The sequence below is a fragment of the Rhinichthys klamathensis genome, unplaced genomic scaffold (assembly GCF_029890125.1).
Source record: "Rhinichthys klamathensis goyatoka isolate OS25496 unplaced genomic scaffold, OSU_Roscu_1.1 h1tg000768l_1, whole genome shotgun sequence".
NCBI lineage: Eukaryota > Metazoa > Chordata > Actinopteri > Cypriniformes > Leuciscidae > Rhinichthys > Rhinichthys klamathensis.
In genome coordinates, this window is record NW_026607168.1 from 224,774 (window position 1) to 368,952 (window position 144,179).

Consider the following 144,179-nt stretch of genomic DNA (forward strand, 5'->3'; position numbering starts at 1 on the left):
ACTGATCTATAATGTCATTCTATATAGATCAGTGGTTAAAACGTATAATTTGTTTTAATTCAAATTACTTTTTAAATTTAATAACAGACATTTTCAAATTCCAAAGCTCGTAGAAGGTTTCTGTAAGACTGACTTACAAGTAAAATTTGGACAATACTTCCCTTCATGTAGCCTGTATTCTGCAGAAAAATACTGTAATTCACCAAAAGGGTTTTTTCATGTTCAAAATGGTTGTAGTATGTTCAGTGACTAGACTGGCTTACTACAGGTGAAATTGCCCCAATAACTCCCTTCATGTAGCCTATTTAGTAAACAATTATTATTTTATAAAAAAATTACTGTAATTAACCAAACGGGTTTTTGGTGACTTACTACAAGTGAATAATGTAAAATTTCACCTGACTTGTCACTAGGAACGTACTACAACCTTTGGAACATGAATAGAAAAACAATTTACAGTAAATTAAAAAATTGTAGGCTACTGTTCAATCGAGATATTGGCTGGACATAGTACAGTAACAGTAGGCTAAGTCAGTCTGCCCACTAGACTTCCAAGGTTATAATATAACCTTGGAAATATGTTCATTTGAATGAATGACTGGACGTTTATATTTTTTTGACTGTGAGTGGAGTTTGCAGATGGTCCCTTTATAAAATGAGGCGAATATCAAACCTAAAACTTACTTCACTGCACTCTCGGACCGGTTGCTCTCCCATTCACATGCAAAGTTAAACGCAACTGCAGAATTTTTATTTCATGTTAAGCTTTTTCTTTTTAACAGGCTCGGGAAGGAAATGTTATTAACTTGAAACGCCGTACATTGCGTTCATGTAGTCTCTTGTCTGTAGGCTATATAGTTTTCCTCCCATAGAGCATATTATAAAGAAAAAGCTTAACGTCAATGCAGTAAGACGGTGATATTTAAACTCAGTAGCCAATACACCTTACTGAACATGCAACGCGCGATTGCACGTTAAGCGTTTTATAATGGTTTTCTATGGGTGTTGTTCATAATCTGACGTAATGTTTGCCTCTATAAAGTATGCTTTATTAATAGGGTAGGCCTATATTATTGTGTACTAAATTTGGTGCTTCAATATCACTCTCTCATTAAGCGTCTTAAATGCGGAAGAACGCTTGATTATGCTGCCGTTGTCTGTTTTAGCAGAATACTGCCATCTAGTGGTAGCAGCTTTTCTCAGACAGCTGTGTGTGGATCGTGCAAGGCGAAACCCGCGAAATGAAAGTCTCAAAATCCAAATGAATCAAATAGGATCGACTCAATGAATCGAGTCAATGAATGCACGCGCGTCACCTGATCCACACATGCACGTCTTCTGTGTTGCATGTGCAAATTATGATACACTAATACAAAGGAAAACATTTGTATTCACAAAAATGTCTCTATTTGTACAAATTGCTTCACATTCATTCAATTTTGAATTTTGCACACACAAGTTGAAAGGCATGGATAAAACATTTCTGCAACATGTATCAAGTTCATTGATAAGTGTGCTTGCACGTGTTAATCATTTTGATACTAAAATCATCCCATACTTCTAAGCCTTCGAAGTAGCTCAATGGTTTAGAACACATGCATAGAGATGTCATACATCTACTGATTCTTATAGTGGTCTGACCTAGAAGCGTTTACGTAAACTGCTGTGGAGGAATAGCTGCTGTGTTGGTTAACAAGAGCCCTCATCTGTTTTTAGACCTGTTCAAGTACCGGCTGATCAACAGCAAACTCATCAACAGCACCTTTCTGCATAACAAAGAGGGTTGTATGCTGGATTTCAGCGATGAGAACAACGCCTACATGATCTATTTCGTCAGCTTCCTTGGCACACTTGCTGTCCTGCCTGGGAACATTGTGTCTGCTTTGCTTATGGACAAGATCGGACGTCTAAGAATGCTGGGTAAAAAAAAATAAAAACCAAGTTGCATCAGAGCTGAACACATTTTAGAGCTTTGAAAATGAGGCAATTTAACTTTAACTTGTTCTCACTCTCCTCTGGTGCAGCGGGCTCCAGTGTGATTTCCTGCGTCAGCTGCTTCTTCCTGTCATTTGGAAACAGCGAATCCGCTATGATTGCCTTGCTCTGTCTATTTGGGGGCATCAGCATTGCATCATGGAATGCCCTGGATGTACTAACGGTGGAGCTGTACCCCTCGGACAAGAGGTGGGCCAAGTTCATATTTCTGTGATTACTGCATCTACCACAATTGCCACTTTTCTCTCTGCATTGTATTAATACAATGACCTCAGTAAGTATTTGGACACTTGCATTTTACGCCACACTTTAAAATGAATAATTGTCATGGAATTAGATAAAAACACGATTCTCTTCTCCTTTAATATATATATTTTTTATTATACTAAATGAAAATGATTAGAAACATTAATAGATCAAACATATGTCAGCAATTTTGTGCTGCATTGCCACTGCAGTGCAGATCAAATACATTATAATTTAGGGGATATCTAAAAATTCTCAGTCAAAATGAATGAAGTGTCAGTGGTTCTGCCACAGAGTCCTTATGCATTATTTCTAAGAAAATATGTTGACAGTGCCTGCTCAATAAATGCGTGCTCTTTAGCACCTCTAAGAGGACATTTACTGAACAAACATTTGATTTCAGAAATGTTTTGAGATTGATAGATAGATGATCGGTTGATTGATTTGATCGATCATTGATTGATTGATTGGTTGATTGATTGATTGACAGACAGACAGATCATCCCCAAATGGTAGTGTGGATACTATATAGATAGATAGAAGGATGAACGCATAGATGGATAGATTTAATATATTGGATCCATCATTTTCTTTCTAATAGACCGCAAGTGGTAAAAGTTGTGTGATGAAACACCATAAAGTGTTAAATGTGTATACTTACGAGTAATAATTTCTTAACACCTTGAGTGATTAAAATGAAACACTAACACAGTGTTTGAAAAATAAACACTTTTGTCAGTGTTGTTTTAACACTAGCAAAGATGGACCTGTATGTTCACCCGGAAAGTGATAATTTTAACACCCATGGTGACAAATCTCCCGACATATTTTTGCTGTGTGGACAGTTCATTATCACCAACCATTGTTCTTAATACCAGCGCCCCCCAGGGGTGCGTACTTAGCCCATTTCTTTATATTCTATACACAAATGACTGTCAGAGTCCATTTACCACTACTCATTACTTTAAATATGCAGATGATACAGCCATTCTTGATCTGCTTAATAAGGACAATGACTCTTTTTTGGACTATCAACGTTCTATAGCACATTTTAGTATGTGGTTTGAGGATGACTTTCTGCACCTCAATATTTCAAAGACTTAGGAACTGGTCTTTAGCTCCCCAAAAACCCAGATTCATGCTTCTAGCATTACCATTAACGGAGAGATAGTTGAAAGGGTAGAGCATTTCAAATATTTAGGCATTACTTTGGATCAAAATCTCAACTTCAACCACCACACTCCAGGGGTTTACAAGTGCTGTCAACACAGACTGACAGCTGTTCGTAAACTTAGACACTTGTCTGTTCAGCCTCGTCTTCTTCTTCTTTTCTATCGCAGTATTATTGAGCCAGTCCTTACTTATGGTGCCATTTGGGTTTTTTTTCATATGCTAACAGTTACCAACAAGAACAAATTCTTAAAGATAACTTATTTAGCAAGTAAAATTATTGGTATCCTTACCCTTAATTTACCACCCACTCTATACATATTTTATCCCCCTGCCCTCTGGTCTTAGGTATAGGTTACTGATGTGTAGAAAGGCCAGGTATAGTAAGAGTTTTGTTCCTGTATCTATACGAGCCCTAAAGACATAGGAAATTGGCCATTGATACGTCACTTATGCTCTCTTTGTTGTTGTTGTTGTTTTTTTTTTTTTTTGATGTCAGTAACTAGTTTTGATTGTATTATGTGATAATTTAACATGTTATTTGTGTTTGTGTTATGTACGCATCTACGGTGGAAACAAATTTCCTCTCAAGGACAAAAAAAAAATCTATCTGATAGACAGATCCAATCGATGTCATTTAATATTTTTCTCCCTTTTTTCAGAACTACAGCCTTCGGGTTTCTGAACGCCTTGTGTAAGTTAGCAGCAGTCCTGGGCATCAGCATCTTCCAGTCGTTCGTGGGCATCACTAAAGCGGTGCCCATCCTCTTCGCGTCGGGGGCTTTGGCGGTCGGAAGCTTCTTGGCTCTCAAGCTCCCCGAGACTCGCGGTCAGGTGCTTCAATAGTGCGGTATTCCAGCCAGCGGTTGGCAGCGTTTGAGTAGGGAATGCCCGACTTTGTCGCCCCCAAACCCCAAACCCAGTCCGTGAGTGAGCAATGCTGGAAGCAGCCAAAACAAACCCCACATTTACAGATATCTTCATTCCTCCAATATGTGCAATTGCATTATTTCATTTTAATTTCATTTCATTCAAATCCACATGTATAAATATGTTCCCTGCTGATATCTCATTGTCTCACAGGAATATTGTGCGTGTGTGTGTGTGTGTGTGTGTGTGTAGAAAAACTGCCATGTTAAACACATTCCAGATTTGCGTTATGGTACGAATGTGAAATTTAACATGTTCATTTTGACTTTCCCTTTAATCTTCATCCAAGCCATCATGCGGTTTGAAAACCATCACTGAGGACCCGTGAAATCAGTAGATAGATATATTTGAATGGACAGTGTTGATCTAGTGGTGCTGGTGATGGTTATTGTTGTTGCTTTACTCTAGTCCTTTGTGTCCCGAGAAGTGTGTGATGCCGCAACTGTCTGCTATATGGGCTCAAGCACTCCTCACTTTTTAGATGTTTTACAGCATAAATGCTAACATTACATAACTATAGACAGTGTATCATTGGTTCACTCATTTTTTGTTGTACTCCATCTGACGAATTCGGTTGTTCTTTCAAAATGTCTGATATTGACAGTGTTGTGCATGCAATGAAGCGCGACATATGCTTGAAGATGGTAAACATAACTGATGACAGTGCTCTGTATTACTCTACTCTACCCATGATTCTTTGGACATGATGTCAAATATGAGAGTGACATGACAGGTTGTCATTAGTATGGTTTAGTAAGCCATTATTAATATTTTCCAGAGCAGTTTCAGTTGCGTCCCTTTTGAATGTGCGCAAACATTGAGACGAACCTTACATTCGCCCTGTTCTCATTAAAAAAATCCATTGAACACGTGAAAAAACGGAAAAAAATAAAAATGAAGCACAAAGTGATTTGATTAAAAACAATAGGTTTATTTTGATGATTATGTAAATTATGTATTGAATATAAATATATACAAATTAGCTGTAATTCAAGTCTGTCTGTTTGAACACTCAAACTATTATTAAATATACAAACATATATATATATAAGAAAAATATTTACATGTTCAGATGTTGAACTAGTATCAACATAATGTCTTAGATAGATTCCATTTGATGTATGTATATACAGGTTTTCTGTTCATTATGGAATTTAATTTTTTTTATCAAAGCAAATATATAAAAAAAAATGTCTGAATAAGTCCACAGATTTGCAGCACACACAAACGCCCTCCTTCATGTTTTCTCTTGTGTTCTTGTAAAGAAACAGAGGTATCCGTCTGTATGTGGGTGTGTGTGTGTAAAGTATGGAAGTACGTGTGCTTGCATGTGAAATGTTGAGTGTTCTCTGAATATTTGTATTTATTTATATAACTGTTTATGAGAGTTTGATTTTATAGTATTTTTTACTTTGAGTATCTGTAGAAGCAGATGTAGTGCCACATGCAGGGTGATTTTTTTTGCTGTATCATTGTTGACCTGATGTTCAATTTTTGGTGACTTGGTAGCAGTAACTGAATATAGCATCAAAAAGAGGCGAAAGTCAAAACTCAATGGATTTTAAAAACGATGTGTTGTAACGTTTGATGGGAAGCAAAAACCATGGATATCCCATTAGGACAAGCACTAAACCGTGCAACTCGTCCAACTTGGCACATTTTACCAAGCACAATTAATACTAGTTCTAGAATCATGGAAAACTGGTTTAATGACCAGATATTGAAGCAAAAAAAATTTTTAAAGACAAAACCCCACCCGGCTGGAAGCTATATTTCAGCCCTGTTCCTTTTAAACACACCCAGCGCTTACACAACAACAGTTTTTAGTGTCATTCAACATTCTTTACTGCCATTTTGTAGGATAGCAGCCATATTATGTGCTCAGAGTAGACAACCAACCATTTTTAGATTTAAAAATACTTTAACCAAAGTGGTTACCAAACACAAACTATTCATTTTAGGCACATATGTAACTAAGCGCTTAAAATGTTTATAACAGCCTTACATATTATTATTATTATTTCAATTGGAGAAATTGGCATTGCGCAGTGCCACGCATCACATAGTTTTAAAATGAACTGTCGTAGAAACTGCCATCCCTGCCGTGACCTTTGGTCACCAGTAGTGTCACAGATGCTGTAGTGACAATCTGTATGTGTGCCATGTGTGACCGTGCGCATCTTTAATTGCCAAATATTTTCTACTTCCTCAGTTTGTACTGGCAGATCTCTTATCACGGCAGACAAAAACATGATTTGTAATAGATTGACGTTCTAGCAGGGTGTGGTGATCTAAGCAAGCGAATAAAGAAATGGAATATGAAAAACAAAACAAGGCTTAGAGGTGGGCTATATGACCAAAATGTTATATCACGTTACGAGTCATTTTATTTCACGATAACGACATCACAATATAGCCTAGATATTTTTGCTTTAAATTATATCCAATTTTTTTGATACCATTGAAATTTCATAATTCTTGTCACCATTCATAAAAAAAATAATACTAGCCTAAGTAAAAAAAAAACAACTATCAAGCTTACTGAAGACAAGTTAGCAGTGACAAAGAAACTAATTACAGGCATATAGGAAAACAAACTACAATAGACATCAATTAAATAGACCTAGCTGAAAAACTTCAAGCACTAGAAATAAGAAATACTATAAAATTTTTTATAAAGTAATCAAATGTATATTGCCTCACTGTGTAAATTAAATATATATATATATATGTTTTTCTTATTAAACTTACACAAGTTATTCAGCCTTTTTTGTTGTTTGATTAACATTAATAACGACAGCAGGTAGATCGGGATGCTGTCTCTTTAAGAACGACTGCACGGATCCAATATACTCGTGCGTTTTCTTTCTCAACTGTTCACTTAAGACAATGAATAAATGACTGTGTTTACTTGCAAAGACATGGTCACTTTGACACATAAGTATGTGTATTTAACCGTTCAAGCCCAGTAAGTCGGCAAAAATCGGCTTTATGTGCAGACAGCGCTGAGAAACAGCACGCGCATATAGCGAAATGAGTAGTCTTTCGCTGCTTACTGCGCTTTAACGGTTTAATATCACTAGTTTTTAAAACAGCAATACTTAAAAATGCATGCAAACATCACATGAGTGTAACCGCGATAGAGACGATAGCCCAAAATCTCCGGTTGACAAAGTTCTACCGGTTAACCGCGTCTACCGGAATATCGCCCACCCCTAACAAGGCTTATATCTCTCAATCAGGTGTTTTACGCACTTAATGCTCGTGCAAACGGTCAAAATAAGCCGAAAGCTGGTTACAATAAGAGAATGCTTGAAAAATATAACTATTAAAGATTTGGTTTGTCAGTGAACTGTACGTACGCACAACCAATCGTTCGTTAATATAGAACTTATTTGATGTCACCATTTCCAAACAGTCCTGCAGTTTGTAACCCTCCATATGGTCACATCTCTTAATGTGTCGCTGTTGTTCCCTTCATTGAATTACGTCATATTTGCTGTCGTATGCTGTGAATTACAGTAACTAATCTCAGTGAAGCAGTGACTTATCTCTGTGTACAAGCAGTCCTGGATTTGGTGCGCATCATCACTTAAGATTGTGTACTGGTTGCAAGACATATGGGTTTTGTTACAGGGTCTTTTGTATTTCTAAACGTGCTCAATTAGCAACAACCAATCTTGTGTGCAAAAAGAAATCAAAGCAATAAGTGGTAAACATGTTCGCTCTGCCCCCAAACTATTGGGCAAGAAAGCACACTAACCCCTGGTTTCACAGACAAGGCTTAAGCTAGTCACAGACTAAAATGCATGTTTGAGGTGTTTTAACTGAAAGCATCTTCAAATATGTCAGTGCCACTGTTTTGTCTCAAGATGCACACCAGTAAAGTTTGTTTCCCCTAAGGCACGTTTATAAAAGCTACTTAAATGTCTTAACTGAACTAGGACCTAATCCTGGCTTAATCTAAGCCCTGTCTGTGAAACCGGGCCTAAAATGTCCGCTGGCCATATTTGATGAAACAGCAGCTGAAAGAAAACAGGCCAACATCTGTGTACTCTACAAATATACCATAGGTCTTCTGATGCTTTTGTCAGTTTCAATGTATTACCATAATTTAAATGTGACAGAGAGTTTATCACCTTATCATTGTACTGTGCTGTAGAGATTGTAGATGTTTGTATGTAAATGAATAAATATGTGGAATAATAAAAACAAAAAAAAGATAAAAATGTTGAACATGAGAAATAGAGTACTACTGTATGTTGTTCATTTTGTGATTTGTTTTTTTGTACATGAGAATGGAAATGTTGACATTATCGCTGAATATAGATTCCATCCTTACCAAAATGGTTCTGTATTACAGTTTGTGAGAGATTTGCTTTTGTTTTTTTGACTCGTATTCAGGGGGTTGGACTGCGCTCGTGCAGTTAAAACTGTCCCTCAGTGGATTTAAAAACGTACATACGAATAATAAACAAATGGTATATTGCTTGAATAGATTATTTGAGTTCTTGATGCACCACATAGACAAACTTTATTTGCATACTAAACAAAAAATCGGTTTTACTCACCCTCGTGTCATTCCAACCTCGTACAGAAGGACTTTTCCTTTCGTGAAACATAAATCTACATGCTTTGCAGAAGGTTCAAAGCCCTGTTTCCATATGAATGAAAATGGACCCTTTTCACAGACTGATGACGTTTAGTCCTCAGCATCGTAAATCCTGCAAAGTTTTAAAAATGCATGTACATGTATAACACTATACTTTGTTTTATAGTACCTTTGCATCAAAAAAAAAAAAAAAAAGAGTTAACACTGCTGTTAGGGTGTTTCTAATACTGTACAGTGTCTATGAGTGACGGTAAAATTGACATCTTTCTCTTTTCTGACTGCCATTATCAATCTCTCTCTCTCCTTTTTTCTCTTTTTGAACATAGTGAAAACACTATTGTGGAGTATTTCTTTTGCTATTTGAAAAAAAATATATATAAAAAAATTATGTAGCCTAGTTTCTCATTCACCACCATATAGGTTTTCCCAGGCTCTGGGTTTACCCATCCATGATAACTTCCACTTTGGAGAAACACGGAAATGTGAAAAGGGTCAATACTTTATTGCCATGCTCAACAAAAGGGTGAGAAAGCCGCATAAAAGTATGACATGTCTGTCTTCTAAAGACTAAATAAACAAAATAATCTGAGTGAAGATCAGAAATGTATATAGCCTAGGTCTATATTTAGGTGTTAATTTTTCAAACAGTCAAAATGTTATCTAACCCCAAATTAAAAAAGATTTTTCAAAGCAATTACGTTTTTGTAAATGTAGGCCTACTTCTGAATGGTAAATCTACAATACAGTGATAAGTAATTAGGCTATTTATTTTACGTTTTGTCAGCTTTTGTGGTTACGTTACGCCAACTTTGTACTGTATATAATATAAACATAGAATTAAAACGGTTTATTACTGTGTATACACAGTAGCTATATGGAATTTTTTTAACAACAAAACAATGGCGTATTTCGTGTGATGTATTGTAGGCTAGTAACTTAGCGATTAACAGCAACAGTAACCGTCCGATCTACATGTAACTGAAGCGTTTATGAAAACTGTGTTATTTATGTAATATTAAACCAAACCTGTTAGTATAACCAAAGACTGAATCTAAAAAATAAATGTAGAACAGTGCCATCAAGCGCATGTATTTGACGCAGCTCTCTCTCTAGCCGCTAGGCGGCAGTAGAGTTTCTGCAGCCCGCATTCTAAACCGTGAAGGAGGATCTGCATCAGTCGCTTCCTGTGGATGTTATGCAAAAACAACACGCAGAACACGAAAGGTGAGTGAAATGATTTGACCATGTATTTTCTCGGCCACTTGTCATTTGCTTAAATTAACCTGTGCTAGAAAATCCATTTTAAATAGCAACTGTGTCGGTAAATATAGAACATATAAATGGTAAACCTTTCGGCTGGGTGTCTGTCATATGAAGCTGCGTGAATTTGCGACATCAGTAACGTTATACTTTTTAGAGCATGACATTTATGAGATTGAAACGAGCAAGAGATTTCAACCACATGTAAACGTGTGGTCTCAGTTCTGCTGTTATAATAATTACAGGTGTCTACGGGGTTTCAGTTCCCTTTTGTACATATTTTGACAGCGCTTCAGCAAGTTAGTTTATTTGGCCACGTGCAAGATTAGGTTACCATAGCAACAGCGGGAGTGGTAAATGACAATTTAATTTTATTAATTATTAGGTCCCACTTCATATTAAGTGGCTTAAAGTACTATGTACTTACATCGAAAAATAAGTTTCGATGTACTTATTGTGTTCATGTTGTATTGTAAAACACATTGCTGCTATCAAGGTGTGATACGGGTAAAGTTAGGGTGAGGTGTGTGTGGAATGGGTCGGTTTAAGAATGGGTTAAGGTGTAAGGGAAGGGTCAACTGTGTAATTACAAATATAATTGCATAAATTAATTACAGCTGTAATTGCATGCTGGTATTTTTAATATATGAGTACAATTTAAAAACATGTAGACAAGTCCATTGTATCAAATTATTTATTTCAATTTAAGTACATAGGCTAGTACTTCAAGCCACTTATTATAAAGTGGGACCTTATTATTCAAGAGTTTCTTCTTTGTTTTCTTTTCCATTTTCAAACACAGCAGGTTGGAAATATTGGGAAAATTATATTAATTTGTCACCATCCTCAATATCTCAGAAGAGTTACCATATTTGGTCAAATCCCTTATGAAATCTGAAAAAGTAAATTATCTCTAAACTACTTAGTTTGTCTCAATCTAAAGCATCCAACCTTTTTGATAAAATTATGAAAATCATTATACAAATATCAACTCCTCACTGAGAAATGGCTGACTTTAGCTCTTTATTTTATTCCTGGTCATTTTTCTTTACATCAAATATCTCTTTATTATAAGCTTACATATCACAAGTATGTTACAGAATGCTTAAGTGTTTATTTGTAGTTTTTAAGTCCTTAAAGTCGCATGAAATGAAGTTGCGGTCGTCTTTTCTTCCCTATTCCGATCATGTATATCTGAGTAAAGTGCATTTTTATTTTTATTTTTTTTAAAGAGTTCTTCTTGAACAATACAAATTTAGGGCGGGTTTGATTTTGTTTATGGGGAATTGATTAGATGGGTGTGGTTTGCTATTGGTCGATCTCATGTGAGTGACAGGTTGTCCCGCCCTCACGCAGTAAAATACACCATCAGAGATGTCACTGTTAGAGGGAGGGGAAATTATCTTGATTAAAAATGATGAGGGCACATAAATTAAAAAAAAAAGTGCACGAATAAAACATTTATACAATCCTGCAATATTTAATAAAAAATAAGATTAGTCAGTTTTGATTTATGGGGACTTTAAGAAGGCAAATTGTGCTCATGTCTCATTGATCCTTCATGTTTTCCTGCAGGTGATCTCCTGTGCCCGATGCTGTCCTGTGCTCTCCGCTGCCTGCGTCCCTCATCCTGCACCCTAGCCTTATCCAGACAGCTGGCCCATCACCGGCCCCACATGAATCCCAGTTGTCCCCGTCCTGTAGAGACCACCATACGGACCAAACTGACCCAGGACCTCAAACCTGAGCACCTAGAGGTTATAAATGAGAGTCACATGCATGCTGTGCCTCCTGGTTCAGAGTCCCACTTCAGAGTTCTGGTGGTGAGTCCTCAGTTTGAGGGTCTTTCCCTCTTGCAGCGTCATCGGCTTGTGAACGAGTCTCTGCGAGAGGAGCTCAGCACACGTGTTCATGCCCTCGCCATCCAGGCCAAGACGCCCCAGCAGTGGAGCAGCAGCCCCAGCCTGGCCAAAAGCCCCCCCTGCATGGGAGGATCCAAGCATGATGACACAATGACTGAGAAACTGAAGGCAGGGAGAGACTGACTGTGACATGGCATTTCAGAAACAAAAACTGTTTATGGGGTATTATGATAATCCCATATAAAGTGAGTTAATTTGTTACACACTTGCTTCGTGCATATCTTTCATGTGGAGCTCACTAATACTCAATATTTAAATTACTATTGGCTTGGACCGGTTAAGTACTATAATAAAAGATAATTTATAATTTACATCAAAAGAAAATGCTTATTTCGTTTTATCACTTTGAATTCAAATTTGCAGTGTTTTTAATTTGAAAAATAAATAAACTCTTAGTAAGGATAAGGGATGATGTGACAATTATTTCCAACTTGTTAAATGGTTTCTTATCGAGTTGATACACTATCGGTCAAAAGTTTGGAAAATCTTTTTTTTAAATGTTTTTGAAAAGTCTGCATTTATTTAATCAAAACAGTGAAATATTACATTTTAAAATAACAGTTTTCTAATTAAATGTGTTTTAAAAAATATAGTTTAATCCTGTGATGGTAAAACTTAATTTTCAGCATCATTACTCCAGTCTTCAGTGTCACATGATCCTTCAGAAATCATTCTAATATGCTGATTTTGCTGCTCAGGAAATATTTATTATTATCAATATTGAAAACAGTTATGCTGCTTAATATTTTTGTGGAAACCATGATGTACCACCATTCAAAAGTTTGGGATAAGTAAGATTTATAAAAATAAAAAAAAAGGAAAAAATAAATGAATACCTTTATTTAGCATGGATGCATTAAATTAATCAAAAGTGACAGTAAAGACTTATTTTATAAAATGGATATATATATAATTTTGATTTTGAATAAATGCTGTTCTTTTGACCTTTATTGAACAACAAAAAATCCTCAAAAATGTATCACGGTTTCCAAAAAAATATGAAGCAGCACAACTGTTATCAACATATTAGCACATTAGAATGATTTCTGAAGGATCATGTGACACTGAAGACTGGAGTAATGATGCTGAAAATTAGGCTTTGATCACAGGAATACATTATATTTTAAAATAGAAAACAGTTATTTTTATTTTTATTTACTGTTTTACTGTATTTTGATCAAATAAATGAAGCCTTCTTTCAAAAACATTAACATTTTGAATGATTCCAAACCTACTGAAATTGTTATTATCTTACTTATAGAGAACAGAAACATAAGACTGCTGTGAAGGAAACCGATTGCCTGGATGAGCCGCCACTTATACAGTCTTACAATGGACAACGGCCATTATTCAGACATATTTGACTGCTGAACGCAGCTATTGACCAATCAGAATCAAGTAAACTAGAGTCGCCTAACATTTTATCCTTCTGGCTTCTAAAACTGGACTGAATGATCTCAAATCCATACAGTAGCTGGCAGGAATTGTGCCAGCAGAGGGCAACAGCAGATCAGACAGCAGCAGTATACGTATAACATGATATCTGTGGAGTCACTGGTGCCTCTTCCACTTGAAAATGATTTCTGGTTATGTAATTGAATATAAGCAGAGCTTAATTGGAAGCAAAACAAGCTCGATCTGTGTCTGACACCTCCAGAATTGGATTTGGCATCTATTTTTGTGGATCCCCACGCCATCTTAAACACATCTAAAGAAGTTTATTTCTTTAGGTAAGCAGTGTTAAAATGATTCATTATAGGAACAAATATACTATGTAGGCTCACCATACTTACGTCAACTTTCATAATCTAATACTTAATACAAATATCAACTAGTTATGAAGGTGATGGAAATGTGTTAGACACTATTCTGCCTGTAACAGGAAAAAAGTATCTAATGGCAATATGTTTTTATATATTAGAGTACAGAATCCGCACACCAAATAAATTTTTTTTTTTTTTTTTTATCAACGCACCCGACAATTTGATATATATATGAAATATATATATTTGGCACAAAACTTTTCCTTCTTTGTTTGATATGTCAAATTTAATTATTACAGGACTCTCTAGAAAATTCCTGTTGGTCACTTGTGGCATTTTACAGTCAAATATATTTGTGTAATATCCACTAAACTGTATAATCGACTGTTGCCACTGGAAAGCGATCTCCTGCATAGCTCTGCTAGTTTCATGTCTCTTATGTCACACTACTGTATGTACTGTCTTTTCACAATTTAAACTCAAATCATTATTTCTTTCACTGTTTTTATTTATTTATTTGGTAAGTATACATTTAAGTACACTCACCCGGTCATTCATTATGGCAAAAATGACTGCTTGGTTTGTAATAATAATGGGTTAACTGTGCATCCCTTGCTTAATTTCTCTCAGTGATACTTAGTAAATACTGACGATGAGGGGATTTTTTTATGAACGTGCATAAAGCAACCTACAGTACATGTTGGGGAACCAGTTTAGTATTAGTTTTACACTGCTTTTCAAAATATTGTCGGTACAATTTTTGCTGAGTTTTTGAAAGTTTCTTATGCTTGAGGCTGAATATATTTGAGCAACAATACAGTAAAAACAGTAATATTGTAAAATATATATATAAATAAATTAACAGTTCTATTCAAAACAGTGAAATATTATATTTTAAAATAAGTTTTCTATTTGAATATATTTTAAAATATAATTGTAAAGCTGAATTTTCAGCATCATTACTCCAGTCTTCAGTGTCACATGATCCTTCATAAATCATTCTAATATGCTGATTTGCTGCTCAAGAAACATTTCTGATTATTATTATCATTGTTGAAAGCGGTTGACACTTTTTAAAAAAGATTTTTTTTTTGATGAATACGAATAGGAAGTTCAAAAGAACGGCATTTCATTTGAAATACAAATAATTTTTAATATAATAAAGGTCTTGACTGTCACTTTTGATCAATTTGATGCATCCTTGCTGAATAAAAATATTAATTTAAAATTTTGTTAAATTAAAACCCAAACTTTAGCACTGTTTGTACTTGCTCGCTGACAGTGACAAACTAATCCATTACTGTATACAAATTACATGATGAAAATTGCAACTCATTACTCATTTTTGGTATAATCTGCTTACTTTTTGATTACTTTTGACTCATTTATCACATTGATTTGAATAGAATGATCTTGTAACATTGATATAAAAATGTGTAGAGAAAGAAAATTAATTCCTTTTTTTATTATCAACAACACAAAGTGTATTAAACATACGTCAGGCTTTTTGGGTTTCTGTAGAAACTGCAGGGGGTTCGGAAATTGTAGTTTAAAATAAATCAATCAAAATAAAACACTTACTAATATTACTTAAACATATTTGACTTGTTTATGCTGTGTGGCCTCTCAAACTTGTGTGTGCAATTAGAAAAAACTGGAAGACTTTCAGAAAAATGATAAACATTAGGCTTTTTTAGAAAGGAACATTTAAAAGATAAAATTAGAAAATAATTATTAATTTCTAATTATCATAATTAGGGAAAATCAGTGAATTATGAATAATTGCCATTTTGTGAATATTAAAGGGATAGTTCACCCAAAAATGAAAATTCTGTCATTAATTACTCACCCTCGTGTCGTTCCAAACCTGTAAGACTTTTGTTCATCTTCAGAACTCAAATGAAGATCTTTTTGATGAAATCTGAGAGCTTTCTGTCCCTCCATTGACAGCTACGCAACTACCACTTTGACGCTTCAAAAGGTTCATAAAGAGATCGTAAAACTAATCCATATGAATTGAGCAGTTTAGTACACATTTTCTAAAGAGACTCGATCGGTTTATATGATGAACAGATTGAATTAGGTTTTTATTCACATTCATCAACATTCATCAACTCAGTTGTGGTAAACAGAAGCTCAAGCATGTGCACTTGATGTGCAAGAACCAATGAGGTTCATTCTCGTTACGCATCACGTTTGAGCTTCTGCAAGAACCAATGATGTTCATTCAGGTGTTAAGCAGCACGTTTGAGCTTTAGCAAGAACCAATGAGGTTCTTTCTCGTTACGCGTCACGTTTGAGCATTAGCAAGAACCAATGAGGTTCATTCTCGTGTTGCGCAGCACGTTTGAGCTTCAGCAAGAACCAATGAGGTTCATTCTCGTGTTACGCAGGACGTTTGAGCTTCAGCAAGAACCAATGAGGTTCATTCTCGTGTTCCGCAGCACGTTTGAGCTTCAGCAAGAACCAATGAGGTTCATTCTCGTGGTCCGCAGCACGTTTGAGCTTCAGCAAGAACCAATGAGGTTCATTCTCGTGTTACGCAGGACGTTTGAGCTTCAGCAAGAACCAATGAGGTTCATTCTCGTGTTCCGCAGCACGTTTGAGCTTCAGCAAGAACCAATGAGGTTCATTCTCGTGGTCCGCAGCACGTTTGAGCTTCAGCAAGAACCAATGAGGTTCATTCTCGTGTTACGCAGGACGTTTGAGCTTCAGCAAGAACCAATGAGGTTCATTCTCGTGTTCCGCAGCACGTTTGAGCTTCAGCAAGAACCAATGAGGTTCATTCTCGTGTTACGCAGGACGTTTGAGCTTCAGCAAGAACCAATGAGGTTCATTCTCGTGTTCCGCAGCACGTTTGAGCTTCAGCAAGAACCAATGAGGTTCATTCTCGTGTTACGCAGGACGTTTGAGCTTCAGCAAGAACCAATGAGGTTCATTCTCGTGTTCCGCAGCACGTTTGAGCTTCAGCAAGAACCAATGAGGTTCATTCTCGTGTTCCGCAGCACGTTTGAGCTTCAGCAAGAACCAATGAGGTTCATTCTCGTGTTCCGCAGCACGTTTGAGCTTCAGCAAGAACCAATGAGGTTCATTCTCGTGTTACGCAGGACGTTTGAGCTTCAGCAAGAACCAATGAGGTTCATTCTCGTGGTCCGCAGCACGTTTGAGCTTCAGCAAGAACCAATGAGGTTCATTCTCGTGTTACGCAGGACGTTTGAGCTTCAGCAAGAACCAATGAGGTTCATTCTCGTGTTCCGCAGCACGTTTGAGCTTCTGCAAGAACCAATGAGGTTCATTCTCGTGGTCCGCAGCACGTTTGAGCTTCTGCAAGAACCAATGAGGTTCATTCTCGTGGTCCGCAGCACGTTTGAGCTTCAGCAAGAACCAATGAGGTTCATTCTCGTGTTACGCAGGACGTTTGAGCTTCAGCAAGAACCAATGAGGTTCATTCTCGTGTTCCGCAGCACGTTTGAGCTTCTGCAAGAACCAATGAGGTTCATTCTCGTGGTCCGCAGCACGTTTGAGCTTCTGCAAGAACCAATGAGGTTCATTCTCGTGTTCAGCAGCACGTTTGAGCTTTAGCAAGAACCAATGAGGTTCATTCTCGTGTTCCGCAGCACGTTTGAGCTTCAGCAAGAACCAATGAGGTTCATTCTCGTGTTACGCAGGACGTTTGAGCTTCAGCAAGAACCAATGAGGTTCATTCTCGTGTTCCGCAGCACGTTTGAGCTTCAGCAAGAACCAATGAGGTTCATTCTCGTGTTACGCAGGACGTTTGAGCTTCAGCAAGAACCAATGAGGTTCATTCTCGTGTTCCGCAGCACGTTTGAGCTTCAGCAAGAACCAATGAGGTTCATTCTCGTGTTCCGCAGCACGTTTCAGCTTCAGCAAGAACCAATGAGGTTCATTCTCGTGTTACGCAGGACGTTTGAGCTTCAGCAAGAACCAATGAGGTTCATTCTCGTGGTCCGCAGCACGTTTGAGCTTCAGCAAGAACCAATGAGGTTCATTCTCGTGTTACGCAGGACGTTTGAGCTTCAGCAAGAACCAATGAGGTTCATTCTCGTGTTCCGCAGCACGTTTGAGCTTCTGCAAGAACCAATGAGGTTCATTCTCGTGGTCCGCAGCACGTTTGAGCTTCAGCAAGAACCAATGAGGTTCATTCTCGTGTTACGCAGGACGTTTGAGCTTCAGCAAGAACCAATGAGGTTCATTCTCGTGTTCCGCAGCACGTTTGAGCTTCTGCAAGAACCAATGAGGTTCATTCTCGTGGTCCGCAGCACGTTTGAGCTTCTGCAAGAACCAATGAGGTTCATTCTCGTGTTCAGCAGCACGTTTGAGCTTTAGCAAGAACCAATGAGGTTCATTCTCGTGTTCCGCAGCACGTTTGAGCTTCAGCAAGAACCAATGAGGTTCATTCTCGTGTTACGCAGGACGTTTGAGCTTCAGCAAGAACCAATGAGGTTCATTCTCGTGTTCCGCAGCACGTTTGAGCTTCTGCAAGAACCAATGAGGTTCATTCTCGTGGTCCGCAGCACGTTTGAGCTTCAGCAAGAACCAATGAGGTTCATTCTCGTGTTACGCAGGACGTTTGAGCTTCAGCAAGAACCAATGAGGTTCATTCTCGTGTTCCGCAGCACGTTTGAGCTTCTGCAAGAACCAATGAGGTTCATTCTCGTGGTCCGCAGCACGTTTGAGCTTCTGCAAGAACCAATGAGGTTCATTCTCGTGTTCAGCAGCACGTTTGAGCTTTAGCAAGAACCAATGAGGTTCATTCTCGTGTTCCGCAGCACGTTTGAGCTTCTGCAAGAACCAATGAGGTTCATTCTCGTGTTCAGCAGCACGTTTGAGCTTTAGCAAGAACCAATGAGGTTCATTCTCGTGTTACGCAGCACGTTTGAGCTTCTGCAAGAACCAATGAGGTTCATTCTCGTGTTAAGCAGCACGTTTGAGCTTCAGCAAGAACCAATGAGGTTCATTCTCGTGGTCCGCAGCACGTTTGAGCTTCTGCAAGAACCAATGAGGTTCATTCTCGTGTTACGCAGCACGTTTGAGCTTCAGCAAGAACCAATGAGGTTCATTCTCGTGTTCCGCAGCACGTTTGAGCTTCTGCAAGAACCAATGAGGTTCATTCTCGTGTTCCGCAACACGTTTGAGCTTCAGCAAGAACCAATGAGGTTCATTCTCGTGTTCCGCAGCACGTTTGAGCTTTAGCAAGAACCAATGAGGTTCATTCTCGTGTTCAGCAGCACGTTTGAGCTTTAGCAAGAACCAATGAGGTTCATTCTCGTGTTCCGCAGCACGTTTGAGCTTCAGCAAGAACCAATGAGGTTCATTCTCGTGGTCCGCAGCACGTTTGAGCTTCTGCAAGAACCAATGAGGTTCATTCTCGTGTTAAGCAGCACGTTTGAGCTTCAGCAAGAACCAATGAGGTTCATTCTCGTGGTCCGCAGCACGTTTGAGCTTCTGCAAGAACCAATGAGGTTCATTCTCGTGTTACGCAGCACGTTTGAGCTTCAGCAAGAACCAATGAGGTTCATTCTCGTGTTACGCAGGACGTTTGAGCTTCAGCAAGAACCAATGAGGTTCATTCTCGTGTTACGCAGCACGTTTGAGCTTCTGCAAGAACCAATGAGGTTCATTCTCGTGTTACGCAGCACGTTTGAGCTTCTGCAAGAACCAATGAGGTTCATTCTCGTGTTACGCAGCACGTTTGAGCTTCAGCCAGAACCAATGAGGTTCATTCTCGTGTTACGCAGCACGTTTGAGCTTCTGCAAGAACCAATGAGGTTCATTCTCGTGTTACGCAGCACGTTTGAGCTTCAGCAAGAACCAATGAGGTTCATTCTCGTGTTATGCAGCACGTTTGAGCTTCTGCAAGAACCAATGAGGTTCATTCTCGTGTTACGCAGCACGTTTGAGCTTCTGCAAGAACCAATGAGGTCCATTCTCGTGTTACGCAGGACGTTTGAGCTTCAGCAAGAACCAATGAGGTTCATTCTCGTGTTACGCAGCACGTTTGAGCTTCAGCAAGTGGTTTGTTCTCGCGTGTCAAGCAGTTTTGGTTGAGCTTCTGTTTATCTAATCAATGTTAGCTGATCAATGTTTAAACGTGAATAAAAGACTAAATTCAATCTGTTCATCATTTAAATCGGTCGTGTCTCTTCAGAAGATTTGGACTAAACCGCAATTAGTTTTACGATCTCTTTATGAACTTTTTGAAACATCAAAGTGGTAGTTGTGTTGCTGTCAATGGAGGGGCAGAAAGATGAACGAAATTTTTACGGGTTTGGAACGACACGAGGGTGAGTAATGACAGCATTTTCATTTTGGGGGAAAATATCACTTTAAGTAATCCTGTAATCAATAAAAAGTAACCTCATTGGTTCTTGCAGAAGCTCAAACGTGCTGCGGACCACGAGAATGAACCTCATTGGTTCTTGCAGAAGCTCAAACGTGCTGCGGAACACGAGAATGAACCTCATTGGTTCTTGCTGAAGCTCAAACGTCCTGCGTAACACGAGAATGAACCTCATTGGTTCTTGCTGAAGCTCAAACGTGCTGCGGAACACGAGAATGAACCTCATTGGTTCTTGCTGAAGCTCAAACGTCCTGCGTAACACGAGAATGAACCTCATTGGTTCTTGCTGAAGCTCAAACGTGCTGCGTAACACGAGAATGAACCTCATTGGTTCTTGCTGAAGCTCAAACGTCCTGCGTAACACGAGAATGAACCTCATTGGTTCTTGCTGAAGCTCAAACGTGCTGCGCAACACGAGAATGAACCTCATTGGTTCTTGCTAATGCTCAAACTAACGCGTAACGAGAAAGAACCTCTGCTGCTTACAGTGGAGGAGGAGTGGACAGATCTGTGCTTCATCACTGGAGTATGAAGTCAGCGAAAGGTAAAATAGGTTTCCCTCCCGAGTTCATCCATGCGGAACAGATCACAAAGCCAGTGAGGAATCACAACAACTGGTGTCGTCGTTTGCCTGGAAAAAAACTGCAACATGATCATTTTATGGCTCTGTCCATTAGAGTCAGCCCTGGGGTGATCCCACACAGGTCAAACCAAAGCGTGTTTAACGTTCGCCGTCTCAGGAGTGCACGGACGTTCCTGAAAGTGTGATTTGTGTGCTTGAGTTCCAGGTGCGGCGGTGCCTGAAAGATACATGATTGTGATGCAAGCCAGAACAGGATGCCCTGAAACGCAGGTGGGGCCTGGGAGGGTTATATGGCCAAACGTTTTCCATCCACAGAATGGCTGAAGGCTGATGTATCCCGAACGGGGTCACGAGGCCTGCCAGGGTGGCATGGTTCAGTGGGAACCGGCCTGGTAGTGCGTCACAGCGGGGAGAGTGATGGTGCCAGGCCTGGCTGGGACCCGGGACGGTGCGCCGTTCCCGCCAGCGCTTGATTTACAGGCTTGTGCTGGATCTGGGCTCCCTGACACAGCTGACCTCTCTAGGTTGAGGGTCAATAGGTTAGGGATGGGAGCACCAAATGGTCGTCTGAAAAAGCTCCTATAGGGGCTGGCCGTCTCTATGGAATAGTCGTCTGTACCATTCCTCGTCTGATGCACTGTTAGTGTACTGTGGGGGGTGACGCGTACACCATTTGCTGTGAAATCTCTGGTGCTCAAGGTATAGATCACCCTACAATTAAAAATCTCATGCTTATGTAGTTCCAACCCTGAAATGAGAAAAAAAAGCATAATAAAACCATTTTAAAAGTTGTCCATATTTGTGCTATATTCCAAGTACTCTTGGAACAGAAATTATACAATTAAAAAATAATAATAATAATGGTTGTTTGCTGATAATCTTCACCCTAATCTTATCTCTCAAATCTCAGCATGCATAATACAGCACATTTCTTTGGAATATATACACACATGTCTTACTGACCTGAAAAAGTCAAATGAATGCTTTTATTCAGAAAGGACACAATAAATTCATCAAAAGTGACAGTAAAGACATTTCTAATATTTTAAATATTTCAAATAAATGCTTTTCTTTTTAACTTTCTGTATACTGAAAAAAATTAAGTATGAAAAAAAGTATAAAGCAGCACAACTGTTTTCAACATTATAGTAATAATAAGGTTCGTAATAGTAATAAGAAATGTTTCTTGAGCACCAAATCATCATATTAGAATGATTTCTGAAGGATAATGTGACACTGAAGACTGGAGTAATGATGCTGAAAATTCAGCTTTGACATCTCAGGAATAAATTACATATTAAAATATATTACAATAGAAAACAGTTATTTTAAATTGTAATAGCCCTATTATTTCACATCATTACTGTTATTTGATGAAATGTATTTGTAACAAATTTTTAACTGTTGTGTATACACACATGAGTGATATGTACTATTTTTATGTACTATTATGTACTATTTTCACAGCATTACTGTTTTTTGATGAAATATATGTGCATTTGTAATACATTTTTAACTGTTGTGTATACACACATGAGTGATATGTACTATTTCTTATGATGTTTTTCTCTCTCTTCATTTTAGAGCTGGACTGTTTGAATCATCATCCACCTTCATTGCATGGCAAATAACAGTTGGGACATCTGCATAACATATAATTTTGTGATGTACTGAAGAAAGAAATGGAACGACATGAGGGTGAGTAAATCATGACAATTTTCATGTTTGGGTGAAATATTCCTTTAAAAAGAATGTAGATGCTTAGATCACATTTTCCCATCATAATCACGTGTATCTTTGCTCAAAGCAAAGCTTGCATTGTTTTCAGATTTCAAACAAAGAGTTGAAACAGTGCATTCAGAGAGGATATTCTCTGATTGTTTATCCGTTTTGGAGGCAAAGTAGACAATTAGATTTAAGATGAGGGTTATAGCTCATTAAGTCTTTTTAATTTGGAGGATTTTTTTTTTTTGTCCGGCTGCTCGGCAAACGAATGAAACTAGTGAAAGAGAGGAAAGACAAAGCTGAAATGGGGAGGACAATATCCTTGTGTGGGAGAATTAGTTACACTCAGTAGTCCAAGTATTCAAAGCAGAGAGGAGATCAGCAGGGATTAAGACAAAGTCTACACAGGTGGGTGATGGGGGTCACATGACAGGACATTACCTCGTTTGGGACATTAGCGAGTAAGACAGGATGATATTTGAGTGTTATTTAATGACATAGCTCATGGTGAAACTCAATCTGAAGCATACCACACTAATAAAAACAACAAAAGACTTGTAAATCTTTCCCTAAAATGTAGTTAAAATACAATACCTATTTTAAAGCCTACACAATCCATAGGAAGAGTTCATAAAAATGTGAACATGTCTGGAAAAGTAGCAATACTACAAATTGTACTTACCGGTATGTGAGTGGTGCTTGCTTCCCATGCAAAAGTCACATCAGTTAGGGGTTACTTGTTTATTCACTAACCTTAATATGATAAATAGTTTATTAGTTTAATTAGTTAGAACTCTCCACACTGTACGGAGATACATCTATTTGAACTCTGGGTCAAAGTAACACAGTCTAGTCAAATGCCACCATTTTCATGAAATCCCGTTATACAAGCGCACTCCATAAGAACACAAAAGCTAAGCGACGATGACCCCTATTTGAATAAAGAGCACACAAACCGTGACTGTCCAGAACCGTGAGGAAAAATTGCAACACGTTAGTGATGGTTTCTAATTCCCCTCATTAACTTTGACCCTAAAGAGCCCGGGATAATGTTCTTCACCTGGAAATCTCCCACTCAGGGTCTAATTGTGTGGACGCAGTCAGCAAAAGACGGACGCCGAGGTCATCTGCCGAAAACAGGCCAGTGAATGGAGGGTTAATCTGCGGCGGTCCAGAGCGCCTCGCACCAGCTCAGACAAAAAAACGTGATCTATTGTTGGCGTGTCAGCCCCGCGTGATATATTTTATCCTACACGCATGGACAAAACGGATCTGTGATTATACAAGCGCCGCGTTCTCTTCCCCGACAGCGTCCGCTGAAGAAGTTCTGGACACCAGGCCGTTTGACCTCTGGGTCTTCTGGTCTTTGTTCCAGATGCCCTCTGTTTTTCACCCCGCTCTGAACCCAAGGCTCCAGTGTTCCCTCTCAAAATAAAGAGACGGGGGCCCTGCGGTTTATTTTCATTAGTGCTTTAAAACGAGGCCTTTGAGAGCGTAAAAGGCCAAATGAAAGAAAGCCTTAATGTGGTGATTAGGGGTTAAATAAAACATTTGAGCAAACAAACCTTGAGGTTGGCCGAGGGTTTACTGCATTTCCTCTGAACCCTTTAAGTTCAACACATGATCTGCTTCTCCGTGCTGGCAGCTGATCTGATGTAGAGATTGCCAAAGTGTTCAATGAGTTTGTGAAGGTGAATAGAGAAGTACAGCACACACACACACACATCTCCTGTTTCTCACTTGCCATGCATTAGTGCTGGTTTGGTTGGGAAGAGGTCCGCTCTGGTTACAGCCCTGAGGTGGTTCACGCCATGCTACAACCCCTGACCCTAAGCATTAAACTTTGCCACGTAATTCACTCCGCAACATTTGTGAATGATACCTCAAATCAAGTAGCCAATTGAGGATAAGTGTATTTGTACAATTTGCACCATAATATCATACTTGTTGAAGTAGTTACCATATCTAAAGACAAAGAGATCCTGATATCATAGAGATTTGAGGATGAGCTCTTTTGTCAAGCACATAGCAACCATCTAAAACATCTTAACAACAACATATGTCATGCAACCACAACACCCTCTATGGTTTAAAATAAGGGTTCCAAAATGGATGCCATACATTCTTAAAAAATAAAAAGTTCTTTATTGGCATCTGGTTATTTGAAGAACCTTTAACATCCATGGAACAAAATGTTCTTTAGTGGAAAAAAAGGTTCTTTAGTTTTTAAAAAAAAAAAAATGTTATTACAACACACTTAAAAATAAAGGTTTCAAAAGGGGGGTTTCGCAACAATGACATAGAAGAACCATTTTTGGTTCCCCAATTAACCCTTCAGTGGACATTTATTAAAAGATCTTTTTCTGAGTGTGAAGAACATTTAAAAAAATCTAAAGAACATTTTTCCACTATTAAGAACATTAATGGAAAGGTTCCATGGATGTTAAAGCATCTTCATGGAACCATGATGCCAATAAAGAATATTTATTTGTAAGAAAACATGGTTCTTTTAGGAACTGTTTGCTAAAAGGTTCGTTTGGGGACCCAAAATGATCCTTCTATGGCATCACTGTGAAAATCCCCCTTTTTAACCTTTATTTTTAAGAGTGTAAAAGAACCATTTTAGGTCCCCCAAAGAACCTTTCAGTGATCAGTTCTTAAAATAACAATTTTTCTTATAGTGTGAAGAAATGTTTTCCACCTTTTGTGCATTGGAAAGGTTTCATGGATGTTAAAGGTTCTTCATGAAATTATAGCCAAAAAATAATGGTAGTGTAGCAATATATTAGTAAAAGTTGCATGAGCAAGAACATCAGAAAATGTAATATAGTTTAGTTATCTGTTGCTTTTGTGTGTTCAGAACACATTTCGCACAAACTTTAAGACATGACTGTGAAGGTTATTGACCGTTTGCAAAACTGACAAACAGCCCTTCTCGGAAACCCTCCACCTCACCCTTCACACAACCTCCCCACATTCATGGCTTTTTGTTTGGACTCGTTTGACCATAAAATATCCTGCATCTACCAGCAGAAATGCATCTTGCTCTTTGACTTGCTCTTAAGTGCATTATCTGTGCAGCTTTCTGACAGCCAGCAATCTTCTGGTCTTATACCTGAGGCTCAACAGCTCAGCAGTCAGCAGTCAGGTCTAGGAGCGGTTGAGTTGTTTATTCCAGGTCAGTGATGACGGTAAAGAGGACGATGAGACAGATGTGGAGTTGTACGGTTGGAGGTATTTATTGTTACGGCCCTTAGTCAGTTTAGAGACCATATTTGGCGTGAATGAAAATTAAGCTGTTTGGAAAACATACAGATAATCAAGTAGAATGTTCACAATATTTTTTTATTATTTTATATGTCGGTCTACTTTTATGATATATAGTTGTTTTTGGAATGTATGAACTCTTTGCGATGTGAACATTCTGAAATTGTCTTTGAAAATTCAAATGTGAAATTAAACAAAAAGAGTGATAATGAAAGTTTTATGTATTTCTGAAGCGAATGTTCTTCTCCATCCCTCCTGCACTTTTATGAGCGCAATAACAAACGGTTGCTTCTGTTTTTTCGCTCAAACTTTTTCAATAGCAAGAATCAGAATATAAAGTATTATTCGCTGACAACAAGAAACATATGTGAGCGTGTCCTACAGAATTTCATCTCGCTCTTTTAAGTGGCTTGCTCCGGGGCGACCAAGTAGGTCAAGAGAATTGACATGAGGTGAAGAAGTTCACAAAAGCGTGAGGAGAAGGTCAACCGTAAAAAATCCCCCCCACTTTGGTGTGGAAAAGGGTGGGACAGAGAGACAGGAGACATGGAGGCTGAGTTAGAGCGAACACTCTTGTCAATGTTCTCTGTCGACCCCCAGTCAAAACTACTCACCCCTGTCGCACCCCTGCTCAGCGCTGGCAGCAGTGGGCAGCTTTCTCGCACTTTACTCGCGTCTGCACCGGCTTTCAGAGCGAGTAACTGTGAGCCCAAACAACAGGAAGCGTGTCTTCTCATCCCAGCAGAACAGTGGGAAGAACTGACCCATGCTAAATGTCAAATATCAACGGTTGGAATTTACAGGATTAAAGAGTATTATTTTACAATAAATTACCGTAGTCAGAAATTACAGTGAAATTGATTACTTTTAATCAACAGCAAAATGATGCTGACATCACAGTAATTTACTGCTCTTGTTTTAAAGTCACATTATAAAGTTGTCTTTAACCATGCCACTGTAAGAAAAGATTTTGTTTAGTACTGTAATTCTTAATGGAGAATAGTGTTCCATTAGCTTGGGATTTTGGAGCTTGTATATTCATATTCAAATTTCTGATCTAGCCATGTCGAAGTGTGACGAATGAAAAACATTTGTTAAAAAAATGACAAGATAGAATATAAAATAAGCTAATTGGCTGATTTTAAGTTCGTAAAACTATACTATTAGCGTTATTTCAGCATAAAGATTTACCAACATCTTATTTCAAATTCAGAATTGTTTGTAAATGGATATTTCACAATAGTAAAGCAGCTGAGATTTATCTTTGAAAAAGTGTGACATCTTGCAACACAAGAATTTTTTCTTTAGTCACCTAATGATGCACAGACATTAATACTCGACATACTAAACACAACAATGGTGACACTCAACAAATAATAATCATAAAAAAGATAAATTATGAACATTACAAAATAAACAACAGAAACGGCTAAAAGTGTACCAAAAATAAGTTCAGTAGCACAAATAAAACCAACAAGAAACTCCACAGCACTATCTACTCATGCCGCACTGCATGCTGGGTACCTTAGTACATATGCACTGTAGAAATACAGAATGATATTGTAGATTTTACAAGAAATTTCCAAGAGTGCAGTTAGATACAAGAGAAGTCCTACTCTGGAGTTACTGTGAAAGTAATGCAATTATTAACCTGGAATATACTGTAAATATAAACTAAAAGTTTTAACAGTGTGTGTATGTTTATATATGTACAATCCTTATTTTCCCTCGTGGAAGTATTTTCTGTGAATGTGCGAGACTTACGATTCATGAGCTGCTATCTGTAGATAGCTAGAAGAATAACAAAGTGCAGTGAATGATAAAAATATTTGCGGTACAACAAACCAGTGTTTTTATAATTGCGACAATACTTAAAATAATGTAGTAAGAAATGCCAGTTTGCAATATCAAGCAGCATAACAAGCTGTTTTGTACAGCTATGACAGACACAATCAATTTACAAATGCCCTCGCCCACTATACGTTCAAAATAAGGTGGATATAATACTATTAAATTTGATATAAATGGATAAATATAATATTAATATAACATGCATACTATTTCTTTTATTTTTACTTTTAGATTACCCGTTGCTAAAGATTACTTAAAGTTTAAAAATATTAAATAAACTCTAATAATTTAATAACATGGTTAAATGTAATTTTTACCAAATGTCAAAATCCATTTGTTCATATTTACGTTATAATGTTGTGATGCCTAAAATCACATGTGGCATTTAAAATGATTGATTTTATTTTCAATTGAGGAAAAACGTAATGGAATTTTTATATCGGCCATTTATTGATTATCGGCCATAACATGAAAGTTGCCTTTTTACCAGCCATAATTTAATAATGGTGCATCTGTAGTAAAGTGTGTAATTCATGTGCAAATGAATGTGTTCAAACAGGTTTCCCGGACACTCCCCCTACTGGTCGGACAGACAGAAACCCACACCGCTGGTCAAGGTAGGTTGCCATTTTTCTCTGCCCAAACAAACAGACTTTTCAGGTGAAGCAACCTACGAATTGTTAATTTATAGTTGTGTCTACATATTATTACACTGAGATAGGGAAAAGTTCACAAGTACTGCTCTGAGTTTGGTCATTGCATTTACAGTACCTCTAGTGAAAGCTTGAAATGCCTCGATAGCCCAAAACTGTCACCCAAAGCGATGACAGTGTCATTTACTGTAAAGAGCTGTCACATCAGACCCTAAAGTGAGAGCCAGCACTTTTGGGAGGTGTGGAAAAGGGAGGAGATGTGAAAGGAGGTAAAAGAGAAAGGTGGTGGGTTAGCTCCTGCTCCTCCTTTTTGTCAGGGGAAAGAGGATGAAACCTGTCATTAGGAAGGTTAAATGAAGAAAGCCCTCACTGGGGAGGCCATTGTGTTGGAGCAGTGAGGAGGGTTAACTCTTTAGTGCCTCAAATAACGTGGCTTGCAGCTTTGTGGAGGGCTGAAAGAGACAGAGGGGGGCCAAACGGAGGCCCCGGCGCTAGAGAAAAGCCCTGTAGGCCGGGCCACAGTGGGGGTTGATGGGGAGGACAGGGACCTTTGGGGATTTTTTCATCTCTTGTTTTTCTTTCTTTCTTAGCAGCTCATCCAGAACCTGCCGTTTTAGAAACTCCCTGAGATGGTTCATTCTCGGGAGATTCCGCTCCCTTGTGTTGAAAAAAACGCTGCGTGAATGAATGCATAGCTGGCATTTAAGCCTTCCTTCAATGCACGGCTTAGAGATTTGCTCATCCCAGTGTTAAATGCTGTTTGGGGTCAAAAAATCTGTTGGATTGTAGAGTGGCACCATAATGACCTCCTTCACAAACTGCTGAAATCAGACTGAGCTAACGAACGTAAAAATAAATATGCACGCATTCAATTCCATGGGGTTTGGTGTGCCACGGGTCCATTGTAGTTGCTTGTGTGTGTTGTTCTTGAGTGTTCGTGTAATTATGCGATTAACAAGTGGACTGATCTCAGAGGTTAATAGGAGGAGGTGGCTGTCCATTTTAGCAGAAATGATTATTGATTTGGAAGATACAATCATGCCAAAAAATCTACAGCTTTAGCAGTGGAAAATAACCATGAAATCGATCTGAATCTTAACCTTAGTATTGCTATTCATTTTTTTTATTAGTATAGGCCCACACAGAATCTGCATATTTTTTTCTTCAGAAAATGCGACCGAAAGATTAATGTATTTCTATTGATTTTGCATACATTTCTTCACACACTTTTGCTTTGTTCCTGCTAAATGAGTAAATGTAAATGCAAGCCTTTACTCTACAAGGCTTCATTTAGTTTCCCCTCTTGGCTTCACAAAGATTTGATTCACACCCCCTTTTGAAAGCCATACTTCGTGATATTTTGGCATATCCGCTTTAGCTTGATCCTCTTTCTGAAAAAAGTGTTTCACATAATCTATAAGAGTGATAAGGGTAAACACAGGTGTGTTTGGCACAACAGAGGGGCTTCTTTTCCCTCCAAATCTAATGAGGAGTTGGAAAGGATAATGGATTTTGAGTGTCACACATCAATTGGCAGGATTAGATGAATAGTTTAGAAACTTTAATTTGCAATGTCTTTCATGCCTCTCAAAGCAACTGAAACTTGCATTTAGAAGTAAAACTAAGGTAAAACCTGTCTGTTTACTCGCTCGGACGAGTTTTATTGTTCTAAACGATGTTTGAGTTATGTGTTAAGTGGTCATTATAAATAATGGTTTTTGAGATCGGACTCTCCTTATACTTATTTTACCCAGAAATGCGTCCAAATATATTAATAAAGATCAGGCAGCGCAACAAGAAATGTACGGTAAGATCCAAAAAATAAACAAAGATAAGTGCTGTTGAAAATTCGTACTAATCTGCAATCACTGATATTTCTTTCGAGTTGAGATTTCTCAGAGAATGCACAAGTTAGCCGAAGGTGTTAGATTCGGACTGAAACAAACTTTCTTTACCTTCCTTAACTGAGGAATGCTTTGGTTTAACATCTAGGGTCACACTTGCTTATCCTCCCCTCTGTACCTATTTGCCTTATAAACCTATTTGGCCAATTAGTGACTCCATTGAATGGCGCTCATTCAGTGCTAGTGCAATCAGTGCTTTAGTAGCTCAATAAAAGCCCAGTTTAGCTTGATCAGGATTTGCTCCTACAGAGAGCAGAAGCTGAGGTCATCAAAAGCCCATTTAAACCATCATGCAGTGCCAGCATTCTCATCATACAAAATAAAGACAGCGGAGTCTTGCAATGCTCCGATGTTTCTTGTTAATGGCAACCTTTGTGCTCTGTAGATGAATTACCAGAGACAAATTGAGGATCAAGTGGATGTTGGTTAATGAATACTCACTGCAAGACTATGGTGCTTTCCTAGTTTGTCGACACGCCGAAAATGTCAAATGTGTCAAATGTGTTTGATAGTATAGTTTACATTTTATGATGATGCAAGCAAAAAAACTATTGAGAGATGCTATGGTAAACATATATTGTCCTACACAAGTGTATAAAGTTGGAAATACTTATATATCCAACTTTATATAAAGAGCTGGGCAATAATAGTTACGTTTTGCAACAAAATAAAAAATCAGGTTGTTGAGATTTGCTATATAGTAAATATGGCTTCTCATGAGTGTGGATAATATTGAATACAGGTATATATCCAAGTTTATAGAGCTGTGCGATAATACAGTTTACATATCACACTATATATAGTCTATATATTGCTTTACCTGAGTATACTATTTGTAGGGAATGTAGGATGTACTATATATCCAACTTTTATTATATCTCTTGGTTATAATATGGTTTGTAGTTTTCAGTATAACAATCAAGCACTTGAACTTTTGCTATAAATTACTTACCACTTAAAATGAGTGTACTGCATGCATCCAGTTAAGGTTGGATACTTTTCAGTAGTTTATTTTTTTAATTAATTTGAGATTAATTTGTTATGTGATATTGAGAATTATGAAACAATTTTAGTGATAAGCCTAATTACTATTTGGCAATGTGTATCACTAACATAGTCAAATAATGCATATTAATGACAGGGGAAAAAAATCAATCATATCACCCACGCCTACACTGTAAAACAAATAAAAAATTCAAGTTGTAAATTAAACTAATTTTATGGGAGTGCGTTTTACAAGAAAACACTATTTCAGTCTTTCTTGGTCAAAATAATCAAATTTAAGTCAAAATTGCAATGTGTTGACATCGGTTTCTTTGTGAACCTTACTATCAGTTTCTGAGTGTGAATTGTTTTGTTTCAGTTTAACTGAGGAGTACATTGAAAGACTCATAGGCTACATAACACATGTAACACAGTATAAAATATCACACTTGTGTATTGTAAGGTGTGCTTTGAGTGTCGGATCTCCATTAATAAGCTTGTACCTTTCCTCGGTGGAGGTTGTTGTTTGTGGCTGGCTGTGAGAGGAGGGTAGCTAATCACTTTCCCTTCTGCCTCTTCAGTGGCTGGAGTGAAAGATCACAGCGCTAGCGGGCCGTCCGGCCCACTGAAGCCCACAGCTCCTCCTCGCCCTATTCTCTGGCTCCTGGGGAGGCTGGTTGAGGCCGCTGAGCTATTGATCGGGTGAATGATGGCTTCATAAGGCAGCCTGTCGCGGGTGGGACTGTCGTGAAGGAATGTCATCCCACTCTCCCTTTAGGCAGGAGACAGATGCGGCGGCTGAGCTGCTTTCCCATGATTCCCTGGGGAGAGCGTTAGGACAGGTTCTGATGCTCCTATTGTGAGTCGTAGTGTTTGTTTCTGTGTGCTTATGACGCACAGGCGTGTGTAGCCATGTGTCGTTTTGATTCCGGCTATGGAAAAGATGTGGCGGGGCGGGGGTGGCTCGAGGGGAAATGCCCTCTGTGATCAGGGATGACCATAATAACCATTTTGCGGGATCCTTCTCTTTCTGCCTCCGGGGCTTTTGGGCCGACGCCACACACTGGTTTCCCTCTGGCTCTCCATTCAGGCTGTGGCTCTCTAAGAACAGGCGTAGAAATCGGCTACATTTAATCAGACACTGTGTGGCGGATCAAGAGAGCTTTTCCTTCATTGATTTTCCACAGTTAAGGATCCACCACACTTGGTTACAGGGGTTGAAAGGATTCCTCAAGTAACAGAATAAATGAAACCACATGCTGTCTTTACAGATGTTCTACTTCTATTAATCCAAACAGCATAATTAATGGTACATTTTATTTCTCAGCGGTTGCTCTTTCATAGCAGGAGACTTAATGGAGTTCTCAGTTATGTTTTGTTTAGCTATCAACTTGGTGTCTGAGATGTTTCTCGTAGAATTCCAAAAAAACACTTGAGAATTCGTAAAAGACATGAAATCAAAATGTAAGTTTTTTGGCTTTTAGTATGGATATGTTAGTCTTACTGTTATCTATAAGCTATAATGTGCTCCAAAACTATGACAAAATTCACATTTAGAAGATAAAAGCATTAAAAACTTAAAGTCTCTCACTTCCGACAATATGGATCAATGATTTTGATGACATCAATCTGCACTTCAGCTTCTCATTAGATTTTCTGTCCAATCAAACGCTCTCTAGAATCTACAGCGTCCCGCCCCCTACATTATAAATAGATGCTGAAGCTGCGGCTAAAACTGGTCATTTGTTCACACATTTATTATTTTCTACATGGTGAATGGCACTTAGTGCTCTAAATAGGGGATAGGGAACGATTCAGACATTGTCAATATGCTTTCCATTGAGGCAAATGAAGTCTGGTTTCACGTTAGTGCGCAGTGCGCACACAGTCTGCTCTGGTAAAACATAATAGCACAGAGCGGATCACATGTGCGAGTCGGTGCAGACCAGAAAACGTATCAGACCCATTTGAATTCTGCACAAAATGCTATATTTTAAAGCAATATGGAGGAGATTTCAAGGAGTAACGGTTAGAGATTAGGAGATTAACTGCGGCTTTACCGAGCTCAACAGCTCTGGCCGAGCTGTGATATAAACGCTAAATTTGCTATTGGCTATTTTAAAAAGGGCGAGGAGCTGATCGATATGTCCCGCCCTGTCTTCCTGATTCAGTGGAATTTTTATCAAAACATTGAATAATGCTGCGTGTTTCAAGGCACTTCAGTGGGCATTTAAAGGCACACTGTGGAACTTTTCAACCTTTATAATATATTACCAAACCCCATTGAGATGGTACATCGACTTACAATAGGTTGAATGACACGTCTGCCGTAGCCTGAAGGTGTCTGTATCGCTTTTCCTAGCACTATGTAATTTCGGGTTTCGGGTAGGAACCCGAGCACAAAAAGAACTACAAAATTCAACCGCTTTACGGCATACGTCACTTCCCCCACCACCCACAACTTCCTCAGATTCTGACGTGAGTGCTCAACTCGCGTTTGATTGCCGTCTGTATGTTTTCGTCATGGCCGAACCAACAGCTACAAGGAAGAAGGCAAAGGTTTTGTCAGAGGACACTAAAAAAAAAAGAAAAAGGCATAGTGACAAATGAAAAGCCAGGACGAGGATCACCATTGGTCCAGCGTTCGCTCGCTGGCGTGAGCTACAGGAGGAGGAGGGGTGCCCGACCGATGCTGACGCTTGCCTGCACACAAATGCCGTTTCCAAGGTGACCCAGATAAATCATATAAGTAGTGTAGTATTTTCTGGTATTCCGGCCCCAGCCGATGGTGTTATGAGTGTAATAAAATGCCCACAGCCCATTGTTCATTTCTACACACAAACACAGCCCGCCACAGTGCAGGGCTCGCACAAATAAAGTCGACTCATGTCAAATGTACATTAAATGTAGTGAACGTGCCCACGACTCAGTGCCCACAAACACTACACACAACATGTCCCACGGTTTCTGTAAAACGAAACCAACACACATAAGTTATAGTCAGCTCAGGCCGACGGTGTTTTTAGTGCAGTAAATGTGCCCGCCGTCCCGCGCCCACATTCACTCACAGACATGTTAGCACTAAGCCCCACGGGGCTCGCCCCGCTCGCTCTCTCTCAGCAGACTGCTATAAGGGAATCGAGCGCGGCAAGGCTGCCCGCCTCAAACACTGCAAGCACACACAATCTAAAGACACGGGAGGCTGACCATAGACAGTAAAAGAAATGGACACAGCGACCCCATAGACTTCAACGGAGAAAAGTGAAGTCAAATAGAAGCACTCACTTCCTGATTGCCAAGCACACTGCGCAGGCTCAAACTAAGCTTGAAGACGTAGTTGTGACGTGAGCAATCTGACTGACAGTTGTACGTCTTCTAGTAGCGGTGCCAAGAGGAATCTGAATCATTCCCTTCTGAATCTTGCAGAGCCGGAGATCGTGAGTATTAGCTGTTCATGAGCTCGCAGCAGGAGCAACTTTATGACTCTCTATGGGCTTCTCCCTTGACTTTATGCCTCCACGTCCCCCGATTGCGTGTGAGCTTCTACATCTGTCTTTACGGTCATTTCTCTTCTATGCGACAGAGAGTCGCGTTATGACGCAATCGTTAGCCTATTTTTACAAAAACTGCTTCTACGGGGCCACAACGTAAGATACAAGGTAATGGAGCATTTTATACATTGTCGTGTTTCTTTAGAAATAAATAATGGACAAATGGAGTCTTTAAACGCCTCAGATGTAAAGTTATTCGCTGTCAAAGTGACGCAAAAATGAATGGGAGTCAATGGGATGCTAACAGCAGGTGAAGGCTTGTTAGCCAATGGCGGCGCCCGGGGAGACTTCAGTTTCCGGCTGGTGGATTACCCCCTTGAGGCTGACCCACTGTCTATGGGCTGACCGGTTGACTGTTTGTTGACTTTTGCGACAGTGCTGCGGAGCTTGTGGCCTCTAGGGACGCTAGACGTGAAAGTTACAGGTCGAGCGCCACTAGTGGCCAAAAGTTCCGCGGTGTGCCTTTAAAGATGGAACCATTTAAGGATCATCCTATTTTAGGTGTAGTTGACAGGCCATTATAGTCAAAGAGGAAGTGTTAATTGCTCAGAGGTTGCTCGTTCATATAGCTCAAGATATTTAATGTTCTCAGTTTTGTTTGAATTATATCAACTTTATTAATAAATAAAAATAGACACAAGTACAATGAGAGCTATAAAGTGAATGTGGATTTTAATTGCCATGGCAATTCTGACTGTTTCCCGACCCTTAAGATGAGTCAAAGAGGAAGAGTTTATTACTCAGGTGTTGCCCGTTCTTAGCTCAGGAGATTTTTCAGTTATATTTTATGGTTTAATTGCTGACTTTGGCTAATCTGAGCACAGTTTGCGACATGATAGTTTCAGAAGATGTTCAACGTCTCAAACAGTGCTCAGATTCAGATTGCACTGTATTTCAAATATCTCATTAGGATCTCAAATATTTTTTATTTTAAATGTATTGATCTAAGCTGCTGTCCAAATTAATTTATTGCTCTATACTTTAACTGTATGAAAAGATTGCTCATTTTAGAAGAAACATCTCAGATAACCTAAAACAACTTTAAACTGAGAACACTATTAAAGGGATAGTTCACCCCCCAAAAAGTCTGTCCCTTAATTACTCACGTTCATTTCATTCCAAACCCTTAAGACTTTCATTCGTCTTCGGAACACACATGAAGATCTTTTTGATGAAATCTGAGAGCTTTCGGTCCCTCCATTGACAGCTACGCAACTACCACTTTGACGCTTCAAATCGTTCATAAAGAGATTGTAAAACTAATCCATATGAATTAAATTTTCTGAAGAAACACGATTGCTTTACATGATGAACAGATTGAATTTAAGGCTTTTATTCACATATAAACATATAAACTCAACTCACACATCATTTGTGGTAAACTGAAGCTCAAGCATGTTCACTTGACGTGCGAGAACCAATGAGGTTCATTCTCGTGTTCCGCAGCACTTTTGAGCTTCTGCAAGAACCAATGAGGTTCATTCTTATGTTATGCAGCACATGTGAGCTTCAGCAAGAACCAATGAGCTTCATTCTTGTGTTATGCAGCACGTTTGAGCTTCTGCAAGAACCAATGAGCTTCATTCTTGTGTTATGCAGCACGTTTGAGCTTCTGCAAGAACCAATGAGCTTCATTCTTGTGTTATGCAGCACGTTTGAGCTTCTGCAAGAACCAATGAGGTTCATTCTTGTGTTATGCAGCACATGTGAGCTTCAGCAAGAACCAATGAGCTTCATTCTTGTGTTATGCAGCACTTTTGAGCTTCTGCAAGAACCAATGAGGTTCATCCTCGTGTTACGCAGCACGTTTGAGCTTTAGCAAGAACCAATGAGGTTCATTCTCGTGTTACGCAGCACGTTTGAGCTTTAGCAAGAACCAATGAGGTTCATTCTCGTGTTACGCAGCACGTTTGAGCTTTAGCAAGAACCAATGAGGTTCATTCTCGTGTTACGCAGCACGTTTGAGCTTTAGCAAGAACCAATGAGGTTCATTCTCGTGTTACGCAGCACGTTTGAGCTTCTGCAAGAACCAATGAGCTTCATTCTCGTGTTACGCAGCACGTTTGAGCTTCAGCAAGAACCAATGAGGTTCATTCTCGTGTTCAGCAGCATGTTTGAGCTTCAGCGAGAACCAATGAGGTTCATTCTCGTGTTCAGCAGCACGTTTGAGCTTCAGCAAGAACCAATGAGGTTCATTCTCGTGTTCCGCAGCACGTTTGAGCTTCAGCAAGAACCAATGAGGTTCATTCTCGTGTTCAGCAGCATGTTTGAGCTTCAGCAAGAACCAATGAGGTTCATTCTCGTGTTCAGCAGCACGTTTGAGCTTCAGCAAGAACCAATGAGGTTCATTCTCGTGTTCAGCAGCACGTTTGAGCTTCAGCAAGAACCAATGAGGTTCATTCTCGTGTTCCGCAGCACGTTTGAGCTTTAGCAAGAACCAATGAGCATCATTCTTGTGTTACGCAGCACGTTTGAGCTTCTGCAAGAACCAATGAGGTTCATTCTCGTGTTACGCAGCACGTTTGAGCTTCAGCAAGAACCAATGAGGTTCATTCTCGTGTTCCGCAGCACGTTTGAGCTTCAGCAAGAACCAATGAGGTTCATTCTCGTGTTCCGCAGCACGTTTGAGCTTCAGCAAGAACCAATGAGGTTCATTCTCGTGTTCCGCAGCACGTTTGAGCTTTAGCAAGAACCAATAAGGTTCATTCTCGTGTTCAGCAGCACGTTTGAGCTTCAGCAAGAACCAATGAGGTTCATTCTCGTGTTCCCCAGCACGTTTGAGCTTCTGCAAGAACCAATGAGGTTCATTCTCGTGTTACGCAGCACGTTTGAGCTTCAGCAAGAACCAATGAGGTTCATTCTCGTGTTCCGCAGCATGTTTGAGCTTCAGCAAGAACCAATGAGGTTCATTCTCGTGTTCCGCAGCACGTTTGAGCTTCAGCAAGAACCAATGAGGTTCATTCTCGTGTTCCGCAGCACGTTTGAGCTTTAGCAAGAACCAATGAGGTTCATTCTCGTGTTCCGCAGCACGTTTGAGCTTCAGCAAGAACCAATGAGGTTCATTCTCGTGTTACGCAGCACGTTTGAGCTTCAGCAAGAACCAATGAGGTTCATTCTCGTGTTCCGCAGCATGTTTGAGCTTCAGCAAGAACCAATGAGGTTCATTCTCGTGTTCCGCAGCACGTTTGAGCTTCAGCAAGAACCAATGAGGTTCATTCTCGTGTTCCGCAGCACGTTTGAGCTTCTGCAAGAACCAATGAGGTTCATTCTCGTGTTACGCAGCACGTTTGAGCTTTAGCAAGAACCAATAAGGTTCATTCTCGTGTTCAGCAGCACGTTTGAGCTTCTGCAAGAACCAATGAGGTTCATTCTCGTGTTACGCAGCACGTTTGAGCTTCAGCAAGAACCAATGAGGTTCATTCTCGTGTTCCGCAGCATGTTTGAGCTTCAGCAAGAACCAATGAGGTTCATTCTCTTGTTCCGCAGCACGTTTGAGCTTCAGCAAGAACCAATGAGGTTCATTCTCGTGTTCCGCAGCACGTTTGAGCTTTAGCAAGAACCAATAAGGTTCATTCTCGTGTTCAGCAGCACGTTTGAGCTTCAGCAAGAACCAATGAGCTTCATTCTCGTGTTACGCAGCACGTTTGAGCTTCTGCAAGAACCAATGAGGTTCATTCTCGTGTTCAGCAGCACGTTTGAGCTTCAGCAAGAACCAATGAGGTTCATTCTCGTGTTCCGCAGCACGTTTGAGCTTTAGCAAGAACCAATAAGGTTCATTCTCGTGTTCAGCAGCACGTTTGAGCTTCAGCAAGAACCAATGAGGTTCATTCTCGTGTTCCGCAGCACGTTTGAGCTTTAGCAAGAACCAATGAGCTTCATTCTCGTGTTACGCAGCACGTTTGAGCTTCTGCAAGAACCAATGAGGTTCATTCTCGTGTTACGCAGCACGTTTGAGCTTCAGCAAGAACCAATGAGGTTCATTCTCGTGTTCAGCAGCACGTTTGAGCTTCAGCAAGAACCAATGAGGTTCATTCTCGTGTTCCGCAGCACGTTTGAGCTTTAGCAAGAACCAATAAGGTTCATTCTCGTGTTCAGCAGCACGTTTGAGCTTCAGCAAGAACCAATGAGGTTCATTCTCGTGTTCCGCAGCACGTTTGAGCTTCTGCAAGAACCAATGAGGTTCATTCTCGTGTTACGCAGCACGTTTGAGCTTCAGCAAGAACCAATGAGGTTCATTCTCGTGTTACGCAGCACGTTTGAGCTTCAGCAAGAACCAATGAGCTTCATTCTCGTGTTAAGCAGCACGTTTGAGCTTCTGCAAGAACCAATGAGGTTCATTCTCGTGTTACGCAGCACGTTTGAGCTTCAGCAAGAACCAATGAGGTTCATTCTTGTGTTATGCAGCACGTTTGAGCTTCAGCAAGAACCAATGAGGTTCATTCTCGTGTTCCGCAGCACGTTTGAGCTTCAGCAAGAATCAATGAGGTTCATTCTCGTGTTCCGCAGCACGTTTGAGCTTTCGCAAGAACCAATGAGCTTCATTCTTGTGTTATGCAGCACGTTTGAGCTTCTGCAAGAACCAATGAGGTTCATTCTCGTGTTACGCAGCACGTTTGAGCTTCTGCAAGAACCAATGAGGTTCATTCTCGTGTTACGCAGCACGTTTGAGCTTCTGCAAGAACCAATGAGGTTCATTCTCGTGTTACGCAGCACGTTTGAGCTTCTGGAAGAACCAATGAGGTTCATTCTCGTGTTCCGCAGCACGTTTGAGCTTTAGCAAGAACCAATGAGGTTCATTCTCGTGTTACGCAGCACGTTTGAGCTTCTGCAAGAACCAATGAGGTTATTTCTCGTGTTATACAGCACGTTTGAGCTTCAGCAAGAACCAATGAGGTTCATTCTCGTGTTCCGCAGCACGTTTGAGCTTTAGCAAGAACCAATGAGGTTCATTCTCGTGGTCCGCAGCATGTTTGAGCTTTAGCAAGAACCAATGAGGTTCATTCTCGTGGTCCGCAGCACATTTGAGCTTTAGCAAGAACCAGTGAGGTTCATTCTCGTGTTACGCAGCACGTTTGAGCTTCTGCAAGAACCAATGAGGTTCATTCTCATGTTACGCAGCACGTTTGAGCATTAGCGAGAACCAATGAGGTTCATTCTCGTGTTCCGCAGCACGTTTGAGCTTTAGCAAGAACCAATGATGTTCATTCTCGTGTTACGCAGCACGTTTGAGCTTCTGCAAGAACCAATGAGGTTCATTCTCATGTTACGCAGCACGTTTGAGCATTAGCGAGAACCAATGAGATTCATTCTCATGTTACACAGCACGTTTGAGCTTCTGCAAGAACCAGTGAGGTTCATTCTCGTGTTATGCAGCATGTTTGAGCTTCAGCAAGAACCAATGAGGTTCATTCTCCTGTTACGCAGCACGTTTGAGCTTCAGCAAGAACCAATGAGGTTCATTCTCGTGTTCCACAGCACGTTTGAGCTTCAGCAAGAACCAATGAGGTTCATTCTCATGTTACGCAGCACGTTTGAGCTTCAGCAAGAACCAATGAGGTTCATTCTCGTGTTACGCAGCACGTTTGAGCTTCAGCAAGAACCAATGAGGTTCATTCTCGTGTTCCGCAGCATGTTTGAGCTTCAGCAAGAACCAATGAGGTTCATTCTCGTGTTACGCAGCACGTTTGAGCTTCAGCAAGAACCAATGAGGTTCATTCTCGTGTTACGCAGCACGTTTGAGCTTCAGCAAGAACCAATGAGGTTCATTCTCGTGTTCCGCAGCACGTTTGAGCTTCAGCAAGAACCAATGAGGTTCATTCTCGTGTTCCGCAGCACTTTTGAGCTTCTGCAAGAACCAATGAGGTCCATTCTCGTGTTATGCAGCATGTTTGAGCTTTAGCAAGAACCAATGAGGTCCATTCTCGTGTTACGCAGCACGTTTGAGCTTCAGCAAGAACCAATGAGGTTATTCTCGTGTTATGCAGCACGTTTGAGCTTCTGCAAGAACCAATGAGGTCCATTCTCGTGTTCCGCAGCACGTTTGAGCTTCTGCAAGAACCAATGAGGTCCATTCTCGTGTTCCGCAGCATGTTGCTTTAGCGAGAACCAATGAGGTTATTCTCGTGTTATGCAGCACGTTTGAGCTTCAGCAAGAACCAATGAGGTCCATTCTCGTGTTATGCAGCACGTTTGAGCTTCTGCAAGAACCAATGAGGTTATTCTCGTGTTATGCAGCACGTTTGAGCTTCTGCAAGAACCAATGAGGTCCATTCTCGTGTTCCGCAGCATGTTGCTTTAGCAAGAACCAATGAGGTTATTCTCGTGTTACACAGCACGTTTGAGCTTCAGCAAGAACCAGTGAGTTTTGTTCCCGCGCATCAATCAGGTTCAGTTGAGCTTCTGTTTATGTTCGCTGATCAATGTTTAAATGTGAATAAAACCCTAAATTCAATCTGTTCATCACATAAAGTGATTGAGTCTCTTCAGAAAATTTGGAGTAAACCGCTCAATTCATATGGATTAGTTTTCCGACTTCAAAATGGTAGTTGCGTAGCTGTCAGTGGAGGGACAGAAAGCTCTATTATAACTTTTGATTGGATATTTTGGTCCATTCGAACAAATTTTAAACATTGTTGAGACACATTTAAGGTCTTTATTACAGGTGAAAATATGGGAAACGGGAGACATAAAGCTTGTATGTTTTGTTTTGTATTAACTTTGTCTCAGATGTTTCTCCTAAAATAAAAAGAGAAATAAAGATTGGATTGCTGTAGAAGTAAATATGAACATAGACCATGTATCTCAGATAGTTTGGTCTTTGGTGAATTTAATGAGAGAGTTTAATTTGCACGCTTTGTAATCTCAACTGAACACAGTTTGAGATATTGTTAAGATACTCTAATAAAGGTGACACATTATTGTTAGATTTTTTTGTCTAGCAGTCAAAGATCTAGCAGAAGACCAAAAGTCCATTCTCCATCTCAATGCTAGAGGACTGAACTGAGATATTCAATATAGTTTTTTCCTACACTGTTTTTGACTGCTCACTTGAATACCAAAAAGGTTCTATATAAGGAGAAATGTCTTAAATGGTGTTTAACGGGTTATTTCATAGTTTTAAAGTATGTTTACAAGCTGCTTAACACATAAAATGTAATCAAAATAAAACATTTAAACAAAATTCATTACAAATAAATTCATAAAATGGTCCTATGAGGGGATCCCTTAAAAGATTCTCAATAATAAGCACCCCACAGAACCCTTCAAGGTTCTATATAGAACCTGTTCTTCTAAGAGTGTATGTGTTTGTCTGTTAGGTATCGACCGCCCAAATTTCAAGTAAAAGGGAAAAGTAACAAAGCGAGATAACCGCTTGACAAAGTGAGGCAGTATATCAAATGGCACGACACTCACTCAACAGTCAGTTTGTTGTCGTGCACATGAATGGAACTAAAGCTGTGCGCACACACTCGCAAGGCAAGAATTACTCAGACGCAGTACAAGAAGCCTTTTCAGTCAGGCTTAAACACTGATTACATTGTAATGGTGCAATCAAAGAGGAAAATGACAGAGGAGCTCCATAATACACCACTCATAATGGTCAGATGGTCCAGAAAGCATTGTGCAAAGCTTTTAAGTTGCTCTAGTCTGTGGGCAGTTGAACAGGAGAGGGGGAATCGCACTTTTAAAACGCTCCCTTGAAGTCACAGACTATTAGCCAGATATTATACGTAATTGTGCTCTGTGGATCACAGGAACAAGGGGTATACATTGGTAGAAGTCCTCCCGAAAGTGTTTCTGTGTGTGTGTGTGTGTGTGTATGTGTGTGTGTGCGAGTGTGTGGGAGGGTTGCAAGAACAGGAGATTTTTTGTGTTGGAGAAAAAGAGCCTTGGACACTTCATCTTCTCTTCTGTGCGCTGCCAAAAAGGCCAGAGGTCAAATGTCAGGGTGAATGAAGAATTCCGAGCTGCATGCCGACAGATCGGGTTTCAGGGCCGGGGGAGGGTAGGGAACAGCCCTAGAGCAATAGGTGCCAGTATATGTGTGAACTTTTCTGAGCAACTTTTATTTAAAACATCTCCAAACCGCCCTTTAGCTCTGAGGCTTTATGAGGTTTCACTCAAGGTTGCACATATTTTCTCCAGACAAGAACATTTTTGCCTCTGAACGCATGATTTCCCAATAACCACTGACCGCTATGTTACGTGGCGAACTCTGTTAAAACAGCAGAAGTAATTCGTTTAAATGCATGTTTCAGTTTAGCGTTTCATTGAGGGCTAAAAATAGCTTTAGAAGTTAAAGTGTAGTTCTTATATGCGTTTTTATGATATTCAAAAAGGATACTGAACATCAGTTTGAAAAAGAAAGCCAAACTTATTTTTATGATTCCGCACTGATCAATTACTCTGAGCAAACGATGTGATTATTTTCTCAATGAAAAAGCTGAAGACATTTAAATTAATTTTAAATGATGCTTATTTTTTCTTTCTTCAAATTAAGTATCTGGTTTAGGGGGTTAATTTTTACCTTTCTGCTTTAAAACATCAAACGGAGGCAAACAAAATCAATCTTGTAACTCAACCTGTCTTTTTGTTTGTCAGAAAGCTTAGTCTTGGGCTTTATAAAGGATAAACAGCTTCAGTCTTCTTTACTAGTTTCTCTATTGTGAACTCTGTAAATGATCATCATCCAACATGTGCTCTGTGTCTCAGGAGTGACTCCTATGCCAGAATCCAAGTTTTTTTTTATACATATTTCTGTGCAATATATTTGATGCATCTATGTGTGCGTGTGTGTGTGTGTGTGTGTGTGTGTGTGTGCGTCTGTACAAATAATTTTCAGTCAGACTACTTATTTATGACTATTTATTTATTGACAATTAATGATTAAATTTAAATTGTTTAACAATAAATAATATTCAATTCAATTCACATTTATTTTCAATTCGCTTTTCACTTTACATGTTGTTTCAAAGCAGCTTTACAGAAAATACATGTTTCTACATTACAATTTAGAGTGATCTTTTATCTGAGGTGACTGTGTCCAAGTATTTCAGAAATGTACATATACAAATCACGCAGTTAGCTAACAATGTATTCATTTAAACAATGTATTAATTGAAGGCAGAAACAATGAGCTCATTGACGTAATGAATACATGCTGTTAACAAATGATTAGGATACATAGAACATTTTGCATTGATGCATGTTGATTCAGAGTTTGCTTCATCTGAAGTCCTTGCAGGAGTTTGTGTTCTCTCTTCTCAGGTGTTGGTCATCTAAAGTCTAAATAAGCACCTAAACCATTTAGGGCCTTATAGGTCAGTAGCAATACTTGATTGATTGACTTAATTGATACAGAACTTAATAGGTAGCCAGTGTAGAGATGATAAAATTGGTATTATATGATTTTTTCTTGACCTATAAGAACTCCAGCATTTTGGACTAATTGTAGCTTGTTTATTGAGGATGCAGGACAACCAGCTATAGTAATGCATTACGGTAATAGAGGTCATGGATGCATGAACTAGCTTTTCTGCATCAGAAACAGATAGCATGTTCCGTAGCTTATAGTGATGTTTCTGAAGTGGAAGGCGGCTGTTTTTTTAACATATGAAATATGATTTTCGAAAGACAAGTTGCTGTCTAATGTAACACCCAGGTCTTTAACTGTAGATGATGAAGTAATAGTACATCAGTAGAAGAGATTCTGTGTATTTTGGTCCAATAAGTAATACCTCAGTCTTATCAGAATTTAGTAGAAGAAAATTGACCATAATATTCCCAGAATAATTAGTCATGAACCGTTTCATCATCTTTGACTGTTCTTAACCCCACTGCTGTGAGTCATTGCCCTGTATAATGTTTTTCTCAACCCCTCTAGAGTGTGTAATGTTATCGTAGAGAGTGACATCGGCTGTGTTCCAAAAACGAGTGAGCTGCCTTGCTGTCTACTGTCTATATACCTTCCAAGGCAGCATCCTAACTCAAGTGACTGATTAAGGTAGATTTTTGGATTTGATTTTAAGTTTGGCAGTAGCATGTTGCTAAGCTCCAAAATGCACAAATGTAAGGTAAAATAATCTTAGGTAAAATAGTAGATTTAAATTAGATTTAACTATTATTATTTTCACATAACAGGTTTCAGGGCAAAAGCATGCCTATGATGCCTCAAAATGCTGCCTATAGGGAGCTCACTAGGTTTTGGAACAGGGCCATCCTCTCTCCACCCCTCAGAGCATTGCATCCTCCACTACTAGTACAAACTGCCAGAATGAATCGCTTATAATAGGGCGTTTTACAGTATCACATATTTAACCCTTGTGTTCTGTTCGATTTCTGTGTACACCCCTTATGGACCGGGTCAAATTGACCCTAATTGGATTCAATACAATTCCTCAAAAATCACACTATGAAAAACAACAAAGATTTAGATACAAACTGTAAACTTTTAATATCAACATTTGTCAAACATTACAAAAACATTATATCTGAAAATATAATTTATGAAAATGTTTTTAAAACAGTTTTTAAAACAGTTTTGTTTTGACAAAATTGGAAAATAAACAGTATACTGATTTTTTTTTGCATATATTTTTTTTTAACTTTTTTTTTTTTTTTTTTTTTTTACATTTTATGCTTTGAACATCGTAACTGAACAAAAAAAAATTGCTGTATAATGACATTTTTTCATTTTCCTAAGTTAACTTTCCCTAGTTTCCCAAGACCTATTTTCCTAGTTTCATTATTCACTCACTGGGAAGTGAGAAACCAAACATAACAAAATCATACATCAAATAAATGTTTTTTATTTATTTTTTGGCTCTGTGAAGCTGCCTTTGAAAATCCTACATAAAAGTTTTGGTTAAAAGCTAGGTATTTTAGATATTTTGAATATTGAAATGAGATCTGTGTCTGACAAAGATTTTCATCTGTAATTTGCAAATAATTATGAACACTGTAATTTTAGCTTTTTCAAGTGTGTTTGGTTAGGGTTAGAGCACTTTTAGATGCACTTGCACGTTAGAACTGGAGTTGAAGTGCCCTGACATACAGAAAATAAATGTTTTTATTTTGTGTCTGTACAGTTGCTTTTGAATGGCTGCCTATGAGGGTCAAATTGACCCGCGAACATCACGAACGTAACAGTAATTTTGTTTGTATATGTCAAAACACATCAGCATGTTGAAACTTTGCATGCATGTTCATCATGATAAATGAGAAAAAGTCACAAAATATCAAGAAAAAAAACAAAGGTTAACCAGTATTTCCAACAACTTGAAAATCGAAACGGGTCAAATTGACCCGCAACATAACACAAGGGTTAACCTCTTTCATGGACCACCTGCTCTGCAAATGGCCATGGATCATGAAGGACCCAAACAAGTTGTTGACGATTCAGATTGAAGTCCAAACCACAGAGACTTGGCTTGACACCCAGCCCTCGAGGGCTTTGAGTTCCATCCCTTCGAAGTCCAGATCTTGGACTAATGGGGCAGTTTGTGGAGTGGAAAAGCTTTGATGCTAGCCTTTTTAACAACATGTCCTTTCTATGATTGGGGTGAGAATTGGCCAGCAGGGTTCCAGGAGGAAAATGTAAACCATGGATTAGCTGGACTAATGACCCCTTGCCTGTCGTTGATGTTAATTAGCGTTAATTGGGCGCTTTTAGAGGGTTTCGGAAAGAGAAGAGGGGCCATCCTGCACATGGTGGAGCTTTGAAAGCCGCCCCTTTCGCTTCTAACACCAGGGCAGGAGCACTTGTGCTCTGACGGCATCTCTCTGTTTGTTCTTCACTCATTGTCAGAGCCGATTTGTTTTTGCCACAATGAATCCCATTCACTTGGCTTGATCTTCACAGTTATTCAAGGGGTCAGCTTTTTTCTTGGTGGTGGTGGTCGTGAGCTTTGATGCCCCCCATTCCAAATCCAAATCTGAGCTAAGATGCCTAAATTTGCATACTTAATCCTCAATGGATTAGGCAGTACCAAACTGTTGTTTTGGCTCTGGTTGCTGCACTGCCATACCTCACGCACCCGGACGGGGTTTCTCAGTGTGAAACGAGGCCCCAATTTGGTGGATTTTGTTTGGAGGGGGCTAGCTAACACCTGGTATCACTTTATTTACCCTTGTCCGTCTCAGGTCTTGAAAGCTCAGGAACAGCGGGGCCATCGGGGCGGCCCCCGTGGACGTCAGGACTGCCTTTGAAGGGGGGAAATGATGCCCCACATTGGAGCCTCGCCGATGACTTTACCAGTACCGTGACCTTCGTGACCTCATATCCCCCTCCCCACAGCTGCTGGCCCTCATTGGCCTCCGTTGGACTGCAGTGGTGGAGTGAACGGAGAGCATTGGATGGGGGAAGAACGGCGAAAGGTCAACCGGTGGTCAGAAGGTTTTTATTGGGATTGGGAGGCAGAGGGAGAGGGAGAGAGAATGTGTTAAAGACCACCGTCTGAGATTTTAACTGCGGGGAATTTGGCCTCCCTTCTACGTGAAAACCAGGCTGCTTGGACACCGTGTCTGATGCAAGCGCGGATTCTTCACACACCGTTTGGCTTTAAAAAGAATCTGGGATTGCATTTACACGACATAAATTAAAGCTATGCATTTAACCAGTATGAATTTTCCCTGAATCAAACCCATGACCTTGGCATTGCTAGTATACCATGCTGAGCAACAGCAACATAATTGCATTTATGCATTTGGAAGACACTTTATCCAAAGCAACTTACATTGCATTCAAGGTGTACATTTGATGCATTCCCTGGGAACAGAACCCATGACTTTGCCGTTACTGCATGTTGAGCTACAATAGATTTGCATGTATGCATTCATCTTACATTGCAATATACATTTGATGCATTCCAATTCATTCCCTGGGAACCAAACCCATTGCTAACACGAATTGCTAATTATAAATGCAAAATGATTGAATGATTGCTGTAAGCTATACTGAAGACGAATCACACCTCTAACTCTCTTGCACTTCAATCGTAGTCCTACAAGACTTTGACTATAATAAGCTAGACCAACTGAGTTTGAACTTTTAATCTGCTCCAAGATCAGCAGTGTAATTTTTCACGATTCCGCACACTCCCGCTTATTTCCTGTTTTTCGGGCTCTTTATCTGCTGCTGGACACAAAAATGACACGAACAAAAATGCTCCGCTAAAGATGTATTGATGCTACGTGTCAGCGCTGTTCCACCCAGAGCAGATTTCCAACCTCCATGGGTGGGTAATGTGTGCTTTCCAGGCGGCCGCCATGTCGGAGAAAAACATTGAGAAAACACAAGGTTATCTGCAGATGTGACCCTCTATGTCACGCTCTCTCCGCTAGAGCCGCAGCACAGAGTCACAAGGACTTTCCCTCCAGCGGGCCTGCTTGAGTAATTTATTGCTCCATCGCATGACTGAAGTCCGGGGGTAAAAATGGCCATAAACATCACATTATGGCAGAGAGGTTGGTGGGGGTGTTCAGCAAATCTGTTACAGCCCAGTATTCTGCCTTGTTAAGCTCATTGGTCACAGTCTTCCAGCCTGATAATTTATAATCAAATATCTTTCTCCGGTGACGCGCTGCCCACGAGCGCCAAGTTTTGTGTTTCAGCGAGTGTAACGTGGTAAAGTCCGAAAGTTCAAAACAAAGTGCAATGAATTTCCCACCATGCATATTCTCATCTCTCTCTGCAGCCAAGTGAATTCAGTTTCTCTCAATACTTTTATCTAGACTTTACAGAGGAGGCCAAGGCTAGTTGCCACACTTTTACACCGTTAAAACAACACAACTACAAAAAAGCCATTAAACATTTCCACAATTACAGTTCATTTACATGTATTCACAACAATTCTACAACACAAAACAATTCATAAAGCAGCAAAATTGGAAAAGTAACACAAAAAACATTGGTAACACTTAGTTAACGCATTAAGGTATCATGAAATAAAAGACATTTACAACATTTATTATTCTTGGTTGATACTTTTGTTCATGTTAGTTCATAATGTATCAACTAATATGTTAACACTTTACCATAGAAATGGTAAAGTGAAATGGTAAAGTTTCATTTGTTAACATTAGTTAACTAACATGAAATAACATTGAGCAATACATTCTTACAGGATTTATTAACCTTTGTTAATACAAATGTTCATGTTAGTTCAGTGCATCTATTAATGTTAACAAACAAAACTTTTGATCTTATAAATATATTAGTAAATGTTGAGATTAACATGAAGTAAGATTAATAAATGGTGCAGAAAAATTGTGCATTGTTATTTAGTTAACTAATGTTAACAAATGAAACCTTATTGTAAAGTGATACCACTAATATTGTTTCCACTTTTAATGTTAAAATGTATTAGTAAATGTAAAACATTACCAAGATTACATAAGTGTTGTTCATTCAAAGATATTTATTTTTTATAGAAATAGTATAAAACTTGACCTGACCTATGAACATATGAAAAATGTATTTCTTTCTAGGCTATATTACCTTTATTGTGTTGTCTTGTTCACTCCAACAACTATTACAAAGTGATCTATTGGAATGTTAGTTTGGAAGACAGAATTCAAAACAACTAAAAAACCACTGGTGAACAAACCCTCATTACTGAAACTGAGCACTTATGACAATCTCCCTGTGTGACAACTAACCCCGGTCTCCCGTCCACACAGTCCACACACCACACACTCTTTTATATCTCCATTATCTCTCTGTTCACTTTTGGTCGCTTTTTCCTTCTCTATAGGCATCTTTTTATGGAACTGACATTCCAGTCTAAAACAGAAGCTCTTGTTTAAGGAGTCACCCTCCTAACCAATCCCTTTTTTTCATCTTCCTAGGTTTGAAGCCGGAGAGCAAAGGTCAAGACCCCCTCCAGCTTCAGAGGCATGTCAGGTCATGCTAGCCACATACTGTTGCTCTCCCCGTTTAGCCCAGAAAACTCCAACAAGAAATGTGTGAGTAGACAAGTGCCTGTTCTGCTGTTGCTAAAATGAATTTTTTGAAAGACAGAACCAGTTTTTGCTCATTAAATCCAGAAATTAAGAACTAATAAACTTTAATTTTGTTCTCTAGACCTTCTTTTATGGAAATATACTGTGGTATCATGCTTAAAGGAAAATAGCTCAAATATTTTGGTTTAAAAGCTGGAGGTTATGTCTTAGTATAGATGTCGGTTGAGTCGGTACAATGCAGAAGGTTGTGCTTCAGGCGGGTGTCCGGGTCATGAGGGTCATCAGTGCATTTGCCCGTATTTTGACTGTATCAGCACATGGCAAGAGCTTCATATTGCTTCCACTGTGAAAAATGAGACTTGGATGCATAAACAGGAAAAAAAATTAGGGAGACATGCAAGACTCCTCAGAATAGATAAACAAATAACCAAATAAATCTAGAGGACATTGGGGTGAGGGCAGGCAACCCCATAAGGGTCAGTACAGGAACAGATAAATCTCAGTTAAAGACGCCATGCTTCACAACGTCTAACCTCTTAATCAACTCTAATCGGACAGAGGAAGGAGGGCACTGTCCGAACAAAACGCAATATGAAGCACAAATGTAAAGGCACTCATCCAAAATTGAAATCTGTCCTTATAAGAGTGTCATATTATAAATTGGCTGTTTTCATAGACAATAGTTTCATATTTTTATAGACAAATGCCTATGTACGCTTAAAATATATGAAAAGAAATATTTTGTAACAATATACACCATCGTTCAAAAGTTTGGGGTCAGTCATTTTTTTCTTTCTTTTTTTTGAAAGACATTAAGGATGTGTTAATTTGATAAAAAGTGATTGCAAATATTTATACTGTTAGAAAAGATTTCTATTTTGAATAAATGCTGCTCTTTTTTTTACTTTTTATTCATCAATGAATCCTGAAAAAAGTATCGCAGGTTCAAAAAGAAATATGAAGCAGCACAACGGTTTCCAACATTGATAATTAATCAGCATATTAGAATGATTTCTGCAGGATCATGTGACACTGAAGACTGAAGTAACGGTTGATCGAAATGCAGCTTTGCATTAGATTTTCTGAAATAAATAAATTATATTTTTAGTATATTAAAATAGAAAAAAATTGTAATAATATTTCGCAAATTTTACTATTTTTTTCTGTATTTTTTTATTAAATAAATGCAGGATTGATGAGCATCAGTGACTTCTTTCAAAAAGGAATATATATATATATTAAAATATGGGAATTATGCATATAGACACATTTATCTATCTACCTATCTTTCTATCTATCATCTATATTTTAAGATCATGGTTGGTATGATTTTAACATTATGGTTGATACTTTCAAGTTTCAAAACATTTATTTTTGTCTTTGTTCTGAGGTTATAATTGATCTATGAATAGGTGAATAGGTGACAACTGACCATTCGCTACTTCGGAAAGTGGACCTTCAGACCATATTTTGCTTCACACTCATGTTACCTAAGTGATTGTTCATGGGTACGTTTTTGGACTGGGCTGTCTTTCACGTCAGAAACAGGGGCACTGAATCATGGGTCACAAACTGTCAGAGCTTCCATAAATTAACCTGCAAACCAGTGGCCTTTGCATTTCCTAGGCCATGCGATGTGGTCATGTTTACTCCCTGACCTCAAACTGGGAGTCACTGTGCCAGTTGCTGCAGTCATCAGTCACCTCATACCAGTGCATTCATCTTCACAATCCATCAGAGCCAGAGATGCATCTGACACATGGATGATTGTTCTCGGGATGAGCATACAATTCTATATAGCTCATTCAATACAAGAGATACTGTATCTGGTGGCACTTTTACAGATTCAGTATTGCTCAAGAAAGGGATTTTTTTCACTATTTACTCTCCCCCATGTTGTTCCAAACCCGTATGTTGTTATTAATTCACATTCAGATTCAAGTTCTCACTTATGTCATGTCAAGATCACGATTTTTAACTTTTGGTATGTTACTCGTACAAAGCGATTTTATGACCACTAAGTTGATTAAGTTGCATGGACTACGTTTGTGGTGTTTTTTGTTCTTTTGGAGCTTGACAGAAATGTTGACTATAAACTATCTTTATGGAAAAGAGCTTAATGATGATCCTTTAAAAATGTTCCACAGAAAAAATAACAGCATACGAGTTTGAAACAACATGAAGGCGAGTAAATAGTAAATAGAATTGTTTTTGCTTTAGAAGTTCTTTAACTGAACCTCTAATTTAATTGAAAGATATTAGAAAGCCATTCATTTTTAAATGCCATCACTGTATAGAATTACACATAATCACCATCCCCACCGAATAACGCCCTTGGTCAGTATGCCACAGAATGATCTAATAGCCAGTCAAAAGGCTAATTGGGGGACAGGTAGGGTTACATGTGACAACAATTAAGCTAAGCTAAAGGCCAACTTTATGGCCTCTAGCGCTAGAAGTGCTGTGCTAAACAGGGACAACAATAACATTGAGCTTTTTTATTTGCAGGCTGCTAAATTGGGGACCATATGTTTCGTGAGCATATCTAAATAATTCATTTCCTTTCATTTACATTTATTTACTATACGCTTCATATTTAAACATGTTTTAATTCATTGTAAATAATGCTGGCAGTGTTTTGATTGTTTTATTGCTATTGTTTTGCTAAGGCATCAACACAAAGATGAATGTTTACTTTGCATGTAACGTTGGACAGAGAGGGAGGCATAACTGTTTAAACTGGTTAATGGAATACTGCACTTACTCAATGGAGGAAATGTCCCACAGTGACTTTGGAAGATTTTGACGGAGGTGAGGAAATATAAATGTGTCTCAAAGCTATTGAGGTCCTCTTATTACGGAAGCCCTGAACCGCAACGTAAAAAAAGAAAAATCTGTAAAAAAAAAAAAAAAAAATCTAGCATTTCGAGATTAAAGTCGAAAAATTTCGAGATTAAAGTCGAAATATTTCGAGATTAAAGTCGAAATATTTCGAGATTAAAGTCGAAAGACTGGATCTGAATAATACGGAAGCCCTGAACCGCAACGTAAAAAAAGAAAAATCTGTAAAAAAAAAAAAAAAAAATCTAGCATTTCGAGATTAAAGTCGAAATATTTCGAGATTAAAGTCGAAATATTTCGAGATTAAAGTCGAAAAATTTCGAGATTAAAGTCGAAAAATTTCGAGATTAAAGTCGAAATATTTCGAGATTAAAGTCGAAATATTTCGAGATTAAAGTCGAAATATTTCGAGATTAAAGTCGAAAGACTGGATCTGAATAATACGGAAGCCCTGAACCGCAACGTAAAAAAAAAAAAAAATCTGTAAAAAAAAAAAAAAAATCTGTAAAAAAAAAAAATCAAAATGCTAGATTTTTTTTTTTTTTTTTTTACGTTGCGGTTCAGGGCTTCCGTATCTTATGTATTCAGTGTTGGGGAAAGTTATAATGTGCTACAATATTGCGTTACTCCCTAAGAATTGCATTACTTTGTTACATTTTATGTTAACTAATGTGTTGCATAATGCGTATAACCTTTCAGCTGTGCTGCCATTCTGGACTTTAGAAGAATAGGACACGGGAGAAGTTTAACACTCTCACTTAAGCAAAAATAAAAAATGAAACACCAATGTGATGTTTAAGTAATTTTAGCTTTTTTTTTTTTTTTTTACAGTTGAACATGGATCATCAAAGGTCAGCAGCAAAGACATTGGTTAATAAAGTGAGATTAAATACATAAAGTATATTTTGTGTTATTTACATATTATTGCAGGTTTGCGTAATATTCTGAGTTTGCATTTCACTGTTTTTATTCATTTTGAGGAATACTGAATCTGTTTTTGTGCAAGTGAGATGAGTAAATACCCGTTTACGTTTAGTTTAGAACAGGGGTGTCCAAACTTGGTCCTGGAGAGCCACTGTCCGGCAGAGTTCAGCTCCTCAACACTCCTGCCTGGAAGTCTATGTACTTAAGACCTTGATTATCTGCTTTATTTGGGGTTGATGCTGAACTCTGCAGGATATTAGCCTTTCAGGAGCAGGATTGGACACCCCTGTGCTATAACTACAATAACCATAACCATACCAACACATCTGCACTTACTCACGACTTCTCTCAACATGGCTGTCAGTCAATAAATGGGAAAACAAAGTAACTTGCGTTACTTATTTGACAAAATAACTCAGATATTGTATGTTGATGTAAATGTAAAAGTAATGCGTTACTTTACTAGTTACTTAAAAAAGTAATCTGATAACTTAACTTGCATTACTTGTAATGCATTAACCAGCAATGGACATATTAAAACAAAATATCTTGCTAACAAAGCAGTCTTATTTAGTACTTGTTGCATTGTGATTACTTTAAACATTTCCATTACCTCTATTTGACCTCTTAATTTGCTTATCCAAATCATGTCCACTGTATTAGGAATGTGTACTATTTATTATAGTTACAGTTAAATGTTTTTCCTAGCTACTGATACTCTTAAAAAGAAAGTTTCTTTATTCGCATCTGGTTCCATGAAGAACCTTTAAAATCCATGGAACCTTTCCATTGCACAAAAGATTTTTTTATATTATTAAAATGTAAATGTAATAATTAATAAATAAATAATAAATAAAATGTAAAAAAAAAAAAAAAAGTTTGTTTTAAGGACGTTTCTTTGGGGAACCCGAAATGGTTCTTCTATGACATTACTGTGAAGGTCTCTCTTTTGGAAGCTTATTCGTAAGAGTGTATGAGTTTCCTCATAAATATAATTTCCATGCTATGACAAAGTGCTGGCAAAAAGAAGAGCATTTAACCTTTTCTGTCTGAAAATAGTTGGATTCATTACAAACACTAATAAAAAGGTTGTACGTTGTAAAAAGCAAATGCATTTTTTTAACGAATTAAGCAGTAAAGTCAAGCCAAACTTTATTTATAGAGCACATTTAACACAACCACAGCTGATCTGAAGTGCATTACAATAAGGAGGAATTACAGATTCCTAAAATAATTCTACATTAAATCCAGTCCACATTTACTACATTATTTTACACAATCTAATTTTTAAGACAATCCTAATTTATTCTTGTTGAAGTAACGCTGAATCATCTACAGATGCACATTTTAAGTGCAAATAAACAAGGCTTAAAATAGTAATCATGACATCAGTTAGTTCAATGTCTTTAACATGTCCACTTCCTCACAGTTTTAAGGTGTAAAACCCAGTGCATGTCACTGTAATTTACACTGTGGCCTTTTGTGCTTTAACAGATTCCCAATATGCTCATTACAGACTAAACTAACAGAAGTGAAGTGTCCTGCAAGGAGCCTTTGTCAAATGGTGTAAACTCCAACACCTCAACGAGACGCTTATAAAAACAAGGTAGCTAACAAATAATACCATCATTTCTTTTCTCTCTTGTTATAATTAAGTAAACATCAATGTACAATTATTTTTGCTCTTTTATTTGCTTATTTAGCATTATATATTTCATGCCTGACAGTGTTTTATGCACTGAAATTAAAAGTGCACAAAGCAAACATGTATTGGATTGAATTAAAATAAAATCTGAATCTGTTATGATGCATCAAACTGAATGCACACAATTTGTTAATATTATTATTGAAATGTAACATACAGTAAACGATACTTGTTTTCTAACAATATTTTTGGGTGATGAACTGTTTTGATGAAAGTAATTGTGCAAATGGGCATATTTTTTGAAAATATCAAAACAGTTTATGTACATATTGGCCTATCTAAACGAATCGTTTAATAAAAATATATATAATTGGTAGATAAAAGATTAAAACTGAGGAATTCTAAATTTTTTGCCTCTTTCAGTACCTCTTTTTTGTCCCGGCAAATAATGATGATGAAAAATAATCAGTGTTAATGTCTTTTTGTCAAGATCTCTTGAGTTTCTCTCTGCTTGAGATTGTTAAACAATTCACATTAATTGTGCAAGAGCAGCGCCTTTGTCCAATTGGACAAAGACTTTTTTTCTAGCACCTCCACTGACCAGTTGAGGAGCTTAGCGTATCCAAGCCCCGCCCCATGTGAAGGCGTCACACTCATATATGGTCACTATGTCCTTATATGCACTGTGGTGGGCGGAGCTTCAGGAACCACGGCTGTTTAGTGTCACTTTCACCGAATTCTTAACTACGCTTCTCAGAGATGAATCGGACAGCTGGCGGGTGAAACGCAGTGAATCTCCTCTTCTAAACAACCTACAAGTTTTGACGGATTATTTAGGGACTTTCCTGGTACAAAGAATTGTGTCATATGGAAAGAACTCATAGCGTTTATTCATTTTCATTTTATTTACACGTTTTTTTCACAATAATATTTCGCGTGCTGTCTTGTTCAGACGAAGATTACGACTAGGTATGGTGTCAGTATGAGTATTGGAAAACGCTTTCTTTTATAGTTTCCGTTAAATACCTAATAATAATAATTCTCACAATCTCACATTAAACTTCACACGTGGGATTTCGAGAAGATCGTGAAGTTTCAAACACGGATGGTCCTCTCGTGACGCGACGTACGCGCTCGGACAGATCTCGCGCAAAACTGACCGTATTCGGAGCGACTGAAACTTGAACATGTTTTGGGGATTTCTCACGCAATAATTATGCCACCCTCTCGTTTACCTTGTAAATATTCCAAGAACTGCTGTGAGTAGAGAAGTTAAGTTTTTGTCGTAGAAAGATCTCTGAGGTGGGAAGCGCCGCGCGCCTCGTCTAGATCTCCTCCTCCCCGCTTGAAAGGAGTCGCATTGTATCGGTCGTTACCACAGAAAGTGTTGCGGGATAGCATGGCAATGGTAGTAAATCAGTGGCAAGAGAACATTTCGACTGATCCCGGGTCCCAGCTGCAAATGTGCAGTCAGGAGCCCGGCGGGACACCGGGAACTCCCTCGGGTTCAACCCCGGGCAACGACGCGCTCTCCGGGGACAAAATTCCCAATGTGGACTGCATGGTGTGCGGGGACAAGTCCAGCGGCAAACACTACGGCCAGTTTACGTGCGAGGGGTGCAAGAGCTTCTTCAAGCGCTCGGTGAGACGGAACCTGAGTTACACCTGCCGGGGGAACCGCGACTGTCCCATTGACCAGCACCATCGGAACCAATGCCAGTATTGTCGGCTGAAGAAGTGCTTGAAAGTCGGAATGAGGAGAGAGGGTAAGATCTCACAGTGTTTAACTGCTGCGTGCAATTGACAAATACAAATTTAAAACCTGTAGTAAGACTAACCAAATGGTTATAGTGGTTCTTATGTTCAGCTCTTCAAATCAAGATCTTTTTTGCTGTATAGGGTTCTTGAGTTGTTGCTTGGAGATTTAAAAAGTTCTTGATTACAGAAAGTTGATATTAGTTGACATTACAGGTTCTTCCAATCAGTTTTGTTATCTGGGTTAATTAAGCACCAGTGGTTTTCCAAAGAACAAGAAGAAAAACAACAACAACCATCATGGTTTTGGTTCTAAACTGTTGTTTTGGACATTTTGGTTCTAATTGGAGATGTTATTGTAATCATAAAAAAAAATATTGTTACTATTGTAAAATTATATAGACTATAAATCAAACAGATGTCTTTTAAACAGAATGGGCTATTTCTTTCTTAAACATATGTCTGAGGTGACAGAGTTTTTTGTTATCAACTGTTTTAATTTTTGGGGAATTTATTTGTATAAGTGACCCCTTTTTTACACGCACTGTATTTTTATTTATTTTTTACAGTAGAATTCCTACTAGAATTGAAAAATATTTTCAAGTTTAAATGGAATTGCTGCTTGTGAAATCAAAGTGGTGATGACTTCATTGCACCTTTTCAACTTACTACTGAGGAAGGGTTAGGGTTAGTAACCCTAACTCTGAAATCTGATCAAAACTCACTAAAATCTTGCAGAAATGACACAAATAAGTTCAAAGTTCCTCAAATAACTTTTTATTCTACAGTAAATATCTATTGTTGTTTTAAGAACCCCAAAAATATATTCTAATCGGAATAACCTGCAATGTAACATCAAAAACTTTTTTAAAATAGCAGCTCAAGAAAAGGATCTTATAATGATGAACATAAGAATTTACTAGTAATGGATGGATTTGTTTTTTTTCTTTCAGCCACTGTTTTTTTAAAAGCTCATTGCAGCACCAGTTTAATTAAATTATATTGTGTGCATTATAAATTATATAATGTGTTTGTTTGAAAATTCAGACTAATCTTGACTATTTAGTGTTTAATTGTGCAAATAACATTCAACTGCAAGAGAATATATATATATACATTTTTTTACAAATCAAACAACAAATTTCTTTGTTTGCGGATTAAGATGATACTTCTGGAGTCTTAATAGTAATTTGGGGCATGATCAGTTTGCAAAGTCAGGTTTAATTCAAATGTAGTTTAAAATACTAGTGTTTTTTTTATATAATTGTGGTGGATAAGTCGTCCACTCTGCAGATGATTGTGAAAACTCCTAATTAGTTTGGGTTATGAAAATCACTGCAGGGAAAATTCATCTAGTCATGCCTTCAGAGTTCAGACTGAAAGAACATTCAGTCTCCTGATTCTCTTGTCTGTTGACCTTTGATGTGACTATGAGCTATCTGTGTATAAGATGATGAATATGGCCCAGAATTATTCTGTAGCCTGTTATAATATTGCATTTCTGTCAAAGTAGACACTAACCATCTCTAACACCTCAACTCAGTCATTATTGTATTGGCTCTTTCATGGATTTTCAAATCATTCTGTTGAGTTTTCTAATGTATAGAGGAGACTGGGGCTATTTGTCACAAAGCAAAGTTGTCAACATACCCAGTGGTTTTGTTTGTTGGTTTCAACATTGGTTTAAGTATTTGTATAATGCATTGATAATAGTTTATTGTCTCTCATAATTGTTTTACTCTTTAATGTTAATGAACTGCCTATGATAGCAGATTCCACAGTGACAACTTACCCCCTAGAGTGTGATGAATCTATTTAAACTAAAACATGAAAGCATTGAAATCATTCGAGTGACAGTGCCTTCGTGTAGCTGTGAAAACATCAGCCGCCTCAACGGTTAAAACATGTTAAGACATTGGTTTGTTTGACCTGTCTGCATGCATTCACGTAAATCAATAATATGCATTTTTATTTCACTCTTGCCCGTTAGGTTGCACTTTTGCACTCAACGAATTTTCACTAAAAAATTTCTAGTAGTAGAAAAACTGAAATAGTATTTTCTTGAACTCTAATAATCTTTGGTTTATTTACAACTTTGAAAGATACTTTATACAGTGTGTGTTGCATTTGTACAGACAAAATAGATGTAGACAGGAACACATGCAGCCTCGCTTCTTCTTTTCATTCATAAATGATATCTCCTCTGAATTATGCAATTCAGTCACTCGCGAAGAGAAGCACCTTGTACTGAGGCATTACAGATATTCTTCAGTCATAACACAATTTGAGCCAAACAAACAAAACACTTGGCTCATATACTTTGGTCCTTGTGCATGAGATTTATGATTAACATTCACATTTCTATATGACCTTCTTACAGATTCCAATCCAGATTCAAACTAGATCTTTAAGATGCTCAGTCTTTGTTAAATACATATGTAGATAAATGAATAAACTATCCTATAAGTACAACAGTGTGATACAACTTCCACTTTAGTGTCGCCTCTTGGATTCGCAACATTGTATTTGACATGAAACTTCAAAAAACGTCTTTTAGCAGGTCAGATTCTGTAACTCACAGAGCCGGCTTTTCTTCTATTGGTTGAATCCTGGTCATTACAGGTTGATGTAATCCTGCTAATAATTTGTCTCTCACAAGTTCATGTATATGAGTGTGATATAGATTTGGTGTGCTGTCCATGATGGAGGGGCTGTGAGATCTTAGAATATGTTCACACTTTTCATGTTTGATTTGATTAAAACAAACTCTGGTGCGATTGCTCAGTTAGTTCGGTTAATTTGAATAAGTGTGAACGCTGCCATCTGAACCCTGGTGCACCAAACAAGCGGACCGAGAGGCTGTAAAGATGGGTCTCGCTCCGCTTCCAAACGAACTCTGGTGCGGTTCGACTGAAATATGAATGCAACACGGACCAAAGGCATGTAAACGAATAAAAAACAGGACATGATTTAACAAGATGCAACCCTAAAAAGGACAGAATGCTCAAGCATAGCCGTTTTTTCTCGTCATAGTTGCAATGTTTCCCATCACAGTTCGGTACAGCATCAGAACCGCGTCTCCTCGCAGCAGATCTTCGTTTGTGTGTGATGGAGGGATTCCTGACGCTGTTTTGACTCCTTTACACATTTTAGAACCTCTTCACGAGTTCTCAGCCGGTCAAAATACCATCATATGTAGGCTATGCACATACAACGAGTGCATTTAGCTCAGCACACAGCATTGTTTTGGATGTTCGGTAAGTTCCATCGCGAAATATATGTTATAAAAGCCGACCAATCAGGTTGTGAACATATCCATATGACTTGAGGTTCTGTGTTAAAATGCGGACGGTAAGCGGATCAGGACTAAATTTATTAGTCAAGTGTGAACACATCCTAAGATACAGTACCTCCCTGCACTACTTGATTAAAGAAAGATAGCAGTATTAATGCATAGAGAAGTTGACAGGTTATATATGTATTAGGATTAGGAATAAAGGTGGAGTTGGGAAAGAAGAAGAAGAAAGAATTGAGGTAAGCAGATGCTTATATATCATTGGAATATAATTGAAAGGATTAGATGAACAAGCCAGACTGAACTTATGTTTAGAACTTTTTAATCATCATTGTTCAAAAAAAGTAAATGGTTCAGGTATCAGACAGATAATGCCTTTGATAGTATGGATCATTGGTAGCCTTGAAACTCTTGAACTTTTGCATAACTTATACTTGTTATGGATGAGGTCATACGCATTTCGCTCTAAGGTTCTTTGTTTTCCGCAGCACTCAGAAATCCCACTCTCTCCTCCTACGAGTTTATCACATGCGTTTAGTAATGAATGGGGCAGAATCACGCTGATGTTTCCACTGAGACCCTCACATACGCATGTACTTTTTAGCGACGACCTCTCTTATGAAAAAAATAGATGGTTTTGCCGCCTTATTACACATGAGATAACCTTCTGGGGATGTTCTGTAGAAACTTCAAAGAACCCAGAAGTGCATCAATTTTGATGTGAAACATCTGTCATCATTATTTACTCATCTTCAGGTTGTTCCAAACCCATTTCTTGCAACAGGAACATTTCTGAAACACCTTCATGGAGCGTGAATGTGAATAACAGAATCTTTTTACCTTGCACCAACACATAAATCTGAAGAACCTGTAATGTAGCAACTCAAAACCCGAAGGATTCAGCTAGCGCGTTCCGCGATGATCTTCCTCCTAGCACTCCTCATCTTCGATCGCTCTACCTGTTTTTACACCTTACGGCTGCTCTTGACATGACTGACATTCCAGCCTGACAAAGGGCGCCTCTGATTGAAAGAAAGCAGCTTGATTGCCTTGTCAGTTCCACAGGCTTCTGCAAGTACGTGCATCTGCTGGAATGTTCCTTGTGCAAGGCCGTGACCTTTGTCAAAACTAGAAAACGGCCACGGACTTAAGAAAGTCTGACATTCACATGCAAAAGGGCTAGCATACAAAATCTCACAGACTTGTATTAAATGAGGAATTTGAGCAACATATTCGAATATAACCTGTGTAATATAGCTGTTTGTGAAAAATGTTTGCATAGTTTTAAAGATCAGAGTGCATGACAAATCAATTTATCAGCTCCTACTAAAAGAAATAATCGATTCTGAACTCCTGAAATGAGTCGTCAGCATTTCCAGGCTTACTTCCTGTTATGTAGGTTGGAATCAAATTTGCATAATACTAGCCTATGGTCTTCATTGGCTGACCGTAAACAATGTTTACTTTGACCCGCACTCAAACACTGTAGTTGACGCTGAGGCCTGGAAGAGTTTGGTTCATGTTTTGGTTTGTTTTTTTTGCACTGCAAATCCACTTTAAATGCACTTCTAAAGGCGCTGGAATTGATATGGTAAAACATTGTTACTGTTCGTATAGTCTCAGCCTCAGACGTCACGCCCACGGAACGTTGGCTAAACGTCTGATGCATATGGTACACTTAACTGGAAACACTTCAGGAATGTCGAAGTCGTCATCTGATTGGTTGAATTTTATCGGATTTCCGGGGGGCGCGAGTGTCGCGTTTACTTTCGGTCTGCCGGGAAACAAAGCGCAGACGTGTGATTGCGGAAGAAAAACTGTTGTGTTTACATGAGTGATAATGAGCATTTATCAAGATCAGCTAAACGTAGGATTCTCAAAAGTATGCGAGGTTCACGGCATAGACTCTTGAAGTTTTCTTTTCCTTCTTTGATTTTCTATGCTGACTGACTTGTTGCACGCCAGTCTGTTGTTGTGGGGACATTTCCACGCCCCAAAACGTGACGCTGAACGAAACGAACTGTAATTGGTTGTTTGACATGTCGGTCAAACGGCCTTATGGACGGGCCTTGGCCAAAGAAAGCTGCTATGAATTCCACACCTTCAGCCGTCAGTCTGAAGGTCTGGCTACGCGGGACTACTGTTCGTATCACTGTGTATCAAGCCCCGAAGCATCCAGTGCTGAAATTCAGATATGGTAATGGGTATTTCGTTTCTGACACACGGTGTAAGTGGTCGACCAATCACAACAAACTGAGCCATCTGACCAATCAGAGCACAGTAAGCTCTCGGAAAGGAGGGGTTTAGAGAGACAGAATCTTCGAATGAACTGCAATGTATATTATGAGAAAACTCAAGTGTTTTTTGACCTTGGATGCATGTTAACCTGTTGTAGGAGTCCTCCAAAACAAAATTAGGAACTTTTAAAATAGCATAATAGGGGTACTTTAAAAAAAAAAACGAATAAAACTGACTAAAACACGACACACTTACAAGACTTAACTAAAATTAAAATGAAATATACTATTAATAATAAAAACGATTATAGACACTAAAATAACACTTGTAAGCAGCCACCTAGTAACCAATTTCATGCAGAATAGCCTGAGATGTCACATTGTAAGAGGATTGGATGTTGGCAGCATGCATGCAGATGTACAGTATTAACAGTGCATGTCCACCATGTGCTGCCGTTGCCGAGCGTCTCAGGAAACGTGCTGAAACTGTGACTTCATCCCATGACCTGTAAGTCACTCGCTTCCCATGTGCAGGGTGAAATATAGGTCAATGGAAAGTAAACATTAATAATAGACAGGATCATAGCAAAGTCCAAATGTGACGGCTCTCTGTGGGGTTTGGGTAAATATCACCCTGCCACCTGGTCGATTGGCTAATCCTGCTGTTCAACCCATTTGAACAGGTGACCTCCGCCAGAGGAGACTCTGATTTGCTGTGTAACATAATGCTTTATGATTCTTCAAATACAGCAGTGTCAAAAAGTCTGAGAGACATAGATTTTCAAGTTTTAGGGTTTTGAAAAACTGTTTAAGATTTTGCATTATATCCAACTCAAAAAACGGAGGCATAACAAAAATAGTTTTATTCTATTGTTATGCTGATAACGTGTTGTTATTAACTAAAACTATATAAAAAATGTTCATTGCTGATTACATAATTACTGAAATGTAAGTTTAAGAATGCTGTAAAATTCAGACTGTTCAGATTCACTTTTCATATTCTGTCACAGCATGCGCCTCTGTTTTATTTTTTTAAGTGTGACTTGCTCCTAATTCAAAATGATTCAGGCAATGGATTTGCACACCTGAGTGACGTTAAATGTTTGTGCAGAAATGTGGTCGAACACCTCAATGTCACACATTTTTGCTCCGCAAATATTGTGCACCTGCCCCCGCCCTCCTCATCTTATGGCATGCCGGAGCTCCATCACAACCAGTTTCAGGAGAGAACGACAAACAGTGAGAGAACGCAAACGAGGAACTGGAAAGTCCAGCTTTGTTAACTTTTGACCTCTAAGTGTAAGTGGTGTGTTAATTCCATTACACACGTGAAGCACGTTCACGATTCATAAGAATGCAGTTCAACTGTGACTCTGACTAAATAATGCTGCTAGAGGGCCTGTGTTTGCTCTTTAAAAATAAATAAATAAATAAATATGTAGAGAGAAATACTGTGAGAAAATGGTCCATTTTAAATTCCCAAACCTGCAAAATCCCCGGTCCTTGATTTCTTTTGGACTAACAGGTAGTCCTGTCCTCAAACTCAAAAGTTCTTATATCAAACTCAGTCTGGCTGCTCAAACAAACTGATTGCAATTCTGTTTGGTGCCAATTGGTGTAGAAATGACCCACCTCAACTTTAATTTAACATGCCATTGTTTGGCTTTTATCTGAACTGGAATTGATAAAGACATTTTTATTCTCCTTCAGATTCTATATTTACACTGCTGTTTAAAATTCTGGGGTCAGTAAGAAATCTCTTGAAAGACATTAATATGTTTATTCAGCAAGGATGCATTAAATTAATCAAAAGTGACTAAAGACATTTTTTTTAATAAAAAATCTATTTCAAATAAATGCTGTTCTTTTGAATGTTCTATTCATCATAGAATCCTGAAAGAAATCATGGTATTAGGGTTTCCAAAAAATATTGAATAACACTGATAATAATAAGAAATCTTTCTTGAGCAGCAATTCAGCATATTAGAATGTTTTCGGAATGATCATGTGACACTGAAGACTGGAGTAATGATGCTGAAAATTCAGCAAGACAAGAAATAGGACAAGCTTCTGTCATTCATTCCTTTGTAAATTATACACATTATTAAAGCGTTCATTAGGTAGATGTAGTTATAACAAAAGTCTCTGAATCCTTACCGTTCAGTTTCTCCACTTTCTCTTCCTTCCTAAAGGAAACTCTGATTGTATTTTATATCATAATGAGAGCATTGTTTGCCACTGTTCCTTCCTTTTATGTCTATTGTGATGTGTATATATATATATTAAATAACTAATAGCAATTATAATTTTACATGCTATGACCCCTTTAAAGCATTTCAAAATATATCAGAAAATATATTCTACTCAAATTATAATAAAACGATAATGATACATCCAGGTCCAGATCTATCAACAACTAAGATAAAGTTGATACTTACATGAAACTCTATTATGTCTAAGAAACATAAAGCAATAACATTTTCCTATGGGTTTTTGTCACTCTCTCTCTCTCTCTCTCTCTCTCTTTCATTCCGTGTTCATTTCATGCTCCCTCTGGTTTATAGTAAATGGAGTTATTGGCCAGACAGCAGGATAGTTAAACAGGTGTTTCCCAAATGGGCACTGAGCTGCGCCGTTGCAGGAATGGCCTCTGTTTTGCCCTTCGCCTCTGGCTGAACCATTTGTTTGAGGAAGTGTGAAAAACCTCATTCCACCCATAGTGTTCACTCACTCATTACTGATGTATAGCAAAGGGCTCGGCATCTCTCTGATGGGTTTCACAGATGCATTGACTTGATTCACTTAGACATTAGAAAGCAGAAGGAGACTTGGCTTGATCTATTCTTGTGAATGGATCTGGTTGTGTTTGCAAGTAAACACATTAATATCCACTTCTAATGGCTCTTTGATTTTTATTTTCATTTCCTCAGCTGTCCAAAGGGGTCGTATGTCCAACTCGCAGTCCAGTCCAGGACAGTACCTGAGCAACGGGAGTGACCCATATAACGGGCAGCCGTACCTTTCGGGCTTCATCTCTCTGCTTCTACGGGCCGAGCCGTACCCCACCTCACGCTATGGAGCCCAGTGTATGCAATCCAACAATCTAATGGGCATCGAGAACATCTGTGAATTGGCCGCCCGTTTACTCTTCAGTGCTGTGGAGTGGGCGAAGAACATCCCTTTCTTTCCTGACCTACAGCTCATGGACCAGGTAAAGCAAATTTGTCAGGACTCTTAGCATATTCAAGCTTGGTTCATATATACAGGTTGAAATCACGTACCGGGGGGGCCGGACTGGTTTATTGCTATAACAATGGCGAGATCAATGTAATAAAAGACAGCAATGTTCAATTTAAAATGTAATCAAATAATTAATAATTGTATTTTATTTTTGTGTAGGTGGCGCTCTTACGCATGTCGTGGAGTGAGCTGTTTGTTCTGAATGCTGCTCAGTGCTCTATGCCGCTGCACGTTGCGCCCCTGCTGGCCGCTGCTGGTCTACACGCCTCTCCCATGTCAGCCGAGCGGGTGGTGGCCTTCATGGACCACATACGCGTCTTCCAAGAGCAGGTGGAGAAACTAAAAGCCCTTCAGGTAGACACGGCCGAGTACTCCTGCCTGAAGTCCATCGTACTCTTCACCTCTGGTAAGAATAACTTACCTTTAGACTATTAGTATTCACTATATGTCAATTATGAGTCCATTTTAGGAGCACAGAGTAAACCTCAATAATACCATTTTTAAAAAAAAACATCTGGGCTGTTTTGTTGATCTGTTTATGTCTAGTTGTCAGTATTTTTCGTGAGTTGTGTTTTTTTGGTAAATTAATGAAACAAATCAAAAAGAAACAAAGAAAAGTTACCTGGTTGTAAAGTGTTACACACAAAACGTTAAAAACAAAAAAGTGCCAAACACCAATCGCTTTGCCACAGAGCTTCAGATTCAGAGATGTCTTGCCCACTGGCTTAGATTATTTCTGATTCCCTGCTCTACCTGTCAGAAATCCTTTTCCTGCCCAGACCTACACTTTTCCAAATGGATGGCTGAACCCACCGCTCTCGATTCTTTTTTTTTTTTAATCACTCAATCCTTCATGCTTCCATCTATTATTGAAACCAGGCAAGCAGCCCCCCACCCCAACTCAACTTCCACCAACATGGCTGAATTATGCATGCTGAGTTGCGGAAAGAAAGATTCGCTTCAGTCTGGTTGTGACCTACATAACCTCTGTAGCCCAGGGCATCAATGTGATCCATCCTGCAATTCCAGCCAAAGCCCCCTCCACCCCCTACCGAGACCTGCCGGCATGAGCTAACAGGGACAGACAAACTCTTGTGGCCCGTAACCTCAGCCCAAACCTCCTATCACCTCACATCGCTCGACAGGCCTCTAATGTCAGCCAGTCGCCCCGATTGCCCGACGCGGTGCGGTGGCAGCTCCCAGCGTGTGTTCACACTGTGAAACACAAAGAGAGAGGGGGATGCCTTTGCCGTGTAACGCCAGCGTAAGGGGGACTGGCGCAGAAGCACGCAAGGCTTGTCAGCGCTGACATTACGCCAGGGACTGACACATCAGTGCCCCCCTTACAAAACCCTGCCTACAGTAACTATAGATGTCTTTATCTGGACTCATGGGACATAGACAGAAGTGGCGGTTGTGTCCTGCTCAGCGGGTATCCTCGCCCCCATAGAAATATGAAGCAATTAATCTTTTGTTATCAAAACTGAAGCTCAGCAGGATCAAGTGTACGCGTACACCAATGATGAGTAGCATAACAGAGAGAAAGGCTGTCATTGGTTAAAACCCCGCAATTTTACACACTTGAGTATTTCAGCTGCGTCTTTTTCAGTAAGCACCCACAATCCAGTTTAAGCAGGACTTTATGCACTTACCGCTGTGCTTCATTTTAATATGGATGGATTGACAGAATGCATTACCTGTGTTGAATTTCTTTCATTTCAATTCCAGTTCACCTTCCTGTAGGGTGTGGCCAATTCATTTCAATGAAACAACTGCAAAAGAAACACACATTGGAAGTACAGTAGGCTATTCCTTAATTTTCCCCTCTGCTTTTACTTTCTACTTTAGATGCCATGGGTCTGTCTGATGTGGCCCATGTGGAGAGCATCCAGGAAAAGTCCCAGTGTGCTCTTGAAGAGTACGTGCGAAACCAATATCCCAATCAACCCAACCGATTCGGCCGGCTGTTGCTACGGCTACCCTCCCTGCGCATCGTTTCTTCTCCTGTTATCGAACAGCTGTTCTTTGTGCGACTGGTTGGTAAAACACCCATTGAGACCCTGCTGCGGGACATGCTGCTTTCCGGCTCCAGCTACAACTGGCCTTACATGCCCGTCCAGAGAGACCGGCCCATCTCAATCCATTACAACGAGAACGGGCCCTGATCCCACCCTCATAATCCATATCACACCCCCACCTCCACGGGGTCATGGCCGATACAGGGAATCTGTCAGCAAGCCACGCCCCTTTCTGCCACATCATCACTGCTCACTTATCTGAAGCACCAGCCGTTTGTTTCGTCAATGGGAATGGACTTCAAACAGACACCGAACTGTTTCCCACAGAGGTTTTCTATGAACAAGGACTGTTTGGCCCAAAGTGCAATGTCCATTCCTGATTTTGACTCAACCAGAAGCCATTAAAGCTGATGCCAAAACTTTACCAGAAAAGCTATTAACTGTAGACGGACCTTGGAAACTACACCACTTGTATTAGCGGGAGAGTCAAGATTCGGTCCGTACGTGTGTGGTGAAGTAAAAACTGAAACTAAGATCCCAGCAGCTGAATTTGGGGTGGTGGAAGTTTGTATTTCATCCCCAGTAAAACCGAGAGAAAGGTGTGACTCTTGCAGGACTCATGGGAGAGAAAGCCATTGCCAAAGTAGGACCGGCATCTGAACTCTCGGGAGTATTTTGTGGAACCGATGACTGAGGTGAAATTTCGTTTGTCTAGTTGATTTTTGCATTTAGGTCTGATGAAGTGGAAGGACTTGAAAGAGGCACTTGAAACCAGCCAGATAACCCTCACTTTCCGTGCTTTTCTCAGCTACATCCAAATATTCAGCACATCCAGACAGAATGTTGCCGTATCGAGCACATGCGTCTTGTTAAATACAGGTGTTTATCTCCTGTAGCATCAAGAAAAACACTAGGGTAAAATAAGGTATTCTGAAACATTGGGGAATGTCAGGACAGCTCTGATGTGTCCAAGCCAACCAAGTCTATGCTAACTTTACCATATTCTAGTCTCATTTAGTCTCATTTGATCATGTAGAGTGTTGAGGTGACAGGAAACCACACAAAATGACACCGATTACCCTAATTCACTCGATAAACTCAAAACCTCAATTATGCCAATAGTCTGCCTTTGATGACCAGGTATTTTGTGTAGCATACTGTAGGTTTCATCAAGTTTTTTGTTACTTTCTCACTCGTCTGAATATGTTTAAACCCCGCTGTCACATTTTTTTTTAACATGGCACTACAGCTTTTAAGGCAGCATTTGGATATAAAAGCCATTGGGACCTTTGAAAGCAGGACCTGTTGTATTAGTTCACAGAATATTTCTATCAAAGTATGTTTTTCTGTATTTTAGGTTTGGAGAAATGAATCAATGAAATAAAATCTGTCATTCACAGAATTGCTGCTGTTGGCATTTTGTTCCTGTTTTTTATTTTTTTTTATTCTGGTTTGGGTCATAACTTTTTAAACCACTCCTTTATAGATTTACTGTAGGCATGTGTTTTGAGCCCTTTTTGCAAGTATAAATGAATTTGAACCCAAAATGCAGATGTATCTGGCTGACTAGGTTTTCCTCATAATGTCCCCACCTCCATAATGGATGGTAAGGACCATTTTACCAGGATGTTTGGTTGTATTTGCTTTCTATCAGCTCAAATAGGTCAACTTTAATCTGATCAAACCACAAAATGTTTCAGGTTTTGTCCCATGACTTATATGCCAAAAATGCTAAAATATTGACTTATTTTGCAGTGTTTGATTCTTTGTCATTTTCCCCATTTCAGTTAAAGCTTATATGAAAAATGTTCTTCAGGGTTTTTTTTTTTTTAAATGTTTTTCCCAAAATGTTCTTCAGCTATTTTCTCTGTGTCTCATATCACTATGGTTCCCTATGATGTGAATCCTTGTATCTAAAAAATTTATTCAGGCACAAGAGCCTTGATCCATTAACATTTCATTTTTAGCAAGTGAATATAGTGAGCAACTGTGTGTTGTTGTTGTTGTTGTTTTTTTTTAATGGTGCATTATGGGAATTTATAGGGCGTGATTGAAACTAAAGCCATTGTGATCTTTCAAGAAAATCTAAAATCAATTTAGTTTGGGGGCAATAAAGATGAATTAAATAATTTAAAGATTATTTATATTATATTGTAAATAAAGATTATTTAAATTATTATTTATATTATGTAACTATTTATGTTATATTATTTTTAAGGCAACTAAACACCTTGATTTTAAGATGATAGAATATACTTAAAAAAAAAAAAATCATACCATTGTTTTAGAAAATATTCAGTAATGCATAATGTTTAGAGCTCTGTTGGCAGGGTTATAAGTCATGCTTGTGGCCTCCAGACCCCTTCCAGCATTAGAGCAGCTAGTATGGAAATTACTTATACCTTAATTTCAGAACTGTCACTCCAGCTCAACAGTGACCTCTTCACCTCTACATCATGCAATATTACCTCACTGTGAATATAAAATATATTTGCAGCACCATGTGCCTCAGGGGTAAGTTAAATGTCTGAATGTAGATGCATGTTGGTTTTTATCATCTCATAAATATTTCAAGCAACTGTAAGGATTATTAATGTATTTGACATCTACGGATTGATAAAAATTCAGTTTCAATTTTACCATTGTTTAGACCGTGACATGTTTTAATAGTCATGTGATGTCTCAGCTTGTGGTTTAAATGACAAATCTGGATGCATGCCCCATAAATCATTCAGACGTGGCAGTGATTGTTCCAAACTCTACTATAGCAAACAAATGGGGTGTTGTTGAGAAGTGCTTGAGTCACACGCGTTTAACCTCTAACTGATGTGACAATCTCAATTTAACAAGAGGCCTGGATGAACTATAGCAATACACATATCGAATGTTAAGAATGAAATCGCCCGCAGCTATAGCGCTTAAACTTGAACATTGGCCACAAGGGCAAACGGTCTGACTCTGGGAGGTTTGGCCAGCCAGATCAATAGTTGAGACGTCAAACTGAATTGAGGTCAGTCTTTGTGCATACGAGGTCTCTCATTTTTGGCTCACTGTCAGGAAGGCAGCTGCTGAAGCAGAGCTCCTTCCCTGTGGCTGTTTTAGGGAGCACACAAAGCCATACTGGAGAAATTTGGGACAATTGCTTATCAGGAATGCTGAAATCAAAACCCCATTTACTTAGAGGAGTTTTTCATTTTAAATGAAATCAATTTTGTTTTCCAAAGCACCCTTCCTGGAAGCAATCCCAATCCCATAAAACGAATGACTGTGACCAAAAGAAATTCTCCCAGCACAGTCACTGGGACTAAAACTTCCTCAGCATTTTAACAAAGTCGTCTACCCTTTCTGTAGCTGTTATAAATCCTTAAAGAGGGCCTGACGAGGATATATGGCAATGGCATCAATATTGATGTGGGAGAAAGTCCCTCCAAAAACCCAGTTAAGCCACAGGGCATCAATATTAATGGCGTTGCATTGCCTCCCAACTGCCCCAGGGCAACTCTCAAATAGTGATTACCAAAGTGCAAGAGTTTCATTATTACACACCCTAAATAAAGATAAGCATAATCTTCTATTTAGAGACTTGTAAATCTCCCTCCGAACTTTACATTTTTAGATTCTCAAATGGGGATACAAGAGTGGTCCGTATGTTTTTCATTCTCTTATTTATGTAATATGTGAATTATTCAAAACTATGAAAACCTATATTATAGTTTTTTATTAGTCTGTGAGAACTAGGCAGCTCTTAAAGTTCGCCCAAAAATTCACAGACAAGGCTTAAGTCTAGTCCCAGACTAAAATGCATGTTTGAGCTGTCTTAACTGACAGGAACTTGCAGTGACATATCTTAAAATATTTCTAAGGCACATTTGAAAAAAGTTACTAATTTAACTAAAGCCTAATCCTGGTTTAATCTAAATCCCTGTCTGTGAATCATCAGTTCATCTCAGTGATTTGACATCAATGATGTCTGTTCTTCACACAGCTATTGTATGGCTTTATAAGACTTAATTTACATTTCTTAACTTCTCATTTTGTGTTCCACAGAAGAAAGAAAGTCATACAGGTTTGGAACGACATGAGAGTAAGTAAATTACTTCTTGTTTTTGGTTGAATGTTATTATTTTAAGTTGCATATGTTTTAGGTTATTGATGTGCCATAAAATACAAAATAGAGTTTGAAATAGCCTGCGTATTTTTTTTTATATATACCAGTAAGAATTTTGAAAGAAGTATCTTATGCTCACCAAGACTACATTTATTTGATCAAAAATACAGTAAAATCGTGAAATATTATTACAAATTAAAATATCAGTTTTTTGTTTGAATATATTTTAAAATGTAATTTATTCCTGTGATGGAAAGCTGAATTTTCAGCATCATTACTCCAGTCTTCAGTGTCACATGATCCTTCAGAAATCATTCTAATATGCTAATTTGGTGCTCAAGAAACATTTCTTATTTATATTATTATTAGTATTAATGTTGAAAACAGTTTAGCTGTTTAATATGTTTGTGGATTTTTTTCTTCAGGATTCTTTGATGAATAAGAATATTTATTCACTGAAAATAAAAAAATAGAGTTTCTTGAAAGGCACCATTTTCTGTTCATCCATTAGCTCAGTTGTTTATTTCCCTAGTTCACGAGGGCTCTATGAGTCACGTACTGAACTGATGCCCAGTGACACACATTGCTCTAAAAGTTCACTGATTCTAGACAATTCTATAAGAGTGGACAGCGCGATTAAAGCGTCCCAGATTCACAGGCTTTTTCTTGGCTACATGTTTGCAGGCGAATTTCCCCGGGGGTTTCTTCTTCCTGTTTCATTATGATTTCCATACTCCACATTAATGATATCATACTCTCACTGTTGCCGATCCCTCTGCTGGAGCACAGATATGATTACAGTGATGCAGTTTCTGGGTCAGTAAGTTAAATATTTCAGATGGTTTATTTTTAGGCACGTCTGTTTCCACTTTGTGCGTGCTCTCCCCCTGTTTTGCTTCCCTTCCGTCTCTCTCTCCACCCCTCCTTTCTGGCTGTCTTGGCTTTAGGCACCATTTGACCTAGAAAGTCATCATTACATGGCCTAAAGGCCTGTCAATGTTACCCAGAATCGGTATGTGCCATTAGCAGAAAGCTGAGTGGTGTGGTGAAGTTATAAGCATTTTCATCTTAGTCCAAAAGTCCTCATTTGTGCATTAAAATGCTTCTATTTGTCTTTTTTAATACGTTTTATTAATTACATAACACATTATTAGCATAATTTAAATAAAGAAGTTGAACTGAAAAATTCATGAATTTCATAATTTGTTCATATTTGACGTGTCCCTTTTTGCTTTGATGACAGCAGCACTCAAGTTGACATGAACAAAAGCTGATGATCCGTGTACAAAGAGTTAACATGACCACACATACTTTCTTATTTTTGATTAAAATGATATTATATTAAATGTGCAATAGGTGATTCTCTACCATAACAAATGTTTTGTTATGCTGGTATCCCGATAGCAATCACTATGTTAAGCGGTCTAAATGTATTCTTATAAATATTTATCATCTGTGGAAGGCGTACCATAAATGTTTTGATACGATGTCCTACCTGCCTGTCTGTCAACGTATGCATTTCCATACCTCAGCGCACCCTGCTCGCGCAGACATCATGTTTCACGTACACTGTCTATGTTATGTCCTGAAATCGCATACATGTATGAATAAAGCTGAAATACAGTGCATTCATTCCTTTATGTCAACAGGTCAACTGTCACTTGACAATCACATACTTATGTATGCAAGCAAGCGCTTCTGTTTCTCCCCTCACTGTACTGTAAAGTTTTCTCACCAGTGAATGACACGTGATATAATCCAATAACGTTGTCTCCTGTCGTCTCGCTTCTGGTCTGCGCGCGTTCACGTGTTTTGGAGGAGGCGTGGCTTTGGACGGCGATTTGCAGGGAGGGTGGGATCGTATGCTTTCAATGCTAGCAAGCTAAAGTTAGCATTTCCCAGATCACCTATTGCACCTTTAATATTATACATCAATTATACATTGATACATTTAAATTATATGTTACAGAAGTTACCAAAATTATTATTCAATTTTATATGAAATAAATATGGTAAATATAAATAAATAAATTATTTTATTATCATGTTCAAAAAAAAGATTACTGAATTATTTTAAATTTAATTATTTAATTATTATACTAGTAATACTAAAAGGACACTGGTTTCTTTGTATTCAATTTATATAACATATACATTTATATAACAAATTATCTAAATTATTATTTAATTTAATTTTAAATAAATCTCGTAAACATAAATAAACAATATTTCATTATTATGTTCAAATAAATTAAATCGATTATTTTAAATAGTCATTTAGTTTTACTATATACTAATATAAGTTTCTTTGTTTCAAATTTATATTAAATAGATTATATAAATTATTATTAAATTTAGGTTTAGTAAATCTAAACAATTTAGTAATAAATTAGTATTTATTTTTAAATAAATGTAGTGCTAATAGTAATACCAATTAATATAAATACTAATAGCCTACTGGTTTCCTTGTTTAAAATTTACTAGTGCAATGCCCGTGCAAAATCAGCTACTTTTTCAGAAAAAAATCACTACTTTTTCAAAAAGAATCAACAAATGTATAATAATAATAATAATGTAATAAATGTATAATTACATTGTAATAAACGTATAATTACATTAAAATAATGTATAATAACACTGTAATAAATGTATAATAAGAATCACTACTTTTTCAGAAAAGAATCGCTATTTCAAAAAGAATCGCTACTTTTTCAAAATAATAGCTACTTTAAAAATAAAAAAAAATCGCTACTTTTTGCAAAAAGAATCAACAAATGTATAATAATAATGTAACAAATGTATAATAACACTAATAAACGTATAATTACATTGTAATGTATAATAACGCTGTGATATATGTATAATTACATTGTAATAACGTATAATTACATTAAAATAATGTATAATAACACTGTAGTAAATGTATAATAACACTGTAATAAATGTATAATAACACTGTAATAAATGTAGAATTAATTTGTAATAAACGTAACTACATTGTAATAAATGTATAATTACATTGTAATAAATGTACAACACTGTAATAAATGTAATCACATTGTTATAAATGTATAACATTGTAAACAATGTAGAATTACATTGTAATAAACGTATAAGACTAATAAATGTATAAATACATTTTTACACTTTTTTTCAAAAAGAATCGCTACTTTTTCAGAAAAGAATCGCTACTTTTCAAAAATAATCGCTACTTTTTCCTAAAATAATCGCTACTTTTTCAAAAAGAATCGCTACTTTTTCAGAAAAGAATTGCTACTTTTTCAGAAAAGAATCGCTACTTTTTCAGAAAGAATCGCTACTTTTTTCAAAAAGAATCAAATGTATAATAATAATAATGTAACAAATGTATAATAACACTGTGAAAAATGTATAATTACATTGTAATAAATGTATAACACTGTAATGAATAATTACGTTGTAATAAATGTATAACACTGTAATATATGTATAATTAAATTGTAATAAACGTATAATTACATTAAAATAATGTATAATAACACTGTAATAAATGTATAATAACACTGTAATAAATGTATAATTGCATTGTAATAAACATAACTACATTGTAATAAATGTATAATAACAATGTAATAAACGTATAATTACATTGTAATAAACGTATAATAAGACTAACAAATGTATAATTAAATTTTTTACACTATTTTTTTTAAAAATCACTACTTTTTCAAAAAGATTTGCTACTTTTTCAAAAAGATTTGCTACTTTTTCCAAAAAGAATCACTACTTTTTCAAAAAGAATCGCTAACTTTTTCAAAATGAATCGCTACTTTTTCCAAAAATAATCGCTACTTTTCCAAAAAGAATCATACTTTTTCAGAAAAGAATCGCTACTTTTTCCAAAAAGAATTGCTACTTTTTCAAAAAGAATCAAATGTATAATAATAATAGGAATGTAACAAATGTATAATAACACTGTGATAAATGTATAATTACATTGTAATAAATGTATAATAACACTGTAATAAATGTATAATTACATTGTAATAAACGTATAATTACATTAAAATAATGTATAATAACACTGTAATAAATGTATAATAACACTGTAATAAATGTATAATTACATTGTAATATATATATATATATAATAAAACTGTAAACAATGTATAATTACATTGTAATTACCATAATTGCATTGTAATATATGTATAATAACACTGTAATAAACATATAATTACATTGTAATAAATGTATAGAAACAACCTTGAAAAGAATCGCTACATTTCTCGAAAAGAATCGCTACTTTTTTACTTCAGAAGTAAACAGTGTAGCTGACTTGTTAGCTTGTTAGCTGGCAGAATGTTTATTTTTAAACCACAATTTTTAAACCACACCCCTCTCTAATGTCAGAATGTTTATTTTTAAATAGAATTTCCAAAAAGAATTGCTACTTTTTCAAAAAGAATCAAATGTATAATAATAATAGTAATGTAACAAATGTATAATAACACTGTGATAAATGTATAATTACATTGTAATAAATGTATAATAACACTGTAATAAATGTATAATTACATTGTAATAAACGTATAATTACATTAAAATAATGTATAATAACATTGTAATAAATGTATAATAACACTGTAATAAATGTATAATTACATTGTAATATATATATAATAACACTGTAAACAATGTATAATTACATTGTAATAAACGTATAATAAGACTAACAAATGTATAATTAAATTTTTTACACAATTTTTTTTTTACTTTTTCCAAAAAGAATCGCTACTTTTTCAAAAAGATTTGCTACTTTTTCCAAAAAGAATCACTACTTTTTCAGAAAAGAATCGCTACTTTTTCCAAAAAGAATTGCTACTTTTTCCAAAAAGAATCAAATGTATAATAATAATAATAATGTAACAAATGTATAATAACACTGTGATAAATGTATAATTACATTGTAATAAATGTATAATAACACTGCAATAAAAGTATAATTACATTGTAATAAATGTATAATAACACTGTAATAAATCTATAATTACATTGTAATAAACGTATAATTACATTAAAATAATGTATAATAACACTGTAATAAATGTATAACAGTGTAATAAATGTATAATAACACTGTAATAAATGTATAATTACATTGCAATAAACAACTACATTGTAATAAATGTATAATAACACTGTAATAAATTTATAATAACAACAAAATAAATGTATAATTACATTGTAATTACCATAATTACATTGTAATATATGTACAATAACACTGTAATAAACGTATAATTACATTGTAATAAATGTATAGAAACAACCTTGAAAAGAATCGCTACATTTCTCGAAAAGAATCGCTACTTTTTTACTTCAGAAGTAAACAGTGTAGCTGACTTAATGTTTAGCTGGCAGAATGTTTATTTTTAAACCACAATTTTTAAACCACACCTCTCTCTAATGTCAGAATGTTTATTTTTAAACCACAACTTCAATGTGTGCTTCTTTTACCGATATATTTGAGATATCTTTTGCATTTCTAATCCAAACAATGTCAAACTGCACTGCACTTACTCGTGCCCGTAGCAAGACACCTGTCAAGTTTGAAATCCATCAGACTAACGGTTCGAGAGATATTCGATTAACAGACAGACAGACATACAGTCAGACAGACGTTCCTGTAATTTATTGATAGATATTAACAAATATCAAAATTATTACATTTTATAATAATTATTTTTATTTCTTATTTATTTTATGCCAGAATGTTTAAGTACTAAATCTAAATAATTTAGTACTAAATTAGTATTTATTTAAATAATAATAATTAAAAATAATAATTTAGTACTACTAGTAATACTAATTAATATAATTAGTGGCCAACTAGTTTCTTTGTTTTAAAATGAATATTATTGAATAAATTATTATTCAATTTTATTTTAAATAAATGGTTCTAAATATTTTTATTCCTTATTTTATGTCAAAATATTTGTTTTACATTTTTCTACTTAAATTAGGTTTTGAATCTCAGATTTTCAGTGGACAGTGGAACGGCAGGGAATGTAAAGAACTTAGTAAATGATGGTTGTTTTACTTAACCTTTGCTGAGTTTTGCATGCACAGATTGTGTACAGACTTGTACTCCACTGACAAAACTGTATATGCCCTTTGCAGAGCTGCACATTGATTCCTGATCTCTGTATGAACTCCTCTGCAGTGACACCAGCACTGATGGATCTACTACATTAGATCACAGTCAAATTCTATCGAGTCATTCGGTACAGTAAGGGCAGGCTAATTGTTGCAGGGATGCCATGCCATTGAACTGTTAACAGAAAGGGAACGAGTTGAGTTGAGATGAGATACAGCGTTCAGTCCTCGTGGCCTTTAGGCAAATTTCCTATCATGTGGTCTCCATACTTCACTCTGACAATTGATCACATCTGCCACTATATGCTGTGTTTGCCTGAGCAGTTAGTATCTTAATATATGTTTGCTTAACCGATTTTTAAAGGAATAGTTCACCCAAAGCAAGAGAATTAGGGGATATAAAAAAAAAAACTCCATAAAACAGTCCATATGACTATTTTCAGTCAGCTACAACACAGAGAAACCAATAATGTTTGGTGGTAATCACTATTTTGATGTGTCAATGAACCATTTTTTAATTTGATGCAAACACAAATGAAATTTTAGAGGTTTGGTGTATAACAACTAAAATTTTGATCTACTCCTTAGTTATTGTACGACTTCAAAACTACTCATTTTGACAACTTTTATGGTCTTTTTTTGGGGGAGATTTATAATAATATTCAATATGAACTGTCATAAACATTCTTTAAAGTGCCTCTATAATTCTTTTTCGAATATTACCTTTCATGTAATGTGTAATAGCTGTTTGTGAATGTAAAAGGTCAGCAAAGTGCACAACAAATACAAGTTATTGTCTCCCAAAAAAAAGTATCAATTCTGAACTGCCGAAAGGAGTCTATGTAGACTATATGCAAATTTGTTACAAAACTACAATGTCAGCCTATGGTCTTCTTTGGCTGCCCGTAAACAATGTTTACTTTGACCCGCAGTCAAACACTGTAGTTGTAGCTGAAGCCTGGAAGAGTTTGGTACATGTTGTCGACATGTCAAGAAGACTCTGAGGAGGAGGACTCTGGCTTGAATTGATCCGAGTTGAAAACCGACACTATTGTTACTGTTCATATCTCTGTGTATCAAGTGCTGAGGAAGACTGCGGAGCTAAAATTCAGATATAGTAATGGCCATTTCTTACATGTGCTGGAAGCAGTCGACCAATCCCAACAGACTGGGCCATCTGACCAATCAGAGCAGAGTAGCTCTCGGAAAGGAGGGGTTTAGAGAGACTGAATCTTCGAACAAACCGTTTACAGACTCTTTGGTCCTGTGTACACCTGGTATTAAGATGTGTTTTGGTTGATCAGATCACAAGTGCACGACGCTAAATACAGGTGTAAAAGGATCTAAAACGTTTTGATCTTGTCCACTTTCGACCACTTCTAGAGGTAGTCGAAAACAAATTCGACTGGATTGCTTTCGTAGTGTAAACGCTCATGTGGTTGAAAACGTTCCAACAGCCTCAAAAGGCGCCTTCTCTCTGGCTACTGATCTAATGCGTAAACATTATGGGAAGCACGCAAGCCAGACAGGATTTAAACTTTGTCGGCTTAAGACCCAAGTTTGGTTTGAAGATGAAGATGAGAAACGGAAGCTGCTGCTTTCCATGTTTTTTTTTCGTCGTCTCCGGATGCATTCATATGTAAATTGTGATTGAAATTAGATTGAAAGATTTGAAAAAAAATTTGTTTTACCTGCCCTCAAAGAAATTAGGACAGAAGTGGTTGAAAGTGGACAAAAGAGACGGATTAAAACATGTGATCTGATCGACCAAAACGCATTAATACCAAGTGTAAACAGGGCCTTTGAGAAATGAGGTGATGTGCAATGTATATTATTAAAGTGCTTTTTGACCTTGGAGGCATGTGAACCTTTTGCATGTGTTTGAAATGACATTAGGGTGACTAGTAAATGACTAAAGAAGTACTTTTGATACTATTATGCGCAGGGGCGTCATGCAAGCCAAAATTCTGGGGGGGCACAATCTGAGACGTTGCAATTGTTTTCTGACGGGTGATATGGATCATGTTAGGAGGGGTCAGGGGGTTTCTCCCCCTGAATTTTTTTTAATTCTGGCTGCGAAACATACTATTTCAATGCAGTTTGGGAGGGACAGAAATACCTTAACGGAGCTAGCAGCAACCCTCCTCTATCTGAGGACTAAGTTAAAGTATATGTGTATCTTATATGTGCATTATAAGATGTTTTGAAGGCCAAAAAAACTCCTAAAGTTGAGCTTTGACTGATAGGCTTTTCATTTTTGTCTGTCAGTGAAGAAAGTAAACATAGGGTCAACTGATAGGTTGATTTATGAATCATTTTCTCAGACGAATTTATTTACTGAAAGCTACTAGGAAAGCTAGGTAGCCTAACTAAGTTTATTAAATTCATTCACAGTACACACTCATTATTGATCTTATGCCTAATACAGGGCTGTAGACAGGGCTTTATAATCACAGAGGTCCTAAATTTGAGGTGGGTAGGGGGTTCAAATTTTTTATTTCTCTGATATGTGCATTTCAAGACGTTTGAAGGCCAAAAAAAGGATAAGAAATAGCTTTAAAACCATGTCAGTGGGCAGATTATTTGTCAATACCTGCTCTCACTTCTTATCCATCACTCTTTCTTTTTCTCTCAGTCTCCTGATCTTGCCTTCCCCTCCTAAAGCTGAGCTTTTTTAATTTACTTAAGGCTACAAATTGTACTATATTAATTCTCAATATGTACACATTCATTATTAATCTTGTGCCTAACAATGAAAACGTCTTTTCCCCTCACAATGACAGTAAACTAATTATTAGCCTACATTACGAGTCACGTTACATAGGCCTATTTTCAGTTCAAAATGGCGAAATTAGACAAAAGTATATTCGTGTGCCTGATTATTTTTGTCATTCGTTTAACAGTTATAAACTAAAAAAACTGTCAAATATGAAATGTTTAGTTTAGCTACTTACATCTCGCACTTGACTGTACACTGAAGCGTCGAGTCTCACTGCTAAAATTCGCGCTCAGCTTCTGTGAACATAAAGCCCGCCTACTTTGATTTGATTGGTCATCTCAAATATTCTGACATTGACGAGCAGTGACAGACCAATGAGGCTCAGATGAACACGCACGCATACACACACACACACACCCTGTCCTCTGTTTCTGACGTGCGCTCTGCTCGGCACCGCTGCGGATTGAAGATGAACAACGCGCTGAATCTGATTATAACAAGACTGAAGAAATAAAAAATTATCAGGGAGGAAAAATCTGAGGGGGCACGTGCCCCCTCACTTTGAATGGGCATGACGCCACTGATTATGCGTATATAACTTGTTTTAAAATTTCACAAAGAATGACCTCACATCCCACAGCACTCCGTCTTGATAACTCGCTCTCAAATACGTTATTAATTTGATGTGTTTTGCACATTTGTAGCATGCAGTTTAACACCAGAGAGAATCGAGGGGCCCGTCTGCTCGTCATAAATTACACATGCACTGAATTCATTAGTCTGTGTACTGTTTTGTCTTGTGCCCTCAGCATTTTTCTTCGCAGACACGCAGCAATTCCAAGCCGGTGCCACAGAGGGTCATTGTGTCTCTGCCAGCCTCTCACAGAAGCCCCATCCAACTTCTCACCTGCAGCATTATGCTCTGTGGATCTCACTCAAGGGTAATTGGGACCTCGCATTCTGGGACCAGCTCTGCCTTTGTTCCCCTGGTCGGATGCACTGACCCGGATGTGTGAGGTCGCAGTCATGTTAATTGGCGCGGGGTGTTGCAGCTGCATGATTCTCCGTGTTTTTCCATGAGTCTGTGTGTGTGGAAATTGCTCATCGGAGTGAATAAATCTGTTTCCAAAGGACAGCAAAACACTATAAGAAACAAACACATGCTGATTTAACACATTTAAAACATATTTATGAGCAATTACTTTTTGATAGCGGCATCAGTTGTATCTATGTTGAGTGAAAGGTTTCTCCATCATCCTCTTGGAGTGTAAAACGCAGACCTTCAGGCCGTTCGAGGGCTCCCCCACCTGTCCATCTGTCATTACTCTCAGTGGATCTGCAGTCAGCCGGCTCTGTTCCGGACAGGAATAGAACAGCTGTCCCGGCGGACTCTGACCGGTCCTGCAGCACCTGTTCTGACCTCAGGGACAGTTGTCTCTCCATTTGTTTGTTTTTTGCTATGGCAAGGTGTCCTTGGCTCTTTGCTGCCCTGCAATACAGTAAGAACATAATGATTTTTATGGCCAATATGATCTGCGTAATGTTTTCTCATATGCACATGCCATGGCTTTCAAGAAACTATTCAGATATTTACTTTATTCAACACTAAACAGCATTCTTAACCCATTTTATTTCTATATAATGTCATATATTTCTATTTACAGGAAATTCAACATCTGCATATGGAAATGAAATTGTATAGCAATGCCCTGGCAACCACAGGCACGCCACACCATTGTAGTGGTGAGTTTTGCACTGGTAAACACCCCCGGCTGTTAGTAGATTTGGTACTTTTTTTCTAAATTTAGTTGCAAAACAGGTGAAGCAATTTTATTATCACTATTTATGTCACTACTGGAACTTCACCAGCCATTTTACAGTAATATATTTTGAACTGTGCAGTTATACATTGTATGAATAACATCGATGCATGGTAATGTGTAATGTAGTCTTAAAAAAAAAAAAAAAAAAAACATGTAAATATCAGGGAATTTCAAAAGTGTAAATTCCAAGCCTGGAAAGGTAATCTTAAAATCTCATGGAAATACAGTACATGCACTTTTAATGTACTTACTCATGAAAGTAATGTAAGGTAACTACATGGGTTAGGGGTAAGTTTATGGGTAGGTTTAGGTTATTATAGTACCTAGTTATTACCTAGTTAGTTAGTGTAATTATTACATACATACTTACTTACATGCGAAACAGGACTGTGAAATAAAGTGCTACCGAAATTGCTATAGTAATTTTTAGAAGAAAAACAAATCTAAAGTAGTTATTTTTCTAGTTTTTGTATATTTTGTTCTAACTTCTATAAAATGGGATAATTTGTCAAATCAATCATTTGTGTTGGATGATCATTATATTATTAAATAATGATTACATTTATTCAAAACAAAACACACTACACATTTAGCAAGGATGCATTAAATTGGTCAAAAGTGAGAGTAAAGACTTTTATAATGTTACAAAAGATTCCTATTTCAAATAGCCTAAATGCTGTTATTTTAAACTTTTAATTCAGCAAAGAATCCTGAAAAAAAGTATCATGGTTTCTACAAAAATATTAAGCAGCAGTTTTCAACATTGATAATAATAAGAAATGTTTCTTGAGCATCAAATCAGCATATTAGCATGATTTCTGAAGGATCATGTGACACTGAAGAGTGAAGACTAGATTAATGATGCTGAAAATTCAGTTTTGATATCACAGGAATAAATTTAGGATAAACAGGAATACAAGTTACTTTAATTTGTAATAATATCCCACAATATTACTGTTTTTATTTGCTACAATCTTGTAACAATTCTTGAATGAGGCAAAGGTCAGGTTATGTGCTTTCCACGTCTAGCACGCTGTCAGTTCTCTCGTAGTCTAGTACATATACATTTCCTATAGGTTCAGATCTCCATTCACCCCAGTTTGACACCCTCCGGCTCACATTTGCCCCACTTCACAACACAATGCTGTTGTTAATGGGACTCTTAAAAGTAATTCAGCTTTCATCTAGGAAAGTCGAGTTTGCACTGCCTAGCGTCGCTGTATCCCCTTGTGACATTTGCAACAGAATGCCAAACAGAGACAGGAATGGTATGTTCGACACTGACCCGTCCATGACCCCTGCACCGCATTTTGCAATCGCCCCGCTGGGCGTGTCGTGTTATGATACTTACAGCGTGTTGCGTATGTGCTTGTTACAGCGCTAGTTGCTGGTGTGCGCATACACTATTGTATAGTGTCAAGGAAATTCAAAGCAATGCATCTATCTGGATGCCGCACGCTTACACACCTAAAATAAGCGGCTATTGTTGATTTTCAGCTCTGCCGTTTTGCGTATGGCTGTGTCGAAGGTGTTAGCACAGAAAAATGTGTGTACACAGGGGTGAATAGTGCAAGATGTGTGTATTAAGTGCTGGTGTGTCGGTCTCAGGGTTGGCTGCCCCTGTTTGTAGCTCCCAGGGAGATCTGTGACCGACGCTCCTCAAGTTGAAGGTTCATCCTCAGTTCACAGGAAGGTTCACCCAGCGGTCAACAGGCTATTCTGTATACCAGGGCACTCTCGCTCTTTCTCACTCCATCTCTCCCTCCCTCTCTGGCCCTTTTCTCCCTATTTTCTAGCAGTAAGCAATCAGGCAACACTAAATACTGTGCGTATTAAATACTGAATCTGTTTTGGGTTTTTTTTTACCTTCATTGTCAAAATACCAATAACACGGCTTGTTTCAGGTGCTTTGTTCTGCTTGAACTGAATGTTTGCCTTCACGGATGTTTTATATGTATCATTTAAATGATAGACCTTTTGAACATATTGGTCTGGCATTGCTGTGCAATTTTTACAGTCCCTTTGTCTCTCACCAAAATGCAATGACCTATTTCAAAGGCTTGACTTACAAACAATGAATTGATACGTAAGCACGTCAGCTGCAGCCCCTTTCTTTCATATGATGAAAAGCGTGAATAAAACTCTTGATGCAATGAACAAAAAATAAAAAAAAATCACATTAGCCCTCATTTCAATCTTGGAACTGAAACTGGGACACACAAACCCGAGTGAATGGCCAATGAACTGAGAAAATATATTGGCTAAGAAATATTATACAAATTATTATTATTGTTGCTGTTATTATTAAAAATGTATTAAAATCATACTTATATAATATACTCTAGTATTTTTATATATTAACATTGTTTGGACTCTTAACATTCCTCTAAATATCTTCGTTTGTGTTCTTACAGGTATGGAAAGACATGAGGGTGAGTACGATAATGATAGAACTTTCATAAACTATACATTTAATAGTGAATATACACTGACGTACCATAAAACCCTATCCTATCATAAAAGCATGTGCAGAGGATGTTTCATTCAGATTTCTTACTATTCAGATGACTATTTTCACTTCAAGGCAAATCATTCCTTATGGCTAAACAAAGATATAATCTCTAAAAATTTGTGAGTTGGGTGTGAGTTGGTGGTGATGAAATGTTAATTGATCTGGACTGCTGACACAAAGGCTGAAGGTTCTGTCCCAAACAAGTGTGAGCCAGCAACCAGAGGCTTATCAGGATCACAGTCTTGCTCTCCCAGCACTGGCCTTTAGCACAGCACTTAACCTCAGGCTGCTCGAGGGGAGTGTCTCTGCAATTAGTGCACTGCGGATTGCTTTGAATGTAGAGTATCTGCTAGATGTCAAGTGACAAGTAAATATATATGATTATATTCATATATAATTAAGATGTTTTTGCAACTCTTGAGATGTGCTTTTCAAAGCTTAAGTACTTTTAACTGGTGTATTAAACGGCATGCAGATAAAGGCAGGGTAGGTGATTTGTTACAGAAACATTTTTTGTAATGCTGGTTGAAAGTCTCTTTACATCCTGATAGCAATCACTAAGTTAAGTGGTCTAAATGTATTTATATGTATATCTTCTGTGGATGGCATAGGACCATAAAATGTTTGTCCATTCATTGAATTTGGTCCGAATGCAATGATACAATGTCTTATTTGCCTGTCAATGTATGCATTTCCATAACTCCTCGCACCTGCTCACGCAGACATCACACGTCGTCAGAGCGTTTCATGTTATGAGTTAGACAGACGACAGTCAACGAGCACCGCAACCGAAACAGCAGCCACTTTTGACAGTTCATCTTGAACCAAAACAACAAGCTTATGCTGTGTTCACGCCATAACTACTGTAATTTGTAATAGATGGAAACCAATGGCAACACTTATCAACAGCGAAATGAATCTGCAGCAGTCGGGTGGTACAAGTAAGAAGTTTATTTTTGTTCATTATTATTGTAATGTTATGTGCTTTGAACCTTGAGGTAGTTTAACGCCGTCTCTCGTGATGCTTTTGTCTGCTCCCTGCTGTACACGTTCATGTGTTTTGAAGGAGGTGTGGCTTTGCTTTTGCTAGCCACCCAAAAATTGCCTACCCTACCTTTAATCAGCATTCCAATTTTTTAGTGTTGGGTCTGAGTCCACCTTGTCGAGTCCAAGTCCTTAACCAATTGAGTTGGAGACATTTATTAATGTCTAATCTTAATTCTATGTATTTTTTCCTTTTCTTTGATGTTACACATGACGTGGACTCGACTGTACAAATGTCAGAATCTGTGTCAAGTTCGAGTACATGTCCACCCACACTGCGTCCGAGTTCATTCATAATTGCAGTCCGAGTCCAAGTCTAGGCTCCCCGACCCCATACACACTTTAATTTGCATTCAGTAACTTTACCTGAGCCAATCAGTGGTGTAACAATGATGAAAACTCCCAAATAAAGAGACATGAATGTCATAAAAATTGCACAAATCAGATGCAAAGAAATTTCAGTAGTGTTTTTTTGTTTTCACTCACGCAAACAAGATCTAATCTGTGTCCCAGAAAACTGTTATCGACATAAGAAATATTTCTTAAGCAGCAAATCAGCATATTAGAATAATTTCTGATGAATCATGATGTGACGCATGATGCTGAAAATTCAGCTTTGCATCACAGGAATACATTACATTTTAAAATGTATTTATTTAGAAAACAGTTGTTTTTAGGGATGTCCTGGGCCAATCTCATCGGTACCGGGGCCGATTAAGTAAGGAATAACTCGGAATAAGTCATATATAGCATGGAAGTATTCAATTTCGTACACAGCGATTTATTTACTCTTTATTTTTATCTGCCGTCAGACTATGTGAGATGTCTCTTTGCCATAACGCGTTGCTATGGGTTGTGTCTTGCTTCGGACTTGACTGACAGACTGGCATTCTGACACAGTGAGCTTCATGCTTTCTAACTTTAAATCCAGTATTCTGGTTGTTGAATCAGTAGTCCCACATTCATTATTGTGGCTCCACAGTCTGTTTACAATGTCTACCATAACAGATGTCTACATCTACCAATGTCTTTGTACAGTAGGTCTATAGATATAATTACTGTAGTAATTGCTATATTGAAATTACCCAATATAAGATGCTCCTTTTTTTTTTTTTTTACATTTGAGGCACTTTTTACACATCCCTGTATACACTGGATTGATTTGATTAACTTTAATGTATTTGGGTTCTGCACCTAGCTGATCGGGGGCACAAAAAACTTGATCGGGACATCCCTAGTTATTTTAAATAGTAATAATATTTCACAATATTCCTATTTTTACTGTAATTTTAATCGAATAAAATGCAGCCTAGTGTCATAAGAGACTTCTTTCAAAAATATTTAATAGAACTAACCCGAAACTTTTGAACAGTTGTTTTGTTAACATTCAGTAAGTAGTGCTGTCAAATCTAACATAAAAGTTTGTGTTTACATAATGTATGTGTGTGTATATATATGATATATATGTGTGTGTGTGCGCGTGTCTGTGATATACATATACACACAAATATATACAAGTATAAATATGTGTACAGTATACACATATTTATTTACACAGTGTACACACAGACAGACATACTGTATATATATAAATGTAATAAATAATAATACATACATACACTCACATATATTATGTAAACACAAACTTTTATGTTAGATGTGTGATTCATTGATTTGACAGCACTATTAGTTTTTTGGTCTCATTTTGAATGAGCACCAAATTGGATGCAAAGAAATCTCAGAAGTGTTTTTTTTTTTTTTTTTTTGCTCTGGCAAAAAATAGCCAGTCTATTCCAGAAAACCAAATTTGGTTGACAGTGTAAATACTGTGGCAGTATATGAATGTTAACGCATCAAGTTGACTGTAATGCATCAAAAATGTCTTATTTGAATAGCAGACTGCGCTGCTGGCTCTCTGCCTGACTGTCTTCATGTATTGCTGAGTTTTATTTTGCGTGTGAGATCGAAGCTCTTCTTTATGGCTTGAGTGCGACCTTTGTCAACCCCTGTGAATTAGCTAGAAGCGTATCAGCTGCGCCGGCCTTTTTCTCGACCGTCCTATTAGCTGAGTAAAGCAAAGCGGGGGTCACCTTTAAGTAACCTTATCTTGTAATTGGGTTCAAGGTTAAGTGACCTGGGAGCGGAGAGGTCCAGGGTTAAGGTTGGGGTGACGGGGAGAGGGGCAGCATTTAATCACAAATGGGGGAAGAAATCAAGGAGCAGGATTCGACTGTCTGGGTCAGACCTCCGTGCGATCTGACCGCGGGGGTGAAGGGAAGCTGTCGAGCAGCCCATATTCAAGCCAAGGTCCTCAAAGCTTTTAACCTTAGCGCAAATCGATACGGGTAGCGACGGGGCTAATATTTATCTTACAGATGGGAGTATTAAACGAGGGCTTTGCCAGACCTTCCTTTGACGGACCGGTAGCATCGCGAAGCTCCTCTAATTGAAATGTATGCGGGAAAACGGGCGATGAATAAAAAACAGCCCTGACAGCTTTTCGCTCCAGCAACTGCCCCACATTAGCTGCCCGCGAGGAGATGAATGACCAGCGGCGCGCGGGTTCAGCTGGAGCGACCCATAGACCCGTCCACTGCCAAGGGCAAGGAAATTGGCCAGATTAAAGAGCTTGTAAATAATGAGTCATAAACATCTGCCTTATAAGATCGCCCTTCCACGTGGGCCTCCATCTAGAGTTTTTCTTTTGTCCATCGACCTCTTACAGTCTCTTGGAAAATATGTATAATTCTTCGTATTGTAATCCTTTTTTCCATGATCCTTTGTTTTAAAAGGACTGTTATTTACTAGGCAATATATAGAACATTTTTTATTATAATTTCATAAAGATTTTGTTGGAAATAAAAAATTATGCAATTTTTTATTGTGCAGATCTTAATGTGATTTAAGTGTTTTTTATTTATTTTTTTATATGATCTCTGGTTTAAATCTCATTAGCAAAAGTCTGATTCATCTCCATGAATTCGTTCTTATAAACGTTTTAACAATGTTTTTCAACCACTTTTATTCATCATAACAATACACACATTAAATTGTAAGTTGTACAATATAGGTACAGTTTTTTTATGATTATGTATTGTTTTATCACTATGATTAATAATTAAACAGCCTATTTTTGGCCTTTAATAATTGTCAGTTTGATCAATTAACAAAAGCATAATATAATAAAATATAATCTAAGAATAAAAGTTTGAATATTTTTTGTGAATTTTAAGTCAATTTTAACGTTTATGATTTCTAGCAACTTTGTGTGTCTCAACATTAAATTACATAATGCATAACAACATGTCACACACACATATACTGTATATGAACTTCTAGTGACTATTAAATGGAAAACAGCCAATGGAAACAATGCCTTGATTATTTTGCATTTTTACATATTTTAGTTTGCATTAAACAGCAATAATGTTGGTTTGGTCAAAATAAATACTGATTTTAAAGAAAATGTACAATATACATGTGTTTGCTGCACCAAATGTCAAGTGTTGATATGCATGCATGATACTTCTGATGAAAGATGTGCTTACTTTGAGTATAAATATATGTGTTGATAGCTCTCTCATATAGCTGTTGCAAGGCATGCAAAACTGAATGCCAGCTAAGAGCTTTAAGAAAACACGTTATTGATTTTATTGAAATTCACACTATTCTAAAGACACATTCCCTCTGCGACAGCAGTCCTTAATGCATATCTGCAATGCATGTTTACTATGAAACAAAGTTATTGATTGTTGTGTTTAACACACATTTAATTGTAAACTCTATTATAGACCCTATAATCCCATAAACTTTTGAATAATTCAGAGATGCTATTATGTTTGTGCAAATGCAATACTTTCAATTATTCCGTCCTCTGACAATTTGCTTTAAACACCCTCTCCCTTCCCCTTCAATTTATTGGCTGCCATCTTTGACCCGAAGAGTGACCCCTATCTTAAAAACATTTCAATGCAGCCAACAAAATTAATCTGACAGATAAATCACACTCTTACAAATGCTTGTGGCGAGGAAGACAAGGTCAAAGTCACAGAGGGAATATAAAATTAAGCTAGAATCAGTGTAGCATTATAACATTTACTCCAAATCTGAAGGTAAAAACAAATGAAGAAACAGCTATTCTCCAAGCAGCGGTTTGCTGCCTGCCGTCTCTGCTCTGTTAATAGGCCAGGTCATTTTAGTACAGCTAGCAGCTGATCTGATTTGTATGACAAGTCAACCAATCGAGCATATTTTCAATGACCTTTGAACTCAAAGCTTTCCAGTTGGCTGCTTGGGGATGCCACCTTCACTTGACCCCTCACCCTACACAGTCATTCCTTGATCATGTGAGAAAACAGGGCCCACACAGCATGTCTAAAAGAGTCCGTGTTTATACCTGCTTCTATTCTTTAAAGTGCCGCTGTTATGCTTTTTTGAAATTATTTAGATAATTACCTTTCAGTCAGTGTGTAATATAGCTGTTTTTGAACAATTTGAAAAGATTTGTTCAAAATTTTAAAGATCAAAGTCCACGACAAATAAAGTTATTGTCCTAAAAGAAAGAATCGTTTCTGAACTTCCTAAATGAGCCGTCAGCAAATCCAGTCTCACTTCCTGCATGAACCTATGTAGGTTTAAAACAAATGTGCTTAATCCCCATGAACAACGTCTACTTTGACCCATCCTCAAACACTGTAGTTGTAGCTGTACACGCTGCAAGCAGTAGACCAATTACAACAGACTAGCCCATCTGACCAATCAGAGCACAGTAGGCTCTCAGAAAGGAGGGGTTTAGAGAGACTGAATCTTCGAACTGGCTCTTTGAGAAATGAGGTGATGCTGCTATGTGTATTGTGATCAAATTAAAGTGGTTTTTTTTATCTTGCATGCATGTAAACTTATTGTACGAGACCTCCAAAACAAAATTAGGAACCTTTAAAATAGCATAATAGGGGCACTTATATACATTTACTGTAAAAAAAATAAATAAAAAACAATCTGTGAAATTTATGGTACAAATACGGCAGCTGTGGTTGCCAGAACTTTACCTTTAAAAATATAGTAACAGCATTTTAGGTTTTACAGATTTAACTTAAATTTAGACTAAAACATTTTTTTTTAAAAGGTGATTGCGATTTCTTACAATTCTGAAATTTTTCTTGAAATTGCGAGTTTCCATCTTCACAATTCTGGCTTCTTTTCTCAGAATTGTGAGATGTAAACTCGCTATTCACTGTAAATTATAAGATGACTTCCAAAATTCTACGGTAAAATTACATGAAATGTCCTATTAAGATTTTTTTTATAGTTTTGCACCTTATCTAGTAAGGGAACTAACCATTAACCAATTAACCAATTTTTTACTATAGCATTTTTACAGTCTTTAACCATTAAAATTGTTATAATTTTTTACAGTATATGCCCTTTCTTTCCATTTCATTTGCATTATTTATTTATCAGAGCATTATTTAAAACAATGCTTAAATGCACTTGTGTTTAGAGGACATATCTTTAGCTATCAAATTCTTAATTCAATTTCTGTTTGTCTGTTGACTAATCCATCTAATGGTTTCAGAAAATTAGTTATATAGCACATGAACTAATATTCATTATTTTATGGCTATTTTTGAGTCACTTTTGAAGCTTGACACCCCAGTCGTTATGGCGATCCATGGAAGAAAGTAATTCACGCTGCTTTGGATCGACACGAGGGAGAGTAAATAATCTTCATTTTGAGTGAACTCCTCCAAGTCTTTAAGGCGATGTGCTGCGATTAGACGGACCTGTAGGCAGCTACTGTTCCGCAACCCAAGGAATATCCTCCTCCTTTTACAGCTGGTGGGATTAAAGGGGCTTCCTGTCCCATGACTGACCTTAAAAGCCAATCCAGATGTCCCACAGCCCTCAAGACAAAGAACTCAGGTGACATATCTTATCTTGAGGGCACTTGAAGCTCCTCTTCTGAAGAGGCGGTTCTTTTAAGTGCTCCGTCATCCTGGCAAATGCCTTTTCAATTATTGCACGAGTTTCTCCCTCGCTTGTCTGCAAACAGCGTAATTGTTCAGGAGAGAGCATTATGCATTCAGGACAGCTTCAGAGGTTTTTCTGGGGTTAAAAGTGACACATCTCTGAATATTAGATAAAGGAAAAGGCCACACAAATGGAACCTCAAAGAGCGGTTAATGCTCATGAAGAGATTGGAGGATTAGGTGGTCCTCAGGGCCAGATTTTGTGCTGAGCTCATAGTATAGTTCTTAAGCCAGCAGAAGATTCACAAACGGAGGGCACAAAAGACCAGTATGTAGGAACAAATCTGCAGAATCTTTTTAGACATCTGATACACAACCGTTCAAAAATTTTTTTTTTTTTTAAATGTTTTTGAAGTCTCTTATGCTCACCAAGGCTGCATTTGTTTGATCAAAAATACAGAGAAAACTGTAATATTGTGAAACATCATTACAATTTAAAATAATTTATTCCTGTGATCAAAGCTGAATTTTCAGCATCATTACTCCAATCTAAAGTGTCACATGATCCTTCAGAAATCATTCTAATATGCTGATTTGCTGCTCAAGAAACATTTCTTATTATTATCAATGTTGAAAACAGTTGTGCTGCTTGGGATGCATTTTTTTTAGGATACTTTGGTGAATAGAAAGTCTAAAGGATTTATTTGAAATAGAAGTTTTGGATAACAAAGTAAAAGTCTTTGTCTGTCACTTTTGATCAATTTGATCTGTCTTTGCTGAACAAAAGTATTAATTCCTTCAAAAACAAAAATCTCACTGACCCCAAACTTTTGAACTTTGCTTCCTAAATCATGTAAAAAATCTACAAAAAAAACTAAATGTTTTGAGGTTATTACCTAGATCAGTGGTTCTCGACTGACACACTTAAACGTGCCGAAAGCAAATAATGAAATGCATCTAACCATATTTTTGTTGGAACCATCAAATGCCATATGTTCAATTAAACTCTTAAATCCATGATATTAACATGGACAGGTTGTGTGATGTGGTAAAGGGAACAGAAAACACAATCCAGACTACATTAAATAATTAAGGGTCCTATTGCAGTGAGGATAAATATGATTGATGCTGACCACAAGTTTTCTTGTTCAAAATATTTTTGAAACCAAAACTTTCTGTTTTACTGCTCAGTTTGTCATCTTAATATTTTGCTTTATTTAAATATTAAAGGGATAGTTAACCAAATTCTGTCATCATTTACTCACCCTCAAGTTGTTCCAAACCTGTATGAGTTTTTTTCTTCTGTCGAACGTTGGTAACCAGACAGTTGACGGTATTGACCATCGACTTCCATAGTATTTTTTTTCCTACTATGGAAGTCAATGGGTGCCACCAACAGTCTGGTTATTTTTGGATGAACTATCCCTGTTTAACACATTTCAATGTTTCATTTTAAGAATATCTTGTTTACTTTTGAAAATATCAGCGCTGTTTAAGTTCGCCACTTTGGTTCTAAAGCAAAACGAGTCGACAAGACACTGTAATAGTTCCTCATCATTCCACATATTTATATTTTTCCCTGGACCTTCAAATTCCCCTTGTTCAGTTCATAACATCGTTCCACTCTTCCATTTCTCCTCGCTTCTCTTCCTTTCTCAGTATAAGGTTGTCAGAGTTTTTTGGGATCCAGTGAGCTGTGAAATCGCACAAATTGCTGTTGCTTTACGTCTGGCCCGGTGACAGAAAGAGAAAGAGGAGGAGGAGAGAGAAGAGAGATTTTCTGCTCCAACACTTCTGAACCTTTCCTGCCCCCCTGTAATCACACACAGACACAGAAGCACACGCACAGCTGCAAAACTGCATCACCCATATCCCCCACCCCCCTATCTCTAATCCACTCTCATCATACAAGACCCCCCCCCATTCCCACTCGACAACACCTCCACCACTTTGCTTCAGAATCCGGGTCACTTCACCGAACAACCACGCGAGGCCTCGAGAGTGATAAAACCTTCCGACATGCTATTGCATCCTCTGATAAAACTAACACTTTCACCTACAATACACAAGTGTCACTAGCACTAACACTGGCGAAAGTGTGATGTTTTAGCCCAATGTTTGGCCAAACAATTGTCAATAATGAGGCATCTGTGTTTTGAAACTATATATCAATCAAATCTGACATTATTTACTCACTCTCATGTTGTTCCAAGCGTATATGATGTTCATTTTGAACACAAAATGAGAAATGTATTTCTAATATATACAATGTAAGTGAAATGATGCTGCTGCGCTCCAAAAACGATGAGGCATTCTTAATAAATAATTAAAAATAATAATAATAATTAAAATAAATTAAATAAAAATACTTTTTGGAGCTTGACAGCCCTTTCTCATTTCCTTTCTAATCAAGCATATGGAAAGGATCATGTCAGAAATTCTGCTGAACTGAAAAGAAATTAGTAGAGTTAGTATATTTAGCAGAAGTACTTTGTCCACAACATCTTCCAAAACGTGCTTTAGTGTTCATGTGAGACTGCCATATTGATGCATGCTGTATATTATATATATTCTTCAGGTACATTAGATTTCCTTAGAAACTGCCACAGTATCACACAACAATTTATGTTGGTATAGAACCACTGCCTTTGCAAAGTATTTGCATATTTTGTCTGTTTGAGTGTGTGTCTGGTAAACATTCTGAAACTAATCTGCTTTGACAGCTATGTTGGACGGTATTATACACACACACACACACACACACACACACACACACACACACACACACACTCCCCCCCTTTTTTCATGTTTTATAGGGACTTTCCATTGACAACTGTATATTCTATCCCCTTACACTAACTCTACCCCTGACCTAACCATCACAGAAAATTTTCTGCATTTTTACATTTTCAAAAAACCACTTAGTATGATTTATAAGCTGTTTTCCTCATGGGGACCAAAAAAAAATGTCCCCACAAGAACAAGGATTTTGGATATTGCCATCTTTGTGGGGACATTTTGTCCACAAACACAAACGGCATAATACATTTTTGCGAAGGTGGAGGAATGAAGAGATCAAACCTGAAACAGTTGCATGTCCACGAGCTGGCCAGCTTTGTGTCCACTGATGTTTAGTCAGATGTATACTTCCCTCTTGTGGTGGATTGCTGATACTACAATCTCAACTTGCAAAACTTTGAGTAGAAGAATGTAGCATTGAGGTTTCAATCATTTTCAGGAATTGCTTTTAAAGATTGTGTAGATGAACACCAGGGTACCACTGTAGGCTAGTGTTATAAGGTTTAAAGAGGGTTATGTGCTCTGATTCGCATCTTGACCGTTATAAACTCACTGTACTTTCGTGGCTTCAGTCGTCATTGATTGTTGTGTGTTTCCTCACTAAACGCGGGAACATCAAGACGCCCAACGGTTTTTACTGTATTTGAAGATTTATGACGTTAATAAAATCCATTTTTAACTTTCTCCTTTGTGCCTTTATGCAATTAATTTCATTTCAAGCAGAAGTTTAACCCGTTTAACGGGCTGCCGTTGGGACTGGGAGGCGCTGTGATGATGACGACACAACACTTCTCAATGCCTCTGACCAATGGAAGAAGAGATCAGTTATAAATACAATTTTCACTAGGCTAGTTAAAATGTGAATTCTTGATATCAGGAATTCTATTTCTAACAATGGCAATTTTTGATATCAGGAATTACATTTCCACTCGTAAAAATGTTAATTCTTGAAATGAACAATGCATGACGTCATCACTCACAGAAATACGAAATCTTGATTCTTTAATAATTAAATAAACTAAAAACTATACTTCTTTATATCTGTATTTTCACTAGAATTTTAAAAAGCTGCCATCCAAATTCAGTTGTTAAAAGTAATTGATTTCTTAGTTGAAATTCCAATTTCACAAATCAGAAATACAGGCCTATTAGCTTTGTAAATATCATTTTTTTTATGTCAATTACGTGGTTACTAGTACAAATGTCTGTTCTTGATATCAACAATTGAATTGATAGGCTAATAGTAAAACGTTTTTTTTTAATGAATAAAAGTCAAAACGACTTGCCATAATACACCATAGAAACGATGACGTCGTAGAAATATAAGATTCCGTTCATTTGTTTGAATACTGCTGTTAAAGAAGCGACAGGTGGAACAAAAACAGAGCTGTTGGACATAAACAAAGAGCACGTGACTAAACCGCACAGGCTAGGCTAACTTCTCGTGTAGGCTACTGTAAAGTTGTCGTATTTAACCATTACAACACTGTGGCGTTAGAAATATGCGGCATAGCCTAAGCCATCTCTTTGATTGTGTTGGAATCCCTAATGTTCTGCTACAGATAACATTCAATGTGTTCACGTGCTTTTTCTTCTTCAGGTCCCGGAAAAACAAATGACGAAACTTAAAGACAAAGTTTAAGATTTACATGAACATGAAGAAACGAAAGGAGAGCTACCTGGAACAGCGTTATAACAATAACGTTAATCAATAAAAAAATAATTCTGCTACAATGATTTCCTCTTCCCGTGATCTGAAATAAACTGTCAAGAGCTTACTCTTCCGTTCGTTCAGGGTTCGTTAAAGTATAGAATAAGTTTTGTTCTTCACTTTTCCTTTGTTACATAGCATGGTAATGCTATCTGTCCTGCCCACTAAGCCAAAATTTAACGCTGGAAAATAAAGTTAAAACTGTATACACATGAGCTCTGCACTTGTCTCGGGAAGTATTTGAAAAAGATGGATTTCTACTGCAGGTTGGTTGATTTTATTTTTCAGTGACTGTGGAAGCATGTGAGGACAAAGATAATCAAACAGCTGATCTTTAAGCAATCTAACAAAAAGGAAAACTAAATACATGATCTTTGCTACCTCCCTATCCAAATCCAAGATGAAAAAGAAGGAAGTCACAGAAATCCTACAGCACCATGGACAGTACCCACAACTCCATGATCCGTCAGACATTTCCCTTTCTGCCACATGCCTGAAATGTATTTATACTGTATGAGTTAGTGCTAAAGATGTCTTAGAATGGCTCCTGCACTGTTTGAATAATAATCTTCACATTCAGCCTCAAAGCACTGAATGGGTGATATCATGAAAAATCTATTTTTCCTTGATCTTTTTTTGGTGCATGTAATGAAGAAGAAATATGTTTGTTTTTTAAACACCAGTAAAACATAACCAACTTACATAACCAACCGCGTGGCAATTTTATTTGATTTAGCTATCAACATTGCAATCACAACCTACAATAACTTAGACACATGCAATTGAGACAATAACTGCACACTGTGGACAAGACTTTATTAGGCATTTCACAGTACATCATGTCATTTCTATAATCTTTATTATAAAAAATTTTTTTAACTCAGAATTATGTTGACAGTATTAAACAAAAAATACATTTTACACATCTCTATGTTTATTATAGTAATATGTTGTTGAATATAAGTTCCATTTGACACATTTCCCCCCACATCATCTTGTCAATCAAGACAATTCAAAGCTTTGAATTTAGAATGTTTTCAAAACCAAGATAAAGCCTTAATAAATTGTTGGACTTAAACTTCACAGAAGAAACTTAAATCTCAGGCACTGGGACTGTTAATACAGTACAGATCTGGTTTATCTGGTAATCTGCATATCTGGCAGAAGAAAGACGAGTCAAAGGCATGTTTGTGTAAAGTTTTGAAGTTGTTAAAAAAAGGGAAGCTGTGTTCCGAAAAAAAAAAAAAATACCTTGAAGAAACCTTCATGAGTTCCATTAAATAAAAACACAAAACAAAAGACAGAAAAGAGAAACTCGAAACAAATTTACTCCCAATTTCAAATGTAGGCCTATAATAAAATAGTAAAATAATTTTTCATGGAAGACTCTTTTAAATCAACAGACTTGTCTGGACTTGGGGTCGGATGTTTTATTAAATGAAAGTCCCCCTGTAGTCAATAATTGTATCATATTTGATCACCAAAATTAAAAGTTGAAGTGTTTTTTCCTTGAATTTACTCTTTATTCTACTATTTCATCTACACCCTTGCCTCATTTAGTATATGCGGTTCTATGAATATGCACATAAGCCCCGCCTCCACTCACTCACAGCAGCTCAGAGATCCACTCATAGACGATCACACCTGATTGGTTACAAGGTAGATTGTGACGTCAGAAACACCAGCGATTTCAAACCGCATATTTGAGATTTGGTTTAGGCTACTGCAATTTTAAAGATAAAAAAAATACTCAGCAATGGTGTTGACTTATGAATTTACACATGGTTTGTCTTAAAGCATTTAAAAACACCACAGACATAAACAATATTGATCTTCACTTTAATGTCTAATATTTATTAATTTAAAGTCTGAGTACACAAATACACCCAATTTATTATAGGCTATACATATTATAAAATACGACTGCTGACATCCATCAAAATGACTGATGGACGCGATAGCCTAAACAAAATCTATGTAAGCAATCCATGAACATCAAGACTGTGTGAGTATACGTTTGATATATATTTTTTTATATCGTACCTTATTCGTTGTCTAAGTTCCTGGCGTCATTTCAGAATCAATAATCATTTGTCAGGCGATGCTTCCCGTTGTATCGTAGGCCGCGTAGCCTACACCTGTCAGTGATAAAACACACAGCGTCGAGCAGTTAACGGATGCCTGTCTGAAAATAATCCTGCACTCGAATGTTAGATTGTTTTCGCTCTAAGATTCAGTAGTTTAATGCTTTGTAATTTTTTTCACTTATTTCTGTTTCATCAAAACATCCCACCCGCAGCGGTTTGGCGCACTCTCCCTTCAGTTTTTGCACGACGCCCGGTAAGCGTTTTTGTGATTGTATTTCAGTCAGTTTTTGTATCTAAGCATGCTTAAGTACACACCGCTACCGATGATGAGTGTTGTAACACCGTCAGTTTTCTGGTGATTTTTCAAATCACTAGTATGGACCACCAACGTTCTGAGGTGATGACATATATAAAAGGCCTAGGCTATAACATCATTCACGAACAGCCACACAGTCTTTTCATTTACATACTAAACAACTAAAAAAATCATGGCTGAGCAGGAGGATTGCAAGGCTTACCAATGTAGCTACTTCTACTGGATTCACACAAAATAATGAGACAATGCAAAATAGATGTGACTACAGAATAGCCACAGCCGTTTTATTTGCTCTTTTAAACTGAAATGTTTTTATATGTTTAACATTTTGAACTAAAATGGTTTAAAAGAAATGGTGATGGAATAATAATAATAATTTTAAACCAGTAAGAGTGAATAGCACAATAAATATGAACACAATTCTTCAAATTCTCCTTTTGTTTTTCAAATGTTACAAACCTAGGTATTGGGTTAGATTATAGCACACCAATCTTTAGTTTGATCTTTACATTAATTAAAAATGGTAGATTTCTAAACTACATTAATCTGTAGCAGATACATATGCTAATGTTATAATACATGTTTGAGACTGTGACACATAGAACAAAACATGGTGTAGACAAAAATAAAATAAAAAATAATTTTGTGTAGATCTGTATGCCTTTCAATACCCATATCTCTTTGTTTCTAACAACTGTGACCTTACATACTCATCCTGTGACTTCACACCTCTGTGCATTTAGATAGATGTTTGCTTCTGTGCATGGGATTTATTTTTAGTTTTAGCATACATTATGTTTCAAGACATCTAAAATATGGTAGTGATCACATTTTAAACATATATCCTGTGTTTGCACCATTTTGCAGACAAAATTATCCGTTTGTCTGTATGTTCAGAACATGTGCAAAGTACTTACAGCATCACGGAATGATGCACTGATCCCCATTGAGTTGTTTATAATCATTTCTTGTTTTATCGGGTGAATATAGTTCTTGTACGCTGATTCATGCATTATTAACGAGACAATTGAAGAGCTTATTTCAGAGCATGATTGTTGTCTTTAAAGGAACAGTAGCTTGGAAATGTCTGTGCCCTCATAAAGCCTGTGTAATGATGATATTGAGGCATTTCATATAGATACAAAACAGTGATTCAACACTGTTTGGTCTCAAATCAGAACTTATACATGTTGCTTGGTGTACCTTAAAATATATTTTAAACTATAAAGCTAAGGCTGCTAAGCTCTTTCATTAATGCTAGAACCAGGTGTCCTATTTGGGCACACACTGACACCACTGGAAGGGTGTGCTTTTTTAACTCTGTGCCAGCGTATGCAATAGATGGCTCATATTTCAGTACCCTATTTAACTAAATTTGGTATATTCTAACTCTTAATTTATTATTTTAATAAAAAGCCCCCACATGAATAGCTTCCACTCAGTGTCACCAATGGCAGAGCTTGGCAGCTGGCCTGTTTGGAGACTCTGTGTGCCCTCAGCTGCCTCCAGAAGTGACAGTCGGTTCTCTGTATAGACTATCTGACTGTTGGAAGGCTGGAATATTTGAATGTCATTGGGGGAGGTCATCTTTGGCTTGAGGAGGGGGCTGGTCAATAGGGGTTAATATATGCCTCTGCAATGGAGCAAGTGGAGACTTGCATTGATATTGGTGGCCAAAGGGCCCTTTTTGAGGCACCAGGGCCATCTGTACACAAGTTTAAATGGTATAGTCCAATTTGAACACCCCTCCATATTGAGCTAAAATGGAAGTGCCTCTTTTGCAGTGTTTGCTGGGAAGAAGAAGAAGTACAGTCGGGATTGGGACTTTGAAGAGAGCAATCTGAAAAGGTAAGAGGAGCTGTGTTCTCCAATGGCCCAGGCCACTGATGGATGGGCTCATTTGGGATGTACATTGGCCCTAATGCATGCCTGTATATGGATTTTTACAAGTCTTGCATGGTGTCTGTATAGGGTGAGAATAGATATCATGGTTAGCATGAACAAGGAAATATGGAGGGAGCTGCTAGGGGGAGCTATAACAGGGCAGACAACAGCTGGCTGAAAGTGATCTACTCCAAATGGGCTGTAGACTTTTTCAAATACTCACATTTTTGGGAAAACACAGGAAGATGTTGATTTGTTGTGCTTTGGCTTGTTAAAGATGGTCTGCAATTGTTCTGTCTTGATCCCTTGGCTGCTTGTCCAAGGGAAGTGTCCAATTTGACATACAGTCAATGCTGTACAAAAGAAAGAGAGGAAACATGTTAAGGATGGTCCCTGAAGACTAAAACGCACTTAAATGTACTAAAAGGATGTAAATCATATATATCATTGTGTATTTATGTGATTTTACCAGTTAATTTTGACATATTAGCTTCTCTGAGTGAACTGATAGAGAGCTTTAAAGATGGCCGCTCCTTGGAGTGGTGAATGCTGTTGGGACGGCTTACTTCCTGATTTATTCGACACTCTGGATTTTTTATCTCTGTGCTCAAACATATAAAACTGTTTTCAAGTTAAACTGCAAGAAAAAGAATAATCTTTTACAATTAAGTAACTAATAATCAGAGATATGGTTACTAGTATTGCTGACTTGAAGAAACCTTTAGGAGATCATGTACCAGTCTTAACTAAGTGAGCGTTGAGTGTAAACACTCTAATGAACTGCTTTTCTAGTTAAGCCTGGAGTATGGGAATAGTTAAGCACACAGTATGGACTAGTCTCAGATTAGTCTTGCCAGAGAGTCATCAGGGCCCTTTTCTAAGTTCTGTAATGGACTAATTAAGGCAGCCCAGCTTTTTATTATTTATAAATCAATATAAAACTTACAACATTTTGCTATTGGGCTGGTGTTGGTCCAAATGACCTATTAACCCTTTCAGTGTTGATCATATTAATCAATAATAAATATGTGTGTCTTTCCTGTTGGAATGGAGGGAAGTTGTGTTAAATTAAAATAAGTGAATTATATATATATTATAAAGCAAAATGTTGTAAGTTTATATATATGAACCTAATCATATTTGTTTACACTGAATAAGGCATAGAGGAACCGAAAAGGTTAAATATTCAAAAGTGATGGTCATATTAATCAATAATCATTCATCTTTTGATTTTATTTGTATCTTTCCTGGTGGAAATGGAGGGGATTTGTTTTATATTTGAATAAGCGAGTTATTCAGTTAATATAAATAAACGCAATCATATTTGTTTACACTCGATAAGGCATACAGATGAACTGAAAGGGTTAAATACGCAAAAGTGATGATCATATTAATCAATGATCATTAATCTTTTGATATCATGTTTGTCTTTCCTGTTGGAAATGGAGGGAAGTTGTTATATTTAAATAAGTGAGTTAGTTAATATAAATTAACCTTATCATATTTGTTTACACAAGATAAAGCATAAAGATGAACTGAAAGGGTTAAATACTGAAAAAATAGAAAGAATGGAGGATGTAGTAGGTGCAACTTTGTTATTCATATCCTAAAACCATCCAGCATTTAAAGGGTTAAATGTTGTCCTCCTGAGGGCATCACAGTCAATTTCACTTTGTCATTGTCTGGCGTTTTTTATCAGAAATCTGAAAATGTAAATTACTGCCCCCTCTGGATGGATCAGGAACAAGGGTCTGTGTCTCAAATGGGAAAATATGAACAGTAAATATACTTTCATTTAGAGTTGCATGCATCCCCTTTTTTGCTTAAAGACAGCTGCACATCATCTACTATCACAACGCAATGTATAATTCTGCTGTGAAGTTTCATAAGCTCTCTTCTCTCATAGACTACTGAACTACTACTATATTTTGTCCCGTACACTAAATCCAGAAAGTGTTAAAGTTCCCTGTTTGAGGATAGTTGTTTAACTTGAATGTGACAGCCTCATACAGCAGCATGCAGTGTCCTTATTGTGATGGTCGGTTGTCCTCCTAAAAGTGCTTTTTAACAAAAATGTACTTTTATATTTTATAGCTCGCTATACTACAGCCATACTACTTTACAAGTATGCCACAATATTCTTTTGAAAAGTCATTATTTAATTTGACATCAAAGAACATTGGTCAATTGTGGATATAGGTTTTAGTTCACCCAAAAAATTTCATCATTTACTCACCCTCATGTTGTTCCAAACCTGTATGAATTTCTTTCTTCTGTTAAACACAAGGGATGATATTTTAAAGAGTGTTGGTAACCAGACAGTTGACGGTAGCCATTGGCTTCCATAGTAGGAAAAAAAAATACTATAGAAGTCAATGGATTTGGAACAAGTTCAGGGTGAGTAAATGATAACAATTGTTTTGTTTGTGAACTATCCCTTTAAGTGGTAAGTCAGACATTTGCCATGACAACATTGTCACCTCAAAAAATATATATTTTATAACCATACTGTTTGTTTCTCCAAAGTTACGCGATAGTACTCTTTAATGAGCCACAAAGTGACATAAAAACATTGATTGAACCTTTAGAATGGATATTACGTCTTGCTTTTATATTAGTAGATACCAACAATTACCATACCATATTACCATACCAACATTTTTACTGATCCATCCCATATTTTACCCCCGAAATATTGTGAGATATGAAGTTGCAGTTGCTCAGAGACAGAAATGGAGCTTCCATATTTCTGTGTTAGCCTCTAAAATGATTTTTGAGTTTTAACAAAAATTAACTTTTATGTTTTTAGGGCCATATTGTTTAGCTTTCATAGAATTATGCCATAATATTCCGGTGAAGTCATTTTGTTCAATGAGTCATAATGTACTTTGACATCAAAAAACACTGATAGCTTGTTGATATGTCACTGTTTAATTGCTTTAATAACAGGGCTCAACAATAGCCCAGCTAACAAAAATGTGTTCTAAGAATGTTTTACAAATGTTTTTCTTAGTTATGCGAACACTAAGGAAGCATTCCATATTAACATTTTGCAAACATGATTAGAATGTTACTTTTTGAATGTTCTCAGAAGTAATAATATTTAAAAAAGGATGAACATCCATCTAAAATGTTTTAGGAAAAAAGATCCATGAATGATGTATAAATAATGTTTTTGTGCTAATTTTATTTATTAACATTATTAAAGACCAAATGACTTTGAACGGACGTTCTATTAACGTTACTGGAAGAACGTTCATTCATAACAGATAACAAGTGAAACTTGGCACAACGTTAGAATGAGAATGTTTCCTGTTTCCTGTTAGCTGGAAAGGTGTCAAATGGAATCTAAATTTACAAAAAAAGATCAGGCCTTTAGTTTGCAACAGTTGCTGTAAATTTCCACACACCGTTGCTGGAAAACAATAGCATACTGTGTGAAACATTTGATAACATTCTAACGGAGGCTACCAAGATTATCATTAATCATTATTGCAATTTCAACAGATAACTGACCCCAAACTCTATGAATATAATTTGCTAAAAGTTTTATGCTTTTTTCCCCCTCTGTTCTGCCGCAGGTACTTGGAAGGGGAAAAAAAAACAAGATCTCCATTTGGGACATCCGGTCTTTCTCACTGCAACGTAAGAGTTCATTTTCCTGTCTTAACTGGTTAGAGGTGACACTTATTCTCTGTTAAACAAAGTGAAAATGTGACCTTTTCCTCCAAGCATACAATGCATATTAGTTTCTTAGCTATTCGATTACAAAATGAACCCAGCCCAGTTCACACCACACATCTGTCATGAACTTGACTCTCTTCCAGCTGTTCAAATGGCAGCTGACACGCACAGTTGCTCGACCACCTCTCCTTTCTGCGTATATTCATCCTTTGTTTATGCTTTAGTGTTTTTCTCACTTAACCAGATAAGCCACACCACAGGACGTACCTGCTTCCTGAATTTTTACACACGGCCTCATGCATGAAACACGAGCGTATCTTCTTATGTAATTGTTGCATTTAATTAAATGGAATAATTGTTTAATGATCTACTGTACGGCCCATAAACTGTTTTTCCACACACTTTTTGACTCATGCATTAGTATTAGACTAGTCAACGTCAGAATTTCCTCTTTTTCTTTTTTTTATATAGGCAATCTACATGTTCTCTAATTTACTCATCTGCTCCAACTAGTTATTCATTCGTGTCTATAAGTGACAAGATTCAATTCTGAACTCGGCTGAGCGCATTGCAGCCATTTTCCATGCAGGGTGTGTGTGTTCTTCAGAAAGGGGGTTGCGGAAAAGCTGCATGCTTTTTTTTTCCCCCCTTCTAAACCAATCAGCATTGCTGTGGTATGAGTCACTCGCACACCCTGCCCTTTTTTGACAAAGAGGGAGGTGCTGTTTCTCAGACCGGACAGTGAAATGGTGGCTGCTTGTACAAAAACAGCAGCAACACCATTAGGAACTGACAGCTACAGACACATTTAAAGGTAAGATTCATAGCTTAGAACATTCTCCTGCTTAAACGTGTATCCTGTGACATGAGTGTGGAATAATATTGCTGCTTCATGTAACCGAAAATGTTTTGCTGTTCATCTAACCTCCTTCTTAAGCTAATTGTGTTAGCCTGTTTACAAGCCATACTGCCATTCATTCAGTCTAGAAACCTATTTTAGTGACTGACAAAGATAAACTGCATGTTATACAAAAAACTCTTTTTGTTTATAATAAGGAAAACATGAGTAAAGCCATGAGCATGACATCATTCATTATGCCATGTGGTTTGATGGGAATGTCAAACCTAACGTGCTTACTGTATTGGTTTTAGTTTTGAATTACTAGTTTGTTTGTCTGTGTCTGTGCAAACCGGTTTTTGATTACTACTGTATATTGAATAATCCCTTACTTTGTGAATAAGAGTCAACACTTAATGTGAACTTCCTTTCTGAAAGCACAAAAACCTGTAAATAAAATGTCATGTTATATACAAAATTTTTTTTTAAAGTAAATATATTTTCTACAGGTATGTCCCTGGCATGAAAGTAAAATTTTTAGTTACTAATTAGGAAACAGGTACAATTGATTATTATCATTCTGGACACGGCAGATTCAGAACTGGACAGCAACCTTTTACGTTTATAGAAAGAGAAAATATACATAACGGGCTACATAAACAGCTGCCTTTTAAGGTAGAATCTAATGGTCATTGAACCTTAAAAGAGATCAATTTGGGACACTCTACATAGGCAGCAACTCAAATAAAACCACAAGAGACAACTCAAAGTTGATTCCAATTGAGATAAATGTTAGTATGTTGCTATTCTAACAGCTTGGTACTCTAATATGTGTAAAAATACAAAAATCACACAAATTAGTAAAATTGTCCATTTTGAAATGTTGCATTGAACTATTTGATAGGTTTCAGTATTGAATGAAATGAAAGTTTACATTTCAAATATAGATTTATACTCAATTTAAAAATGTACAGTATATTCAAACAGAGAAGGAAATTCCACAAAGCATTTCTCCATTTTGACACTGCAGGTTCAGTTTCAAAATAAAGAAATGCGTTGTGGAATTGCCCTCTCTGTAAAGTATATGCACAATACTGAAGCCTAAAGGTATGGAAGCAGGGAAATTGCACTATTTTTGCCAAGGAAGCATGCTGGTTGTTGAATGTTCAGGACAAAAGTGTTGAAATGTAATTATGGTCTGTTCTGTTTTTATTAAGAATATGTTTTCCTTTAATTTCAGAATCAGACAACACTGAAAGACTAGAAGAGCCAAAGTCCAAGAGTCAGACCCATCTATGGCAGAAAAAGTGGAGATCAAAGCGACTGCGGTCAAAGTGCTGTGCTATGTGGAGAAAATCTCCTCCTTCGCCTCCTCCATAGATCCTCTCTTTGGGATTGTGACTTCAGTGGTCGGGGTCGTCAGGAAAGGCCTCACGGAAGAGGAAGACCATGAGATGGGCAAGGACTTCAGGGAGATCCATGAAAAGCTGGAAACCATCTCGGAGAAGAACAAGAAGGTGCTCCGACAGATCCGCATTGATGAGATCAACGAGAATTTCGGTAAACACGAGGAAGTCATCAAGCATCAGTACAATGCTTTCAACACAATGTTGGAAAGAGTAAAACTGGACCCTGAGAACTCAGATCATCACATGCAGGAGTTTGTGAAGATCTACGAGAAGGACGGCAGCGACATGAGCTTAGATGTGTTTTATCGTGGTGTGAAGGGAACCGCTGTGTTTGGGAGACCCATCCTACAAGTGTACCTGGAGAACTGTCAAAGGAACAAAAAGGTGATGGAGGCCCGCTGCTCTCACCTGGCCCACCTGTTTTACATCGGACTTATGGGGCTGATGGCCTACTACGCCGTCAGTGAGGATGACGAGGATGAAGTGAAAGACAAATGGGGCCCGAGGGTCATTGAGATTCAAGACAAGATGCAAGAAGTTCTGGACCAATGCACTGAGGAAGACTGAAGTCACACTGAACAACTGCTGAGACAAATCCGTTTCATAATATGCTGAAAGTTTTAATGTCACAAGCAATCTTGAATAAGGAAGTTTCAATAAATCCTGTGGGGTGTAAAATGGGTCATTCTTTCTCTGCTTGACAATGGACTTTTTGATGCAATCTCTTCTTGAAGGGATAGTTCACCCAAAAATGAAAATTATCACTTAATCTACTCACCCTCAAGCCACCCTAAGTGTAAATGACTTTCATCTTTCAGCCAAACACAATCAGAGTTATAAAAGCTCTCTTCCAAGCTGTATAATGGGAGGGAATAGAGACCAAAAAAAGTGCATCCATCCATCATAAAAGTAATCCATACCAATAAAGGCCTTCTGAAGCAAAGCCAGGATATTTTGTAATAGAACTCAGATTGTGTTTGGCTGAAAGAACAAAGTCATATACACCTACACTAGGGTGGCTTGAGGGTGAGTCAATTATGGGATCATTTTCAAAAACTATCCCTTTAATACTGTATATCACGGCTAAAAATGTTTTTAAAGAATATTAAGCATGTTTTGGTCATTATTGTGACTTAATATATTGTAAAAAATATATATTTCTAATGATGTGAGTCTTTGATGTGAGTTACACATTACGAATTATTATATAATTATTTGCTTATGTTTGATTATTCTTTGCACAATAAATGGATATATTTTGTTTTCTCTCATATGGCAGTTAGTCTTTGTATTTGTTGTGTTATATGACCAAATGTGATTTCTGCCATGTCAATTCATGATGTGATCACTAAGGACTATGACTGCAGAATGCAGGTGAATATGGAAATTGCTTTGATTTGCATTAAATGCAAAGTTGTCAAAGTTTCAAAGGCAGATTGATGTGGTTACAGAGTCTAATCTAAAATAAATGTTTAAAGGAGTATTCTGTGGTCAAGTTAAGTTTAATCAACAGCATGTATGGCATACTATTGCTTACAACTTCCACTTCTTTCTGGGTTATAAAGGGGCACTCATAATGGAAGTAAAGACCTTTATGTACTCACTGTTGCAAGTATACTCAAGACTTGCATGTTAACATGATTTAGTGTGAAAAATCTCTTATTCTGTGTAGTTTAGTGCTGTCGAATCAATTAATCGCATCTAACATCAACATTTGTGTGTGTGTGTAAAAATAGTATATAATATATATATATATATATATTAGGGGTGTAACGATACCCTCATGTCACGATTCTGAACTCACGATACGATGTTATTGCGATACTCCAAGACATATGATAAAAGGTTAACAAAAAATGTACTGTTGATTAAAACAAGACTTGGTGCTTGTAACCCAAGGACAATGACACCAGAATAAAAATATTCATGATTCTGAAGCTGAAAATACAGAATTATTTTAGACGAATATGCTTGCACTCCGTCACTGACTAGATATATTTAAAATAATGTATAGGCCACTCTTTACTGGTAACATAAGACATTTGGCATTATCAGGACCCACAAATATTCCCCCATTTCATTATTATACATTATAATCAACATTATGTATAGTAGTTTAATGTAGTACTGACACTAAAAGTCTGAAAAAATTGAATTTATTTCTCACACAGTAATTTTTATTTTGGGGGAACTATCCACGATACATATTGTCACTATACGTATTGTTGCATTTTTGTATTGCGATATATTGTGGCACGATATATTGTTATACCCCAAATATATATATATAATTCTACATGCATATATTATATAAACAAACTTTTATGTTAGAATCGATTAATTGCGATTAATCAATTTGACAGCACTCATATATACGTGTGTGTATATATGTATACACACACACATGTATATTTACAAACTTTTGTTTGGTGCGATAAATCGCGATTCGTTGATTTGACAGCACTTTGATTGGATTAATCGATTTGACAGTGTAACCCGTAAAGAAAAACTACAAATTATGATTTACAGCTCAAATAAAGTGCACATTGTAAGAGCTTTTAAAATAAGCCTTACATTTCTGCTTTTAAATGACCTAATTTACCTCCATTAAAAGTTCCTCACTGTTTTTTGCTAATTTTTTTAAAAGAAAACGAGGAACAAAATTATTCTTGCAGTAATCAACATTAAGCCGCAAATGCTGATTGAGCCATGGATTCCTTGTAGATGTTTAACTCTGAGATTGTGATCTGTTTCCTTCTTCAGGTCAGCTATAAGATAAGAGCTTAATACCTCCAATCTTCCTCCAGACACAATGGCTGAGATCTTCGAGGACCGAGAGAAGCTGAAGAGGGGCCTTGTGAAGGTTCTCGAATGTGTGGCCACCATCTCGTCAGCAGCAGCGGTGGTCAATCCCATCTTCGGCGTGGCCGGCTCTCTCATCCGGGTGGTGCTGCACCATGTGGACGATGAAGACATTCAGAAACTCAGACGGGAGTTCGGCAGCGTGAATCGAGCCCTGGATGAAATTTCACAGCAGAACCGCCAAGCCCTGCTGCAAATCAGGAAGGAGACGTTGGACAAACAGTACCACGAGGTGGAAGAAAACATTCGCAATCAGTTCCGCAAATTCGTGGAGATCGTGGAGGCCAAGCCGGAGAACCTGCAACGCAAGAAGGAAGATTTCGTCGAGAGCTTCATCAACGACAAAGATGACCAGAACATGTACACGCTTTATGAAGGCGTGATGGGGAAGCGCAAACTCTTCAGCCAGCCCATTCTGGAGGTGTACATGAAGCATTCGCAGGGTGACAAGCACGTCATGGAAAACCTCTGCACGCGACTCGCATACCTGTTCTGCATCGGGTTCATCGCTCTGATGGGCTACTACGGCATCCTGGGGGATGACTTGGAATCTCGCAACGAGGAATGGGAAGAGAATATGAAGAACGTGCAGGTGAAAATGCAGGAGGTGCTGAGGAGATGCAAGTGATCCTGATGCCTTTCTGCACAACCAACGCTCTTTATTGCACTTGTGCTTTGCCTTTTCCTGTAATGGACTTCATCGACCTGCAGCATCTAATGCAGCATTATCCTCCTGATGAGCAGGTTATGCTGACGGGTTCACAGTCATTTCCTGTAATCTGCTTCTTGTTTTTGTTTTTTAATCACATGATCACATTTCTTCATGCCTTGCCTCAGTTTAACACTACATGACAAACATAATTCACACTAATCTACAGAATGCTGACTGTGCTTATATCAATATTATTAAAGTTCAAAAGCAGTGTCACCTTGAAAATTATTTTTTTAAAAGCTTCAACACTACATAAATATAAATTATGTTCAATGAAACTATCTCTCTCTCTATTATCTATCTGTCTGTCTATCTAGCATCTATCTATCTGTCTTTCTATCTATAGGCCTATATCTATCTATCTATACAAACGTTGCAAAATAAAGAGCATACAATTTTCTGTCTGAAATTTTCATGTTTATTTTTTCGCATACTTAAATCTATTTAGTAGTAGATTCGAGTATGCATTTAATTGTATCGTGTGTCATTTTTAGTGCCATTGGAACAGATTATCAGATCATATATTTTAATATAAGAAGTGACATCTAAACTGAAGTTTTTTTTTTTTTTTTTGCATTCCTTTGACCCTTTTATTTGGGATAAATAAAGCACCTGATGTGCTTGCTATACCGCAACCCAATGTACAGTGCTGCACGTTTAGTCTGTTCAGTCAAGATTGAAGTTTATCTAGATAATCATGTTTCTTTTACATGTATCCGTAAAGCACTGGCATATAAATGCCACTATAATTCTGTGTCATGTACTTGAATGTCTTGAGGATTGGAACATGTAACCTTCCCAATCATTATTAAAACACATTTTCTTGTTATTCAGTCTTTGGAATGCTGTTGCACTTATAACACTGTACAATATTGTTACATTTTTCAATAAAGATACAAGGAAATATTCCAAGTAGTTTTGACTCAAATTCTTTACATACAGTATATATACACTCACCGGCCACTTTATTAGGTACACCTGTCCAACTGCTCGTTAACACTTAATTTCTAAGCAGCCAATCACATGGCGGCAACTCAGTGCATTTAGGCATGTAGACATGGTCAAGACAATCTCCTGCAGTTCAAACCGAGCATCAGTATGGGGAAGAAAGGTGATTTGAGTGACTTTGAACGTGGCATGATTGTTGGTGCCAGAAGGGCTGGTCTGAGTATTTCAGAAACTGCTAATCTACTGGGATTTTCACGCACAACCATCTCTAGGGTTTACAGAGAATGGTCCGAAAAAGAAAAAACATCCAGTGAGCGGCAGTTCTGTGGGCGGAAATGCCTTGTTGATGCCAGAGGTCAGAGGAGAATGGCCAGACTGGTTCGAGCTGATAGAAGGGCAACAGTGACTGAAATAACCACTCGTTACAACCGAGGTATGCAGCAAAGCATTTGTGAAGCCACAACACGCACAACCTTGAGGCGGATGGGCTACAACAGCAGAAGACTCCACCGGGTACCACTCATCTCCACTACAAATAGGAAAAAGAGGCTACAATTTGCAAGAGCTCACCAAAATTGAACAGTTGAAGACTGGAAAAATGTTGCCTGGTCTGATGAGTCTCGATTTCTGTTGAGACATTCAGATGTTAGAGTCAGAATTTGGCGTAAACAGAATGAGAACATGGAACCATCATGCCTTGTTACCACTGTGCAGGCTGGTGGTGGTGGTGTAATGGTGTGGGGGATGTTTTCCTGGCACACTTTAGGCCCCTTAGTGCCAATTGGGCATCGTTTAAATGCCACGGCCTACCTGAGCATTGTTTCTGACCATGTCCATCCCTTTATGGCCACCATGTACCCATCCTCTGATGGCTACTTCCACCATGTCACAAAGCTCTAATCATTTCAAATTGGTTTCTTGAACATGACAATGAGTTCACTGTACTAAAATGGCCTCCACAGTCACCAGATCTCAACCCAATAGAGCATCTTAGGGATGTGGTGGAACGGGAGATTCGCATCATGGATGTGCAGCCGACAAATCTGCGGCAACTGTGTGATGCCATCATGTCAATATGGACCAAACTCCCTGAGGAATGCTTCCAGCACCTTGTTGAATCTATGCCACGAAGAATTGAGGCAGTTCTGAAGGCAAAAGGGGGTCCAACCCGTTACTAGCATGGGGTACCTAATAAAGTGGCCGCAGAGTGTGTATATATATATATATATATATTTTACATACAGTATATATATCTTTTTTTATTGGTATATTCCTGTGAATTAATTAGTTAATCTATATACATTTAATTTAAAGATATATCCATGAGAAATGCACATAAAATGTGTATACATATGTTATTGAACTAAAGGGAATTATAGTAGATGAGGGGACTTCTGTAGGGGACTGTTTTTCTTGTTACATGATTTTCTAATTTAGATTTCCATGAACTGCATTTCATTATAAAGCAATGCTGAAATAGTCCAATTTATAAAAATAAAAACGTTCCCGGAAGTGAACCCATGTTGAACACCAAGTGTATGCTATGATCTTCTGCCACTAGATGGCAGAATAAGAGCACAATCTGAGATTTAGGCCTTGGAATATGGATAGCCTACTAGCATACTGTGTGTTTAGAATCTACACATTTTTAATGTGTATAAAAACAGCATGCGATATGCAATTATAAACATTTCAAATTGTAGCACGTTTGAACACTCACATGTTCTCACTACGTTGTTATAAATAAATCAGCCTAATTTGCATTTTTAATTGTATTTCATTCATTTTGTGTATAAATGGTAAATATTTAAATAAATAAATGTACTGTACGGTTTCGTATCAATACGTCAAATGCAGCAGACATTAAATATTTTTCCATTTCAGACTTTAAAAAACCCTCCTAAACCTGGTAAAACATCTACTATAACCTACTAAAATATATTTTTTTTAGCTACGTTGTTTGATTTTGTTTTTAATCAGAAGAATATTACAAATTTTAATGATCATAAAAAAAATGATGGTGTAGTTAATAAGTACCAGGAGCAGCTGAACTTTGCCAACTAACTTGCCACATCTCGATCCCTTGTTCTTGATCTGCGTTCTCCTTATTTTTATTTAATAGTCCATAAACGTTAATAAGATTAACTTTACCCCGTGTTACGTCACAGAAGACAGATCTTTAGTCTTGGTCCGCCTCATTCACGTCATCATCAGCCAGAAACACTTGCAAAGACTCTTACATCAAGACAGACAGGCAATCATATGGACACGTGATTCTGAAAGAAAGAAAGAAAGAAAGAAAGAAAGAAAGAAAGAAAGAAAGAAAGAAAGAAAGAAAGAAAGAAAGAAAGAAAGAAAGAAAGAAAGAAAGAAATGATACAGAAGTCATGATACACAAAACAATTGAAAAACGGTCAAAATGTAAAAGGAAGCAGCAACGATTTGGCATTTTACTTGGGAAAAAGGAAACTCCAATGAATGAATGAATCGTGCACCTTTGTCAGTTTGACATTACGCTTTCAGATCAAATAAATGTGTCAGTTTTGTTTTATTTAATTGTTTACCCAGCAACTATTTTTGTTTGGTGGACATAGGCTAAATCACAAAAATGTCGTTGAAAGCTTTGAAACAAAGAGAGAAAAGGGGGGAAAAAAGCTTAGACTTTAGATGTAAAACCTAGTAACTTCCCCATGTCACACACTCTGGTCTCCCTGTAATATAATCAGAATCACCATATTCACAACACCCGCACCTTCTCTGTTGGGTCTCATGGGAATATGTCATCATGTTCAGCAGTTTCCGTCCATGTATGACGCATTCAGACACAAGGTCACACGTACCTGACTTATTTCCAAACGATTATTAGTGGATTGTTAGTAAAAATAAATGTACATCCACCACTTGATTTACCTATAGACTATACAGATGCATGTGATTTCCGTCTTTTCGTTCCTTTTATCCACGTTTGATTCATAATATATGCATATGGACCCTCCTTCATCAGCACACGCTCAGAGAAGAGAACATTTAAGCACAGAGTAGCTATTATCTATATTTTCCCCTGGATTTTCCCATATAATATAATTTTGATATTATAGCCTATAACATAATACAATAAAGCGAGTTAAGCTCAAATATATCATTAGAATGCGTGAAATACCTGCCATCCTTGTGTGGAAAATATCTGCGCCTGTTTCTTGTTGTCCACTGGAGCTGCTCCATGTTGCGCATTGCGCGCAATATTCCTCTTGATGAACAAACATTACGCGCTAGTTCAATCTAGAAACAACACACAACTCTTCTATCTGTTGTCAAACAATGAATAAAACGCAAAGTATAGCCAACCATGTCAAAAATGAGACATCTACCCGGCTGTTGCCAAGGGCTTTCCAAACCAAAATCATCTTAACGCATCCTCAGCGCGCGCAACTCTCTCTCTCTCGCGCGCGCGCGCCCTCGCGCTGTCTCTCTGTTCATTTCACAGTCACTCAGATCATCACAAATATCCTCCTCAAGCCAATACCTGAGGGAAACCTGACTTTCGGACACGTAATTCGGACAGAAGCTCTTCAACCTGCCAGACGTGAGAAACCTGTTTGAAATCTTTTCTGCGCGTGTTAATGCTGCGATGCGCGTATAGGACACTTATGAGGCAGACTGCGCTTTAAAACGCTTTTCGAGGTGTGTCCTTTTTACGGAACAGAAGATGGCACATTCAGTGGTGCCATACATGATTCTAAGTCGTATTATTTTGCTCTGAATATGATATTTTTGAGGTTTAAAATGTGTCTGGGCTTGATTTAACACGATTTGCTTATTAACATGCATGCAGATTTAAAAATAGAAAAAAAATGCTGATGGCACAATTGGCTATCCTTGTAAAAATAGTAACGTGATGAGGGTTTCATCCCTATGCGTAATGCTTTTTTTGCAGTGATGGAAAACACTTGTAATCATTTCGATTATAAAAGGACGATTTATGAGAACAAAAGTAGGTTACACTTTATTTTGATGTGTCCTTGTTACAGTGTAATTATACATTTAAGTAATATTAATTACATGTACTTACTATATGGTTAAGGTTTGGTTTAGGGTTAGTTGTTTTTACTGTTATGACTGTAGTATGTGTAACAAGGACACTGTGTAATTATATAAAACATAATTATGACATAGCTGAACCAATGCACTTCAGATTTCTTTCTCTCTCTCATATTTGGCTGTACTGTCTGAGGACAGCTTTTCTAATATTCATTTACAACGTCTTCTCCCAGACGAGAATGAGAGAGACTTCGTTTAAGTCTATTTTTTATTTTTCTTGAACAATAAGAATTAAAAAGTGTTCTGAGCTATGAAATGAGATTTGAATAGTAAAAGAAAGAAATGTGTCTTTGATGTAATTGCTTTTGTTTGTTTTTAGAAATGTCCAGTCCACTGGAGAGGGTTGTAGCCCAGAAGAAGGAGGCCATTGAAGCAGTGATGGAGATGTTTGAGAGAGGAGCCGAGGTGCTGGCCAGCGCTGTTGGAGAGATGTGTCCTCTGTTTGAAGCTTCTGCACCAGTTTTGAGGCTGGTCTTGGACAATGTGGAAAGCAAGGAGATCACATATGTCAAAGATCAGTTTCTAGTTGTGAGGAGCAAATTGGATGTCCTCTCATCTCAAATAGAAGACATCAACTGCGAGATTAAAAAGGGACGCTTGGATTCTGAGTTCTTCGCTGTGGAGGAAAATCTATGCAACCAGTTTAGAAAATACATTGACATTCTGGAGGCCAAACCTGAGTATAAGGAGGTCAGAAAACGCTTGTTCTTGCAGCATTTTCCCAAAACAGGAGGAGAGAAGAACCTCTACATGCTTTATGATGCTGTGATGGGGAACAGCATTTTTGGGGAGCCAATCCTGGATGTTGTGGAACAATACGAGGCCAGAAACAGAAGGGTCCTGGAAGATTTCTGCGTCAGGCTGAAGGAGCTGCTCTGCCTGGGAATAATCGCTCTGCTGGGATATTGTTTCCTTACTCAGGGAGAAGAAGCAGAGCAGGAGAAGATTCAAGAGTGGAGCGCAAAGATCCAAGAAATTGAGATGAAAATGAAGGAAGCGATAGAGAAATGTGTGCATTCGTTTCCAGAGCAAGCTGAACTGGACATCAAGAGGCTTGTGAAGGAGAGAGAGGATGGGAACCTCCAGGAAACGGCCAAGGAACTGCTGGACTTCCTGGTGAAGAAGTACGACTGGGTGAGCTGGTCCATCAGAGGCGTTAGTGACTTGGGCAAAATTAGGAACTTGAGAGCTGGACAGAACTTTCAGAGTGTGGCCGGACAGAGTTATTTTGAAGTATCTGAAGGAAACGACATAAACCTGGTGGTCTCGTTCTGCAGCGCCCCTCAGCCCGTGCCCAATGAGAGCATCAGACAGATGATGGAAGGTCCTGCGAGGAAGGGGGATGCCAAAGCCGTCGTGGAGCTTCTGGAGAAGCAGTTAGCTGGCTTTCTGGTTCATGCCGTCAGTCGTCACAAGGAGAGCTTCGCTGTGTCGAGTTTTCCTGAAGAATGTCACTACTGGGACAAACACAAGAACGTGAATGTATGTGTGCATGCAGAGGAGGTTTAGAAACTGGATCATTAATTTACCCAGCTAACAGGGAACGTTCTCGGAACTTTAGCTAACGTTCTGGCAATGTTCTCTCAAAGTTATGAACAAATGTTCTTCCAGGAATGCTATTAGAACATTTGTTTAAAGTTAACTGGTCTTTCTCAAAATGTTAGCTCAAAAATTAATCATTCAATGTTTGTTTTACTGAAATATTTTAGTTGGATGTTCGGAATGTTTTAGAATGTTCAAAGAAAATTCAAAAGTAACATTCCCATAAAGTTTGCAGAATAAAATGGAAGGTTTAATGTTCGTAAACTTTTTTTAAACATAAAAAACAAACAAAAAAACTGGACGTTTTTAACCATTCCGAAATGGGAATGTTAGCAAAATGTCCTCAGAACACATTTTTGTTAGCTGGGTATACAATATTTCACAGTATTTAAAATCACACTAAATATAATTATATACTATAACTGCACTTTATGATATATGCTTTGAAAAATATGTATAAGGCATTGTTCATTGTCAGCTCACTGTGTCTAACAAATATTGCATTTATTGTAATTCTTCACTCCATTTTCATGGTTCTAAAATGAAAGTTTTAAAATTTTCAGACTAACTATAACTAGCCCATCTGTGTATGCACTTTTATAAGCAATTATATCAAGTTTGTATTATTTTATGCTTTAAATATGTATGTATCTATGTCTGAAATCATGCATTTAAACAATACCATGATAAAAAAACAATGTTGTGCAGTTGTGTGAAAAGGTTGGGGAAATGGCTTTTGGGCCAAGTATTTAAATGGTGCCAGGACTGGCAGTTTGGTCTTTGTGAGAATGACCTACTTAGAGCCAGCAGAATAAAAATGCCCCATCAACCATGAAAAGAAGCAGTAAAGACAAACAAGTCCAGTTGTCTTGTCTCAGCAAACTGAGCCAGCACTGCGCAAAAGTAAAATGAGAACCTTTGCAAAATGAATACGTTTCCAAGAAATATTCTAAAATCCATTGCTATGATATACCACCCGCCACATTTAATTAAATGCCTGTTTTTGCACGCAAGTCAGCATTTTCTGGCCAGCGTCTGCAGAAACATGGCAAGTGACGTTTCACTTTGTTAATATAAAGCCGACGAGCTCAAAGTGCTGTGATCAGCTCTCCGGATACAGTCATCAAAATCACTGAGGTGCTGAGTGAAGGATCAATCCATCACTTAACACTCGGAGGGACCATCTATTTCCATTGTTCTTCTATTCTATTCTGTGTGTTTCTATTGCCAGTTAATGCTAAGAAATATGATTGTAAATGCATTATGTTTGAAACTCTACTCAAAATCACAGAACATAAACAATGTGATTTGACCCTCTGGAACCAGATCATTAAAAACCATTTATAACCATACAAGTTGTGACCCAAACCACCATGGGTGATGACCTTTGACCCCTTCACACATAATTCAATATGACCATCCTCTTTATATGCCAATAAGTTGTTTATTAATGACAACTTAAACCTCCTTTTATTGTAACCTTATTTTAAACTTGAAAGGATATATATAAATATATATATAAATATATATATATTAATTTACAGTAATAACTCATGAATGAAATTTTTCCTTTTACCCAAGATTTTACCCACATTTGCATTAATGCATTTGTTGTTAACTTAACTGAAACTTCATAAGTGAAAATAAAAGGCATTTTCTTGCTTTTGTGATTGACATTACAACCCTAAATGCAATCCTCTCTCAAAATACACCATTTTGACACATAAATAAAGAAAGACTCATTCTTTTCTCGTTTTGAAGTAAAAAGAAACATATTTGTGAATACTGATTCATTCATTATTTTCAATATAATTTTTCCCTTTCTTATTGAAAACATACATGGTGCATCCTGGAATATCTACAGATAAAACAGTTTTTTTTTTCTCCTGCTTCCGAGTCTGAATGGAAATGCATGGCTCGGCCTGTATTCATTAGCGGTTGAGGCTTCTGTCCTGGTTGGAGTTATTGATCCATGTGGTGTCCATCTCTGATAAAGAGCTGAAACCTTAAGACCTTAAACCTGTCTGTTACTAGACCAAAACAAACACACAGCCAGATGTTGTGCTGGAACACTTACTAAAACTTTTTTGCATAAAGGCATATGAAACCACAATCATCTCCAGGAAAGGGCATCAGTCAATATCAATATTTAATAAATAAATGAGTGATCTTATGAATCTCAACATAATAGTAGTGCGGAGGCGGTCAATCAATCCGATGATCCCTCATTCCAGCAGCATCTGCCAATCACAGCCAGAGCTAATAGCATTACCTTTTTGTCAGAGTGGACCATCGACCCGCTTCCTGCCTTTAAGTGGCCTGATCTGATAAAAAGCATTAAAACATTTGTACTGTGACACACACCAGCTCACTGTCCGCCTCCGCACTGGATCTATCCTTCTGATGCGCCTGGTTGTGCCATATAAAAACTCTGAATACAGTTTGCAAAAAGATCTTCTATCTTGGTAAATATGATATTTGATGCTCCAATTAAACTTTTCGAGTAAAAAAAAAAAAAAAAACCTCTCAATCGTGGTGCCTTAAAAGGATAGTTCACCCAGAAATCATCATTTTTGTCATCATTTACTCACCCTCAAGTTGTTCCAAACTTGTATGAATTTCTTTCTTCTGCTGAACACAAGAGAAGATATTTTGAAGAAAGCTGATAGAAGTCAATGGGGTCCATCAACTGTTTGGTTCTTCAAAATATCTTCTTTTGTGTTCAGCAGAAGAAATACATTTAAATTTTTGTGTGAACAATAGCATAACACAACTGTAAGGAGAGCATCAAACAGAACTGTAAACTAAGCTATAACCATTATTAATGGTCAGCAACAACAATTAACGGTTCTTATTAGTCAGAATCTTGCCCAGGACACCACAATTAAATATTCATGAGCTTATGGCCACGCCCCTCAAACACAATGCACAGGCAGACCTCCTTTTTCACATTTTTTTTTGACCTCCTTTTTCACATTTCCTTTAATTAAATGAAAGGTTTGTTCAAATCACAGTGTGCATACATTAAAGCTGTTTATTTATGTATTTTTTTCCAGAATTTATTTTATTAAGCCCCCTTTTTCTTTTCAAAAACAGTAAAACACAGTAAACAACAACATGTATTTTGAGATTATGTTCACAAAGCAATTATCATTATTATTATTTAAATGATTATACTTTATACTTGTTCAGGATTCATGGAAACCTCATTTCAATAAAGGGAAGATGAAAATAAAAGAAAGTGTGAGTTTGAGTCTTTGGAGCAGGAGGTAAATGACACTCTGATTATGCTCATGGGTTTATTTCTGTCCGCTCGTTCGCCAAACCATTAGCGTATTACAGTTCTAATCGGTATATTGATCTCGTTTTGGCTCCATCTGCACTCGCTCTCATTTCACACACCGTGTTGGAGCCTCAGAGTGTAATGCGGTTCTCTCTCTTCTGACCTTTCTGAAGGTCAACAGCATTTGTTTGTGCACATTTGCAGATATCACCAATAAAGAATAACAGCATGTTTCAGCAATAATTTGGGGATGATATAATTGATCAATTTCTCCTGCAGAGTTTGGAAACTTGGAACAGTAATGAGTGGACTGCACTATATTCCTACAAAAACACAAAGCTTGGATGTAATTCTCACATGACCTTCGTTTCCATACTGGAACAGGCAAACAAACATGTCTTTTAAAAGCAGAGTTCAGGCCCCTCAACAAAAGTACAGTTTAAACTTGTCCAAAAATTATTTTTATTTATTTTTTACTTTGCAATGAACAGTTCTCAAGTTTTCAATCAATAGTTAGTGCAATCTTATTAGTGCAATATTTATAATATTTGACTACATAATTGTTCAGTTTTGTATTGGACTCGTATGTCATATTGTTTGTGTTTGTTTTATAATTTCTTTGGCACCAAGGGAAGCATTTCCTAATTTCATTGTATGCGAGTAATGACAATAAAGGCGTACTACTCTATTTCTATTCTGACATGTTCAGCATGGACAAATGTGTGGAGTGTTTTTGTTTTTTGTTTTTTTGCATGTCACCCCAAAAAAACCGGAGACCTTACATGCAGAATAAGAAATGTCTTTCTTATATGCAGGTTTATATGCAGACTTACTGACTATTTTAAAATATATTTTTATATAGAATATAAAATTCTAAAATATATAGTATAATTTCAAATTAATATCAATCCTAGTCCAGAACAGTGTAGTATTATTTGTATACTATTATATATATATATATATATATATATATATATATATATATATATATATATATATATATATATATATATATATATATTAGATTTAATTTTTAGCCATTTTATTATGTGCATATGTAATTTTTATTCGTTTTTTAAAAAATATATTACTATTTAGGTTACATTTATTTTTTATTTCAGTTTTAGTTTTTATTTGTTTTTATAAGTTTTTCATCTAATATTTTGTTTCAGCTTTATTTCAATTAAAAAGTTTTCAATAGTTTTAGTTATTGATATTTAGTTATTGATATCCAGTTTTAGTTAATAATATCCCTGGTCTGGATTCTCTCTACTCACTGCTGAATGTTCATAGTTCTGAGGGCGAGAAGAACTGAACTGACATGATAAAATCCACAAAACATGATTAATAAAGTCCAAGCACCCTCACAGCACATAAAGCAGATCTGTATTAAGAACTGGAAAGCACGGGTGTTCTTAGTTAATCACAGTCTTGTGGTGTATGGGTTTGGGGATTGAGGTTTCATCTGTCGTTTTTAAGAGCATCAAAACACACGCTTAGGTGAAATGGACTGCAATCCATCTACAGCCTCCAACAAGCCACTGAACATTTCCAGCTTCCTGTGATCTAGCCGTGTATCGATCTCTTGAGTCTGAATGATGGACTTAATGTGCAGAGGGGCAGGTTGCCTGTAAACTGGTCTTAGTACTCAGATTAGACTGATCAGGACTGGAAACAACTGCATCACAGCACAAAAAACAGCTAGTGAATGTGTAAGAGTGGACTCTTTAAATGCACTGAGCACTAAATGTGCTATATAAAGTAAAGACAATTATTAGTATTATTACTTTTATTACTGGTTGCTGCTGGCTGGTCATGTGATCCCACCATGGATTGCAGTACATTTTATTTGACATGTTCGGTTTAGAAAAGACAGAACCAACAAGGAATATGTCTTTATTTCCACTCAAGCAATTGAAAGGAAAGCTCTCTCTTCAGCTGGGGGTGTATTCCGGAAAGCAAGTTTAACTTACCATCACATATACCGTGAACTCTCGGTTGTTTAACCCAGACCGTTGCTACCTCGAGGAATGCAAAACCGCAATCTGATGCTAACTTAACCATTCTGCCATGAACACAAAACAAACTCATCTTGTGTTTTTGTTTCAGTTAACAGGACAAATCAGTCCGCTTTTAACTGACACCATCCTTAACATATAGCTTTATCACACATAATCCAAAACATGCTGATCATCGTAAGTATATTTATTTATTAACACCACAGCATTAATTTTGCTCTAAAGTGACATCTTGTGGCTACAAGCATACATAATTCATAGGGATACACCAGATCATACTAAAATGCTCTAACACAAGTTTCTAATCATAAGAATGACTTTGTCAAGATGATAGATAGATAGATAGATAGATAGATAGATAGATAGATAGATAGATAGATAGATAGATAGATAGATAGATAGATAGATAGATAGATAGATAGATAGATAGATAGATAGATAGATAGATAGATAGATAGATAGATAGATAGATAAATGTCAGTAAAATCTCTTACTTCTTTAATCCTTGTCTGTCTTCGCTCTGAGAGTCGGGCCTGCCTCCACTTCCCAATGTCCGTTTACATTTGATGTCCTCAGTTTTAGGAGTAATCTCACTCATGGGAAAATAATCACTCTAGCAATGAGAGCAGAGAATCGAGTCCTCTTATACACAGTTTTGACCCTCGAAATAAAAGGAAGAAGAATATATCTGTCAGTGCGACTAAACGGTATGTGCAGCCAACCACTTCCTCATGTGTGAGTTTTAGTGCACAAGATGGAAAACAGGAACTATGAGTGGAAGGAAGCTACATGAAGTTGCATACAATTTGCATCATTCCATTTTAGAGAAACAACCAGATTTATGTACATACAACTCCACCCATGTCACTGCATGAAGACTAAAGCAGGTCTACGTCCTTTCACAGTATGAATGATCTTAAGGAAGCATGACAGGTCACATGACACATCTGGAGTCATACAGTACCATGGACAGCACCAACACTTGCAGACAGACAGACAGACAGATAGGCAGGCAGACAGGCAGGCAGAAAGACAGACAGGCAGGCAGGCAGGGATAGATAGATAGATAGATAGATAGATAGATAGATAGATAGATAGATAGATAGATAGATAGATAGATAGATAGATAGATAGATAGATAGATAGATAGATAGATAGATAGATAGATAGATAGATAGATAGACACCAGTATATCTATATTCATAATTGGGCCATGTCATTAGTAGACTAATTGATTGATGCTAGAAAATGAAAAGGTCAATGAAAGAGCAAAACTGTGACAGTTTCACATAACATCAGAGGAGCTTGTGTGGTTATGATAATATTTCATTTACCAGGACCCTGTAAGATAATGGTATAGTCCATCTGTGCACCCCTCCACACTGAGCTCATATGAAACTCCTCATCCTGCAGTGACTGCTGGGAAGACATACGGACGAGGGAGGAAGCAAACTGAAGAGGTAAGAATTGCAATATTCGTCACAGGCAAATAGATATTGTTATTAAAATACATGAAAATGTGTAGATTTTTTTAGGTATTGTTTGTTAAAGTTTGAAAATGTCAGAAAGAGAATACAGTCCTCAGCATGAACAAGGAAACATGGAGCAACAGCTAGAGGGAGCTATAACAGGACAGACAGCAGCTGAGTGAAGCTGATGTGATGAAGCCCCTTTAAAATACTGACGTAGCTTGAAAAAACAAAGAGGGGATGCTTAAACAGAGCTGCAACAAACACCCAGCGCTCTCTAAAATAAAAAGCTTTGTATAAGAAAAATGTACCCAAAACACAGGAGAGATATTCGAACAAAATAATGATTTCAGTCCTAATTTTACAGTATTTTAACAATTTCTATGTTCTGTATATAAGCATGGTTATAATTCATGTGAATCATTCAAATTTTGAATTGTGTTTTTTAATGATTCAGATCAAAATTGTACATTAGGACTATATAAAACACCTCATGGTCTATATCATTATTTTAAATGAGTGTTTATCATTGTGCTTTATCTCAGCAAGCCTTAATCCCAGAAGACACTTCAGAGTAAAAGCCCATTGTAGCATAAGGTGATATTAAACACACATTTAAATATATATATATATATATAATCTGTAGTTATTTACTCACCCTCAAATCAATTCCAAATCTTCATTATGGTTTCTGCAGTTGTTGTTTTTTTTCCTGTGAAACACAAAATAATTTTAGAACTCTTCAGCTCTTCTCCATACAACAACAGCTCATAGTGACCACATCCATTCTACAAAAGGACCAAAAAAAGCTATATAAAAGTAGACCATAAGAAGTCCATATGTTTTATATGTTTTATGTGTTCCAGACAGGCTGTCAGTCTGTGCATTAGTGATGAAAAATTTCAGTGACTTATTTTGCAAGTTATATACACCAGTAGATGGCGACAAATGACTGTGAGTCACGAGTGAGTCAATGAATCCTTTATTCAAACGATTCATATTAAAAAAGCTTATTTAGCAACGAAAGAAGCGACTAGGTGTCTAGTTTACTATTATATTGTACTAATTAAATATTCGATTAGTTATCTCCAAAGCTCTCTCTATTTTGCTGTAGAACATTAAACCGTGACGTTGCCTCAGAAGTCTGTCCGAAATCAGTTCCGTAAGATACTTTCATGTACGAACACTGCCTGCAATGTCATTGACTGATAGGGCAGCCAGGCAACAGTAGTAAAGATAGTACAGATAGTAAAGTCTCCATTGAATGCACACTTCAGAATCTTGCCTGAAGAAGTAGCTCATCCGGGTACTTTTTGCCTACTCTTTTATGAGTATTCGGACATGCTGCTTTTGTCACATACTGTTAGGTAGGGAATAGTTGGGAAGTATGGGATTTCGGATGCAACCACTGTCTTTATGAGAGAGTCATGCAATCATTCATTCAGAGCCGGCCCTAGACCATTGGGGCCCCTAAGCAAAATTTGGTTGGAGGCCCCTTTGACTGTTTTAAGGCCTAAAGAAAAGCAATGACTACCTTATAACTATACCATACTATATAACTATATTATACTGTATATATGTTTGATGTCTAACAGGAAAATTGTGATACCACTGAGCTGAATGGCAGTGCAAGACACACACACACACACACACACACACACACACACTGATTAACTTGCTGAATAAAAAGACAGAAAAAGTGATTATCACTGAACAAAGATACATTTTTATTGACACCAGAGTTTAAGAGTCACAAACTACAGAACATATATATATATATATATATATATATATATATATATATATATATATATATATATATATATATATATATATATATATATATAAAATTTAAATTAAATAGAGCAAATAGAATAACATTTAAATATAATATTATATAAAATAATAAATAGATTTTTTAAATAAACAAAATTAACAATAACATCTAAAACACCACAAAGAAGATCAATAGTAACAATATTAAGAATAAGGTAACATTTCAATATAACTATTAAAATCCAATCCAAATAAAGAAAATAATTATACATAAAGTTAGACTTAATTTTTAAAATGCAGAAGGTTATCATTTTACAGCCCCTTTATACTCACCAACAGCTGGAGCTTTGCTTACTGGCAGCATATAACGTTACTTTAATAGTGCTCCTAAGGGGACATAAGGAGTAAACTAATGTTAGCCCTTTAGTGTAGAATCCAAACTGGGTTTATATTGTTCTGTTAAATGCTTTAACAGTAACACCACAGCAAATGGTATAGGCCTAATACTAAACCAATTTTATGCAGCATGCTATTAGCATGTAAGTTAAACAACTGTAGAAAATTAATACAAGCACGATTTAGGCTAATGTTAAGACTTTTAGTGCAGATTATCCATATTACAGAAATCGGAAAATTAAGCCTACAGGCTTACGTACCTTTATCTTCTTGCTTCTTCTCTTCTTCCCGGCTCTTTTTTGTCGTTTTTCTTGGCCAGAAAGATATTTTCGTTTCTTGTCAGACATCGTCGATTCGTCGGAGTCGCCAACTGACTGACCAAGTGACAACGAGTGACATCATAGGGGGGCAGTCGGGATCAAGACGCGCGCGCGCCTTCGCGGGGAGCTCCCGGTTGATTTGCCATAATACAGAACTAAATAAATAACAACTCTGTGCTTATCATGATGCCTGATAAAGAGCGCTGTAGGTCCATTTCTTTTTATTTATTTATTTTATGTTACTTTCGTTGTGCGATTTTTTCCCCCCACTAGCTAGCAGTGACTCTAGGGGGCCCTCTGCGGGCCACGGGGCCCTTTGCAATTGCAACGGTCGCTTAGTGGCTCGGCCGGCTCTGCTTCATTCAACCGATTCATTCAAAAATGCTTATTCATTTAAGAACGGAACAAGCGAGTCTTTTTATGAGTCATTGAATCATTAATTTAACTGTTATGTTCAAAAACGCTGATTCATCCGGGAAGGAAACAAGTACTGCATGCATGGAGTTGTCAGCAGCCTCGCGGTTATTTGGGATCGAAAAGTGTGTGTGGGGAACAGAAAATGTTATATATTGTTTATATGGACAACTTTTAACAATTTTGGAAGAGACTTCACTCAGCTGCTTTCTATACAAGTTTATTGTGATCATGAGCTTGTTCTAGAAAGGAGCAGTGTAAAGATTCAAACTAAATATTGTGTGTCTTTGTATAACCAGTTTCTTCTTCAGGTAAAGGGCTCTTCCTTCAGACTCAATGGCTGAGATCTTCGAGGACCCAGAGAAGCTGAAGAGGGGCCTTGTGAAGGTTCTCGAATGTGTGGCCACCATCTCGTCAGCAGCAGCGGTGGTCAATCCCATCTTCGGCGTGGCCGGCTCTCTCATCCGGGTGGTGCTGCACCATGTGGACGATGAAGACATTCAGAAACTCAGACGGGAGTTCGGCAGCGTGAATCGAGCCCTGGATGAAATTTCACAACAGAATCAGAATGTATTACTTCAGATCAGGAAGGAGACGGTGGATGGTCTGTACTGTCGTCTAGAAGAAAACATTCGTAATCAGTTCTACAAATTCATGGACGCCGTGGAGGCGTCTGCAGCACACGAACAGCGCAAGAAGGAGTTTGAAATGAGCTTTGTGATCAATCAGTGTGACCAGAACCTGTACACACTTTATGGTGCGGTGATGGGCGAATCAAAGATCTTCAGCCAGCCCATTCTGGAGGTGTACATGAAGCATTCACAGGGTGACCAGCGCGTCATGGAAAACCTCTGCACGCGACTCACATACCTGTTCTGCATCGGCCTCATTGCTCTCATGAGTTATGCTGCCATCGTCGGAGATGATGAAGGAGCTCTGAGCATCGAGTGGGAAGAGAAAATGAAAGATGTGGCCAAGAAAATGTCAGAAGTGCTGAACACTTATGAGTGATTTTAGCCCGTGTGACTTTTCTTTCATGACTTTCTATCTTCTCTGTCTATTTTATCAGTCAATGTCCTAGCAAGTACTTAGAACATCCCGACTAATGCTCTCACAACCTCTCAAAACCTTAGTTACCCTCTGACAACATCCTAGGAACCACTCAGAAACCCCTAGCAATGGCCAAGCAACAACTCAGAAAACCTTAAGATCTATTCATCTGTCTATCTATCTATCTAGGCACCTAGCAACACCCTAGCATCCACACAGAACACATAGTAACTCCCTATCAACATCCTAGCAACCACCTATCAACCTGTTAACCCTATTCCTAACGTGTTCCTGCAAATATTTGCACTTGTGACACAAAAGTTATGATACTGTCATACAACAGTATTATTTTCTGACAGTGATGTTTTCATCTTTTTGTACAGTTTACTACACACACTCAAACTGAATCTGCCTAAGCCAAAGTCAAAATATTTTTTTTCTTTAATGCCAATTAATATTACAAATCTGTAATCCTAATAACTTGTATAGCCTTTAAAAACAATTCTGTAGATATACCTCTCTAGAATTACATTGCTATATATACATTGCTATATTCTTCTGGCATTGTCTTAAGTGACTTTGCAGAATTGTGAATAAAGATATGAGAAATACACACACTCTTCCTTTCATTTCAGTCAGCCACAGTGAGCAATAGTGTCAAAGTGAAGGGCACTGCGATTGTGCTTTAAATTGTGTTTTGAGGTTTTTGTCCAATATATGTGACAGTTAAATTAAATTAAAATTAAGCAGGTTGTGTAAATTTTTTTCGTAAATTTACTTTATTACATAAACATAATGAAATGCATTTATATAAACCTATCCTTCTATAAAAATATTTTTTTGTCATGAAAAAAGTTATACTGTATATAAATATATATATTTTATATGTGTGTGTGTGTGTGTAACTTATCCTGACATGCACTAGATGACCCAAATTACGTATATGATTTAGCTAATCTAGTTATTCTTCACTGTAAACACAGTCATTACGATTGAGATAATAATAATAGTAGCTTCATGCTAAAGAACAAGACCATGAATTATAGCTAGATTGTTGAAAGTCAAACATTATAAAATGTTCACTAAATAATTTTTTTCTTTTAAATATGCATGCAAGTCCTATAGTCCTATCGCTAAGAAATTTCAAGATTCCCTTGTGACTTTCCGTCAGACAACTCTTCATCCAAATCCTGATTAATAAGAGAAGCAGAGAAGTCAGATCCGTAATATAGTGCGGTCTGCCTCAAAATTGGTAGGTTGTGATCTTTTGATGACATTTATGTCTCACGGTTGCAGAGAAAAGGTCTAACAATTCTGAAATACCGTTCTGTCAGGACCACTATCGTCGAAATACGATTGACAATTAGCATACAGCTTGGTGGTATGGTTCTGTTCTGGGCGAGAACGCCATGCGCATCCATGCAGCCTAGCATGGATAAGAGCAGGGAGAGCAGCAATAACCCCCTATTGCAGATATCATTAATTCAAGATTTCAAAGTACAACATAATTCGAGAATTTATTCTGATTCAAGGGGAATCAGAATGCCAAATCCTGACTGGGCGTGAGGAGCTGGGGATGGAGGAGGGTAATTAGCTCCTGAGAAACGCGACAGCTGCTGATAATACTGAAGAGCTTATATATGTAGTGATAGACGTCATATTCATAGTAGACGTGGATCAGCTGAGAGTCAGCTGATGCGAGCTTGACTAACTTGACCTTCCAGAACTGACGCTACGATTAATATCTGTCCGGTCAGCTCTTTACCCCTCTTCAGGCAGACTATTCAGAGCAATTAAAACTAAAACCAGAATTTTTGAACAGCACTTATTGTTCATGCTCTAATTCCTCTGGTATTTATGCATCTATGTATTTAAGATATGATTGGATCAGTATTGCAGTGAGTATATGTTTCTGGCATGTTAAATGTTTGGCAACAGTTCTTCTAACCCTATAATTGATGGAGTGTGTGCACATTTTGATGGAAATAACATCACAACATTTATTTCCATCAAGAGGTGCATACATTTTTGGTCAAGATCTTGTATTAACAATGCAAGAGTCCAGCTCTATGTAAAGTCTCCTCCAGCACATCCCAAAGACTTTCAATGAATTTAAGCTCTGGACTCAGAGGAGCCAATTCATAATCTATGAGTGAAAATGATTCTTCATGCTCCTCCCAACCATTCTTTCACAATTTGAGCCTGATGAATCTTGACATTGTCATCCTGGAATATGGCCATGATGTGTCTTCCTATATGGTTGTTTAAGAAATGAAAAGCTACACACTCCATCAGTTAGGCTTAGAAGAACTGTTGCCAAACATAATAATCACTGCAATGATGATCCAAGACTCTTAAGCATTTGTCTATTTAAATCAGAACAGAGACTCTTTTTTTTTTTTTGGCTGGGCAGTGTATACGTACACTCACCTAAAGGAGGAACACCTGTTCAATTTCTCATTAATGCAATTATCTAATCAACCAATCACATGGCAGTTGCTTCAATGCATTTAGGGGTGTGGTCCTGGTCAAGACAATCTCCTGAACTCCAAACTGAATGTCAGAATGGGAAAGAAAGGTGATTTAAGCAATTTTGAGCGTGGCATGGTTGTTGGTGCCAGACTGAGTATTTCACAATCTGCTCAGTTACTGGGATTTTCACGCACAACCATTTCTAGGGTTTACAAAGAATGGTGTGAAAAGGGAAAAACATCCAGTATGCGGCAGTCCTGTGGGCGAAAATGCCTTGTTGATGCTAGAGGTCAGAGGAGAATGGGCCGACTGATTCAAGCTGATAGAAGAGCAACTTTGACTGAAATAACCACTCGTTACAACCGAGGTATGCAGCAAAGCATTTGTGAAGCCACAACACGCACAACCTTGAGGCGGATGAGCTACAACAGCAGAAGACCCCACCGGGTATCACTCATCTCCACTACAAATAGGAAAAAGAGGCTACAATTTGCAAGAGCTCACCAAAATTGGACAGTTAAAGACTGGAAAAATGTTGCCTGGTCTGATGAGTCTCGATTTCTGTTGAGACATTCAGATGGTAGAGTCAGAATTTGGCGTAAACAGAATGAGAACATGGATCCATCATGCCTTGTTACCACTGTGCAGGCTGGTGGTGGTGGTGGTGGTGTAATGGTGTGGGGGATGTTTTCTTGGCACACTTTAGGCCCCTTAGTGCCAATTGGGCATCGTTTAAATGCCACGGCCTACCTGAGCATTGTTTCTGACCATGTCCATCCCTTTATGACCTCCATGTACCCATCCTCTGATGGCTACTTCCAGCAGGATAATGCACCATGTCACAAAGCTCGAATCATTTCAAATTGGTTTCTTGAACATGACAATGAGTTCACTGTACTAAAGTGGCCCCCACAGTCACCAGATCTCAACCCAATAGAGCATCTTTGGGATGTGGTGGAACGGGAGCTTCGTGCCCTGGATGTGCATCCCACAAATCTCCATCAACTGCAAGATGCTATACTATCAATATGGGCCAACATTTCTAAAGAATGCTTTCAGCACCTTGTTGAATCAATGCCACGTAGAATTAAGGCAGATCTGAAGGCGAAAGGGGGTCAAACACAGTATTAGTATGGTGTTCCTAATAATCCTTTAGGTGAGTGTATGTATGCGTGTTGTTTTTCATTTTTATTTATGTCTTTATAGTGTCTCTTAGTGTATGCTATTATTGTTGATGAGCTCACCAGGAAAAAATTCTAGACAACTAAGGGCAATAAATAAATAAATAAATAAATAAATAGCCCTCAAGCTGGATATACGTGATTAAAAGAAATAAGAAAAAAGATAATAGGACAATGTGCCAAATGCAATATAAGAATAATGCATTACATTCACCGTCATTGTCCTTCATCGGAGTACCAGAGACCAGGGCAAGTTGTCAAAAAGTCTACATTTCTTTGTCAATTTCTACATTTCAAAAATCAATTGCATATAGGCTACATGCTTTTCTCTAGCAGTGGTTGTTTTCAAATACTAAGTACAAAACGGTCTGAAATTAAGACATTTTTGTAATGAATTAATTCTAATTGTAATTAATTCTGTTAATAAACCAAAAATTACAGTATCAACATATTCTATTTTATTATAGCTGTTGGATAAACAAGCTGCCAAACATAAAAGACACACTGAAATGCATTCAGAAAAAGATCCAAGGTAGACTTCAAACAGCTCTTCTCAAGGTCACATTTTATATGCATAATTTCGCACCGATGCTCTCATTCTCTCTTGCTTATACTCACTCACAATTGCTTCACTCACTCACAAACGTATATGTTGCTGCCTTATACATTGTAATTTTATATAGTGGAAACGTTGAAGTATTTCTCTAAAAACATTATTTTCAAAAACATTTACCCTAAAAAAAATTCCCTAAAGGAAAGTGACAACTAATACGTAAATATGATCGCCTATTAACTTAAATACATAATAAAAGTAAATATTTAAAACATTTCATTAAAAATTAGCTTCGTATAAAAATAGCATGCATAGGCTATATGGTCCATGAGCTGTCCATTATCACTGACTGAGGCATAATCTATTAAACACTCGAGTATCGTGATGGCTATAACAAAATGTAACACTGTGCAATAGTATAACTATATAAATACTTTACATTATATGCTATTAGATAGTCTGTAAAATACCTTCTTTTGGATATTGAGATACCAAAATCCCAAATCTGTGCACGTTCATGTCAATCCAGCAGCGCGTGAGATGTTGCGGACGACGCACAAGTAGGCTAATCTGCAATTAAACAGTCTCGTGAAAAAATTGATGTCTGAACCGGACATCAGAGATGCATCTGCAAACAAACTATAAAAATACACTGCTGTCAAATATGAGCCATTGATCCGACAGTTACCAACTGCTTTCCAAAACGACCCCAAACCTATGAGCGCACAACTCTCTCTCTCGCTCTCTGTCGCTCTCTCTCTCTCTCACACACACGCTCACTTACGCACATCTTTTCCACAGTGAGCATTTGATCACGACATTTTGCTTTAAAATCGAACCTGAAACTGTGGGAATAATTTGGAAACTTGGAGGTCTTTCCAGCAGCTCTTCATCCTGAGAGGCGTGAGAAACCTGTTTAAATATTTTTTTGCTATGATGATGATGATGTTATCTCAAGGATGCGCATAATTAAGACACATCCACGAGGCAGACTGCATTAGAGCTTTAGAGAGATTAGCAAGGTGTGTCTTGAACTCTGGATTCACAAATGTAACCTAAATGATTCATTTGAACAACATTATTTTAAAGTAATTTATATTTTTTTCAGTTGAACAGTTATTTATCTCTGATGCATGGTTGATTTTTAGTAATTTTAACTATTCAGGGGTTATGTCAGATTCAAACCATGAACCTTTTCTCATAATTCTATATGACTCTCCTCTGTATGTCACTGGTTTTAATTTATGATAACATAAATCCAAAATATCTGACAAAAGTAGTGATGCACATTTTAAATAGGCTACCTGTTATAGCCTAATTTCTGTTGCAGTGCACAGATGCACCATTTAACAAAAAAATAAAAAAATATATATAAATATAACAATTGACACAGCAAAGGATCCATGTCTTATGATGCCTTGTACCTTAGAAGAACGCTGAACAAAACAGTCATTTATCTTGGCACTTAAAAATGCACTCTTTACTTTGCAGAAAAACATGGCTATACACTGTACAAAAAAAAAGTTTTTTCACAGAAATATACTGTATTATTTTACAGATATTTTCTGTTTTTTTTAACATTACGTGTAAATGTCATTAAAATACAGAAAAAAACTTTTATTAAAAACATTAACCATAAAATAAAAGTAATAATCTGTAAATTCATATAAGGAGAAATTATATTTTTTTTACAGGATTATTCTTTTGTTTAATTGGCTTGAATGTTTGATTACATTAAATTCTATGTAAAAAGACAAAAAAAATCGCTTATTTAAAATTAAGACAACTATGTGTTTTTTTTACTGTGAAACCTTAAATTTAAGGTAAATACATGTAAAAAAACAATCGTAAAAAAACGGTAAAAAGTCTGGCAGCAAAGTTGCCAAACACTTACCGTCAAATTACAGTAAAAAACCTTAAGTTATTCTACGGAATAATTCTGTTTTTTAAAATACAGATATTTACTGTAAACATTTTCTGTATTTTTACAGTTCCACTGCTGTAGAATGAAAAGAAAATCTCATTAAAAAAATGTCTGTAGAACATTAAGCAAATGAATAAATCTGCATATAAACTGGAAATTATTGCAGGAATACCTTACAATTATACAATTAAAGAAGTCTTCTGTTTTTACACAGTATTCTTTGGTAAATTCATAACATTATCAATTACATCCACAAGAACTCCCCGTCAAAGTACAGATTTTTAGATGTAAAACACGTACTTTTCACATTAATGTATAGGTTTACTTTGAATAAACTTACTTTTATAGTAATTAAACGCAACTATCCAATATATCTACATACTTTCAATTCAAGGAGTTCACTTTATATAAACATTGTTTTATAGTAAATAAAAGCAACTATCCAATATATCTACATTACTTTACCATTAATGTATAGGGTTAGGGTTAGGTTAGCACCGCACACCTATCAAATACAGGGTAAATGTAAAACTTCCAAGTCCCCTGCCACCAATGCAGATATTTTTCAGAAACAAAGATAAACTTTGCTGGCCACATCAGCTTAAGATTCAACAAGTGCAGATACAAGAGTGATAGATAAAAAATATATACATAAAATAAAAATAAAAAACAGCTATAGGCTATACCTTTCATGCAGATATGCTGTAAATAAAAATTGACCATAATAATTACTGTGTGTTATACTACAGAAACAGATCTAAAAATATTGCCTTGAAAGATGGATGAATACAGTAGGAGATATCGTTGCACAGTGTAACTAAATATACAGTTATTGTACATGAAATAATTGAGCTTAAGTTTAATATAAAATTAAATCAAGAATAGTCAGTGATTGTTTATGCCTCCTATATCCAGTGTTTCTACTGTCAGGTACCACTGACTCAGTGTTTACAATTAGCAACAATTTCATAAGTGGCAGAGAAAATATTGAGTGGCAACATTTTCAGACCCCACCCCGTGCACTGTAGCTGCTGCTGTCTGGTGCTGCAGCCTCAAGTCTCGGATCATCATGCTTTGGGACAGTTTTTCCGCAAGACAACCGAGGCTCAAGAATGCTGGACACTAACCTCCTAATGCCTGTCTGCCTGTTGGTGTGAAAGGACTCTTGAATCTTGTGTTCTGATATGTCCTCTTTTGGCTTGGCTTTTAAAGGTGACATTGTCCTTTTTGTCTGTTTGAAATGCTGCCCTGACAGTGATTTTCTGACCATATACTATATTGACACGTATCTGCTTATTTGATAAGAAAATATGTGATTCAATTTAAAAGTAAAGGCTGTAAATCCACTTTAAAAACGTTGAAGCATTAAGACACAAAGTCAATCTATATTCAACAAAATTCAAGGCCCTCGCTGCAGTGAAATCATTAGGCCACTCCACAATTTTCTCGGTTGATGGGAACAAACCGCCACACTATGAATAAAGCTTTACAATGGGGTGCTATATATTTTTAATTTACAATAGGTGAGCAATGTGTGAAAGACAAGGAATTTATTCTGGGGCTCGAGTTCAACCAAGGCTCTTGTAGCATAAACTTGAGCTTTGGTAAACTGGGGGTGAAGGAATTGAAGACATTAAAATGGTTGAAACATTACACAACGTGTAAACAAACATCCTAATTGTTTTTCTAGTCTCTGTGCTTTAGATATCAAGAAAGTGCGCGCAGATTCAAATAATTGAATGTTGTACAATCATTGGACGAATCATACGCCAGAGGCAATCTCGACCAATGATATTGTTTGACTTTGGGAGGGGGATACGTCATAACTTAGAGAGCCTGGATAAAGTATGGAACATTTTCACGATATCGGCATTCAGCTTTCACTAAAGGTAGATTAATATACCCAGCCGGCACTTGACCGACCTTCAGCGTTGAAATATGATTGAAATAATGCCAGTCGTTGAAACAACGTTTAATGCTAAATGGTTGAAAAAGGTTAACAAAAACACTTTCTAAATCAACGTTTAATTTTTTACAAGATCTGTACGTTGAAACAACGTAATGTTTTCAACAACATACATAAATATCTGCCTTTTAACATATTATTATGATAATTCATTAGCATTTAATGATTTTTCTGATTTTCATAACAGTTCTTCAATGTATATGTTAAAATATAAGTATTATCATTAACAATAATAGTTTCACCCTCAACAGAGCAGTGCAGCAGAAACCTTTTGCTTTATGTGATTTTGTGTGAATTTACAATTTTGTATGCTTGCCAATTTTGTCTGCTTGCCTAACAGTTTACATTGCATTATTACATATTCATACACTGTCATGTCATTTGACCAATTAATTAAATAATAATACAGACTGCAACTCGCGCAAACTATTGCTATTGTTAATGGTTGTTTCTCCGTTTTACTTTGAGCATGATTGGTTAATCTGTCTGTCTTCCAGGAAACTGTCCAATGAGAATGTGCGCGGCTCTGCGCGCCTATTTTAAGTTTGAAAATACGTCCGTTACTCTCGGTTGGTGTGAGCAGCTGCTGTTTGCGGTGATTACTCGGTCAGACCTGGATTATTTTTTATCTGCCTGTTGAATTCTTAAATTCTGAGCGAATTTTAGTTGCTATGTCAATGAAGAACAAAAGCTGGAATATGAACAGAGGAAGGGGTCGTTGGCGATATCAGGTAAGAAAACATTTTTCAGTCCTTAACAGTCTAACGTTTAGGGACACGGGTAATTTAACTGTCATAGGCTTACTGCAACCTCATAAGATAAATAAGTTATCTCTGTGTGTGTTTTTGTACTGCTTCACTATTAACGTAGCGATATTAGCACGTATTTCAATGTGTTAGTACCATCTAACATTACTGTGTTTTGTTGTTGGTAAGTTAACATGAGAGGTAAAAAAGCGTGGGAATGAGTAAAGTGATAAAACCGTCATTTATTCGTTAGAAGTATGTTTACATAACCTCTTCAAACACTGATAACATATTGACAAGATATTTGTTTACTTTATTTTTTAGATCAAGCATTGGAATAAGGTGTTTATCGGGGGAGAACACCCAACAGAAAGACCCATTCACCAACTAACGTTACAGTAAGTCAATTTTACCCACGTACTGTTCGAAAACCTACACTGGGATAGTATTAAGTGTGATTTTCATACTGTTACTGATGGAAAGTCTGAGTAACTTTCTGTCCTTTTGTCTTTCTTCTGCTGAAGTGGCGCCCTGAAAGGGGAGATTCGATTCGTGTCACCTTCATCAGTCCTTTCTTTAATCACTGGAAACCATTAAGGGAAAGACCCTCAGATGCAGGTAAAATTATTTGATGGGGTTAGGGTTATTTGATTTTGGTGTACCAACTGGCATTTTGTGTGTGTGTGTGCTTCCCTTTCTATGATACACATTTCTGACGGGATTGCCATGCTTTGTGTATGTTTACATTTTTAATCATGTAACAACTAACAGTCTCAAAGATGACATTACTCAAAGATAACATTTTTACAATTTAAATAAATGTCATATACATTATATATATATATATATATATATATATATATATATATATATATATATATATATGTTTCCTCACAATGTCAAATGTGCTTGTTAAGTGCGGCAGCTTTTATACATTTTACAATTTTTAATATGCAAGTTAACATTATGTCGAGTCAGCAGGGCTAACGTTAAAACTCGCCGTTTGTTACATTATGTATTAACCTTATAAAAGTCTGTCTAGCTTTAGCAAATGTAACATTATGCTGGTCCTAATAAAGTTAAACCGTTATTAACTAGGGGTGGGACGATACAGGTACCTCACGATTCAATTCTGTGGCGATATGTGGTCCACGATATGATAATATCACGATTCGCGATATCTACGATATTCTGTAGTGTTTATTGATTAAACACTCTGAACAAATAAATGTTTGAACTGGCGTGTAGCCTCTTTATTCTCCGAACATTCCACTTCAACACGAGCTTAGCTCCCCGTATCACTTCCTTGTGCTTCTTTTACATTCTTGGGTATCTGTTAACTGTTTGTTTGGTTCTACTGCCATCTAGAGGACAATCATAGGAAACACCTAATCACCACATCCCCTTTCCTTTAGGAAGAAAAATATAAACTGAAATGCATTTAACAATGGAAATAATATAACACAATTATCCATTTGACACTAAACTGAAATTTCAAAACAACATATTTGTGTGGCACATTTCAAATGTAACTGGACAGAGTTATTTACAAATTAAGTCGATCAGGTTTCTTTATTATGCGTGATGATCTTCTTATTATAGGAGATTCATTTGTTTCTGCTGAATGACCATTGTCCAGGGGAATGGAAGAAGATGAAGAAGACTGCCTGCTTGATGGTGTTACATCTTCAGGTGAGACCAGAACTTCTCCTTTAGTGTCAGTCAGGGTTTGGCGCGTTTCTTGCGTCTTAAGAAGACTTCTGCGATTTCTCCTAAGCACTTGTCCATTCTCTGTTCTGACAACATATGATCTTGGATTCACTTCTTCCAAAACAACCGCTTTTTTGTCCCAGCAGTTGGTATCTTCCACTCTCACAATGTCATTTCTCGATAACACCTTCAGCATTTTAGTTTGTTTGTCATAGTTCGTTTTTTGTCTCTTTTGAAGATCCTTCTGTTTCTGTCTTATTGCTGCACTGTTCAACGTTTCTCGTTTTGTGTCAATCCTGCAGGGAAGTGTCGTTCTTATCTTGCGATTCATTAAGAGCTCTGCAGGAGATGCACCATGTTCCAGAGGAGTTGCTCGATAGCTCATAAGAGCTAGATATGGATCTGACTTTCCTTCAGATGCTTTCTTCAACAATTGCTTTACAACGTGCACTCCTTTTTCTGCCTTCCCATTAGATTGAGCATGATGGGGACTTGAAGTCACGTGTCTGAAATCATAGTGAGCAGCAAAGTCCTGAAATTCCTTTGAATTGTAACATGGGCCATTGTCACTCACCACAACCAGAGGAATGCCATGCCTGGCAAAAATTGACTTCATCTGCTGTATCACACATGCACTTGAGGAGTTAGACAGCAGGGCTATCTCTGGAAAACTAGAAAAGTAATCCACTACCAGCAAGTACTCTTTACCATGGAAATGAAACAGATCGGTACCTACTTTCTGCCAAGGATGCTGAGGTAAGTCTGTTGTGATCATTGGTTCTCTTGCTTGCTTGTTTTGATGTTTCAGACAAACTTCACATGTACTGACCATTTTTTCAATGTCAGAATTTATTCCAGGCCAATAGACTGAATCCCTGGATCTCCTTTTGCATTTCTCCATTCCAAGATGTCCCTCGTGAATCCTGGAAAGCATCTCTTTTCTCAGCACTTGTGGAACAACTATTCTGTCCCGTCTCAGAAGAATGCCATCTGCTACACTGAGCTCAGCTCTAACATTGTAGAAATGCGGACAGGAACTTTTGACCCAGATATTGTTCAGATTTTGAATTACAGCCTGGAGAACTGGATCTTTTGCTGTCTCCTCAGCTATTTGCTTGAGCTTCTGATCAGTCACTGGAAGAGATTCAACAACAAGATTCACATGTGTGTTCACATCATCTTCCGTGGAACTCGCATCTGAGGATTTGCATGTTAATGGTGCACGGGACAGTGCATCAGCTAGCACTATGTATTTCCCTGGTGTGTAGACTAATTCAAAGTCATACCGTTGCAGTCTCATCATTAGACGCTGAATGCGTGGAGACATCTGATTCAGATTTTTTCTGATGATCGCAATTAAAGGCTTGTGGTCCGTCTCTGCTGTGAACGATGATAAGCCATAGACATGGTCATGAAATTTCTCAAATCCAAAGACGAGTCCGAGACATTCCTTTTCGATCTGAGCATATCTGCACTCAGATTGTGTCATCGTCCTAGAGGCATAAGCAATCGGTTTCCAGCCGTCATCTTCTGCTTGGAGCAAGACTGCACCTAGACCATCCTTTGATGCATCTGTGGAGATTTTGATACTCTTAGAGGAATCAAAGTAGGTGAGAACTGGTGCTTTTGTCAATGTTGACTTGAGCATTTTCCATTCTTGCTCATGCTTACTTGTCCACTTGAACTCATTTTTATGATTCAACAGTTCTCTGAGGGTCGCAGTTTTTGCGGAGAGGTTTGGAATGAATTTGCCAATGAAATTTACCATTCCCATTATCCTCAGCACACCTTTTTTGTCCACTGGACTCGGCATGTCCAGAATTGCCTGAATTTTGCTTTTGTCAGGTTCAACACCACATCCAGACAACTTGTCACCTAGAAATGTCATTTCAGTGACACCAAACAGACATTTAGCTCTGTTTAACTTGAGTCCATATTTCTGAACTCTTTGAAGTAGCTGGAAAAGTCTCTGATTGTGTTCCTGCAAAGTGGATCCCCAAACCACTATGTCATCAACATATGCACGGACTCCATCCAGTCCTTCTATGATATGCTCCATGGCACGATGAAAGATTTCTGAGGCTGAAATTATGCCAAAGGGAAGACGAAGAAATGAATACCGTCCAAATGGTGTATTGAACGTGCAGTACTTAGTACTGTCTTCATGGAGCTTCAATTGCCAGAATCCCTGTGAAGCGTCCAACTTGCTGAAATACTGTGCACCAGTCATTTCACTCGTGATCTCCTCACGTTTGGGAATCTGGTAGTGCTCCCTTTTTATGCTTGCATTCAAGTCTCGAGGATCCATGCATACTCTCAGATCACCATTTTTCTTTTTCACACAGACCATCGAGTTCACCCAGTCTGTGGGTTCCTCCACTTTCTTAATCACTCCTAGAGCTGTCATCTTATCAAGCTCGTTTTTCAGTTTTTCTTTCAGTGGCGCGGAAACCCTTCTCGGAGCGTGAACTACAGGGTGAGCATCCTCTTTGAGCTGAATTTTGTAAATAAATGGTAGAGCTCCCAGTCCCTTGAAAACATCATCAAATCTGCGAACCATGTCATCTGTAGTTTCCTGCTGTGTTGCTGTTACACCATGACTATTGATGCAGTACACTCTCTTAACCAGTCCTAATTCCTCGCAGGCTTTGTCACCAAGGAGAGACTGAAGATTATCTGGAACTACCACAAAGAGCAGGTGATGAGTTTTGTTTTTCACACATACTCTGAGTCTGCACACACCTTGAGTCTTTATGTCCTGTCCATTGTAGGTTTTGAGCGACACAGTGTTTCTTTTTTATCTGGGGCTTGATTTTCATTTCCTTTATGTCACTTATGCTTATGAGATTGGCCTTCGCTCCTGTATCAAGTTTAAGCGGCACAATGGTTCCATTGACTTGTAGTGACACGATCCATTTGTCTTCAGATACACAGTTCACATCAGAGTCATTTTTTTCATTTTCTTTGTGTTTTTCCTGAATACTTTCAGTGTCACCATTGACCATGCCCACAAAGAAAGTGTCTGACAATTCGGTGTCATCCACAACATGCACAAATGTTGATTGCTTTGTTTTATTCTTTGAAAAGCACTGCTTAGCGAAGTGGTTCATGCCTTTGCATTTTGCACATTGCTTTCCATATGCTGGGCATTGTTTAGGCTGATGCTTTGAGCCACATCTTTTACAGCTGAATGAATCTGTGCATGTCTTAGGTACAACTTTTTGACTCTGCCTTTTCATTTTATGAGTAACAGCGCCAACTACTGGACAGTCAGCACCTGTGGTGCCTTTATCGGTGAAAGTTCTAGAATGCAACAGAGCAAGCTCACTCGCATGACAAATCTTGACAGCACCTTCTAAAGTCAGCTCCGTTTCTCTGAGTAGTCTTTCTCTTATTTTCTTGTCATCAATGCCAAAAACAATTTGATCTCTGATCATTGATTCAGCCAAGACTCCGAAGTTGCATGTTTTTGCCTTTAGCTTCAAATCAGTCAAGAATGTGTAAACTTTCTCCCTGAGATTGAATGCGTGAGCGAAACACATACCTTTCATAGGTTTCATTTTTTTGGGGTGAGCAGTGCTCGTCAAATTTCTTTATGACCTCATCATATTTTTCTCTGTCCGCAGCGACCGCGAACGTAAAAGTATTGTATACTTCAATCGCCTGAGGTCCAGCAACTGTCAAGAGCAACGCTATTTTCCGTGAATCCGACTCACCATCCAGACCAACAGCTTGCATGTATAGCGCGAATTGCTGCTTGAATGTCTGCCAGCTGCTATCAACACTCCCGGTGAGTTTCAGAGATTCCGGTGGTTTAACAGAATCCATCTCAGTTGTATCACAGGACAGTTCACTCCTGGTACCATGTAGTGTTTATTGATTAAACACTCTGAACAAATAAATGTTTGAACTGGCGTGTAGCCTCTTTATTCTCCGAACATTCCACTTCAACACGAGCTTAGCTCCCCGTATCACTTCCTTGTGCTTCTTTTACATTCTTGGGTATCTGTTAACTGTTTGTTTGGTTCTACTGCCATCTAGAGGACAATCATAGGAAACACCTAATCACCACAATTCAATATATTGGAAGAAATTTCATCAACGATATATCACGATATATGTGACTGAAAAGAAAAAGAAGGAATAAGGAAATAATCAGGCACAAAAATAATAAGGCACACGAATATACTTTTGTCTAGTTTCGCCATTTTGAACTGAAAATAGCCTATGCAACGTGACTCATGTTAATGTAATAATTAGTTTACTGTCATTGTGAGGGGAAAAGCCGTTTTCATTATGTTAGGCACAAGATTAATAATGCATGTGTACATATTGAGAATTAATATACCGTAAAACTTCCCGGGTTTTTATTTTCCCAAATCGTCGAACTGCACCGGCTTGTATTTGAGACAGGCGTCTATATGAGACAGGCCTTTATAATTTAGTGTTAAGATGTTGTTCATTGAGTTTAGGCGAGTCTCTAATCTCTAAAAATCTCCAAATGCTCCACGTGAAACTGCGGTCTTCCGACCTTTTACTATCGTGTCAATTGATTTTGATTAATATGCGCGAGGGAGAGAGCAAGACAGCGCTCGTGTTGTTTGAAGACGTGCGAGTGCGTGCGCGCGGCCGTTGCGCTCTCTATGCTCGTAAAACCCGAAGTGTCTCCACACTTTAGAGTGGAAACTAGCGGGTGGGTCTTTGATTAGTTTTTTATTTTTTCCGCCATTCTTCTCGCTTCTCTTTTTTTCTGCAATTCTCTGTTGTTGTTGTTAGTTAACTTGTGTTCTTCACCGGCCGCTGTTTGCGCCACTTTACCCCTATTTACTCGAACAGCGCCCCCGCAAACAGAATGGTAGATATGGGTAGTGACAGTGACACTGACAACGGGTAAATTAATCATTTTGTGTTGTAATAAAATATCGATATTGGGCGTTAGTGTATCGATTATTTATTGCGACAGAGAGCACAACAATATATTGCAATATCGATTTTTTTTCCCACCCCTATTATTAACGTTAGCCCTGAATGTGAAACATGCATCAGCCATCATAACATTAACGTTAAATACCTTTGGTTGACTAACATAACGTTAGCTGTTAACTTAACGTTACATCTTACAAGTTACTGTTGCCTCTTGCAAACACGTACCAGTAGGGGTGTGAAGGTTATTCTATAACCGTGAGACCGACGGTTATAGTTGAACACCGTCATTAGAACTCTATAACCGCCAAAACCGTTATTCAAATATTTTTTTACAAACATTTTTTATCATAGAGAATGTTTAAATACTATTATCAGCTTACGAGGGAAACAGAGGTGGAGAGTTAGTGGTGCTTCGGGGGCTGAGTGCTGGAGATGATTCGGGAGAGGTCTGTGCACCTTTACCTATCAGAGCGCGCGCTGACATGGAGTAAAGCCTTGTTTATACTCGACGCGTCCGTTTCTTTTACTGTCTATGGTCCGCGCGCACCTTGCAAAAATGACGCGTTGGGTGCGCAAGACCCCATTTTCCTTGGCTGTGTGCACAGAGTTTTTTGTAACAGTGCGCACGGCGCCGCATCCGAGGATGAACGACTTCATTGCAAAGTTTTTTTTTTGTTAAGGTTTTGTTTACTGTGCAATGAACATGCTTTGTTTTAAATAAATCACACAAAGTTATTTTTTTCTTAAGGATTTGTTTACTGTGTGTGATTCATTTAATGGAAAGCACATTCACTTCTAGTCGTCTTGCTGTTAATTTTAAATAAACGTAGAGCAAGTAGCTAATCAGTGTCTGCTCGTTTATTCAAACTAAGTTGTCCTATAACAGACGAACGTCGCAACGCATACAGTTAAATTTTCATTCAAGCTCCAAACTGCAATTATTGTTAAGGGGCAACCTAATGGCTCTGCTCTGGCGATTTTTACAAGCATGATACAGCTTATCTATTTTTCAGGACAATGCCTGGTGAGAGCCACTACAGAGGATCATAGCCATCGTTGGAATTTTGAAAGGACGTGGG

At 37.5% G+C, this 144,179-nt stretch overlaps 7 protein-coding genes across 12 annotated transcripts in view; all 7 read left to right on the plus strand.

Moving 5' to 3' along the window:
* Positions 1 to 4,519, plus strand: part of sv2a (synaptic vesicle glycoprotein 2A) — a 37,811-nt gene extending 33,292 nt beyond the window's left edge. The window contains exons 11-13 of the mRNA XM_056242996.1: positions 1,717 to 1,920; positions 2,025 to 2,184; positions 4,074 to 4,519. Of these exons, the coding sequence (XP_056098971.1) occupies positions 1,717 to 1,920; positions 2,025 to 2,184; positions 4,074 to 4,257 (548 nt within the window). The 3' untranslated portion in view covers positions 4,258 to 4,519. The remainder of the gene's footprint in view (positions 1 to 1,716; positions 1,921 to 2,024; positions 2,185 to 4,073) is intronic.
* A 5,585-nt stretch (positions 4,520 to 10,104) lies between these two features.
* Positions 10,105 to 12,391, plus strand: bola1 (bolA family member 1). The gene is made up of 2 exons (XM_056242990.1): positions 10,105 to 10,177; positions 11,789 to 12,391. Exons 1-2 carry the CDS (start codon positions 10,144 to 10,146, stop codon positions 12,256 to 12,258), a joined length of 504 nt encoding a protein of 167 aa, XP_056098965.1. The 5' UTR covers positions 10,105 to 10,143; the 3' UTR covers positions 12,259 to 12,391.
* A 37,221-nt stretch (positions 12,392 to 49,612) lies between these two features.
* Positions 49,613 to 68,689, plus strand: nr2f5 (nuclear receptor subfamily 2, group F, member 5). Of its 2 annotated transcripts, none has more exons than XM_056242988.1 (4): positions 49,613 to 49,741; positions 65,366 to 65,646; positions 65,835 to 66,081; positions 67,524 to 68,689. In XM_056242988.1, the coding sequence occupies exons 1-4, from the start codon at positions 49,738 to 49,740 to the stop codon at positions 67,838 to 67,840; spliced, it is 849 nt and encodes a 282-aa protein (XP_056098963.1). In that variant the 5' UTR covers positions 49,613 to 49,737; the 3' UTR covers positions 67,841 to 68,689. The 2 variants fall into 2 exon arrangements, with proteins under 2 accessions (XP_056098963.1, XP_056098962.1); XM_056242987.1 differs by lacking the exon at positions 49,613 to 49,741 and adding an exon at positions 55,649 to 56,914.
* A 31,636-nt stretch (positions 68,690 to 100,325) lies between these two features.
* Positions 100,326 to 110,307, plus strand: rpz (rapunzel). Of its 4 annotated transcripts, none has more exons than XM_056243006.1 (3): positions 100,326 to 100,779; positions 104,396 to 104,448; positions 106,566 to 107,465. In XM_056243006.1, exon 3 carries the CDS (start codon positions 106,621 to 106,623, stop codon positions 107,299 to 107,301), a length of 681 nt encoding a protein of 226 aa, XP_056098981.1. In that variant the 5' UTR covers positions 100,326 to 100,779; positions 104,396 to 104,448; positions 106,566 to 106,620; the 3' UTR covers positions 107,302 to 107,465. The 4 variants fall into 4 exon arrangements, with proteins under 4 accessions (XP_056098981.1, XP_056098980.1, XP_056098982.1 ...); XM_056243005.1 differs by having other exon boundaries at positions 100,326 to 100,767; positions 104,385 to 104,448; XM_056243007.1 differs by lacking the exon at positions 106,566 to 107,465 and adding an exon at positions 109,498 to 110,307 and having other exon boundaries at positions 100,329 to 100,767; positions 104,385 to 104,448.
* Positions 110,308 to 114,743: 4,436 nt separating this feature from the next.
* rpz6 (rapunzel 6) lies at positions 114,744 to 116,863 on the plus strand. The gene is made up of 2 exons (XM_056243003.1): positions 114,744 to 114,839; positions 115,674 to 116,863. Exon 2 carries the CDS (start codon positions 115,676 to 115,678, stop codon positions 116,861 to 116,863), a length of 1,188 nt encoding a protein of 395 aa, XP_056098978.1. The 5' UTR covers positions 114,744 to 114,839; positions 115,674 to 115,675.
* Positions 116,864 to 123,525: 6,662 nt separating this feature from the next.
* LOC130077694 (protein rapunzel) lies at positions 123,526 to 127,700 on the plus strand. The gene is made up of 2 exons (XM_056243008.1): positions 123,526 to 123,657; positions 126,872 to 127,700. Exon 2 carries the CDS (start codon positions 126,909 to 126,911, stop codon positions 127,581 to 127,583), a length of 675 nt encoding a protein of 224 aa, XP_056098983.1. The 5' UTR covers positions 123,526 to 123,657; positions 126,872 to 126,908; the 3' UTR covers positions 127,584 to 127,700.
* A 4,888-nt stretch (positions 127,701 to 132,588) lies between these two features.
* Positions 132,589 to 144,179, plus strand: part of LOC130077677 (protein rapunzel-like) — a 14,553-nt gene continuing 2,962 nt past the window's right edge. Inside the window, exon 1 of one of the 2 annotated variants that reach the window (XM_056242985.1) lies at positions 132,589 to 132,731. The gene's annotated coding sequence lies outside the window, so the exon portion shown is untranslated. Of the gene's footprint in view, positions 132,732 to 132,789; positions 132,851 to 144,179 lie in introns of those variants that run through there. The other variant, XM_056242986.1, reaches the window with a different exon arrangement.

Bases quoted from the DNA above. Each gene is read 5' to 3' on its own strand.
- nr2f5 (XM_056242987.1), top strand. From the start codon at position 56,548: ATGGCAATGGTAGTAAATCAGTGGCAAGAGAACATTTCGACTGATCCC. The intron at 65,647-65,834 runs GTAAAGCAAATT...ATTTTTGTGTAG, and splicing joins ACCTACAGCTCATGGACCAG to GTGGCGCTCTTACGCATGTC. The intron at 66,082-67,523 runs GTAAGAATAACT...TTTCTACTTTAG, and splicing joins CATCGTACTCTTCACCTCTG to ATGCCATGGGTCTGTCTGAT.
- rpz (XM_056243006.1), top strand. From the start codon at position 106,621: ATGGCAGAAAAAGTGGAGATCAAAGCGACTGCGGTCAAAGTGCTGTGC.
- bola1 (XM_056242990.1), top strand. From the start codon at position 10,144: ATGTTATGCAAAAACAACACGCAGAACACGAAAG. The intron at 10,178-11,788 runs GTGAGTGAAATG...GTTTTCCTGCAG, and splicing joins CAACACGCAGAACACGAAAG to GTGATCTCCTGTGCCCGATG.
- LOC130077694 (XM_056243008.1), top strand. From the start codon at position 126,909: ATGGCTGAGATCTTCGAGGACCCAGAGAAGCTGAAGAGGGGCCTTGTG.
- rpz6 (XM_056243003.1), top strand. From the start codon at position 115,676: ATGTCCAGTCCACTGGAGAGGGTTGTAGCCCAGAAGAAGGAGGCCATT.